We start from the raw sequence: 144,179 nt of genomic DNA, 5'->3' as shown, positions 1-144,179 counted from the left end.
ATGGTTTTTACAAATAGGCTGTAATATTTATGACTGTTGACTTTTCATACTGATATTATATTACTTTCAAAAATGAAAAAGAAGATGTTGAATAATTTATGGTCCGGCAAGTGTTGCCATACCATCTCTTATACAGCTGCATCTCTTGATGATAGTATGATACTGCTGAATAAATGGGAACAGGTACAGAAAATCCCTAGTAACCTACAGACCCAAGGACAAGCTGCTGACTTTGCATTTGTTACAAAATATGGGTTAATACCAGCCACAGGTTATGTAACCAGCACATACATCTGAAGAACAACATATTGTTGCAATGACATGTTACAACTGATGATGTGTATGGTTCACATATGGTAACAAGTGGAGTTATAGTCAGCTAAATTTATATAAACCTCATTAAAAGGAATTCCAAGGTGACACCTATGATATAACTGTGCACAGGCAGAGGAGTTATGGGAAAGAAAGGGCTGGCAGCCTTGAAGGAAGGAATGTGGTGGAGACAGCTGGCAAGTTAGTAATTTATATAGATTCACTTGATAACACTTCAAGAGGTACAGAGTGAACTGATTATCCATGGGATATTAATGCAATCCTGTGAGGATGGATGGACATTTCAGAAGGGACTGTCATCACTTTCATAGTTGGCAAATCCCTCTGATAATTAGTACAGAGGCAGAAAATAAGCAACTCTAGGTCTACATGAAAAGTTAACAGGGAAGAAAGATTTAATTTGTTTGAGAAATTATGCTTTATAGTTATACAGTAAATAGCATCTGCCAGTGGGCCAGAGAGAATACATTGCCTGGAAATGTAAGATAGATCCTTAACTGTAAGATCAGAAGAGAGATTGTTGCCTCATGTAAAGAAAAGTTTGTTTGGTCTTAGCTTTTCTTTCTGTTTATGTCTCAAGTTGTTATATTATTATGCAGATTATCCTAAAGGGAAAAAAAAGAAAAAGAATCACTAAAATAGTGAAATGAACTGTTGGGTTTCTTTAGTTCAAAATATGTTTTGGTGGCTAACATTCACACTACATCTCTCTCTAAATGTGCAGAGCTCTTCTGCATACAGCTGCTGTTGTCACTGATAAGAAAATATGCCTATCCAAAGGCAATGTCAAGAGGTTGGCCATCATTAAAATGAATAAATGTTGACTTCTGCAAGATTACAGAATGCCAGAGAGCATCCCAGGAAAAAAAAGTGGGGAATTATAGGAGACAGAGAGCATGGAGTCTTTTAGCACTGAAATTCTTTTTATCACACACTCTGTTGTGAAGGCCTCAGAGCAACTGGCTCATTTGCAAGGAAAACACATGCTGCCTTTTCTCTGGAGATTATTTTTTTCTGGTAGATTTCAGTTAATTAGTAAACAAGCGCAAGACAAAAATGAGAGGAAGAGCATCAAAAGCAGCACTTAGCATTTCTTAGGCACAGAGAATGTAACTGGGTGCAGCATCAGGTCAACATGTCAAAACAGTCTGTCCCTCTGCCAGTAGGCAGCTGCATTACACAAACATTTCTGAAGTTTAATAAAATGGAAAGCCAGTGAGAAGTTACTGTTCTTACAAAATACAGAAAGGGAAAATAGCCAATTTGAAGTAAATATCTCACCTAAATTTACTAAAAGGTCTCCTGTGTCATTTATGGAAGTGGGCCATTAAATACTGACAGGTACTATATATGGATTTTGCAGAAAGAAGAAAGAAAAAGTACTTCTACGAAGCTGATATTTATTGCTGGTACTCATAAGCAGCATATATGACAAACACTTTTCTGTTACAGCTATTGAGGCATCACAAAATATATGTGGTGTATATGGGTTACCTGAAATAATCACTTCAGTTAATAGCCCAAGCATTCCTTAAGGAAAATCCTGCTGAAGAACACTAGAATTGTTATTCATTACCCAGAATCAAACTGATTAGCAGAAGGCTTTGTGCCCACAGAACTTTTAAAATCAACCTGTAGGAAATTTTTAAATAGAATAAGGAGAGGAAGAAAGGCAATTTCCCGTTTCCTTTTGATGGTGCATCAGGAGACTACACTCCCCAAGAACTGCCTAAATTCAGTGGAGGAAGAGATGAACCTCCAAAAAGTTCTTTGCAATAGGCACATATTGCAGGTGCTCTTAAGACCTTCTGAATTCCCTGTCAGTTCTTCCAAGGTTCAGCCAGCTGCGGAACATGTGCTCCACTTCCAGCCACTGATGGCCTTGGCTGCTGCTGCCCACAAAGAGCAGGCTGCTGTGCTGCCATGGTCTGGGAGGAGAAGACACAGCATCTCTGCCTGGCCCAAACTTCTGGGATGTTGGCACAATCTGAGAAACTGGAACTGGCTGCTGTCAGGCAAACAGCGAATCCTTCACCCATGCAGAGAGACTGGCAGCAACTATCTTCCCAGTGGCCACACATTATGGGCAGATAACAGGGCCACTGAACTGGTTGAACCCTGTTTTCTTGTTGTGGAGATGCACCTTGTCTCTCAGCCTAAAGAGGTGGGATGGAAACATCATACAAGCCAGAGCTGGTTGGTAGGTCACCCATTTCGTCATGCTGCTTTACATGCAAATTTGCATAAAAAACACCAGCTGTTGCTTCATTCTGAGGGAAAATGTGAGAAGGAGGTCTATCATAAAACATGCAACTTTTACCTATTGGTGCAGGCATACTCCTATCTTAACCATTAACAGAGGTACAGCAAATCCAAGGCTTCATCTCCTCTTTAGCTTTTTATTCTTGAGCACTTCAGATCAACATTCCAGCAGACTGAAATGATGGAGGTTTAAACTGGTCAATATGATCAAGGAATATATGAGAATGGAACAACCCTACCACTTCACATGCCACTAGCCAGTAATTAGACCCTTCACTGCTTCTAGTTCAGTAAGGGCAGAGTATCGGTAGTTGTTGCTGTGCTGATTCCCTGTATGTACATCAATGAGCACCCTGGCTTGAGAACACCTGTATGGCCTTCCTGCATATGCTTATCTTTTACTTATATTTACTATTTCCACCAAACTTTGGTTTGGATTTTTTTTTCCCTAGTGTAAAGAATACTGACTAGAAATAATCCAAAAACATGAGCAAGAATTTTATATATATCCACCATTTCCCCAGTGCATATTGTTTTATGCATGTATGCACCATGAATGAGTGCACACTGATTTATGTTTGCAATTTGCACTAACCATAAAAGAAGGCAGTAGTTTATTTTTTTGCTTTAAAGAAAAAAACATGGTCATAAATAGAAATCTTAGAAAAGCCCTGAATACAATCCCATAAAATAAAACGCAAAAAGAAATATCCCCCACCCCCACTCAGTTAAGCTATTTCATAAAATGAACGGCCAAGATAAAAATACAAGCATGTAAGGCATTTTCCAGAACTATATATTTTTTAAATAGTAAGAATTGCTGACCAAGCAAATAGCTTATTCTCTCTTTTCAAAGTGCCACTGAGAAAATTATACAAGCATATGCATTCTCACATGTGTATGTTCATGGGAACAAATGCCAAAGTAATTCATTATCTGTGATGCTGTTAAAATTAATAATGGACTTTAGAAATTCCATGATACTGTGAAGGCTACCAACTGAATGTTTTACTCATGCTCAAACAAATAAACAGATCACTTATGCTCACAATAGTATTTTTTTCCAGTTATGAAAATATATAATAAGCAAAAAATAGCATAAGTAGCAACCAAGGTAAATTTCCTTTAATATTTATAGCCTAATTTCCCAGTAATCAAGTTTCATGTGATCACATGCTTATGTTTATGCAGCTTTAATAACTGTTGAGCTTGTTGGCTAGCATCAGCAAACTTTCCAGGGGAGAGGAAGGGCAGTTGGTCCACAAGTTCATAAAATGCCTGTGAAAACAGGTAATTGGACAGAGAAGAGAGAGAGCAGCTGAGGGAAAGGCTGTAACCTAAGCAAATGCATTAGGTGTCAGGATATTTACATGGGAGACAGTGCAGTCTTGTAACTGCCACAGTTTTAAGAAAAGTTTCGGTCAGCAACTAAATAATGGCAGGTACCAAATGAAAGCAAGTGTGAAACAGAAGTCTGCAAGAAAAAGAGTTTATTCATTCTGGTTTTCATAGAATTATTTGGGGATTTTTATTTTTATTTTAACATTTCAGATGACAGTCCTCTTCACATAAGACCTTTCTTCTCCCTAAAATTATAACTTATTGCAAAGGAATTTTAGACACAAGCAGTGCCCAAATCACTAAGTTTTGTTCAGTGATGATAATGTACATAATCTGAATTTACGCTTCTGTGACTGGAGGCAAATCTGCCTCTCTTTACAGAGGCCTATCAGATTACCTGTGGACCTAAATGTGATCAACTTGAGCCTAAAGATTTGCTGCTGATTGCCTTGATCATCTGTCTTGTACAATGGGATATCAGGACATTTCATCATGTTCATCTTGGTTTGCTATAGCAACAAAGGAAACTAGACTTGTATTAGATTAACAGTAAGATGTGACTGACTATGGTCTACATTTTTTTCTAATGAAAGATTGTTTAATATTGAAAGGGCAAGGGGCACCAGTTCAATCCCTAATGAAAAATAATTTCTTCCTTCAATATAAAGCCAGGCAATATCCCTCTAAATCTTAATGCTTTACTCAACCATTTTATTTCAGATAGGAGAAAGCAGTCTGCCCCTTACTAGATTTCAGACCAGACTGTTCACTATGTGAAGAAATCTAGAGGTCAAAAAGGATACCAGGAATTACAGCATATGACAGCACTCTCGGTGTTAAAAAGGCAAGCACTGCAGTGTATAGCAGTGTAGTAAACACAGCAAAGATGTGGGATGCCACTGTTCAAGATGACAGCTTTTCATCTGTGCTCTATGTTTTGCTGTCAATTTCCCTGATTTATGGAAGAAAGACAAGCATGAGTCTCTTGATAATGTTTATTGATTATTTGTGCCCTTCCAAGATCAGTTCCTTGTACCATTTAGCTGAGAAGGAGAAGAGAATGCAAGAAGATATATAGCACTGCTTAATAACCGTGAAAGAATCTAATGGAAAGCCAGTAGCTAAACCATTAGTAAAACATCTGAAGATTGTTACTATTTGAATATAGTATGTGGTGCAGATTTTTTGTTTCAATAACTGATATGCTGCAATAAAGAAGACAAAGTACTTTGAGTTTGATTTATCTACCAAAGATCTGCTGCATTTACAAAAGCCTAGGGATTATTTTTTAATGTAAATGCTGTCCTAAATAATTTTAAATCCCTCAAATGAAATTCAGCCAATATGCAGTCAATGAAAGCTCTATTGTTCATTTCTCTAGCACTATAATTTTATCTCTAATTACTATCTATAAAACTGTTATTAATATTTATTTTAAATTTCGAAAAGCCAGAATGTTCAACATCCCAAATCAAGCAAAGGTGAGGTCTACCTAGCTAATTCATCCATCTTGCATCAAATTAATTCAAGTCAGAAGTAAAAAGGCAGAAACACTTTTTACTTCCTTGGTTTAAATTTTCATATATCAGCAAATGTTTGTGAAGTAGAAAGTATCTTCTCAGAATGACTGAGCAGAAACTAGTTCACTAACTACTATTCTATGTAGTCCCTTTTGTGAACTGATGAAATCTAAAGGACCACTTAGAATTTCTTTTCCATTTTATGTAGATATTGAAAGTGCTTCTGCAACATCTTAATATACCACATTGGAAGTGCAAAACATAGATTGGAAAGACAGAGAACTAATACAAAAACTTCACTTTTTTGTGTCAGCCACACATCTCTCATCCTTGAGTACCAAAATGTTCTATTATCCCTGTGTCTGCCTCTTCTCGCAAAAGAATCTGTAATCTCACAGCACAAGTTCAAACATCTCAACTAAAATGCGCTCTGATAGCAGCGAAATAAAAGTATAACATGAGTCAAAACCTCTCCACTAAGACCCTCACTCTGAAACACAGAAGGTACCAGAAATCATTTGAATATATTAAAAAAATAATATGAGCTTAAATAGAAGGTGGTGACTCATGTCCTACCTCGGTATACATCAGCTACAGAGCTACATATGTGTAGAAGTCTAGTGAGGAATGGTAATGAATAAATTAGTAAAATTTTAGAATCAGTAATGTGATTAGTGAGTAAGATTCAACTCTAACCTCATAAAGCAATGTATATTATTCTGACTGAAGTTACAGAAGAGATGCCAGTCCTACAATAACAGCTAAGGCTATTTCACAGCTGGCTGACCTTCCTTCAACATCACTGGGCAGCAGTGTCTACATGAGGAGTATTGGCCCTTAAAAACATTCTGTTGGGTGCATAAATGTAAACCAAACACAACTATTCAAAGAAAGGGGATTTTATGCAAGTCCAGCATGAACACTTTTACTCCTATGTGGAAGAGACAAGCGTTGACTCTTTTTTTTCTACAGTTTGTGCAATTATCCAGTTTGAATGCATAAATATATGAATTAATGTATGGAATTTTATTTATAATGTTTTTCCTTTATATTACAAAAGTATAGGCCTATGGGTTGCACTGTGAACAACACCAATATAATAATTATCTGTATTGGGGATTTTTTTTCTGACCAAATAATCATTCAGGGCTTTCAGTAGTACACAGGGAAACTATTGACATGCTGTCATCCAGTGTTTTATATAGCGTTACATAGAATAAAACATTGAAATACATTGGAAAGAGTAATTTTAAATGGCAGAACTTTTGGACTGTCTGGCTAGGTTTTGGCATCTCTCAGATCTTTATCAGACATATATATACATATATAAACCCTATCTTCTCTTCAGTCTTTTGAATGGAATGCACAGGTGGGGATTTTATTGACAAAGCTTTGTAATAATTGTCTCTCTACCCATGAATGTGTATATAAGTATCAGCATTTTTCCACTATGTGACAATTAACACCATGGCTAGTGTTACACTCTTCCATTCGGACCATTTCCTAAAGCTTTATCAAACATTAAGACTTATCTGAGATTTAGTGTTCTTTCCATCCCTACCCAGCTGGGCACATACCTGAACCCTTTCACCATAATAACCAATGATACATCTGTATTGATAATGTATGTATTGCCTACTGGCAGAAAGTGTGGTAAAAATGTTTTGTAAAATCAGAAAAACAGAAGTCAGCTTACTGCTTATCCATCAGATAGTACAGTCTTCCCAGCAGCATATGCCTTGAACGTGACTACTTAGGGAAATTTGCTAAGAAAACAGATGTTCCACTGTAAGTGGAATCTTCTGTGAATTAGTATCTTGGTCCTAAAGTTGTTGTCAGGCAGGAAAGAGGGTTGAAAAAATGCTTCAAATCACCTTATTAATTCACTTCTGTGTTACTAGCGATCACTATTATTATTTATTTTTACAGCTCCCAAACATATGCTACGTGTTTCAAAGCTCATATTTCACAAATATATTGTAATTAACTGGGTAGCATAGGGATTTGCAAACTTTTTTTATACTGTAGACTACAATCTGAGACAAGATTTCTTCCTAGACCACTTCCTCTGCCATTCATGATATTAATGTATTGTACTAATGGTCCCTGTGATCATTACAGAAATTGCTTACAAAGAGAAAATAATAAGGAAAGCATTTAATGGATGTTTTCTGCCTTTTTAAAATGCAGTCTCTCTGGTAAAAGTAAAACAATACAAAAGACATTATCAACTAGCTTACCACAGACCGCCAACAAACTTTTCCCATAGCACAATATAAAAGCCTCTAGCCTATTAACTACGTTGCATCATCTTCTCTACTGTGAGTAAGATTAGAATTCACATTAGTTTTTTACCAAACACCTACCATAACCTTCTGTTGGTAGCAGGGAAAGATTTGCAGAAAAAGTGAAAGTAGCATTGGGCCCATGTACTAACTGTATTTTTCAAGCCAGTATTACTGTTGTATTTACTATGGCTGACCAATCAAATGAGACATGGCAGTTCAAATTATTTGTTTCTTTTGTCTTACATTCTTTACTTTTTCACCAATGTCTGAGACACTTACCTCAACATTTCAAAAACTTACGTGTTTTAGAAGAATATTTGAAATATTTCAGATTAATAATTCACATAGCTAGGTTTTGGCATTAACAGCTGTGAAAGATAACACTCAGGAGAAGAAAAATATCACAAGAAGAAATATTAGGACTACTTGGATAACAGAACTTCATTCTATCTGAGATCTGAATCTTTCATGACATCAGGCAAGTTCATGAGCAAACTGATGTGCTGACATTGTCAAGGTATTTGCCATCAATGCCAAACTGTAAGTGATGCATTAAAATTGACCATGTTCTTAAAATCTTTGCAAGCCTACTGGCCCTCTTCCATTTAAGTCAAAATCTTAACTTTCTGTATTTTTAACTATATAAAGACAAAACTTTTTTCTGACAATCAAAATAGATGTTAAAGTGACAGTTAGGGCATTAGTTTATTATAGCTCCCCTAAACAAAGGCAGACACCTGTATAAATCCCAAGCTCATGGTATTAAAATGAAAAAAAGGATTTATTTACATCATCTTTCACTATTTTTGCACCTTTGCCAAAATATTGTAAGCATCCATGATCCTGCAGTTTCTTCTTCTAGCCTTGGGAAAGCAACATGGTACAGATATTATTCACTCTATTTAAAATTTATGCCCACACACACATGTGCATACATAGGTACCACAAACTACAGGAAAACCTTTTCTTCTACAAACTTCAGCTAAAAAGAAGTGCTTGAATACCTATGTGCAATTTACCTTGAGAATTTATTCTCATCGGGGCAGGGGAAGGGAAAAGAAAAGGGAAAGTGGAAGTGGGAGGGGAAGGAAAAGGGCATGGCAAGGAAAAAATATGCTACTTACATAGTTATTCCTGACAAAGCAAAACTAACATGACTTGGTATTTACTGATAAAACAAATCTGAAAAACTGAACAGTGCCAACGGGTCACTTGTGCTATAACAGTGTTACACTTTTCTGTGCACTTTTGGTATTTTTTTTTTTAATTGATACTGAGCAGTGAGTTACTTTTTTCAAGTAGACTTGACAATCTGTTTCACAAAACTCTTCAAGTATTATGGAACAGAAGGGCCTAGGTGCTATTGCAACATATCTATATGATTACAAATGAAGAGTATTTAGCATCAATTATGTCCTTCATGCCAGTTCTCAAATGGTAAAAAGAGTGGTTCTACAATCCTGTCCTCTTCACAGGTTTTTACTTGGACTTTGTATAACCTTGAGCAAGTCATCTTTTGGTAAATAAATCTGTTAAGGCACAAAGGTCGGAGGACAGTGCGAGAAAATCATGGAGAATACTTCTACTTCTGGCTAGATGTACCCTGAATTATGGGTAATAGAGAGCTAAGAAGAGAAGCTTTTACAGAAATGCTGAAGATGGTTGGAAACCTGAGTGTGTTGCTGCACCTGTTCTGGTAGCAGTTCAATTGACCGAAAGTTTCAAGGATATGCCTTGTGGTTGAATATAGCATAATGAACACAGATGCAAGTGCATGAGAAAGTAAGGACTGAACACATGGAAATAAAGAGAACATGAAACTTGATTCTGAGACATCATAGTCTCTCCAGCATGAAAACTTCATTGTTGTGAGACCCATCCTTTCCTTGTGCATCTGCCAACAGCCTGACAATAGGTTAATTGGAAAACATAAATAAATCATTGGGATATGTGAGGAGCTGTAACTCCAGGATTAGCATTTACATCTTAATTGAAAATCAAGCAGTTTTACATTTTGAGATGAAATTAGGCAATTGTTTTGTTTGTGGGGTATTTTTTGCATTTGAACTACATTGCATACTATTAAATGAGAAGTAGCTTACTTCAGAAATGTGATTTTAAGTCTTTCCTAAAGTTCACTCCATAAAGGCAGGAGATAGAGTGCAAACCTGAGTGAAGCTTAATAAAATTTTGTTATAATTAATTGGTGCTTATTTAATAATCGAAGTAGTGCTTACTTCTTTGAAATGAGCATTTTTTCCTCATGAGAAATCCAGCCTGCTCAAACAGTGCCAATCTTATTTCTCAGCTCATGCGAGTTGAACAAGTTTTGTGAACCTTTTTGCGTTACATAATAAAACATGACAATGTGGTATGAGTGACATAACCTAATGTGACTCATTATATAACTGCTGGAATATTAGCAGCAATAACCATTTTGAGAACTATGATATTCTTAGTCACAGACTTATAAAATCTATGTAAGATCAATTTTTTCAAGGTAAAATTGGAATTCAGGTAAATTGGAATTTCAAGGTAAAATTTTTGGAAAAAAATTGTTTGCCTTTACAATCATGCACATTTTCTTCTAAGCATAACTAGAACTAGACAGCAATTAGTAATTGAACATATCGCCATTAAAATGTTGCAGGAATGCCATAAAGGAAATGGCAATAACTCTGACCTTAGAGGTGAGCAAAGAAGTAGCAGCTAATGGGATCTGCTATACTGGAAGCAAGATATAGCTTTCAACAGATCTGTTCTGATTTTGCCTCAGACGGAAAAAGGTCAGCATACTAGCTGATAGTCATTGACAGATACTTATTTAGGTTCAGGATAATAGCTTTGAAAGTAAAATCACAAAGCTATTTTGGATGATTGCTTAGAACCTTGGCAGATAAATTGAAAATGCTCTTAGCTTGCATTTGTTGGCATTTTTATGAAGTCATTTTGTCGTTTTCCTTTATGGTGACTTGAATGTTGTTAGCCATTATTCACTAAGATCTTATTTTGAAGAGCATAAAATCTAAACCACATTAAAAAGCTAACATACAAAGCTAAGGAATGCTCTGGTTAACTAAAAAGTAACTCTTGCAAATTTTACTGCTCACTTATTTGTTCAGTTTGTTCCAAAACAGTTACTTGTCATATCCCTTTAGAAAGAAAGATTATTGAGAAATTATGAAGAGAAACTTTGACATTATACAAGATGCAGCTTAATAAAACTGTGTGGTTTTTAAGTGGTTAGATCTTGAAAAATAAGAAAATAAGTTATACTTTATTGCAGCCTTCATTGCCAGAGGGTATAGGCACAGACAGCTTACCAGTGGAGGAGCACCACTACTCCAGTTCCCTCCAGTTTCCTCCAGTGTCCTGGTGGCTGAAAAGTAGTACCTTGACAGAGTTGTTTGGCTAAGAAGAAGGATGAAAACTATAATAGAAGCATGAGATAGAGCTCTGAAGGACAGAGAGTGGGGCCTAAAATTTAATCCCTAAAGGAAGGTTTGAGTATCAGTATTTGCTAGTACTATATATAAGCCAAAAGACATTCTGAAGAGTTTGTGAGATCAGTATCTTCCCAACTTCACTGTTTGACTGATAATGAGAAACATATTGTGAAGCTAAGTGAAAAAATAGAGCGTAAATTAAAAACCCATTAGAGGCCTGTAATTTCATTAAGTTTTAGAGAGCTGCTACTTCATTTGTATATTTAATAATACTAATAGATCCATGAGATTGCAAGTGTTTAATAAGCCTTTGAATTTGGGAGAGGGTAAAAGACTCCCAAACATCCCTAAATAACTGTTTCTAGTTGTTAGTTACCACCACCAAAAGAGTTTCTTATTTACAACATAATTTTTTCCAGCTTTAGCTATTAGTCATTGTATCTTATCATGCCTCTGACTGCAAGATTAAAAGCAGTCTACTATCAGAAATCTTCTCCCTGATTAGGTACTCAAAGATCATGATCAGGCCATGCAATCTTCCCTCAGATACCAGAACAGATTAAATTTCTTGATTTGCTCACTATGAGACCAAACTTTCCTGCTGTGTTAGAGGGGTTTACTTGGTCCTCCTCTCTCAATCCTTTCTGCATGATCAGCACAGTTAAAATTAGGAGCACGTTATGCTGGATGTATTGTTTCAATCTTGCTATAGCCATGCATATAGTCAAGTGTAGTTAAATCAGCGAAAGACAGGGAAACAGTGAGGAGACTTGGGGTAGGAGGGACAACACATGATATGGCATTATGGTACAGGATGCAGTTCAGCATCCAACTTTCAATTTGCAAAATGGTCTGCAAAAAACTCTTTTGCAGTGGCAATTATTCTTCCCTACTTGTACTTGTTGTTTTCCTGTTTAAGTGTTACTCTAGCCCATGGTAGCGTCAGCCACCATTTTGCTCTCCCAGGTTATACTGAATTAGTTTCCAAACCAAGACACTAGATCTCTTTTGTGTATCTGCTTTTCAGAATATTATCTCCTGTATTATAAGTGCAATCTCCACTTTTTATTCCTAGCTATACACTGTTGTTCAACCCAAAAAGCTGTGTGTTATTTACTTGCATTTATCTTTAAACACTTTATCAAATTTGGAATAATTTATACATTTGCTTAAAAGCATGTTTCTATTTCGATCCATCTAATTGGTTAAAAAAAAAAAAATCAATAACATTAGGGCATTCCCTTTGGAATCTCACTAGAAACATCTCCTTTGAATAATAATTCCCCATATGCTTTTACTTTTGGAAGTCTCCCAGCAAATTTTAATCATTTAGCTTTTTTTAATTTGTTTTGTAGTCCTAAGGAAGCTATATAAGGGCCTTTCCTCTTAGCTGAAATTATTAATTCTTGACTCAATCATTCATGTTTAGCTCGACTTGGCACATAAAAAGTAGTAGATGCAATATATGTAAACTTCAGCCATGAATTTCTGACCTTACTATATAACATTAAGATTGAGGATAAGTATGATACAAAGTCACCACAATAAATTTCGCTGAAATCAAGGTAATTGATAGTGTCTAAAGATGTTTTGAAAACTGGGAATTGTCATAGAACAAATGAGTTACAAGGGAATGCTTCAGGGATTGGTGATCAGGAAGAAAAGTCATAAAGAAATTAGCAGATGTTGGAAAGATTTATTGGTAGCAAAGAGAACAATCCACATCATTTAGTAAGTAAGTTAATAATATTTTAACATAAACATGTCTAATAGAACATAAGCTACCCTACATAAGATAAGGGTCCCATTAAACCATGGTGTTGAACATGATCAAGTCAACAATGGAAATATGTACTCAAAAATATTTGCATGATCTTTGGTGTATAAGTAAAAGACAATGGAGAAGAAGTAGTTGTACCACATGATATATATGGCAAATACATATTGCCAACATACTGACCAGTGTACTCATTAGAATTGGAAAAATATTCCAGAAGCAGATACAGTTCAAGAACAGAGTTGAAAAATGGTAGAGAACCCAAAGAAGAGTCACAAGAATGATTCACAGCGTGGGAAATAAACCTTGCTAACAGAGCCACCTAGCTCACTTTACATAGTTTAACAAGCAAGTACAAAAGTGGTACAAGCACAAATGAAAAAGCATCCCTAGGAATGATGTTAATTCAACAGAAGATTTCAGAATAGAAGAAAAAGTTTTAATATCCTTTAACAAATGAAAGTTGAAGCTGAACAAATGTGCACCTGTCAGAAGTGCACATTTTTTAACATTAAGGTCTTGATTAAGTCTTGGGAATGTTAACGAGATTATTTCTCTGAAAAGAATCATTCATGAGTGGAATATTTGATAGGAAGTCCAGGACCAATGGAGGAAGCACAGTATTTCAAAAGCCTCTTGAAAACTGTAAAAGTGCAGATTCAGTATGACTTATAAAAATTAAAATATTTAGAGATGTCTTCCTGAGCTTCATCTAGTTTTCAGACAGAAAAAGTCCTCCCTTAGACATACTACGTAGAACCTATGCTAAAAAGAAAACTAATGTTAGAAAATGTACAACAAAGATATAAGGGATTTATGACATTTTTTAAGAATGCCCTAAAGACAAGCATCTAAACAAACCCATCAGACAATTCCCGAGTTCATGTAGCAACCTTTCCTGCATTGTTGATTATACCTGTTCATCTTTGGCTCATGTTTCTTTAGCATTATTACAGCTGAAAATAAAATACTGAAAAGAAAGAAGCTCTAGATAGAGGTAACAGTTTGTCTTCTGCCTTACATATCTAAAAAATACAGGAAAAATTCTGATTCCCAGTCCTTAGAATAATTTACCAAAGATCATAGTAGTTTCTTTTCCCTTACAGCTCTTAAATCAAGACAGAAGATTTTTATAGTAGAAACATTGCAGTTCAATCAGTGCTACTGGCCATAAACCCAGAAATAATTTGTTCTTTTGAAGGTCAGACTGGATGAATGGAGCATTCACATCAGTTTTTAAATCTAACTCCTATCCTAAACACAGCACACACTTCCTTTTCACAATGATACCATCTTCTACAAAGAGCCAAAATGCAACTGCTATAGTGAAAATATCTACTACTGAATGATATTTTTAATAACCCTAATTTGAAGAAATGTGTTAATTTCAAGACACATGGCATTCAATAACTCCTCCCTCCTCAGCCATACATTCCAAGATCATCTGCTTACTGTGGAACTACCCCCATGCACTCACATGATGAAAAGAAGGCCCTAAATCTGTATCCATTACATATCTGCATATGTGCTTGATGCAGTTCATTGAGCAGCCGGACTGTTGAGAATAACTGAAAATAAGACTTTGTGCAAATCTTCACGTGGTCATGGTCAGATTTTGTAGGGCTGGATACTTTTTTATCAGTTATCTCCATGTGAAACCAAATTTTTATTAAAAGTCTTTGAACAGAAACAAACTGCCTAGCATTCAGTTGCAGAAAAGTGCTAGCACCTATAGCTATTCCATAAACCCCTATACAGCTATCTTCTATAGAAACATTTTGGAAATCATCCAGATATTTTATTGAATATTCAGTAAATAAAAGCAGAAGACACAATTTATATATCATCAGATCTCTGGTAATTCGATTATCTCTTCATTTTCACAGACTGTGAGCAAGATGTTACACTTTGATCTAAATCACTGAGCTAAACTGGAACAATACATGTGTGACATCGTTCTAATTAAAGATATCCCAGTATATTTTAGCAGTCACTAGACACATTGACAAGCCCTAAATTTATCCTCCTTAAAAATCTTTTCAAATTTAACTGGTTTGCTTAACCTAAAGGTTTTGTCATGTAAGTTTTTAAGTAGGGAAAATACATCCTATGCAGCCAAATAGTTGGCAAGAACAGATCCAGAGTGTTGGGTTATTCTTCAAGTTCATTGAAATCGCTTTTTAAATTCTGCTGTAATAACCAGGTGTAGTTCATAGGTGTAGAATTAGATATTAGGAATTTTTATGATAATTTTTTTTTTTTAATTCTGTGGGTGAAAATAGGCATTATGCAATGTTCAGATGCAAGCCAACTGTTTTATGTGAAGTTGTGGCTGTGTATCAATTCATAGTAATATGAAGCTGAAACTGCCAACAACATGAAAGTACAAGAATTGCTGTGCCAATGGCAAGTCACATGATGACTTTAGTACACGAAACAGAGAAACTCTTTGCAGGACTCCAACACTGGAGCTGAACGGGAGCAAAATTGGTACAGGTCATTAGGGAAAGAATGCAAAAGAAAAGTTTAAGTTAACCACATTCTTCAAATGCCAACATGTCTTTCCACCAGTGGAGTGAAGCCCTGCTGCTATTTTGTAAACCTAATTGACTAATATTTGTTTAATATAAAAGTCAGTGAATATTACTAATTTTTCATTTTACAAAAACTCAATTAGTAGGCATGGCCTTTGTATTGAAGGAGCTGTATAGCTCACCATCTCCTATTTGTCACATAAATTATTCAGTGGATACCAGCAAAATTTTTAAAGTGATTTATTTATGGAGGTACTTCTTTGGTATTCAGCGAACTCTCCATCTCTTGCTTGTTTGTAATGTCTAAACTGGAAAGTGTTCAATATCTGGGAAAAAAACCTGCTGCCTTGTTTTACACCATGTTTCATCCAGATTTTCTGACAACCACAGTTCCCATGGACTCAAATTTCAACCCAAGCATAAGCAGTATCCGTGACAGTATGGCAGAGGTCACCTTTTTTTTAAGGGCTATAATTCTGAAACAATGAAACTCCTTCAGAATGTTCCCTTCACAAATGTTAATAAGCATTGTGCCAAAAAAGTTACATAAAAAACTTAATTATCATCTGGACATTTATTGTGCAAATTTGAAGATCAAATTTAATCATTAAAGAGCAAAAAACCAGCAATTTTAGCTCTGTATTCAGTGCTATCTCCCTGTGTTCCCTAAGTGTAGGGCTACTACTAAAGCAGAGAATTTACAAACACATGTTAATTAAGTAGCTCCAATAAGAGCTCAGGGAAATAAGCAAATTAATTTGCATATTTCCCTGGTGTACAAGGGGTTAATTAAAATGCTTTAAAATATTTTTATGATGCCATTCAGCTGAGTTCTGATCATTTGCTGATTTTTCAATTAGTTCTATTAACATGGGCTTTGACAGTATGAATGGAAAAGAGAGAAAGATATTGCCACAGAAGGCAAAGTTTACTACAACAGAAATTTTTATCCCAGAGCAGCTTTCATGCTTAGCTGTGTTTTCACACACTTAGGCTACCTGAGTTCTTAGAAGCTCTGGAGCTTTTTGAAAAGTGGAATGTTAAAACAATGGGGGGGAAAAATGATGTTAACTTGTTGGCTGCATTATAAAAAAAATTATTGATTAACTAGTTCAGTGACAGTGCAGTTTTTGAAAAAGCTTTGTGAGCACACTACTATATCTGGAGGGAAAGTGGTCCATTTTCCTGTTACATTTTCTTTATAGATCTTTTGCAAGTTCTGATTTTATAGTAATTATATCTTTCCAGGATTATTTTTCCCCTAGTTCAAGTTGGACATACCAGTACATGACTAAGCAGGCAGAAGTGAAAATATATCTTGCAGGAGACAAAAAATTAAACAAATTACAAATCTATATCCAAACATCAATTATAAAACAGGAGTGTTGTCAGCTGCACATGAATGAAAACAAAGTGCATAATTTGAAAAATACATTTCTGAAAACTGCTTGCATATTCTCCAAATTTTAAATTGCAAAAAATTATGTCAGATAAAAGGCAAGCACTACAGGGAGAGAAAACAAAACAAAACAAACCAAAACCAAGTACCACCCAACTTACTACCATTTTTAAAACAAAAAAGGAAAACAAAGCAAAAACCATATAGTGCCAGGTCTGTCATTTTCCACTGCACTGTCAGACACAACCAAAAAATCCATATGAAACAGGACATTTATTTAACCACAAAATATAATTCATTCCATCTCCCCATTATTCTACCAGTCATATGGAAGCAAAGGGCCAGGTTCCCAAAAGCACTGAATGCCCTTACTACCAGATCTCTGATAATAAAACATATGCAGCAAACCAGTAAGTGCTACTGATAAACAGAATATGTAAAAGCAGAAGAGATTTACAGGCCCTTCTCACCTACCTCTGGTTTGCCAAATTTCACAGAACCATGCCGTTTCATACCAAAACTAACCTAGAGTATACAAAGTCTTTATTCTAGAGTCTCTGTTTCACCAGGCATATTCCAAACTGAAAAGAGAAAATTAATTATGGTAGCTTTTCACATTCAGAAAGTATTGACTCCCATTCTTCCCACCATGTGTTAAGCCCAGATCTAGTCACATAAAATGTGGATCTTCTTTAGTTCCTTCAAAAGAAGGACCATCTTGGGCACATTCTGTTGCTGACCTAGCAGGAATTAAGCCAGAAAACCCCTAACAAAACTGCTCTGGAGAACAGGAACAGAAAGGAATGAGGAAAGCTTGTAAAGGGGGACAGGCGGTAACAGGACAAGGACTACCTGCGTCTTAAACCTCTGCATGAAATGAAAAGTGCAGGAGGGTTTTGGAAGAGTGCAGGATGTTAAAACGGGTATAGAAAACCTGAAAGCAAAAATGGGGAAAATTTACTGAGAGAAGTTTCATGAAAGTATGGTGATAAATTGTCCTAAAAAAGGGGTGATTAAGACTGTTGGGTGATAAGGTGACAGCTGTAGGACTGAAATTTAAATACAGATTTCATCATCTGTATTTACTTCAGGCACATGCTTTGATATTTTAATACAAAGCCATATTGCAATTATTCTGTAGAAAAGAACAATTTATTTCTGTGGGAATACAGTCCAGTTCCTCAGCTGCAGTAGGACGGCATAATCTTCATTCAGTCACCAAGAGCTAGGCTAATTTACAGTGAATAAGAACTGGAATGCAAATTTGGTGGTATTCATAAATCTTGAGCCATGTATTTTAGAAGAGAGAATAGCAAGAGTTAAATGAAAGATTATGCTGTTTCTCAAAAGGCAAACTCTGGGAAGGTGAGAGAATGTCAGCACTTGTTACTATGTGTTAGGTAGAAACTTCACCCACAAATGAATTACTAATGACTGTTCAAACCAATTTTAAAAACTTTCTGAGGCTGACTTTAAAACAGCTAATACTTACAGTTTAGGGGGCCTGTAGGATGGGAAAGCTGTAATAATAAAATGACTTTGAGGAAAAATTCTTAAAAAAGAAAGACAGTCTTAGTCTATGTTACTCTTCAATCAGATTATTTCCTCAGGAATTAGTGGAATTTTTTAATTATGCTCTGAAACTTTAATAAGAAAGAGGAGATAATGGAGAACGTGCCATATATTTTTCCAAACAGTGTTTAGAATCCACCTCAAAATTGTCAGCCAGATAAATAGACAAGTCATCTTAGCTTATTTTCGGACTACATGAACAGTCAGTTCCCAGTAGCATTCCCAGCAGTTCTCAGCTTCCCAGACACCTATCATGTATTGTTGCTACTTGTGACGGTCTGACAAATTATAGTCAATGTCTCAAACATTCGTTAAAGAACTTTGGTGGAGAAAACGGCCTCTGTAAAAATGCTGGATTTTTTTGAACGGGACAATGTGGCCAGAGGAGAGGGCCCCCTGGAGGGTGGGACCGCGCTTCTCCAAAGCCGCAATTCCTTATCTTAAGTGACCAGGAGAAGGAGCACAGCGTATGTGCCTGGAGGAGGAGGCCCCATGGAGGATGGGACTGTGCTTCTATCTTAAGCGGTCATGCCAGCAGGGAAAGAGAGGCAACTCTGCGATGAACCCCCCCCAAAGCTCTCCGACCGATTCCAGAGAACCCCAGGAATGGGACTGCGCATGTCGAGACCATCAACTAACACACTATAAAAGAAGGGAGAACGAGTTCTCAGTGCACGCCCTCCGGAACTGGATCTCTACGCTGGCTGGACCAACGCTGGACCCAGGACTGGTGAAACCCTTTTCTTCTCTCTTTCTTTCTTTCTCTCTTTCTCTCCCTCCCTCTTTTCCTTCTCTCTTTTCCACAGTCCCTACACCTCATCCTTTTAAACATAAACCGTTGACCAAGTCTGAGACTAGGAGTGGATCTAGCTGCCCCTGGGCTCCTCTCTCTCTAAGAAGGAGTCCAGAAAGCAAGGGGGTCTGCTCTGAACCTCGTGACTCAATGGGAGGGATCTCCTTCTGACACGGTTTCATATTCCTTTTTCCATTTCATTTTTCTATACTTCCCTTCTCTTCTCAAACAGCGGCTTAACGACATGTTGCAAGGTTCATATTGATAAATTCACTTGTACTTGGGCAAGGTTATCTAGGTTGAATAAATGTTGATTGTTGTTTGAACTCCCCTGGTGTCGTTTTCACCTTAATTCTGACAAAGGAAATCCACGAACCTGAGTCGCTCCAACTTTGGGACGTGACACTACTAAAATTAGCAAGTGTTATAAAAATAAAACATATAAGTGATAATGAATAAACAAATTAGAAATCCTTTTTAAAGGATTTAAAAGGCCACATGCTTTGGCCAGTACTTGTAGTTCCAGTAACCTGTCAGGCTCAATATTTTCCAGGCGAGGATTGCTTCTCCTGAAGTTTCACTTTTTTTTCTACTAACTATAGTCATTAAAGTCTTTGAAGACTAATTTTTCTACTAACTATAGTCATTAAAGTCTTTGAAGACTAACTAAGTCTTTAAAGAAAAGTAACCCTATTTTGTGACTACATCAAGTAGCAGACAAAGATTCCTAAACCTTTAAGTGTAAAGGTACAAAATCAGAAGCAGCAAAGTGGGAGACAGTAGACTGTGCAGACACAAATCCCAAAGGCTTTGGCTACCAGATTATTTTCATAGTAATTGAAACGGCATTCTAAATTTCTCACAATCATTGACCATCATTCAAGTGGCTCCTTCAATTTGATGAGGTGTTCTGACCTACCACTGAAAGATGTTTATGTTACACGTATGTGCTTATGTAGCAAACAGTGATAGTTCCCAATTTGATGGTTGTTTACCATGAAAATGTTATGTTCCTTCTGTTAACCCCCTTTATCTTTATACTTTTACTATTGTAGATCTTCATTTACAATAAGATCATATTACAGGCTAATATTCAAAAGCACTCTGAGTTTCCTTAATTCCTGTAAGGATTTCCTGTTTGTACAATACCACCAAACTGTAGAAAAACCCCACTAGTGTAATTAGAAATAAACAGAGTTTTTTATGTGCCATGCTGTGTTCTATGTGGGTCAAACCTTACCGTGGTTTTAGGCCCATAAATCAGTAAAAGAATTTCACCTTCCCATCTTCTAAACTAACTTGTTTTGTTTACAGAATATTGTTGCTTTCCAAAGTAATTAAAGCATTAACTGCAAGCCTCATATTGAGGTGCTTGCATGACATTGTTCAATATTGGGTCAAAAATCTTAGGGGTGGACCTAATTTGAGAGCAGAATTGCCCTTAGGAACATGGAAATAGGACATGCACACCAGTAACAATGATGTTACTGCAAGGAAAATCACAACAGAAGTGAACAAATATTTCCGTCTCAAGACAATATAGTTCATACAGCAAAATACTATGTTATCTTTATTTTTTTACCAGTTTTTACAGCTATTAACTCACCAGAAGAGTAAGATGGCTGGCTCATTTTATGAAACCCTTATCTGTATAACAAACTTACAAAACATAATGATGTCTATCTTTCATCTATTTACATTTTTTACTGTAGTATCACTTACTGTGACTATACAAGTGATTTTACTGGTGTTACATGATTGGGGGAAAAAAAAGAGAGAGAAAGAAAAGAAAAAGGAATGCTTTCCTTTGTCCCATTTAAAAAAAAAAAAAAAAAAAGTAATTTAAATAGGACACTGACTTCCTAAAAGTGTGGAATCAGATTCTAACACCAAACACTGAAATTACTCAAAAAGAGGTCAATAAAGTGTTCATAGTTCCACACATAAAATAAAGTTCCTCTTTCTTTAGAATCTGCTAATATTCATATTAATAAATACAAGACTAAGCATCAAGCAAAATTGGGAGGAGCCATTATCAGTTTCACTGCAGCTAGTGAGTGAAATATTTGCAAAATTAAGGAAAAAAATCTAAGATGGATAATGTTTAATAGCTTGAGGTATTGTCCAAAAAGTTCCATTGTTAAAGTAGTTTTAATAATTTATTTACTGACATATCAGCACTTTCAAATCAAATCTGTTTTTCACTTCTTGAGTAAGGGATTGAAAAGCTTAAGCCAAACCCTTCTGAAGGTAACGAAGAGCCTGCTACTAGCTTATTTTACTTCAAACCAGACCTTACATGCCCAAACATGCAGAGGGAAGGGGGCTCAGACACCTCCATTTCTCTCAGTGCAAGTTACAGCATGCTTTCTTTTTTTCTTGATGCATTTTTATTTAACATTTATACAGTGTGTAACTAATGCAGCCTGCCCACTAAGTCTCTTTTCTCTCCAGTTCATCCCTAAGAAGGCTTCTCCAGCTGGGAAAGCTACCATTCTGCCCATCTTCTTCAGTAACTTTACCACAAAAAAGCAATTCGTGAAACACCCAGAATACACTCACTAATTAACTGTAAAAGCCACATAAACGTATTTTCATTCTCATCCCTGCTTATACCTGAGCACCCTTCAACTTCTCCATTCCTCCCTTCTCATTGCTTTCTAATCTGAAGCGGGCACCACTTTCATACAGGAGTGATGACACAGCGGAACGTGATTGCTCTATCCTAAGTCAGATCTGTACACAGTTATACCAGAAAAAATACTGAGTTGGTTACAAGCAATTACTTACAAGTAAGTATCTTATATATTATGTACAACCCCAGGCACAGGTTCCTCCTGCTGTTTAGGCAGTTGCAAATTTAAGGCATTAAAACGAGCAGTTCCTTCACAGGATGATGGTAATAAAATGGTTTCTGGCATACTCTAAACCAAATGGAACTGTCAAAGCCACTTGATGTGTGAGTGTCAGCTGGTTCATTTTCTTATACCTGATTTCCCACTGCCATTAGAACAATGAATTAGTGTATAGACAAAGTGTCAATATCAAAAAGTTCCCAGATATACAAAGGAAGCATGCTTTGTTGACTTTTTTAAGGTATTTGTGCATCACATCTTAAAAATAAAGGTAACATAGGCTTAGAGCCATCTACGGGATCTCCCAATCCTGCCTTGCTGTGTCATGCATCTAAGCACACAACACTCCAGCTTCTTCATTGTGCCCAGCTTTAGGGAGAGGCATTAGACCCAACCAAAACACAGCAGTCTTATGGCAGCCAAAGGCACTCATACCCATAAGGATCCTCTTGTAACTAGTTAACCTCTTTTTACCACTACAGTCGTTAAATGAAGGAGGGAAGAGTATGGCTGCATATAAGGAAAAAAAAATCTTTCATAAGGAATTTAATTAAGTATCAGAAAACATTGTTCAGAGAGACAATGAAATTTCTGTCTTTGGAGGTTTTCAAGACCTGGCTGGCCAAAGGCCTGAGCAACCTGGACTAGATCCAGTGCTGGCCCTGCTTGAAGCAGGTTGGATTAGATAACTTCCAGAGGTCCATCCCAAACTGAATGATTCTATGACACTGTAAGTTGCTTGCTGGCAAAAGAATAAGATTGTCTTAATGCTGTACAGAGCCTAAAGCTACAGACCTGTTCTCTTGTACAAGCCAAAAGGACTTTTTTCCATTAAAACAATAAATGGCAATAAATCAACAGATTCAAAATCAAATCAGATATGTTACATTAACACCTCCAAATCTGTTTGAATTCCTATTCTTTTATACCAAAAGAGGTACATCAAAACAATCTATAACAATGCTTTATCTGTTCAGTAAGGAAATACCTTACGCCTTTTCTTTACACCTTTCCTAGTGGATTCATCCTATTGTAGAAAGTATCCATTTTCTGTTGAAGATTCAAGCACAGCACTGGTTATTACTGATGAAAAGGCAGGAGCTCTGAGGGGTGGGTCCTCTGATGTGGCTGGAGAGCTGCAAGAGGAGGAAATTTTCAACACTTGGTTTTGTCCTGAGTTACCCCACTAAAGTGGTCTTGCAAGTGTTCTCCGTCATGAGCCTATACAATCAGACGAGTCAACCAGAAGTAAAAAGCATTGTCAACATAAGTCAGCAACAGGCTGAAGATAACTTTCAGCTCATGCAGAATAATATGTGAACAAAAGCAAATTCATTCAATAGTTTATAAAAATGCCACACTAAGAACAGAGAAAGAAAAGCTATACAAAAATCCAGAACAAAGCAGAAACCCCTGAAATCTAAAGTTTTTATGTTGGTCATCTACCTTCGGTATTGCTGTTGGTTATGAATAAAAGCAACCACTCTGTTAAAAGCATCAGCACAATCTTGACTTCCATTCATGTTATCATTGTGTGGACTGCTGTTTAAAGGTTATTTAACTACTCATTTCTATGATACACAGTACATAAATTACAGTAGTGACTAAATATATATCTCTAAAATAAATGTGCTTCCTTATGTTATCTCAAACATTTGGTAAATCACAGTTGATATGTGGACTGCTGATTGGAAGACAGAAACAAAAGCAAAAAATACTTCCACATAAAGAGGTTAGGAAATAATGATTTCAAGGATAGGTTATGAAAAGTTTCTTAAAGAAAACCTGCATGTACACATCTCCCAGTAGGTAGTCTTGCCACATAAAGGATCTGTGGTTGATTCTACCATTCCTTCTATTTAAGCAGAAACAGATATCAAAGATAGAGGGTGGAAGAATGGAAGAAATGAAGTTAGTTATGTGACTTGAAGAACTCCAATTAAGTTTTGCAAAATATGTTTTTTAACAAATTAGGCCTCAAAGGCCTTAAGTAATGTTAAATCCATGGCTTGCTTTGATAAACTAATTCAGTGTTGAATTTCTGAAGTACTCAGTCTTGAGTATTTTACAATTGGATTTCTCTACCTTATGTCTAGGACCTTGGACCTAGGTTCTCATGCTACAACATCATTAGTGAAGTTGACTCTAGGTTGTCACATCTTCCCTCACTGGCCCGGAAAGCTTAACCACTGCACTGGTCACATTGCAGCTTTTGACAAAAGATGCTAGATTTGTGAAGATCATTAAACTTTGTGTCTTAAGGCTTATTTCATATCTGAAGACATTTTTTAATTCTCTTTGAGAACACAAAGAGCAAGGACTGGACACAATGTTCACCAATATAGTTTGACTTCTTCCGGGCATCCTTTCACTGTTCCTCGATGAGTGTTGTATTTAACAACATTAAGAGGCACACTATTACACTGCAACAACTTACCCAAGGATATCATCCAGTCTTCCTCATTGTTTGTTACTACAGCACCTTTGTGTCATCTGTAAGTTTAAAAGCCAAAATTGCACCTGTATTTACTAAATATCATTGCATCAAAAATGAATATTTAAGGAAATCCATTAGAAACAGCACGTACCACTAGCCTTACTAGAAACAGCTATTTTTTGAGATCAGTCAGTGAACTAGTTTTTATGTGACATATATCCTTTGTTCCATACAATTCTGATCAAAATAGTAGGCAATTTCAATACAGAAGTCAATAGTAATTTCATTACAAGGTTTTCACAACTGAAAATTTAATTTAACTTCAGTACCACTTTCTTCCCAGCACACACATCTCTTAAATCAAATTAGGATTTTTTCTATAACTAAACATTTTAAGATTCTTGCCTTCTCCTATTATCTACTTACGTTTCTTCATTCTACTTGTTTTCTTTTCTTTATTAATTTTTACCATCTGTTCATTTAGTCTTGATGTTCTTTGAAGCAGTTTCCTTCCTTCAGAAACCCTCCCTAAAATACTTTTGGTTCACTCAAACTCTGACTTCAAAGGAAAGTCTGAGTCATTTATAGAATTGATGGTAATTATCATTCTGTTGAAGTAGAATAATCAATCTGTTGGAGCAGAGAAAATCCCCCTCTAATAAAAAAAAAAAAAAAAGAGTTTTGAAACTTCCTTTTTAAAAAAAAAAATAGTTACTTCTACTATTTTTTTCCTAAATATTTTTTTCAAGGCTTTAGTTAAAAAGGTTATTTTATTTAAAATATGAAAAAGTTGACCTTTATAAACTGAAGAACTGCCTTGGTTCACATTGTATTTTTAATAGACTGTTAACGTTTCCTGTGTCATACAGAAAAGTCAATATACAGTACTTCCTGCTTTCTTTTTAAAAAGATAAAGTTTGTGCCTTCTGTAATGTCACTGAGGTTCAACAAGTTATCAAACCTGCTTTGCATAAGGCATTGCTCAGACATGTATTTCAGGTATTCCAGAATGACAAATCAATTCAGTGCAACATACTACATACAGCAGATATCTCATATTGCTTTCTAGTTGGACATGCTTTGTTTGTTCTATTATGCAAGAAACTCCCATTGGCAACAAAATAAAAGACTATGCAGAGAAAATCTCCAGCACAGATAGGAGAGAAGAATTTTCTCTAAGGCTGATAAGGCTAAATCAACAGCTGCACATGTCACATAGAAATATAGAGAAAATTTCATTCCAGGAACAAAATCTTCTGGGAGGCAGGCAATCTGTACAAGCTCTGTGACATCAGGAGGAGCTTTATAGGATGTGACTGTTCCTTTTATTTCCACTGGCCTACTACTGGAAAGCTGGGGGGGCGCAGAGTGGGGGGGGTGGTGTCTGTCAACCAAAAAGCCATTATAGTTGAAATACTGAACTAAATAGAAAATAGCCTCTTGTCATACCGGAAGTTTCTATTTAACATCCCCCTGAACTTGATCTTTCTGTGTATAAAAGTCTTGAAACTCAGGAAATAAATTCAACAAATTATTCTATATAAAAATTATAAGCACTTTTTAGTCTTTTTTTTCTCCTTAGGTTGCAAGACATTTCATATGAAGCAGCACTGGAAAGAATCATTAAAAAAAGTAGAAAATACTCAAGCAAGCATGAAAATCTCTAAGTTTTGGCTTAGAGATGCACTGAAAAACATCCAAGTAAAATGTCAGTTTGGTTATTTCAGAGACTACTTAGCAGAATTCATGACTTAAACATTTGACTACTGTATGTATATGAGTATATGGCAAGGCTACCAAGCATTCATCTTCAAGTGCTCATGGAGTCTGAGGTCTAGAGTAGTCAGTCTCTCAGGAGATTAATGTAGATGTCTTTGTATTTCTCAGTTGCCACCATGAAGAGATAAACTAAGATTTATTGAATACAGTCTGAAGCATCGAGAATAGAAAGAATTTTAAAGCTTTTTTAAGATTTATATTTATCAGTTTTATTTATTTATTTTGGTTGTCAAAATAAATTAGTTATATCTTAGTAATATAAGATACTGAAACTCGGTGTGTTTTCACACTGAAAGGCCATAGGCACAACAGAAGCTATCTGCAGATAAATGATATATTAAACCTGCAATGTACTCTTCTATTGTTTCTGATTACTGACAGACATACTAGCTAAGTGTTGGACAGCTTCCCATGCAAGTCATTCATTTAGAAAACAACTTACTAAGAATGTACTTTGAAATAATATCTATAGTGCCATACCTTTAGCTCGCTCACATCACGGATTCCCATTGTGCAGGCAGACAGTGCTTAGAATGGAAAAAGTCACTTTGCAGAAAAAGCAAAGGCAGAAATTAACAGTTTTAGATCATGAATAGTAATTTAATGATAACAGGTTATTTCTGATAATCAAATAGATGACATTTCAATAATTGAAACACAACGGAGCAAATTAAAATCTTATTTTTACCAACACTCAGGTTGTTATAGTAAGCTGGCAGATGAGTTAAAAGAATTGTTTCTCAGAAATTTACCAAAGCTCTGCTTAGCCATCGAAACAGAAAACTTCAAAAAATGCATCTAAGTATGCTATGTCTGAGTCATCCAGTAAAAGCCAATTTATTCCTGGGGGGGGGCCTCACTGACATCAGCTAAGATCAGTGAGTGCCACTAGATGCGATTCATCAGCCAACTGCTTCCTGTCTTTGTGCATTTCAGTCACATCAGAAGCTCCAGAGCAATGCCAGGTATTCCAGAAAAAAAAAACAAATTCACAGAGCTACTGTAAAATGAGGACAAAGTTTAGCTCTACCTACTTAAAATAAGTTAGAATGCCTTTTGTGTGTGTTTAATTGGGTGCTGAAATGAAATCTTAATGCTCAAATACTTTGAAAATGAAGCTCTGTTAGAGTCTCAACAGTCTTCAAGAATTAACATCCTACTTCACTCAACAAAAGCTGCTTGCTTAAGCTTTTATTTTTAGTTCTTGAATGTGTGCATGAAAAAATTTATTCACTGACAACCTTCCCCACAAGTGGTACTAATGGAAGGTTCAAAAAGGCATATTCCAGAGTTATAATGTTTCATAAACATCAAGTTCAAAAAGGGCTGTAAAATTTCTTATTTAATCTCCTGTATATCACAAGCCATTACATTTCACCGCACTCCACCCATATTAGACTCAATAAGTTTAGGAAGATTAAACCATTCCTCAGAAGATAACTTATTATCAGAATTTCTATTCTCAGAAACAGGCTAAGTGAGAGGTGCTTAGACGCTTTCCTGTCTGCATTTGGTTCTACAAAAGGACTTAGAAAACCCTGTTTTCCCAGTCAGCATGGTTGAATATAATTTTTTGACAAAAAATTTGCGCATCATTTTGACCTTAAACACCTGAAAAGACCTACTAGTGAGGCGTCTAAGAAGACTGTCTATACCACGTTAGAGTATGAGTCTAAATACTTTGGTTTCCTGTCTGATACACTGGCAAATCCCAAAGTGCTTCAAAGCAAATATTGGAGACAGAGAGAGAGAGAAAGATAAAAAATAAAAGCGAAGATGTATTAAAAGAAATGTTCAGCTTCCTACATCATGGTTTAAACTAGTTTCCACATGACCTTTATGTGGAATACATGATTTTGCAGATGATAACTAGAATTTCTTGAAAACTCTGTTTTACCTAGGATATGGAACAAGGCAGAAGACTACAGGGCCACAAGTCTGACCAAACATAACAATTTCAGTAGGTGCAAGCAAGAAAAATTTATTTGTCTTCCAGTGATAATTCTTCTCCATGCTAAACAAGGATGATAGGGTAATGGCATATACTCCCAAAACACGACTTGTGCCTGTGCTTTCTTCTGTCATCTATTTACCTATCTAGAATGATTTATTTCCCTATCTAGAATCATTTATTTCCTTATATACTCCTTTGCCATTATATATTATACCTTAAATTAAGTCTTTAGTTCTGGATTAATCCTCAGAAGACTTCATAAATAAACAACTGTGTTTTATATGCATTTAGACAATTTTATTTCATCTGAACAAAGCTCATAATTCAATGTGTAATATAAAAATTCAAATAACAGTTTTCATCATAACAGGTTGCTAACCCACAAACATTAAAAAACAAACATGCTTCAGTGAATAATATGATCAAATACATAATTTAACTTCAAATACAACAGACAATGAGCAAAACAAAATTGACAATGCATGACAAACATGCATTATATAGCTTATGCATTTTATCTAGAGTTGTTCTCATCATTCTAAATAAGAGCAAAATAATCTGCTAAGAGCAGATTCAACTGATGCCTGAAAAAGCTCTAAATTAAAATAAAAATAATACCAGTTTTCTGTCCCAACTATCATCCAGTAATCAAAATTTCAGTGTGCATCAGTAAGGAAAACAATAGCACAAACTGTATTTCACATATTGACTATTCTGCATCTGAGGTCAAATCCTGCATTTCTTATTTGGTTGTTTATTAGTTCAGACTTACACTGACCTGCACATATTCCTACCTCTCAGCTCCTACCCTCAAACCAGCGCTCCATTCTTTGGTCTGCAAAGAATAATGTTTAAGGGCAGAATCAGAGAAGTCCAAGCTTTTTCTTCTATGTATTTACCAGAAATAAAGACTCTACTCAACAAATTATCCAGACTTCTTAATGAATCAAAACTATGAGCCCAGAAATCAATACAGAATAATGGTGATCATGCAGAGACAAATCCATCTGTTTTTAAACTTCAAAGCTTTTGTCAGCTTGAGCATCAAGTTTATACAGGTGAAATAAAAGAAGCACTACAAACCTCTGATTCTAAAATACTATTATGAATAATCCCAAGTGAAACAAAATCATTGGAAAAAAGAAAATAAAGTAACTATTGATATATTTAGACTGTACAACTTTAAGGTCTTGTTGATGAGAAACAAATGGTTCATATCTTAAATTTTAACTTTTGGGGGGATATATTTGAATTTTGATATTCACAGGGATAAAGAGAAAGGAGTTTAAATAGTTATAAATTAATACAAAAGTATGGAAAATATATTGGCTGGTTCCCCGAACAGCCTAAAATGATGTTACTCTCTGTTTTAATTAAACTACAGCACTTTAAATTCTGTCACTTATGTGAGGTCATAATACTCCATGTTGCAATGCTATACAAAATATTTTAACATGTCTAATACCTACACGGTCATCTGTCATGTCTTCAGGGATAGGACTTCAAACACGTCATAATTAAAGGTATGTCATAGCATATCGTAATTGAAGGTATCAGGATTACATGATCATGCACAACACTTGCATTTCACAGTGGAATCCATAATGCAAATACAATAGCAAAGATTTTTCTTTTTTAATCAGCAAAAAATAAGGCATACCTAGATGTCTAGCATATCTTCATTCTAACAGTGTTGATGTTCCAGAACAACAACCACAAAATGTCATTGAAATACATTAAAGGAAAAATAAGAAAGAAAAAAAAAAAACAAAGAGGAAAAAAAAACACAGAAATTTTCTCTACTGTATAGAACAAGATTAATTACATAAAGGTGTAGAAGAATGGTCATTTAATTGTAGTTACTGAATTTGTCACTACTTAAGCAAGGGAGCAATGTTAAAGATTGAGTAAGGGAGACATATCTCTACTCATAAGTGTAGAAAAACACTTTTTCTGTATTTGTATGCATTGACAGGGGTGCTTGCCAGAATCCCAGAAAAACAGATCATACGTTTATTTGTTGTGCACTCTTTCCACAGGCTGCCATTTCAATGACATTTAACACTTCACACCACAAGGCAGTTACAAAAAGATACAACAGATGTTTGATGGCATGGAGGGCAACAGGGTCCAGACAAATGTTTTGATCTGGAGAAAGGAATCCTTTTCTCAACAGCAGCAACTATGAAATGGAGGAAATTGTTGGAAATGCTTTAAAGGGTATCTAACTATCAAAAAGCAGGGGCAAAAATATAAACAGCCTTTAAAGAAAATAACTGCAGAATATTGTGGGTAGCTTATATCTCAGAGCTGGAGAAAAATCCAGCAGTTGGCCAGCTCCGCTCTTTAAATGGAGGACAAGGCTAATGTGCTTAGAGATCTGGGGCTGTACTCAGAGATGTATTTTAAACCAATAGATTAGGAAAACAAAACAGAAAATAAAAAAGAAAAAAATTAGAACAGTGAAAAAGAAGATTGTTAAGAACATAACAGTGCTCAGACTTTCAAGTGCTGGCTTGCAAAAGCAGGACTAAAAGCAGATTCTTCCCCTAGAGCTACATACAAGCTATGGTTGTGATCTTTCAACTGTCTCTCATTTTATTGTGTTCATAACTAGCTGACAAAAGTGAAGCTCAAAATCTGTTATGAAACCAAGTGAAAAAGGTTAACCAGATTTGAGGACTGTAGCCTGATTTAAACTATGTTGACAATTTACAGCAGCTAGCCTAATTAACAGATTAAGTAGTTTTGAGTTGCTAAACTATGAGATACAATTCCTTTAAGGACTTCAGGTCATCTTAACTGTTTAAACTATGTCAACAGGAGAGCTGGTAGCATTTTACAAAACGCTTGATATATGGGTTCTTAAAGGATAAACTAGCATCTACAACTCCCACTAATTTCAACAAACATAAAACATCAGACCTTGAAGTCCTTAAAGCCACTCATAAACTCCTGAAACCAGTTTAAATTTTCATTTATCATTAAAAAAAAAAAAAAAAATCATCTGTGCTTTGTACTCTTTATTCTCTCTATTCCAACTATTCCAAATCAGTCCAGAGCCCACAGCTGTGGATAAACTGAACTCATTCTAAGTTCATGTCCTATCCCAAATAGGAACTATAATGGAAGTAGCTCTTTTCTCCTACTCTTTTCTAGCTTTGAAGCTTTCTTTGCTTGCCAAATGGGAGCAACCATTATGTTTAATTCAGATATATGAAAAAAAATGACCAAATATATAGTAGGAAGTTTCTTCAAAAGCATCAGATATCAGATAGCAACTAGGCAGGTAGGGCATCACTTGACAAGGTCTAAGCTTTGGTGATAATTCTAGTATTTACATGTTCCAGATACATGTGTTTCTGCATTCTGAAATTAAATTCCCAGTAAAAAAATCACAAAAATACAGTACACTACTGTGGATTTCTGTAACAGCTAGCCCTAAGAAGCAGTGTGAACTACTCCCATGAAGAGATCAAACAGACTGCTGGGATTATACCTATTAGGGACTAGAAATGATCAGAGAGGGGTAGGGTGGGAATGTCTAAATATACTGGTTTACTATTCTTTGCATTGCTTCTTACTGTCTTGTCACATCAGGCCATAACATGATGTGCTCTAACGGAATCTGACAGTGTATGGCTAACACACTACAAGAGAGGGTGAGATGGAAAACAAAGCAAGCTCCCATGGTCTCCTTGCCCATTTCCCTCTCAGTGTTTCCAGTGTAAATGAGAAACTCGAAGCTTAGCAAGTAAAAACACCCACCCCAAATACCAAGTGACCAAAATTTCAGCCACCATGATTCTCATAACAGACATTTAAAACAAATAAAAATGTACTTGCTCTACATGAAAATTCAAAGTAATCTTAATAGGGATTCTTTGTCATATTAGTAGCTGTTGGACATATAAACTTGATTCAGAAATGTTGTGAGTATGTGTTATGGTACAGTATTAAATTAACAGAGTCATAGTTTTTCTTCTTCATAGAACCTTTCCTCATTTAGTATACAAAATGGATGGTGCTGACTTAGCGAATAGTTATTTGATATGCTGTTCTTTCTTCATCATTAATTGGATAGCCCTAGGCCTTAGATATCACATATTATTCAAATGTAGTTCTGATGACAAAGCTATTAATTTCCTAATGTGACTTTCTATGCCACTTATTATTAGAGCATCAACCAGAATTTCTACCGAATTCAGTTGCAGCTGTGTATTAGTCCTGAGAGCATCGTCAGGCTGGCACCCAGGAAACAAGGAACGCATGAATGAAACTCAGGGTTTGTTGGGTTTGAGTTTTTTGTTTAAAAAAAAAAAAAAAAAGAAAAAAAGAGGTGGGGGGGGGGAGAAGGAGAAAAGGTTGGCTTAAGCAGCACTCCTAGCATCACACAGGAGCTGCCCAGGAAAATTGGTTCTACCCTGGCTTCTGCCACAGCTCACTGTGAGACAGTTTCTTCTTTTCCTTTAATCCTCACCTACCACAACTAGGCAGCTACTGGCAAGAGGAAGTAGATTCATGAATGTAAGTTGTTTAAGATGAATTGGTAGTGGAGAAACATTTCCTTTTTTTTAAAACTGATTCATATTATTTTGCAACTTCTCCCCACAAAAAAAAGAGCCCTAATTTTTCACAGTGATTCTATTAAAAAGCCCCAAAATTATGCACTCTGAGACAATAAATTTTTAACAAGCCTGAATTATTTTATCTTTTATTTCTTCTTGTCCTGTGGGATAGAATAACAAGATGTTAAATGCTATTTATAGTCATAAATACAAATACCAACAAAAGGATAAAAGTAGCACAGCAAGTAATACTAGCTTTTCTTATGAAACTCACATCTGAATAGATATGGAGACATGCAAGTCAAAAGAGTCAAACAGAGTTCTAGTAAGTAAACAGTAAAATTTGTATAAAAATTAACCACTAGGTTTATCCACATTTCTTAGAGATCTTTCTGTATAAGTTCTGAGACCTCTGAAATTAAAAAGTGGACAAAAAAATAATGCAAAACTATGTGAATTGGGTTCTTGGTTGTCCAAATGAAGAATCTGGCATAAATTGCATCTAAAAAATGTTAGAAATTACAGCCTGTGGTGTTGCACCTACCGGTGCTTCCCTTGCTCTAGTCATTTGGTTTTCATTGGTTGTTTCTAAAGGTCATTGGTATCATGCACTTCTAGATAACTGCATTCTGCATGGCTTTGACAGCTGGTATGATACTATGTGGGCAACCCTGAGAAGCTCAAAGGCTATGCAAGTTTTATAAAAAGAAGGATTTTAACAATATAATGATGGTCTTAAAGTTGTTTAAGGAAGGATTTAGCAGTCTCACATCTAAAGAGGCTCCAGTAAAGAGCATTAATGAGAAGAGTTTCCTCTATTTAGCTTATAAATGTCATCTTATTTCTGTCGACAATTATTTTAATTGCTGTTGAAATTAATTACATCTATTTTTATATTATCATGAGGCAGCATGATACAAATTGGTTTATAATGTGAAATCGATATTTAATGAGAACTGTGTTATTACAAGTGTGGCAATATTTTTGCTAGAGTTATTATGGCACGTTTATAATTTCCCCCCCATTGCCAGCCATCCTTCCAATGCAAATAAAGCTCTGCACTGCAATTCCAGTATCCAGGATCTGAACTACCAATTTCAAAATAAAAGCTACCTTTCTAAAGGAAAAGCTAGTCTCTTTCATTGTCTGGAGACAGTAGAAGAAGATAGATTTACCTATAAATTTAGCATCCTGATTCTCAGTATGCTATTTAGTCTATGGGAAAAGCAGTTTTCGGACTGCTTCACTAATTCATTACTTCTGCACTGTCCTGTTTGTCAAGGTTACAAGCAAGCTATACTGTTATCCTGGTTTAGCTGCTGCCTTGCCCCTGTTTCTAGCCATGGTTCCTGGGCTCTGTAACTGCAGCCATGGAGCACAGTGTTGTAGACTGGTTTTCAATACAACAATTTGCTTATTTAACCAAAAGAGTCTGGCAGACCCAACTGGCAATTCTATTAATTTCTTTGCAGACTTGACACTCTTTGAAATAAAGAAAGAATGCTTTGCAAAACATGAAGATATCATCTTGCAAAATTAGAGATGAAAAGGGTTAGTGGGATGAGGCTTCAGAAACTGCCAAAGTACAGGAATAAAACAGCTCTGCAGTCACTTAATTTTAGAAATTCAGTCCACTAGAATTATACTGAGGATATGTATCATTTAAATTCTTTTGCTTGATTTAATTCTATAGATTTCTCTTTCTCTACCAATGCTCTCCAGAAGAAACCAACTTTGTTTCAAGAATGGAGAGTTCTGAAGAATGAAGAGTTGTCACTATTATGCTATATTTTAAGAAGGAACTTTTAATTTTCTTAGTCAATTTCAATATACAGTAATTGAAGCCTGACTTGAAAGACAGCGCTTTTAAGGTCAGTGTGGACCTTGTTTTCTGCATTAACTTTAAATACCATTCTCTGGAAAGAAGATACATCACAAGAGGCATTCAAAAGCTCCAAGATGCTGCCATTTTTGCTGAATAGAAAAAGTAAGCAAGTACCACATTGCAGGCATCCTCTTACATTTTCTTTTTTCAGTTGCTCTTGCTTGCTCAATATTAAAAAGTGTCACATGCAACACATTGCTCAAAGCTAATATTTGAAGATCGCCATGCTCTTCCACTTATTGACCACCCTTAATGGTCAATATGGAATATAGTCCCTACAGATATTACAGGAGACAGAAATAGCTTTTCCACCACATTAATGTATTTCTGAGAGATCTGATATTTCTGATCATTATTAGTTCAATACTACTCTTATAAGGAATATCTTTGTTAAACATAATGCCTGCTTGAGGGCTGCCACAGGAAATCACTAAAACATATCATTAGTCTTATTCTAGAAAAAGCACTGTAACACAGCAGGTAATATTTAAGGTTAAAGCTGCTGGCAGAGATTTCTTCTTCAGGATTTTCTCACAAAGTTTAGAATCAGCTTAAACTGTTAACAGGCATGCTGCCCAGCACTATCCAAGCCCGCTGCCTTGAATAACTAAAAAGCAAAAGAGAAAGACAAAAAGGACATTCCAGACACAGACAACAGTTGCACCCAACATCAGGAGAAACACCAAAATGGAATTAAAATAAAAAACCTATTGAAAAGGTAAAGCAGTTTCTCACATATAAGCGCGCAGTAGCTAGCAATGCTCTATTTGTGCAAAGTAAACCAAATTAAGAAAATTGAAAATGTGTTTGGCAATCCCAGCAGAATCTCCATTTGTCTGCAGCATAAAATGACAATTTTGTACAATTTACCATGTCTAGCAAGCATCTTGGCTCAAGAGCAGCCTAGGAATAAACTAGACAGTTGATATTACAGAACAGGATCGAAGTGCATTGGCAGAACTGTGTGGGACTTGTGTACAAAGCACCTGCTTGCATTTTGACTTGCCTAAAACAATACCATTTACCTTTTGCTAAACTGGCCACTAAATCCCTGCATAACATTTGGAGCCGAGGAAGTAGAAGAAGGAAAGCAAAAGTGCCAGGTATTTGAACTTCCAAATACAGTACAATTAGCAACTGGTAAATATTAACAGGCTACTTTTTGACTACTCTGAGCTGAAAATTCACAACATCCAAGAACATAAAGGTGCCCAAGAAAAAGGAGTTATGCAAACAAATGGGCACTTTACCACACACTGGCAAACTCAAAGACTTATTTGGAATTAACCATTATTCCATTATTATTAACCACTATTCCTTCTGGGCTAGACAGAGTTGGTATGAGTTATCTTATCATGTATGTGGCCTCTGAGATGCCCTGGGAGATGCCCTGCCTCATGCTGTCACTCCAGAATGGAACAGGTCTCCCGGAAATCTAATGTCATCCCTATAGCACTTCAGCTGTCCTGGGGACAGGGTGGCCCTAGACACCTACATATAAGTAACCAAATGCCACCAGGAGAGTTCCCTCTGGTGACTGTGTATCTCTGAGGTTTCTGTCAATTTTTACCCACTTTGCTTGTCAGTCAAATGAAGAAACTGGTGTTGCTGGACTGTGTGAGAATGGGGGGACGGTGGGGGAGCTGGCGTGGGTGGGTGGGTGTGTGTTTGTAACTCCCAAAAAGGAAAAAATCTTCTGACTTTGGAAAAACTTACAAAGAGAGATCTTAGTAGATTCCCAGTCAAAATCCACTTGAGAAAGCAGGAATCTTCATGCAAATTTAGTGAGTTTTGACCTGGCTAATAAAATGGTAGAAACTAATTAAAATGTAAATGCACAAGCCTATTTCTACCTCAGAAATTACTTTTTAGAAACAAAGATGGTTATGACACAGAACAAACACAATCCTTGCAAGAAAAGATTAAGCCTGCTTTTGGTGCCCCAAAGTTTAACATAGATACGGATTACAGACAGATAGACTCAATACAGATATGAGCTTCCAGATCAGCTCAACACTTCATCAGTTACCAAATTAATCTTACTGCTTGCTTATACACCTATATTAACCCTGCATGTGCCCTAACATCCAGCCAAACAGTAGCTCCAGTATCTGACAGAAATGCTAATTTTCCCAAAATTCAAACTTTCCTCCTAATGACAAATTATTTAAAGAATCCTCTCATCTAAGACTTTTGTTTCCTGAGGCTTCCATTACAGGTAAAGCAGCCTGAAAGTTTTCAGCACCATTTGAAACCAACTCAAACTAAACTCTAGCCTAAAAATGGATAAATGATTAAATTTATTAATAAGCATGGATGTGGATAAATAATGGACTAGAAACCTTTTATTTAAATTACTAATACTTCTTTAATTTCTTTAGAAGTTTTATGTTATTATGAACCCAACAAATTCATCAAATAACTGCCTAAGTGTTGCTATCTGGTATTTCAACAGATTTTAAGCTCTTCACGTATGCAAACACACCTACAGCAAACACACTTAACTTTTTTATATTTGATGACTCAGTGTCATTCATGCATAGTATCTCTATTTGTGAAGAAATTATGGAAAATAGTTTAAAGAAAGAAAATGATTACTCAAAAAACAGGAGAAAGAAAACCCTTTAATAGGGAAAGCATGGATTATAATATTTAATAAAATATTGAAACCTCAGTCATGATTCAGTACATGTCTGTATTGTTAATAAATTTTAAACAGGAATAGAATTTATTATAAACATGACATGAGATCTCGCAATCACAATGTTATACAGCATTCTTAAACAAAATGTACTTCTAAAGGATATATATAAGAAAAATTCATCCAGAAAAATAAAACACAGAGCAGAGCAATTGTATGGACTCACAGATGCTCTTTAATCAGTCATTTAATTTATTTTCAGAAAGAAGAGACTACATTCATTGCTGACTCAAATATCCTCTCTATTTCATTCTGACATTCTCCACTCACAATATCATTTTCTAGCAGGTTAAGTGCAATTAAATGCAGATTCCATGTTTTGATTTATATGCCTTTTAGAACACTTCACAGGGTTATTTTTCTTTTCATTCCCCTATATGCAACAGAAATAACAGACTGTTCATTTAATCCTATTCCTTAAGAATTGAGGAACAAAAGGTTTATTAGAGCAAAGCATTTTGTGTAGGAACTGAACAACCACCCAAATTTTCACAAACTTTATATTAAAAGACGAATCAATTAAAATTTTTGTTTTAAAAAGTTAGGTAAAAAAACCCTGACTGTGCATACTGTCTACCAACATTGAATGAAAAAGTTTCAACTTTTTAGTCATGTGGAAACAGCTCCAAATATTATATTTTTATATTCTCAGGTGGGTTGTATTTATTGCTTAACAGTTATTCTTCCAGAGGTGTGTAGGTACATTTGGCCCACAAGGCAACTCATCCATAACCACTCATCATTTTCCATGTGGAAACACACATATGTTGCTATGAGCAGCATAAGCTACACACATGGATGCTATACAGCCAAATAATAATAAAACAAACTGCTTTTCTTCATCTTTATATGATTAAAAAATATGAAACATTCAGGCCTGCATACAGAATGTTAAGTCTTCTGATGTAATAACAAAATGTGATTATTTAATGAAATAATACCATTTAATGCCTTAAACTAGCCTTCTGATGCTAATCTGAGAGTTGGAAAAGGTATCCTATATCTTGCCATAATTCTTCAGACTGTTTCAAAGTCTGCTTGCTCTCTTTCACTTTTGGCATTGGCTACTTAATTATCTTCAATTCAAGAATACTACTGCATTGTACAATACAAGGTGCTTCAATGCAAAGAACATTGATTGGTTTATTAAATCCTTATAGAAAATACAGTTCAAATGAATAACCAGTTTCATTTTGCCGGTCAACAATGAATAGAGCCAGACTATGAATTTATGAACAATTCCAGGTAAAAACAGCATCACTAGAAGTGAAATTGAAGTTGCTTTGAGGAGGTAACTGTTTTTTCCCTTACAAATTCAGTAAACACTGATTGACTGTTTTATTTTAGAAAAATCAATATTGTTATTGGAGAAGAGAGAAAGACAAAATAGTTGTCCATTTGAACAAGTCAATAAAAGTAGAAATGCTTAAAAAATTCCTCAAGAGGAATAATTACATTGAGAGGATTTCATTAGTGTGGAGATTATCTTGAAGTAAATTTCAGCATCAGAAGTCAATAGCTACCCTGAGTGTTTTGTCATTATTTTGCCAGTTTCCGCTAGAGACATACTTCCATGGTAAAGACAAGATAAGGTAAATAACTAAAATCTGCTACAGTATTCTGAACAGCAAAATAATTCTGTTTCTAAATAGCCATGGGGTTTTTTGTTGTTTGCTTATATTATATGTTGCCTTGACAGTCAACATGAGGGCTGAATTTTCATGTCAACAAAAATTTCTAATTCTGTCCTGTATTCAACCATGTAATATGTTGTTTAATATCAACTATTAAATCCTGAGCACATGCTTATAGTTGTTCAAACATTTTTGAAGCCTGAATAGTCTCAGTCCTACAATGAAAAGGAGTTGGGAGAATTAGTTTCCTACTCGATTTTTGGTCTGATAAAAACCTGTGGCATTATTTTTCATATTTAATACTGGGCTTTATTTCAAGTACTTTTTCATATAAGGAAGCATTAGAGTGTTTCATCAGTTTTAGCTTATGTCTTTTTAAATATAATATGAATTGGAACGGACAAAGACAATAAAGGGATTATGGCTGAGGGAAAGCAAGATCCTTTGTTTTCTAATTAGCAACCCAGAAATTGTCATGGTTCACCAGTACTAAATATATGCTATTTTTTGCCCTGTCTTGGTTTTCGGGTCTTAAATTCTTTGGTTACTTGTATCACATTTATACTTACTAAAGGCAGAAAGAACACATATGAAAAATTAACTGTAAGAAACTGTTAAAATTTTATTACATTCACTTATGATTAGAAATACAGTTGATAAGCATGCATATTTATAGCACTACTCCAAGCAGTATCTCTAAGCTACATGTAGAAATCTCTCATCCATTTGGAGACCAGTATATCTTCCTGAAAAGCTGAAAATTTGTTTCTTTACCCAGGGTTGGAACTGTTCTTAAATGCAAAAACAAGACAAGAACTTATAAGAAGTAGGGATGACTCCATCCAAAAGAAACAGATGAGAATTATGAGGTTATTTGTCCATAAAAAATAATTTAGTGTACTAAGGGGCTTCATATACTAATATGAGTTTTTCTACACAAGTTAGCCAGAGTAACAACAACAGCATAGCTCCTTTTGTAAATGTTGTCCAAAGTAATAATTATTTTTGAAACAACTACACTTAGGATTAAATGCATCCCCTCCTGCCCCAAGGTAAGAGTGTCTATATTGGTATTTAACACCATTTCACTAATCTAGTTAAATTCAGTCTTCTAGTTCATCTGTAGAAGTTTTCATGCTTTTCAAGCCCCACAGATTGGGATTCAAACTACTCCATAAAGTCACAAGAATAATATGAGGTTCTGTAGACTGAAGCCAGCCAGTAAGCTGCATGTTTACTCCCCCTGCAATCACTCATTAAGGAATGTTACCAAGAGCTTTTAAGTCTTACAAAATTAATGTTAAATGTTCAGTTATTTCCACACAAGGTTTGTTTCATTCCAAATCCAGAGGTCCAGGTCTCAGTTCTTAATTTTAGAGCCAGATTTATATTGACAGCATTGAAACATTAAATTGTTTGGGCTCAATGCTCAATAATAATTATCCTGCCCTTACTTTTCTATAGGTAGGGACACTCAAATCTATTTGAATGATGCACCTGAACTCAACACTGAAGCTTGTAACTAGGAAACAAACTCCAGCAAACATCTATGGAAGATTTTCATACTCTTCTTTCATTCAGTACCTTTTTTTTAACAGCCTACTAACATCAAGATGGCTTGTTTTCCTTTAAAATCTATTCTTTGCCCACAGTGACCACAACTTATTATTATCGGGCTGAAGGGTAATAAGATGAGCTATTAGACCATCTTTGCGGATACAGTTTTGGAGGAAGGACACTCCAAAATTCTTTTTTAATAATTGCTGCTGCAAAAAAACAGAAACCATTTAATCTATACTGGATCCTGATTTATAACAGATCTCTGTAGAGTACCTCTAAAATGAATCAGCTGATACTGTGTGTCTTCAACTCTAAGAGCTGCCTTCACCTGTGAGAATTCAGAAATCACTCCTTTTAAGTAGATAAGAAATATTGTCATAGAAGCAGATGAGTTTTCTTCTTATCCTTTCTTCTCCCTAGGAAACAGAGCTTTGTGTCCCAAAACTTCATTTAGCAAAGAAGTATTTGGAGAAGTATCACACCAACTCATCTATACTCCTTCTCTGGTCAATAGAAAGGGACTCAGTTGGCAAAGGTTAATTCATAGCATCCCTCACTGACTCTTTGTCTAAATTACCCCTTAGAGTACCTCGCTCTTTTTCTGTTACCTGTAAATGATGTTAGAGAGGGGCGGGGGGAAATGCTATCTAGGCTGACTAAATTTATTGCCTACTGGATGGTAGGACAGTAACATACAACTCTTCCTTTTCCCTACCCATTCCTAATTGTTGTTGTGGCCATGTAGTCAAACATGCCCCAGATCAGCTCATTTTATGTCACCCGAATACAGCTGTATGAAATTTTGTAGCTTACTTTTAGCTAACGCTTTCCAGAATGCAGACAATGTTCTTTTGGAGAGATGAAGGATCCACTACTGCTTGTTTCAGGGCTTAATCACTTTCACTGTTCAAAATGTATTCACTGGTTTGATTCCAGTTCCTGCCTCTGGGTTTTGTTATGTCTTTCTCTGCCTGGAAAATTACAAAGTACTTGAGCAACTGGCTCTTTCTCCCTGTAAAAGTACTTATAAACTGCAATCTAGTTTCTTCTCAGGCTTTTCTCTCAAATGTAAAGTGTGAGTTCTTTATGTATCCCCCTGATAAGCATTACTCCTGCTCCTTGAATCATTCTGGGACTCTTTTTTGCACTTTGCCCAATTCTGTAAGTTGAATTTTAAAATGTGAGCATATGATCTGTACATGGCATTCTGATTTTGATAATGCCTAATTTGTACTCAACAGAAAAGGTCACTTCTCTTTTTTAAGTTACTCCTCTATTTATAGAAGTGGATGATGAGAACACAAATCAGTGCCAAAGAGAGATTTAAAATCAGTTATATTATTTCTGTGATCTCTTGAAATTGCTTAACATGTATTATTTCTTTACTACAGCAACTTAAGAGTTTCTGTCTGCTTATTTTCACACAATGCCTTGTTTGCAATATTTTAATGGAGGGAAGTATACCCCAAGCTGGACCATCGCTACTTTCCCCTGATAGATCCCCATTAATAAGACCTTAACAACAAACTGTAAATTCTTGCTCAGAAAAACTCCGAGAGATAAAAATAACCACAAACAGTACTTACCTCTTTATGCAGAATATACAACTCCTACCTTATGTGCAAGGGGTTCATTTTTACTAAAAACAAAAAAAAAAAATCACATTTTATTCCAAAGAAATAAAGCAGACCTAGATTTAACTTTCATTTAACGTAATTTGGCTAACATTGTTATGATATCCATTGCTGTCAATTATACATTCTGCACCATGTAGTTGAAACAATTTGCATAGAATAAATTACCAGTTATTCTGAAACCTTTTTCTCATAGCATAGTACTCTAAGTGTGCTATAATTGCATCCAATATCTCTCTGACAGGTCTTGGTATTTCATACCCATTGAATGAACAAAACATGCACTCTATCCAGCAGGATGCATTAAGAATAAAATGAAATCTGGCATTTACATGCCACTTCCATTGATATTCATGCAAGAAAATGTTGTAGTTTAGCAACTCAGTCCAACGCTCCTCAAAGTGAATGGGAAGAGTCACAGCAACATCAATGACAGCTGCATCGTAAACAGAGGCCCAGCAGAGGCAAACTATCTATGGCACATGAAAATCAGACACCAAGCCAATGACCCAAACTGGATGGCAAACAGCAAGACTGTTCTTAACAGTGTTAATCTCTCTTGCACTGAATACATAATAGCCTTCTTCTTAAGTTCAAACAAGTAACCAACCAAGTCCACCAATAAATTATTCAGGCATTACTATGCTGCAGGTTATGGGCCAGACACATTACTTTGACTGTGAGCACATACACTCCATTAGCAGTCTTGTAGCAACTTCCTCCTTTCGAATGAGACCAAAGTCCATTTCAATCCTCCTTTTAGTTTGTTTTTTTTTTACTTAATGTTGTCATATCACTCAAGACCAAAATAACAACAGAAGTTTACACTACCAAATGAATGGGATTTTTAAGAATTTTGCTGACATATAAAATGATACCAGTACCAGGAATAATTTCTTTGTGCCCTTGTGACTGTATATTTACATTGAAAGTATGTGTGTTTTGGAAAAGTTTAAATTTTGGAAAAAATATTCCAAACACCAAAAGTTTTTCCAGCATTACAGTCACTTTTATTTCTGTATACATCTTTATTTCACTGTTTCCAACAAGAGTTTACACCTAGAGTTTTCAATATTTGGGCAGATATCTATTCTACTTCTTGGGCACAGCTTTTTCCTTGGCTCCTGTTAACATATTGGGATGCACTTTGGAAGCTACCTCCAAGACAGTAACATGTTAATTCATAAGAATTTTTCCAATTTCAGTGTTCTCCCCAAATTATTACTCAATCTATTAATTTAGTGGGGTTATTCATATACTTAAAGTTACATATGTGCTTATTCAGGTTATGAATCTAGATGCAGTTATTTGGTCTAATTTCAATACAGTTAATAGAAATTTTCTAGTTGATTTAAATTAGAGTTGATTTTATCTTCCTGAAGAGCACTGATTCTTTTCCTTGTTGTTATGTGAAATTTGTTGCCTTTGATCTACTTAAAATTTGCCTGAAGTTCCTGACCCATTAGTGTCAAGAAGCACAGGTTACATCTATGTCATTATAGTGATTGACCCTAGTTGAATAGCTTCCTACTGGTAACAAAGTTTTTAGGCTTGGCAGTAGTATAACATTTTCCACTGTGTTTATCAAGTAAACATTATGGGGATACTCTAGGATTCTTCCATGTGTGACCATCTGGTTTTAAAATTAGGGAAAGAAAGCTTCAGTGTTGCTTAGTATAACCCATTTTCCAAAACAGCTAACCTTTATATTGACATTTAAAGCTAAGGACAGTAAAGCTGGTGGGGTGGGGCTAAATGGTTTACTTAATTATTCTAGTGTTAATTTTAAATAAACAGGAAGAAATATTGTTACTCTATAAACACAAATACCTTTTTTAACTAAGGGTTCATTTCTGCATACTGTATGCAACCTACAAACCAGTCAATTAAAATATCTCTCTATTTACTTACCTACCAATTCTTGATATGTTTAATTACTATACAAGTGATTAAATAGGTCATTAAATCTTTAAACAGATTATTTTATTGGCCAGACCAGTTCATCCTTCATAGTGTATTGAAGATCTGAATAAAAGGTTTCATTTCTTTGCCTACTTTCTCCTGTATATTGGTTAATACTTGATTTAGAGACTAATGTTTTATCATGCATATACACACACACATACGTGTGTGTGTGTGTGTAATTCCTTTGAGATAAATATGCATCAAGCACAAAATCTTTATGAAGCCTTACTGACCATCAGTTTGAAGGCAATTTCTTAGGAACTACAGTTCAGAAACTTTGCATTCAAAAACTTTAGCAACACATTTCCTTAGTGTTAAGTTATTGAGTAATACTAGCAAATAAGTTACTACAAAGCAACCTTTTTCCTAAATAATGGTGATTTTGCAAAATTAGAATGGTCTGCAGCAAAGTCCATTTAGTTTTGACAAAAGATGTAACTCCTTGCCAAGACAGAAAGGACATTTAAGTTACTCTAACCTGTAACATCTTCTTTTGTCCAACTATTACAAATCAGTTCAATATACCTAGATCTACATTTTCCATGAAATCACTGCCCTCTTCTCAGATGGCAGAGAACTTGTGTGACCTGGAAGGAGTTATGTTACAGCACATATATCAATAGGACTGGTATTTCCTCCAGGAAGTATAGGACCCAGGAGTCAAAACAGGTTTCAGATCCTCTGTGATTTCAGTCAAGCAAATCAACACCTTGCAAAAATCCAATTCACATGAAACCAACTTGAAATCAGTTATGTTAATAATTTCAAACTAGATTTTAGATTAGAAACAAAGGTCTGAATAAAAATACTGTTCAATGTTTTGTTCTCAGAAAAAAGTTTTCAACTTTTCATTTTAACTAAAGGTGAGTACAATGTGGAAGTATTTTCATTTCCCTAAGGAATAGAAATTCTTATTTCAGCTCAAACAGATGCCTGAAAATCTTCAGTAACTATTATTAGTTACAGTTTCATGGCTCCGGAGTGTTCTAGATGCTTTGGAAAAGAAATATATATTTTGCATACAAAATGTGTTGTACAGAGCATGAACAAGGAATAAATGGTATTGAAAGTGTTTTGTCCTGCATTCTAGAATCCAATAACATGTTTGCCATTCTGTCTTATACATGTAATCTCCTTCAGTCTAAGCTTTACCTGCACACAAACATGAGGATATATCATTTATTTCTCCATGAGCAAGAAAATAACATACAGAGGAACTGCACTGTGAATGTTGAGCAGGATACATGGTAGAAAACAAGACCCAGACCCACATATATGCAAAGAAGCCACATAAACACACACAAAATATTTCAGGAGGGCCAAAGAGCAGAAATAGCTCCTTGAAAAATGTGCTTTGGCAACTAAAACTTGTCCCTTAAAAGGCTACCATAACCACAGAAGCTCTAAGGCTCCACTTTAATGTTCTGTGCAGTTCTTTTAACATTATTTCACAACCTGTGAAGTAGGTTTTTAGAGCAAAAGTATAGCATTCTGCTCGGTGGCTTTTAACCTTCGTCTTTTCTGTCTAGGCATTTGTGCCCTACAATTCATCATATTATCTAAATCTCACCTACCTCTATATAAAGATTTTGAAAATAAGCCTTTCAACTTTATCCCTTGAAAAATGGCAAATTATTTGAAAAAATTTTTATAAAGCACCTATGGACTTCCTAACCTTCCACAAAAAAAGGAAGGATAGCTTTTATTCCTTAATACCTTTTCCAAATTTTTCATTTCTAACACAAAATACTCATGACAGCAGTTGCCTTGTGAAGACCCTGGGACAAAGACAAGAGAAATTGTCCACTAAATAACATCATTTCACATTAATAAGTTAAGTCTGGTGGGAGCTCTGCATTCCCTCACTTTAAAAAGGCAAAACCATCAGATTCATACAGCTCGTAAGAGTCCTAGGATCTTGAAAAGACAAATAATTAACTCTGTATAATCAGAAATCAGGCAAGACAAGTGGTGAGGAAATGTTAGCGGGGGGGGTTGTTGCTGTCTTTGGCAGGCCCAGGCTTTTCCTTTATCCAGGTCGTAAAACACAACACAGACCTCCTAGACAGCACAGCATAGACCACTAAGTTGGTTGTAAACATGCGAGCTATTATTTCATGTCTATCCTACAGCTTTGGCAGGGACACCTGAGCAAAGTACCTCAGTAAAAAAAAAAAAAAAAAAAAATAAAGTACAAGCTGTTCCTGAGAGACTACCACTTGCAACAGGTGATAGTTGGTGTGGTGCACAGGTTATCAATAACCATTTCCATGACCCAACCCAACGGTTTCCATACAAGACTGCAGTTCAGTCAAGGAAAGTTAATTCAAACCAAAATCAGTTACAAAGGCAAAGATATAAAAAAAACCCCAAGTGTTGGACTTCAACTAGCATGTCCCAAGAGAAAGAAATATAGCAAAGAAATAACTAGTGCAAGTTCAGTTGGCTGAACCATACTTGAATTGCCCTGAACCTGACAGCAGAAAAGGCAGGTAGGAGAGTCTTCTCCCTCTCCCTGAAAAACTTTCTTTAAAGGGCTATGCTGAGTGTGATATAGCCTGAGGGTACATACCAGCACGTACAGAAATAGATGACAGCTCTGTTCATTTCAGTTTTTCAAACTTCTCAAAGCTATCATTCAGTATGTGTTGAAAGCAGAAAAAAAAAAAAAATACTACAGCTATAATTGTAAGACCTGAAGGAAAACATGATGTGCATAACAGCATGCATATATAAAATGCAAGCCTTCAGCATTATGTATGTATTGTTCTGGTTTGATGTGCTCACAGAGTCTGAATTGAAGGGGAAAGCATATGTAGAATTCAGCCCATAAAAAGACAAAAAAGGAGTGTCACATACCTCATATGAAGCATTAGTAAGGCAAAACATCCTTTTCAAACACTATTGGCAGATATGTGTAGATACATGTATGTACGCACACTCATGCTGTCAGTGAAATTAAAACTAACAAATGATAACTTTGCACTGCATGATGTTTTGTAAATTTGATGAACCTACAGCAGGAACTAGCCATTCTTAATCTTTGTATTTAACTTCAAATAAGTAATTGCCTTTTATTTAACTATGAGCAACAGGGACTCAAATTTTAGCTAATACCTTGACTTTTTTTCACGTTGATCCTTGTTCCAAACTATCACTCTAAAAGCTCACTGGCAGTGTCAGTTACAAATATATGCAATACATGCAAGAACCTAAGAGTCTTCTGTAGATACAGTTGATGGTATACTTACTGGATTGGTTCACACTTCACAATATACGTACTCTCAAGAACTCAATAAACAGGTGTACTAAATCTAAATTTAAGGTTTGGAAACAGCTATTTTAGAAATGTTTCTAATGACGGTCTGCTTTATATTTCTTAAAAAATATTGACTGTTTACAGAGCTTCCATACATGATTCATGTTCATATTCTCAGGCAGGTTTAGAAAAAGGACACATCCTTTTTATTGACAACCATTTCTGGAGGATTCAAGAAAAGACCTTTTAGTCAATAAACTGAGAAATAAGGGCATCCATTATCCCTTTGAGAATTTCATTCAGAACAGGAGTCTTTTCCAGTGCTTGTAATTCCCAGGTCCAATTAAAGAAAAAGTGATTGTTGTCTCCCAGATTAGAATAGTAACAACTGTTTCCTTTATTAGGAAGTAAACTACTATCTAACTCTAGGTTTTTGATTTTGAGACCAATATTAGGCAATGCTTAAGAGCTCTTATAGAGGTGATATATTATCCCCTTTGGACCATGCTGATAGTGCCTTTATAGTTACTAATACAAAATAGGGAACATATTTCACCTCTTATGCAGCAGTGAGAACTAAAGTCTCTACGTGAAGCACAAGAGCATAAGAAAACATGTCAAGCTCTTAGACAGCAACTGGGGCTTTAGATTATCATGTTTTTGACATCTCCTTCTCTGCTTACTGTATTGTGACTTTGGATATGGTACTTCTTTCAACTTCATTTTATGTTTGTTAGTCTTCATAGATATCCTGCATTCTTGTGTTTGCATCTGTTTTCTAGCCCACAGAATGTAAGTTGTGAAGGTGAACAGGCCTGCATGTAACACTGTATTGCTTTTTTGATCTATGTTGATTTTTTTTAACAATGTATACTCTCAGCTGTATTGTGTATCATATTTTGTATGCAACTGAAAAATGACTCTCTGAGAGCTCATCATTATCCAACATGGTTATTAAAGGTTTTGTGGGTGCAGCAATTTATGTTTTTTTCTTTATAAATCACATGATGCATAGGAGGTCAAAGTAAATTACCAAAGGCCTGTAATTCAAACATTTGCTGGCTTTCTGCTTCACAAGTTTGATGGACATCTTAATGGTATGACTAAGATTATCGAGGAACATAAAGATCACCCTTTATAAAGAGCTCACAGCTGCAAATATTCTCACAATAAGCTTCAAACTACATTTGTATTTTCTGAAATGACATTTGTATTTTCTGTCAGATATACTTAATACCTGCAGAATGCTTCTGCCACATGTGCCATTAACTTCACCTGAAATGTAACGATCCATCCCTTGTAAAATTAAGTGGAATGGGCTGACGCTTTTCTGGAGTGAACTCCTGATACTGCAATGGCTGTGCTTTATTGAAGCTTTTCTTTAAGATTTCTACAAACAAAACCAGGAGAAACTATTGACATTTTAATATGAAACGAATTGCACAAACAATGACAAATTTTTGATTAAACAATCTGGCAACAAATTTTCATCAAATTGAGAGGCTATTAAATTTTATAGAATTACTTTGCTTTAGCACTCAGGCTGCAATCTACATTTAATAGTTGCTAAGCATTCTTCTGATGTCTAAACTATTTCTAGGTGAAAATTAAATGGATTTTGTAATAAAAATAGAATTAAAGAAAATAAGCTAATAGGAATCTATTAATTTTTATTCACTTTATTTTGTACCATCTGTATGCTACAAGGTTTGCAAATCGTATAGTAAACAAGTACACATACGGACAGGAATACATGCCAAAAAAATCCCCAACAAACTGAGAAGTTAAAGTAAAATGATAGGTAGGAGGTATCTTGCTGCTGTTAGCATGTGGTAGAAATTCCATTACTGGTGCATTTGCTAGTTTTTTAGGGTTTGAGGGAGGTTGTTTTTAAATTAATGACATCCTTTATTTAATCCGCTTAGTAAGACTTTAATTCTGTCCCAAGATTGCAAAGAGAACAGAAAGCAGTACCAAAAAACTGCCACCTCTGGAAAGGACTTTTCCCTTCAAGACTGTTAGCTGCATTAATAATTCTATTTTACCATGCTTTGCAAGCTGTGAATTACAATGATAGGCACTCTATCTATATTCTGCTAGCACTGCTTTCTGTGGTGTCTAAATGATGCTAGCATTATTTGGCACGCATATGATGGGAGGCTTTTCCTTTATCTTATCGTGCTGCATGGCGCAGCCAGGTTTGCATAACACAGCAGACTTTTTACCCCCCCAGATAAGAACTAGAGACACCAAGGCATTAACTATTTCAAGGACCTGTTGGGCTAACATCAATAAGTCATGCCCAAAGGAGGAGACAAAATTACCTTTCTTTCCAGCATCACTTTTTGCTGAAGTTTCTGTCAAGGGATGGAGTACCTCAAGGAGAAGTGTTAGACCATAAGGGAGATCAGAGTGTCTGGTGATAAATGGTGGCAAAAGTAGAAAAACCCTCCTGACACTACTGCTTGACAGTCAAAATGCCTATGCCCTAAGACCTTACTAACATTACCATCTTGTATCAGTACTATCAAATATTCAAATGCAGGTATCCACCTCCCATGAGGTGCATGTCAATTTGACCTCTGATATCTGGGTTGGGAAATGATAAGTCTTACTTGCAGGCAACATTCAAGGTGAACCTACTGGTAGCCACTTTAACTTGGGCAAAGACATGTAGAAAGCCCCTGCCTATCTCAGAGCACAGGAGATCCAAGGTAATATAAAGTTTTCCCTCTTTGATTTTGCTGAGTTCTATGGAGCCTGTTCAGCCATCCCTGAAAGCTTCTTTCAGTCCCACTAGTAGAAATACACTTCTGTCTGTGTATGGACCTTCGATGGGGGGAACATGCTGGTAACAACAGAAATAAAAAGTGAAATAAAAATTCCCTCAGTTTTTCACTGTTCGATATGACTATCCAGTAAAATGTGGAGTGGAAAATCTGGACTGTATACATGGGAGTCCTGTCCCTGAACCTTCCTCTACCAACACTGCTTGTGCCAGAGCATGAGCACAAGCTGCAGGATGATCATTTATAGCCTTGAAAGACACTTGTATTAGAAGTCAAAACACTCTCAGCAATTCCTGTGGAGCTATAAATAAGTTCAAGGGGCATCTGCAGAGTGATAACAATGTGTTTGGGCTCAGGGAAATATTGATAGCTGCAGACTATTTCTAAGTCCCATGAGACAGTTCTCAGGCCCCCAATCCACTCCACAAAGCTATCACAGTAGCATTAACCACTGTTGCTGTGATGGCAGTGAGCCATAAAATCAATGCTTTCGACTACCAGGAACAATCCTCCCCACCTTTTGCTTTTGCAGCTGCTCCTTCCTCTCCCAATTTTGAAGAAGGGAACGGGCATGTTGAAGCAAGTACTAGCAAACCTTGACCCAATCTCCAGCTTGTTAGAGAGAGGCACTAAGGCAGAAGAAATAGGGAGCTATTTTTCAGCTAGTAAAGGACAGGCATATGCATTTTCTCTTTCTCTCTCTTACATGTGTCAGAAAAAAATGGGAAACCAACAAGCTTGATGCCTCTCCTCTGTGATTTAGTAATCCCCCGGGTTGGTCCTGAGGAATTACAGTGATGTACTGCTTTTCCTTCAGGGGAAAGGGAAACTCATAGCATAGCCCCTGCTTAAATGACATTTCACACACACTTTATCTGTTGGTGTAGCAGAAAAAACAAGCTTCTTATTTCCAGAGAAAGTACCTTCATGAATTGAGTCCAAGAAACACATGTTAAACAGTGTAAGTTAAGCCCAAGCAAAATAAATAGGAAAAAAAACATATAGCATGGTTAGAAAGTTTAATTTGTGTTCTAGTATAACCACAAACTACAACCTTCTTTCAGTGCTGCTGGTAGCATCCGTACAGCCAGGCAATAGACAGGCTGCTGAATCTCTGTTAGTGAAACTTTGTCATGCCTGTTTGTGTATATGTTCCTCAAGAATTCATTGTCTTCAGGACAGTCCAGCAAAACACAATCCAGATACTATGAGGGTAAACAAAAACTTTTAAAGAGCAAATATCTGATGATATTGAAACAGATATATTGTTGTGTATATTGGAAAGAAGAAACCCACTGATTTTTCCCACAAGTATCACCTGGTTGCAAAGAAAATAATAAAGATAGGAAAAAAATCATACATTGTTTGCTTTGTTTTTCTTTAGAGGACAAGAGAAAAATAACTGTGTATTTGGTTTCTCAGAAGAAACTAGGAGAAGCACTGGCAGAAGTAAAAGTTATCAAAGAAAGGAATGATGAACCAGCTTGACTCTATCACCTTCATTATTAGGTGTCCCTCACCGTGCCTTGCTAAATGCTTTGTCTTTGCCTCCTAATATGTCATTTGGCAGCATTCTTCCCTCCTGCTGTTAGCAAACACAACTTACACAACTTTCTTTTAACCTTCCTCTGAACTGACTGTCTGATGATAACTTTGTATGGGTTTTTTTCTAGCCGGAAGACTCCTGCATGTTAACATGCCGTTTCATAGAGTGGAGACAAAACTCCTAGGACAGGTTAACAAAATGGATTCTATTTGTTGAAGTTCAATTGTTCATGCTCCAACTTATCTACAACTCTTGGTAATGGACCCTAGAAAATCTTTTTTCAGATAACACTCTGTACATTCTACCAAGAAGTAACATTTGAGACATATCATCCAGCTGCCCTATACCAAATGTTTCTCTCCTTCTATTCATTTTCAATGTCATTCTCCCCATCTGAGCAATTATAAATATCGCTTAGTGGTGAAGTGTCCCATACCCTGTTTGCCATGACCTATTCACAGACCACGTGATGTTAAGCCTTTACTCACCAAGAGAGCTTTTCTACCTAAAGCTCTTGAGCTGATAACCTAGCAGACAGCCTTTCTCTACAGAATCAGTTACAAAGGATTTCAGAAACAGCAACATTTCCATAAGATGGAATAAGAAAATCCAATAGCTGAAGTATGCTTTATACTCTGACATACCATTTTTTAACAGTCAACAGGATCATGACACTGAGAAAAATATGTATGGAAATTTAGCTCGTGGACATTTTAAAGTATTGATTAACTTGTCAGCAAATCTCAGTGCAAATCAGGACACAGCCTTTCCTAAATCACTCTGAAAGAAAAATTTCAAGTGTTACAAGGGATGGTAGGGTCTTGGCCTACCTGTCAACCTGTGTCTTGATTACAGTGATTTTTATCATTCTAAATTTCATGTTAATGCCAAAATAGAACTGTAATTACCCAAATAGAAAGGTAAAAGAGAGAAGAAATGACAAGAACATGAGAGGCCAATAAAATAATTGGGATAAGAAAGGTATGGCTTAATTAGGGATTTAACTGTCATGAGTCAAAAAGCACTGCTTAAACACTTACATATAAAGCCCAATCTACGTCTCACTGAAGTCTACAGAGGAAAAATCCTCTTTAGCTTTAAAGGACTTTGGATTAGCCCCGTAAATGTTAATGTTGCATTACACAAGTCTGGGGACTAATGTTTTCCTTCCTTTCAGGGGAGAGCTGATCCACTAACCATGTCTGGCAGCTTTGAGATAGTGTGGGTTTCTGCATGGGCCTGTTTGCCCCAGGCCAGTTTTATGTTTATATGCCTTCTCCTGAAATGCCACACTGTCTCATAGGAGTTACCAAAAAGATGCACAGCATGCTTCCACCCTCATTTATGAAAAGCTTCTCTCTCTAAATGGCATTAATCATCATTCATAACAGTCTCTTGTCTGGCCAAGCTCATGTAGTGTTTTACAGGAGATGATAAAAATCTAGTCAGTGATGCAGGGACACAGGAGATACAAGAGCATGAGCAATCTAAATATCTCTCTGAGAAGGCTGCTGCAGTATCCTCCGTCCAAATCATTTCCTAAAGACATAGCACAGCGGTGATACAGAAGGAATTTGATCTTTTCATGTCATGCTTAATCAAAAAGCCTAAGAGAATGAAATATAGTAAACAAATCCTCTCTCAGTAAATAAGGGTTGCCATTACATTATCTTCCTTCTCTTATTATCCTTACTTCTCTAGTGTCTGATAGGACTTTCCCAAGAGAGAAAAGCAGGGGAAGGAAACTCAAATTTTATGAAAATATGAACCACATATTTCCAAGCAGCCCAGGGCTTATTATTTCCACTTTATTTAAATTCCTCCTGCTCTTCCGCAAAATGTCAAAATACAAAGAATGGAATACTGTCCCTATTTGAAGGTACACATATATACATCAGATGTTTTCTCACAGTCCTGATTCTACTCAACTATGCCTAACTCTTCCCATAATCTTCACCCTAAATTCCTTCTGTCCTCATGCTCCTGCACAGGATTCACTCCTCAGGTGTAACAGAAAAAGAGCAAGTTCTCAGACTCAGGTCATCCTTCTCTTTGCTAAGAAAAAGTTTACAGCGTAAACGCCTCTTGGAGGAGTTAAGCAAGGTCAGACAGTCACAGTTCAATCTTCAACTGAAGGAAATAGATATTTTTCCCTGATCTTGTATTCTACAGAAGAGCTTGGTAATCTAAGTCGTGTTCTGATCTGTAGCGAAAACAGAAGTAATGAAAAATTGTTTTTTTCTCAAATCCTCAAATTCTTCAACTGATCAGCTCTAGATCTCTGGTTCCTCTTCATCTGTCCTCCAGAAAAACAAGCTTTCTCTCTAATTATTTTTCTCATTAACAAAAGCATGGTGACTTTCCCACCAGTTTCCCGCTAGTTTTGACTTCTCCAGCAAACAAAGAGCTAAAGTCCTGAGTAGGCTAACAACCGCAGGGGAGTCACTTTTGCAAATGTCTGTAGACCTGAGCCAAATCGGATTTTATCTTTACAGTTTAACTCAATTTCTCTTCCACTCTTCAGTGGAATATTCTAATATATATATATATATATTTATATATATATATAAATTCATTGGTATATTCAAATATACCATGGCAGCAAGCAAGCTTTGCTTTTCAGTTTGTACTTTCCCGTAATTATGCCACACGCATTCATTCTTAAAGTTTAACACTTGATGAGAGCTGCTAAAAGCTCTGCATTTCTACTTCCACAAAAATTTCTAACATTGTCAACTGGAATAGAGAGACTAAAATGTCCAGAACCACACATCAACAAGCTTCTAAAAAATGAAAAATTTCAGTACACTTATTTTGCATATATACACTGATCTTTTTAATGTTGCATCTTATTAAGCAAGAACCCACCTACGACCTTATGGTATTTTCCTTTTCTAGAGTGGTAATAATAACCCAAATAACTAGTGGCCATCACAGCAAGTATTCTGACTAGCTGTTACATGTATAGCTGAGGAGATGAAAAATTCCCCCCCCCCAACATTATTGCTTCTTGCCCCTTACTAATACCTTTATTTTTGAAAAGAAGCCAGTAATGGCAAGTTTATGATCCCATTCCACGCTCCTCAGCATAGCTGGCTGGGTATACATCATGGACCAGTCTGCATCCTCCAGTGTGGTGAGCTATTGATCCAGAGCAGGCTCCCTCCCAGGTGATCAGATTTCCTCCCGTGTATGACAAAAATACTTTCAGCCTCCTGAACTCCTTCTAGCATAACTGAGGGAACCCAAGCAGAATTAGAATTACTTCAAAATGAAATGTATCTTATACCTTTTAAAACTATATGAAAACATGACACAAAGGGACTTGTAATCAGATTCTGGGGGAAAGTGGTGAAGTCAAACTCATGATTCACCCATTAGAGTTTCTCACTATAGGTAATAAATGAGGCATTTCTAGAGCAACTGAATAATTTGTACATTTTCACAGTAGATCAGACTCATATAGCAGAAGCTGGTTTTGTAATTGTGACACATTGAGGGAAATTCAGTGACTCAGTGTTCAGTGATTTTCATTTCCACCTCGATGGTATCCTGTTGGAATACAGGCAGGCAAATCTTATAATATAAAGCCATGTAGAAACACTTGTTACCTAAAGGGTTTTATTTTCTTATACTATCTGTGATTCTTTAGCTATATTTCTTGTGCAAACTTGAATCTCATAATGAACAACACAGGAATTTTTATTAATTTTAAAAACTGAGATTAACTTTGTACCCAAAGTCACTTCGATCAGTGATATATCCCTATACCAGCAAAGCAGTGAAAGAAAGAATTCATCACTATCCTTTTCTAAAGCAGAAAAATTCCATGACCTTTGAATTAGAATAATAAATATAAGTATTAATTTATATAGACTATTACCCAAAGAAGGATAATGCAAATACATTGATAATGTAGTAAAAGAGGTTAATTGCTTTGCTCCTTTCTGCACACCAAAACAAAGAAGGATGTGGCTGACCAAACTACTTATACCTTAAAAAGTAGGAAAACAAGTCTCCTTTATATGTTCCAAGAAAAGAAAAAAAGTAGGTTTTGTTTTGTTTTGTTTTGTTTAAAGAAACAAACCACAAACATTTTTTTCCCTGACTGGAAATTGAGGAGCACATTGTTGAGTAAGACGGTCACTCAAAGGATTAGCGTGATTTGCAATGAGCCATGGTGAAGATCCTGTATATTTCAAGAGGAACCAAAACTGTGAGAGTTCGTAATATGGCTGACTGACAGAATGTCTTTATGTCTGTATGGAGGAAAGGTCAAGCATCACGCTTTTAGGAAGAGAACTCTTCCCTGTGTGCACTGTTGCACAGAATGGCATCAGAATGCAGTTAATTCACACTGAAGGGTAGGTATTAATCTACCTTAGGAAACAAAATGAGAAGTTTAAAGATAGTATAGCTGCATTGGGTTTGCATAGCAAGGTTTTGGCAGCAGGCGGGTTACAGGGGTGGCTTCTGTGAGAAGCTGCTAGAAGCTTCCCCCATGTCTGACAGAGTCAATGTCAGCCGGCTCCAAGTCGGACTCACCACTGGCCAAGGCCGAGCCCACCAGCAACTGGTAGCGCCTCAGGGATAACAGATTTAAGAAGGGAAAAAAGGTTGTGGCGGGCACAGAAACTGCAGCCAGAGAGAGGAGTGAGAACACGTGGGAGAAACAGCCCTGCACACGCCAAGGTCAGTGAAGAAGAAGGGTGAGGAGATGCTCCAGGCGCCGGAGCAGAGATTCCCCTGCAGCCCGTGGGGAAGTCCATGGTGAGGCAGGTTGTCCCCCTGCAGCCCATGGAGGTCCACAATGGAGCAGATATCCACCTGCAGCCCATGGAGGACCCCACGCCGGAGCAGGTGGGTGCCCAAAGGAGGCTGTGACCCCCTGGGAAGCCCGTGCTGGAGCAGGTTCCTGGCAGGACCTGTGGATCTGTTGAAAGAGGAGCCCAAGCTGGAGCAGGTTTTCTGGCAGGACTTGTGACCCTGCGGGGGACCCATGCTGGAGCATGCTGGAGCAGTCTGTGCCTGAAGGACTGCATGCCATGGAAGGGACCCATGCTGGAGCAGTTCGTGAAGAACTGCAGCCCGTGGGAAAGACCCACATTGCAGAAGTTCGTGGAAGACTGTCTCCTGTGGGAGGGACCCCACGCTGGAGCAGGGGAAGAGTGTGCGGAGTCCTCCCCCTGAGGAGGATGAAGCAGCAGAGACAACATGTGATGAACTGACCGTAACCCCCATTCCCCGTCCCCCTGTGCTGCTGGAGGTGGGTAGGTAGAGAATTCGGGAGTGAAGCTGTGCCCAGGAAGAAGGAAGGGGTGGGGGGAAGGTGTTTTAAGATGTGGGTTTATTTCTCATTACCCTACTTTGATTTGACTGGTAATAAATTAAATTAATTTTCCCCAAGTCGAGTCTGTTTCACCTGTGACAGTAATTGGTGAATGATCTCTCTGTCTTTATCTCAATCCACAAGCCTTTTGTTATATTTGCTCTCCCCTGTCCAGTTGAGGAGGGCGAGTGATAGAGCAGCTGTGTGGTGCTTAGTTACTGGCTGAGGGTAAACCACAACAATAGCATAAACAGGTTGTTTTTTTTCTTTTATGTGTTTTTAATTTTTTGAAATTTTATGTTCTACTGTAGCTATCATTCTTCACTAGTTACAGATCTGAGGTGTAGAAAATTAGTCATTGCATATACTTTTCTCTTCGTCACTTACTATTGCCTTAGAACCAGCTATTGTGGGGGTGCTTCCCAGGCCCACCCCTGGCAAACTGGCCTGCATAACAGCATGAGTTCAAATCGCAACATATATGTAACAGTGCATGTTAAAGGTACACCCAAAACCACTTGAGAAGGCATTTGCCCAAAACTTGTCACTTGAAGAGGAAGAAAATCATCAACCACATTAAACAGTCATGGACAAATTACAAAGAGACTTTTCCAGCAAAGGAGTCAGCCTAAAGAGAAGTCTAGGAGAAGCACGAGAGGTTGCGGTGGTGGAAGGGACCTTGGCGCGGCCACAGAGCCGGTCAAAGCTCAGGGTGATGCCGCCTGGAGTCGCCGGGTGCCTCCCCACCTCCGCCCGCCCGGGCAGCGCACCCTCCCGGGGGTGCCGCCGGCAGCCTCTCCCACCGCCCGAGTGCTGGGGGACCAGGAAGGATCCGTGCCGGGGTGCTGGCTGGAGCTCACGTGGCGGCTCTGCCCCGGGAGGGAGTGCGGCCAGGGATCTCAGCAGGGCTGAGCCCCCCTCACCTGGGGGCTTCCCCGGAGGGGGCTGCAGGGGATTGCACTTCTTGGGATTAGTTACAGAGGGGTGGTCAGAGAATTGGGGGTGGCAGGTATCAGCAGTTTCTGAAGGGTTCCTGATGTGGTTGATGGGCTGCATTACTGACACTGATCTCGAATGTCTAGCTTTGTCATTGCCAGTTAATTACGTGTCCTTCGTAAATCATTAAACCACTTCGATCCCGATTTGGTTTAACAACAAGAAATGAAAATCTTTACCCTGTGAAAGCTCATCACTCCTTATCATTTAGGAACATGAAATGGATTCCCTAATGTTTTACAATATGTTACATTTTAAGATGTATTGTAGATCTTTGTTCCACAGGTACAAAGCCATTATAGTCAACAAAGTTATGCTCAGTTTACACCACTATACTTAAGAATCCAAAGCCATATGTCTGTGGCTTTTAAACTTCTAATTAATGTTGTTTTCAATATTTTGCAAAAGGACTCATCTTACATAACTCTATAATGAGAGTAACAGAGTTAAATCGACAGGTATGACAGTACAGAGATTTCTCTCACTGTTTTTTTCATTCACTTCCAGCCAAATCTTTCCCCAATATGTTTCCCTTTTTTCTTTTACTGTATCTATCTAATTTTAGAAACAGAAAGTGAAGTATACTTTAAAGCAGATTGTGTTTGCCCTTTTCAGAGAATTTTTCCTCCATTTGCAAGAACTCTCCAGATTATATAGCCTCTTGATCTTTTCCAGTCACTTGAACAGCAGGTGGGAAAAACAGCTGATTTTAGAGACATATTTTAGAAACCGCACACAGATAAATATGTTCTTTTTGACATGCTTGTTTTATACAATTAAAGCAATCCTACATATAAGGTCTTATTAAAAAATAAAAAGTCATTAAAAGTTCCACATGCATATACATACAGAGGGAGGGGTTTAGTTTACAAATGCAACAGGAAAATCATTTTAATGAAGACACAAAAGTTTTATGAATTAAGCCCTACATATTCTCAAGACTTCTATAACAAGACTGCTGCCTCACTTGTCTCATAACAAACTATTTAACAAAATCTCATTTAGGAGACCTCCCCAGGTGGCTGTGTTCTCCCATACAAGAATCTTTTAATGCTTTTCATATTAAAACATTTGAATCATTCTTAGAGTTAAGCCTAGGGGTCTATTATGAAATAATTACTCTGGGAAAGGAAATGGGGTTGGTTCCAAATATTTAAGACCTTTTTTAAAAAATCCCCCTTACAAATAACTTGTTTTCAGTCCTATAGTTTCTTGTTCATGAAGGAATGCAGTTGATATTCTATATATTGTGAGTCTGGATAGCTCCTGAAGCATGGAAAATGCAGGCATCATAAAAGGTGACTGAAAGCAGTTTGAAAAAATAATTGGCTTGAGCTGGTTAGACTGAAAGATCCCTTAGGTAGAGATGTGTCCCTTACCTTAGGGCTCATGTAAATCTGAGATGCTGCATTTATTAAGTGCCTCATAAGAATAAGACTGAAGGGTTTCTTTGTATGTTTGCACTTCCTGTTGGATCACGCAGGTGCAGACAAAAACCAGCAGCATGACATCCAGCTCTGAAAGCCATGTGGCTATGTTATTCCAGATAAATGCACACTAACTCTTTTTAACGAAGCCATGTGCCTTCTATGGAAAAGCCAGCTGCTATATCAAGTGTCACGTTCAGCTGGTACCAATGTGTAACATGATGTTTTGGTGTGTCAGATTCAACATACACCTGCCTCTCCCTGCACATGTAGACTTACGCCTTGACTTTAAGTAAGTAAGTAAGTAAATAAATAAATAAATAAATTTAAAAGTTAGAGCCTGATAGATGGGGGGGGGGGGGTGGTGTTAATATTTTCTAGATAAAAAAAAAAAAAACTTGTTTCTCAGTTCTCAGCCCTGTGGGAACATAATGAAAGCAATCCTTACAGTTTGGGTGTTAAGTCTAACATAAGGCTCACCTGAAGTAAATTGTAAAAAAATAGAGAGGTTCTCTAGCAATGCAAGAAACATCCCATTCTACACCAGTACTGTAGAATTAATGGAATAAGGAGCATACAGCTTCCCCGCATCTAAACTAAGTTCAAAGGTATTTAACAGCCTCATAACTGACAGGCATCAACAACGTACACCAGTGACTTGCAATACAGTCAGAATTTTAGGCTGCAGCTCTGCCTGAGAAATCAGAGACAAAATATAATACCAGACTCTTCAGAAATCTCATGCCAACACTAAGCATAGGGTATCTGAAATATTCTGTTAAATTTGATCTAATGATTGACCAGAAATATGTATATGGCAATTGGCCCTGATGTTCAAAGCATCTTGAGACAAACAGAGTTTGCCCAAGCATCCCATTTTAGCTCTGTGCCAATGTACCTCTATTGTGATAGTCTGAAAGAACTTATAAGGGAAACAAAGAATCACCAGCTGAAAGAACAACTGAAAGAAAAAGAAGACATTTAAGAAATTATGTAGGGATTGTAAAATTCTTACAGAGATAAAACATTAAATTCAATCTTAATTTAAAGTTTTTTTCATGTAATTATGCTATAAAATACACTCTTCACTACTGCTACATCATACTGCGGTTTTAGAAAATGAAGTCCTGGTCTGATAGTGTTTCAGGGTCTGAATACGCAGAAAAACACTTAGGTAAAGATAGCTTAGAGTACTGTTATACCTCAAATGTTAAACTATTTTTACCTTCTTCCCTGCTGTATCACTGATCTCAGAGATACTATTCCATAGTCCCATCCACCTGATACTGTACAGAACCTGGAATTTTACAGAGGTATCTAAAATATAGTTACTGGTTAAGCTGCACTCTTTCTGTTGAAGATACTTTTAATTTGTGATCACCATTAAAACAATTAGATGTAAATAAGTGACCTCTGTTAGTGTTTTGAAACTTTCTTCTGAGATCTCTTCATGGAAGTGATAAATCCCTTTGCTCCCCAGTGAGAATGTGAGAATGCCTACCTTCAGAACTGGTACAAGTCAAACACCTCTGAAGGGCTGGCAGTCATTTCAGACACCTGGTGTGGGATTCTGGCCTTTCAAACAGCTTTTCTCCAGCTGAACTATTTTGCTATTCAGACAACCCAAAATAAGCCATTTTCAAAGTCTGCAGAATTACTGTTTTATTGAAGCACATTATTCTGAGAGATTTTTGAGATCTAAAATACATGACGATCATAATTTATTTTAAATGCTGCCATTACATGAGTCCCAAGCAGTTCAACCAAGTTCAACTTGACCTCGCTTTCACTTTGCAGCCTGGGCCTTCAACATGACAATTTGTACGCTTGACATTATAAAAAAGGCAATATCTAAATTCATAGGAGTATTGTGGAAAATATTTGCAAGAACATTTTTCATAATTAGCATCCTTCAAATGAATTGCAAATATAGCTCAGCCAATCTCAACTAACCAGCAGAGTTTAGCCTTCTTTCTTTGCCTCAGCTTTGGGGTCTTTTCCTTTACTTATTCAGATTTTTTAAAATTGAAGATATACTCAAGTTCCTCTTCCTTATTTTTATGTTAATATGATTTAACTATTAGGCAAAAAGAAAGGAAAGAAACATCTACTGGTTGTGAAGGAGAGATTTCTGGAAGGCCACAACAATCTGAGTAGTACCACATGGGAAGAAAGTAAAATGAAACACAACGCTGTTCACTATACTATAATCAAAGGCATTTTTGGTAATATGGCCCTTTCAGGACCCAAGTTATCTTCTTTTAATATGCATAATTGTTAGTGGCTCAATCAATATACGCACATTATGGAGGCTCCTTAAAATGTAGTATTTTGAAATAATGTAATTCTGTCCTTCCCTACACATTTCAATAAGCATTTTTTCTGAGAGTGTCTCCAGAAAAAGAACCATCTCTGCCATAATCAGCCAGTGAAACAATTTGGAGAATTTGTCCCTTGCCTGTTGTTTCTGTCTCTCTAAAAACCCAAGTGGGCACTCAATCATTTAAATTCTCCTAAGAAAGGAGCACAGTTAAAGGAGAGTTTCAGAAGTACGCAATATTTTGTGAAATACCTCAGTAAGTATGGGGAGCTTATGAATTCTGGGAATACCAATTATACAGGTATGTGCATTTCTAGTCACCTAAATACTGTTAGAAAGTTGGTTCTTCTCTGTATAACAGTGTAAAAATATCCAGTGAAATCAGGTTCTAATAAACCAATCGGTGGACAAAACTTTAAAGCTGAAAAAATTTTAAGCAGTTATGCAGTCATTAGCCTTTCCAAGAACTCGCAATTAATTTTTTTTTCCTTTTTAAATGAGAAGATTGTCTTGAAGATAAAGACAACTATAAAAAGCAATTTTGTGGCAGCTGGGGGGCTGCCCGGTGTCGGTACACTCATGACTGGTGCGTACTACAGGATGGTACACCAGGAGACAAAAGATGTTGTGTATATCCCCACTCCCAATACCTTGCTGAAAGCCTTAAGTATCTGTCAGTTCAGCAGACCTACAATAACCATCTAGTCTACCTTTTTTGTTGTTTTTTGATACCTCAAGCTCCTCCAATGTATTGGTCTGCAATTTCTTCTACAAAAGCTCTTTTCCTTCATTATGAAGGAGTTACTTATCTCACATTACAGTATGACCACAGTTGCATTCCTGCAATATTGAGAGCAATGGGCACAAAGGTATGTACATTTCTCTGTTTGTTAATTTATTTGTTTAGCTATTTCTACCAAAATTGGGTTTCTGCCACTTTGTTAAAGGTAAGGTTTCAATACAAGGGCTCTACCATCTTATTGTCCATCACAGTTAATAATAAAGCAGATAAACAAGTCAAAAATGCCTGCAGTGTAATTCCATAAACATTTATTTACCTTGTGTTGGCCTAAACACATACTTACCTTCTTTTGATACTCTACTGCGTTGTCCCATTGCATGTGTTCTCTTACATCACTTACCCTCATGGCCAGCAACCCAGCAAAACCCCAAAGTTTTCAGTTAGTCAGTTACTCTACATAACTTTGATCTCTCCATTATAAAATGTAATTGGTCACGTAAACTATACACTAACATTTTCAACAATTCAGGCTGAAAATCTCCTTTTAAAGAAACTGGTTTAGACTGAGTGATTTTTCTCTACCTAACACCATAATAAACTTTATTCAACGTAGGGTGAAAGAAAAATCAGATTGTAGGCATTTCCTTTTTTAAGGTATCTTACCATGTTCCCTTTTGTAGGTATCTAAATACTGCTGTAAAGCCCACGCATAGCAGTGTTAATGGGCAAGCCCTCCTGGCCATGCTTACTTAGGGTGTCAAATAAGAAAAAATCACATATACTACCTCTCCACTCCCCAGCCCAGCCCTTGGAAAAAGCTTTCTTTGCCTAAAGACACAGTAAGAATTTCTGTCTTCTGAAAGATCAGAATTCAACTTCTGACCACATAGAAATGGATGCGCAGTCTTAGATTTTTGTTTACACAAACGCACAGAGGTTTTTCTAAGTCCTACAGTAACACATATGGAAGAATTTTCTTCCTGAGTTTGGAAAACCTACTCATATACTGTCCTGGGTTCAGCTGGGGTAGAGTTAATTTTTACAGGAACCTGGGAGGTGGGGGGGCATAGCCGGGGCAGCTGACCTGAACTAGCCAAGGAGCTATTCCATACCATGTGACATCATGCCCAGTATATAAATGGGGAGTGGGCCGGGGGGAGGGCTCTCCTGCTCTCTCTCGGCTTTCGGTGGGGGAAGTGGTGGAGCGTCGGGTCCCGGGTGGTGAGCAGTTGCACTGTGCATCACTCTTTTCTGTATACTCTTTCATTAGTACCGTCGTTGTTGTTGTAACTTTTTTTGCGTTGTCCCAGTAAACTGCCCTTATCCCAACCCTCGAGGTTCCAGTTTTTTTCCTTTTCTCTCCTCCGTCTCCCCCCTATCCCACCGGAGGGGGGCGGGAGGAGTGAGCGAGCGGCTGCGTGGTCCTTTGTTACCGGCTGGGCTGAAACCACGACATATACTTTGTCAACTTGTACAAGAGATAACATAAGAAAACACAAATAAATAAGATATTTTCTTGTTGAAACAAATTCATGACATTCCAACACATGCCATGCCTCTACATATTTCAAGAGAATACTGAGAGGGTCAAAACAACTTGTGCATCTGAACTAAGTACGTCTTTAAACAACTACAGAAGTATACACCTACCATATTAGATAATGCCCAAAGAAAGAGGCAATTCTTATTGTGCAAAACCAAGGTATACCTCTTATTTTAGACAGAAAAGCTAACCGTTTGTCTGTCAGAGAGGCTGATGTTCAGAAGTGATAAGTAACTTATGTACACCATGGACATCCAGGGTCTAGCAGTCACTAAAGAGGCTGAATGGTAATTGAGTATCATGCAAACATCTACTGAATGACAAAATCAGGCAGAATAAATGAAAAAACCACCAAATTTGTGTAAATGGTATGCCTAAAAATTTTCAATGTGTCTGGAAAAAACTTCAAAGACAGTCTTTCCTATAAAGTTTCACTATTTCCCTTTTCATCAGCAAAAGGATTTTTACAAGGCTTTTTTAAAATGAAAAGGCATTAATCTACTAACTCTGGAGTTCAATACAGATCCTAATTGAAATCTGGAGCTGTCTGACCCAAATTAAAGATGAATATGATAGGAGGCCTGGGGAAAAGGAAACTGTTTGCTTAAACAATTTCTTCCACACTGGTGTAGTAATTGTGTCACTTGACTAGTAATTGCTCACAGATTCTAGTAAACTGATAGACTAATATGTGGACTCTTCCAGGCAATGGAGGCAAACAGTACAAACTTTTTTAAAAAATGCAAAGACAAACCCACAACTTTTTGCTACTCATTTCCTCTGCTTCTGCAAAACCAAGTTTTGCAAAAACCTTAACCTTGCACGTAGACTGACTTGACCTTTGGAACAATTGGCAGAGTAGATACTTCAGTTGTAACAGGTATCTACCTCAATATGAGGAAGAAAATGGCACAGTTGCAACACCACTGAGAATTAACAGTATATAATTAGGTAACTTACATAACCAGTATGGAGATTTTACTCCATGCCAGTCAGCCCTAGATCCAGCTGAACTCCTAATGGTCTTCAGAAAATACTAGATTAAACATCTGATTTTCCTTTCTCAAGTACCTCAGAAATCTTTGTTTCTATGAAGAATATAAATTTTGTAACACTGCATAAAACAGAACAATGCTGATTCTGCTGCCCATGAGGGAGTATCAGTCACTCATCCAGGCCTTTCCTTTAAGACACAGTTTATTACACTTTGAAAATAGATGACGTTATCATAAATTCAGCATAGTAGAAATACCTGTTTGCACTCCAAACAAACTATAGAAGCCACTAGACAGCTCCTCCCCAATAATAACTAGGACTTTTCTAAGTATCAGCTGATCACTTCCAAGGTAAATCTGATCGATGAATGAAGGAGGTAGTCTCTGGGCCTTAAAAAAAAAAATAGCCATTATGTGACAAGTAAGAAAAACTTCCTTTAGAAGATATTTTTGTAATCTGGGGGAGAAAACATTCACTATAAATCAGTTAATGACTTTTTCTCTTTCACTTTGTCAGAATAAAAAGTTTTTGAGCTAGCACTTGCATTTATTCACACAACTGAAGAAAAAAAATTATTGAAAGCTTTGTTTGTTCTCTCTTATAGCTTGTTTCACATGCCTCCATGAAAACTGAAGAAGTCCTAGCCTTTCCTCTTCCCTTTGACATTCCACATTTATCTTCTCTTTGGAAAAAAAAATGCTGTTGGTTTAAAAAAAATTACTTCAAAACATGAAAAAAGGCAGGAAGCACTGGAAGAACAGTATTTGTCAGCAGAGATAGTAATTTTTACACAGATGCGTCAGCTCATTAATTCCTAACAATTCATGAACATCCTAATTTCCACCTGTGGGTATTGGCAAGGTAGGTTCTGACTTATTATATAGAGCTTTAGGACAGCAACAAAAATATGTTATGTATCTATATACTTCAGAGGTTGTTTTGCATATATGGCAGTCCATACACTACAATTAACAAATGAAGTATTGAAAAAGAGGAAACCCACACTGCTTGGTGGTATAAAGTTTGATGGTTTCATGTGTTAGAGTGTTTTCTTTATTTGCGTTGATTCCTTAAGCATCAGAACATTGTTACCTTCTCAGACAGTTTCAGAAGGAGTTCATCTGACTTGAGGTACCTGAGAAAATTTTTTAATTTTGTTTTTACTACTTAGAACTTTTGGATTTCTGCTGCTGTTTTGAGATACATTTGTGATTCCTAAGACCCTGTTATAAATAACATATTCAGTTTTAAGTACATATTAAAGGCAGAAAAAATAAAGGTAATCAGTTTAAAAGTTCCTCTTTTAGGAGACAGAAATTGCTGTTGACATCAGCAGCTACTGTTCTTTGAACGAAACAGAAGATTTCTGGAAAACAAGCCCTACTAGTAAGGTGTTTGTTTGCACAATGTGTTTTTATTGCCATCACTGAAATAAAGCAAATGATACTAAAAGCTGTGACTGATAACAGCATCAAAGTCCGTCCCCTTTGCTTTCAGCCTCACCTAGCACTTAAGCACAAGAGCATGAGGAAATAATAGTGAAGGTCTAAATGACCTGAGAGGAATTTAAGATTGCTACAGTTGAGCCAGTTGTCAGAGATACTGTACTTGTCTGATTATTATTTTGCAAACTTGCATGGGACCATAGAGCAACAGAAAATAATAAGTTGAGAAACTCAAGAGTTCTATTACAGACCTCAGGAAATATGAACAAGTACCTCCCTTGGCTGTATTCTAGATTTATGTGATTTTCCATTTAATCCATTTAATGTAAGGAGACCTATCTTGTACATGACCTATAATTTGTGCTGTCAGTTATCCATTGTAGTAGCTCTTTAATCTGTAATGAATACTAATAGACAAATTAAAATAGTTTATGTAGGAAAACATATAAAACATTTAAATACAAAATCATCAATTTTGACCTGGAAGGAGATGTTTTGGAATAGCAAGAGATACTGTCTATTCAAAATCAAAAAGTATTAAAAAAATTCCTAAAATATGACAGCATGGATTTTCCAGCTTGTCACACAAAAGGGTTGGATAAATGTCAATCAGTTCCTAAACCAATCATAGAATCAAAGAATGATAGAATCATTTAGGTTGGAAAAGACCTTTAAGATCATCGAGTCCAACTGTAAACGTAATCCTACCAAGTCCACCGCTAAACCATGTCCCTAAGCTCCACATCTACACCTCTTTTAAATACCTCCAGGGACAGTGACTCAACCACTTCCCCAGGCAGCCTGTTCCACTGCTTGACAACCTTTTCAGTGAAGAATTTGTTCCTAATATCCAGTCTGAACCTCCCCTGGCACAACTTGAGGCCTTTTCCTCTTGTCCTATCACTAGTTACTTGATAGAAGAGACCAACACCCACCTCGCTACAACCTCCTTTCAGGTAGTTGTAGAGAGCGATAAGGTCTCCCCTCAGCCTCTTCTTCTCCAGACTAAACAATCCCAGTTTCCTCAGCAGGTCCTCATAAGACTTGTGCTCCAGGCCCCTCACCAGCTCTGTTGCCCTTCTCTGGACATGTTCCAGAACCTCAGTGTCTTTCCTGTAGTGAGGGGCCCAAAACTGAACACAGCACTAGAGGTGCGGCCTCACCAGTGCCCAGTACAGGGGAACAATTGCCTCCGTGCTCCTGCTGGCCACACTATTTCTGATACAGGCCAGGATGCCACTGGCCTTCTTGGCCACCTGGGCATACTGCTGGCTCATATTCAGGTAACTCTGCATGGGGTTGTTGTGACCCAAGTGCAGGACACAGCACTTGGCCTTGTTGAACCTTCCTACCCTCAGGCAGATCAACACTAACCTGGTGTCATCTGAAAACTTACTGAGGGTGCACTCGATCCCCTTTGAATCCAATCCAAACTGAAAAAATAAAATAGCCATATCGCTTGAAATTATGCATCTTCATTACAATTTTCCTCAGACAGATTAGTGATAAGGTTATGTATAACAACATTCTGAGTTTATTTTTCTTGTGATTCCTTTTATTTTATTGTACATAGTGCAAAAGAAATTAATATTATACAGCATACCACACTAACTGATGCCACAGTAGATGTAAATGTACTTGGGCAGCTGCCAGTACCAGCAAGCATCATTCAGTGAAGCAGGGCAAAAGACCATCAACTGAACACAAGGTGAAGGGTTTATGTTTTCAATATATTTCAAAATCAATTACAGTGAGCTAATTATCAGACACTTTGAGGTTTGCTCTTGAAAAATGCAAATTCCTCATAGGACCTAATAAGTAACAAATAGTACAATACTTACTTTATATACATAATGTAGGAGCATTAGCAAGGCAGACTGCAATAAAATCAGGGATCTTGAATTTTATTAGCTATTTTAATGCAAGTACAATATAGAGAGTATTTAAAGTTCAACTAATGCAGTAACACTTTATTGTTGTTATAGTTGTTGTTGTTATTGTTATTATGTTACCATGGTGACCTCTTTACCCAGTGGGGTTTTGCTGTTGTGGTTACTGTCACTACAATAAATGAATTGTGGTCCAAAGCCAGGAACTGATGTTGATCACAGATTCATCTGTCAATTCTAACCTCTTGATAAGTACCTATGCATGTGAACTACAAGTCTTAAAAGTATATTTTTTAATCATAGATGTATACATATTCATGTTCTGTGTTTTTTTGCCATTAATAATCTAAAGGACAGTATCCATCAGGTAGCTGAGAATTTGAAAACACAATTTTAGCAGTGGTTAGACACCTAGAACCAAGATAATCCTAAAAGCTTTACTCAGCTGCAGACTCTTCCTACCTAACTCCAACATTGTCTTACTTCTCAACTTTGAAATCTCCACAGTGTATGTATCAAATCCATAAGTCTGCTTAAAAGCATATCTCACAGGTTGGACAGTTCTGAATTTTTTTCACACTCAAGAATGGTCCGTATTCATAAATGAGATGCGTTGCTTCAACCTCTGCATTCATTGCTCCCCATGCATGTCAGGGACAAACCCCTTCCCAGCCAGCTATGGCTTCCTTTAGAAACGGGTCAGTGAAAGGGTAGGAATGGAAAGCGTTGATGCTGCTCAATGTCTAATAGTGAGGAGCACAGCATTTAAAGGTGATAGAAAATTGATTGTGGAACAGTGACAGGATACAAACACATAAATTTCATCATGCACTGAAAGCCAGCTCCCCTCTTCACAAAAAGTCCCTCTTTTGCACCTTGAATTCAGTTGTACACCTCCAGCAAGTGATGTGGACAGCATCCATGGCTGTGGCACTCTCTCTAAAGAGGCTTTAAATCCTTTATCTGGGGAATAACTTATTTCCTGAGCTCTGTAATACAAGACTATCATATAAGAGAAAAAAGCATGTTCCCTCTTTTCAGGATCTGTGTGTTTTTGAAAGAAAGGTTGCACATGGAAGGTATTTCATGTTCTGAATATGGAGTAGACAAAGGTCCGTATCACTGCCTTCCTCTTCACTTTTCCTGTTGGCTGTCTCCAGGAAGAAATATGCCAACACCACTGGTTTTGCTTAGCATGTTGTTTTGAAATCTGTTAAAGAGTGCCTAACGTAGTTGGCATTACTTTACAGAGAGCTTTAGCACTCCACATCAGACCTTCACAATGGGAACAAGATACTTAGAAGTTCAGGACTTTGACATCTGGTGTTTCTGCAACTTAGTGTGCAGCTTGCTCAAGATTATAAGGGAAATATGAAGCTGAATATGAAATCTAATTCTGATTCTTAATCCAGTCCTTTAAGCATAAGCCAGTTCTTCCCATGTAAATATATAGACTGAAAAATACAAAGATGGAACTTCTGTCCAGAGGCTCACACAGGGAAGTAGACAGTTAAAATTTTTTAAATGTTAGAGATGATATTGGATTAACATCTGCCAGTTTTTGCTTTAAGCACAGGTAGAATCAATGATTTTTACAATGTAGCTATCATTCACATATTTAAAAATAACAGCATGCAGAAGAAAAATCTTAAAGCACTGCAATCATTCTTTTAATGAAAACTAAACAAAAATATCTCTGGCTTCATAAACTGATACTAGGGACCAGGAGTTAGTATGTAGAGCTCCCAGATGCCAGCTAGAATTGTAGAGGCACAAGAGAAAAACAGAATTACAATAAAGACTACTGACTGGTGAGCTAGAACAGTGCTTCTCGCACTGCGGTCCAGGGAGCACCATCAGCAGTCTGTAAAGCCAGTTCTGTCATACCAGGGAGGCATCTGTCAATCTCCAAGCAGAGATACGTTCCGCAGCTGTAGCCAGCCCACAGTTCTTTCATTCAACCCAAAGGATTTTTTTAATTAGCTAAACAACATCACATAGTTGCAAGCACTTCACTGAAACCTGCATGGCTGCCTCCTTATCCTTGGGCTCGCTTCTCTGCTTGTTCTGCCAGATGCAGGGTTCAGCAGTTCAAATGAGAGTCAGAGATGGGGTTCAGGAGGACAAAAGGCTCTTCCACTGCCCAGCATTTACCATTGGACAAGCTGGAAGAGCACACCCTGCAGCTCCAGCCACATACAACAGCCCGGCTGGAGCACAAGAAGCACGAAGCAGTGATCCTTGCCCTCCATAGCCAAGGATCCTTGCCTTCCATACCAAACATGGTATCAGGTCAGGAAGGTCCATCAGTTTTGTAGAGGGAGTGGGCAAGGAAGCAGGCAATACACAAAGACAGACCTTCTCCTCCAAGCCTGGGATGCTGCAGGGAGGCTCCATGTCACCCAGGATTGCAGCCTCTATCAGTGAGTGAAAGGACTGGCATCAAGTTTCCAGGGAAGCAGGAAAGCCACCTGAGGAAAAGTTTACCTGCCCTAAGTCCTTCCACAAATCTTCTGACTCACTGGTATTTCCCAGACCAACTCCCACACAGACACACCAGTGTGTTTTGAAGCTCCCTGCCTCGACACTGCCCGTTTCTGGCACAGAAGAATGGAAATGGCTCTTCCTCTGAATATGGCAGTAAATTAAATACATCACCCCTCACTTTTTTGATGCAAGCTGCGATCAAGAGTTTGTAAAGCATCTGACTGCTGCAGTTCAGCATTGCAGTCACACAGAAATGAAGAGCAAGCTGCTGAGTGAGCTAACAACCTGAAAACAGTTGGAGGCATAAGCAGATTTACTGTTACTCTGAGGGTACAAAACAAGCTCCCAAGTCTCAATACACCAGGAATTTTCCAGTGTTTGGATCTACAGCCCATTTATTATGAGTTGTGTTCAGCTCCATCATTAAAACTAAGTTTTCTCCATAAAACGATGTGGGAAGAGGAAGACAGTTACTTAACAGCTAGAAGATGGTGTCATAAGCTTCTTTTCTTAAACAGGAGTTAATTTCATCTTTGAAATATTATAAAAAATGAAAGTGAATCTGACAGCCCACTTCACCATAAATTTAAGTCTGAACTTTGAAAACACTATTTAAAGATTTGCTTTTAGGCTCATTTAGTTGAGTGTTGGTTTTTTTGGTAAAACAAATGGTAAACATATGTATGTGTGTGTCTGTGTACAAAATGTATAGGTATGTATATATGTACATAAATGCCTACATACAGCAAGAGAGACTCGCTGAAAGTGCATGGCACAGGGAGGTCTGCACGTGTGCCCTCGTGCATGTGTGAGAGGCCCATGTTTGAGACCAAGTACTGGGAACAAAGGATGGGCTGCAAAAGGTGCTGTGTCTGACTATTCCTTCAGAGCATGTCACCAGTCTTCAGAGATCTGACTACCCACTCCGGTTCCCCACCTCCTGTCTGGGATAAATGAATCAAACCTACCGCATGAGAGCAGCTCCAGTATTTCTAGTTAAACCTAGCCCAATCTTTATGTAATAGGGTTGAATTTTACAAAAGCTTTTATGAAGCCTGTTACTACAGAGTTATAGCTTTTAATTAATGGCAGGAATCTCTATCTTAATCATATTTCTAGCTAGATTTTGAGGGGTTTTGACTTGTGTTGATTATTTCATCTACTTTTTCTCCTTGACATACAGTAAAACTTTCTCATTAATTCTCTTCTTGCCACTATCTCTGATCTTTGGATTTCACAGGTTGTCTTGTTGGTTCACAGGAAACTGTCACGGTCCAACCTTCACAGGTTTCTTGGTCACTCTTGAGGACCTGTCTTGCAGACAAGATCTCTGGAAGAGTGGTCTTTGAAAATATATCCAAAGAAGCTCAGCTTATTAGAGAACATTATTTAAAATGAAAACAGTCTTGGAGACATTTCCCTGTGCTGCAGTACTCTTCACTAGATAAGTGGCCACAGCAAAGGGCCATCTATTCTTTGCTGCTGTTTGAAATTGATTGAGGAAGAAAGTAGGCAGATTAAGGTCATATCCAGCTTTCAGGGAGAAGAGATGCGAAAGCTGCACTTTCAAGAAAAAACACCTAAATGTTTTTCATTTTTTTGTGTGCATATCTGCTTCTTTGTTCAGTTAAATCTGTTTCTAAATTCATAGGTTTATGTTTTCATTTATCTGGATCAAAGATTAATTTTAATAACTTTCAGAATCTTGTTCTTAGATCACTTAGGACTCCACAGATATATACAAAGATAGAAAGCTCATTTCTTAAGCTGATGGTCTCTTCTTAGCATTAGGATTGCTGAGTCTCTCATCTGTATGGGCACAACATTCCCCCTATTAATTAACATGGTTAAGGATGACTTGTCAAGGTGGTTACAAGCTCCCTATCTCATTAGTTAGGAGCCCCATTCTCTAAAGTGTAACAATTATGTCCTATTTACTATACATTTTACAATTGCTGGCCATGGCTTTCAATCACACATTTTTTAAAAAAGCATTATTTTCAGCTTATATCTTGTAAACAAATGATCAAAAATTCTGAAGCTGCTTAATCTGTCAAAGTCAAAAAAGCAAGAAAGGTTTGTCAGTCCCTGATCTGAAATGGAATAACTTAGCATGTCAGCAGCAAATCATGTGGGATTAGTTGATTTCCGTTAAGAATTATGCTCCTGCCAAGATCAAAAAAAGGTTTATGTTTTCCTTTTCTATAAGGCAACCACCCTTCTTATTAGCTTCTGATATTTTATTCCCTGCAATCTTCCTTTGAGAACACTATGTAAACAATCCTTTTTTTTTTCTGTTCCCACTAAGACAAATCCAAACTCATTCTCTTTTGTTGACATACTGTGTTTGTATAGGAAAATACGGAAATGGAGCAAATGACATCCAACATCTGACTGCTACATTTGGCCCCACTGACTTTCTTATGGCTGCAAATGGCAGTGAAGTTGAATGCATTTTTGTCATCTGAGAAAATAAATAACATATTTGTGAAGAAAATTCTGAGTTAAGCAGAGTTTAGCACTCTCGCTCCCTTTCTGACAGAGTCTATACTTAAGATATCTGGCCTGTGGAAGGATCTCATTTCTGCCCTATACATTTTAGTAAATGGCACAAAATCCCTTGCTAAAATGAGTATTAGAATGGCAAGAGAACATATGAATAGGCACAAAACCAGTTAATCAATCTAGAATGCCAAGCATCACCTTACATGGATGTGTATTTTGTCCCTTAAATACGACTAATTAGTTTCATGTATGATTTTTGCTTCTTACAATTCTGCCAGCTCAGAAACAAAGCTCTACCTGGGTTAGCCTTCCTGCAGAGGAAAAGAATGCTAAATTAGCACTTAACATTGAAATGCGTTGCTGTTTCTAACACAATGCTGAACGTGAGTTTGCAAATAATATAAGCAGACATAAATCATGTACAGCACGATGCAAACTGGTTTCCTCAAAGTCATTTTTTAAATTTCAAATTTCAGCCCTAAGTTGTTCTAGACTTGAAGCAAGATTTTTTTTTTTTTCCCAGTTTTTTGGTTACTATTACTTAGTCTAATGACAACTTCTGTTCAAACACATATACCTATAAACACCCATAAGGTGAAGACTGGCAAACTGGTAACAACGGACAAGGAGAAGGCTGAGGTACTCAACAATCTTTTAGCCTCAGTCTTCACTGGAAACTTCTTTTCCCACACCTCTCAAGTAGATGTACTGCAACGCAGGGACTGGGGGAGCAAAGTCCCTCCTGCTGTAAGAGAAGATCAGGTTTGTGACCACCTGAGGAACCTGAACATACATAAGTCTATGGGACCTGACGAGATGCATCCCAGAGGCCTGAGGGAATTGGCTGATGTCATTGCCAAGCCACTCTCCATGATATCTGAAAAGTCATGGCAGTCAGGTTAAGTTCCCAGTGACTGGAAAAAGGGAAATATTTAACCTGTTTTTAAAAAGGGTAGGAAGGAGGACTCTGGGAATTACTGACCTGTCAATCTCATCTCTGTGCCTGGGGATATCATAGAACAGATCCTCCTAGAAGGTATGCTAAGTCACATGGAGGACAGGGAGGCAATCTGAGACAGCCAGGATGGCTTCATCAAGGGCAAGTCTTGCCTGACCAGCATAGTGGCCTTCTATGATGGAGTGACTACATCAGTGGGCAAGGGAAGAGCTATGGTTGTCATCTATCTGGACTTCTGTAAGGCCTTTGACACAGTCCCCCACAACATCCTTCTCTCTAAATTGGAGACATATGGATTTGATGGATGGACTGTTTGGTGGATAAGGAACTGGTTGGATGGTCACATCCAGAGGGTAGTGGTCAACAGCTCAATGTCCAGATGGAGATCAGTGACGAGTGGTGTCCCTCAGGGGTCCATACTGGGACCAGTACTGTTTAATATCTTCATCAATGACATAGACAGTGGGATCGAGTGCACCCTCAGTTGGTTTGCAGCTGACACCAAGCTGAGTGGTGTGCTTGACACACCTGAGGGATGGGATGGCCATCCAGAAGGACCTGGACAAGCTCAAGAAGTGGGCCCATGTGAAACTCAGGAGGTTCAACAAGACCAAGTGCAAGGTCCTACACCTGGGTTGGGGCAACCCCTGGGATCAATACAGGCTGTGGGATGAAGAAATTCAGAGCAGCCCTGCGGAGAAGGACTTGGGAGTACTGCTGGCACACATATAAAAATGTGAGTTCCTACACATAAAGTTATGGTAAATGTTAAGTTAGCTGACATAACACGTTAAGGTTCTTTTGTCACAAGAGCAAGCAAGCTCTTGGCAGATATTCCTCTTATAAATTTCATCTTTACCATATCATACTCTCCAAATAAAAGTTACAGGAATTTATCTTTCCCCTACAGAAAAAAGCATTTCCCTTAATCTCCTGGCAGATAAATGTGACTGAACAACTTTTCTCAGAAATGTGCTTGAAAGCTGAGAGAATGCCTGGAAACATTTTGCTCCAAAAGATGAAAGTTTAACAAGGTCATAGTTGTCTGAAAATCACAGCATTAGAATAAAAGCAATTACGTAATCCTTACTCTATGACAATGACCAGCATTTTGCTCTAAAACTGCACACCTGTATAACATTAGTCAGAGAAAGCAGCTGAAACTAAATTATCGAAAAATACTTTCACAGGATGATAGCTCTTTTGACCAGAAAGATGTATCAGCTAAATCTCCAAGGTCTCATTTCTATGGTTTGCTGTTCTCATCCCTGATTAGGGCTCTGGAATGAACTTTCTGATCCCAACACAGCTCTCACCACTCTGGCTAACAAGTAATTCCTCCCATGCCCTCCCTTGCAGCAGTCTGCTTGCATTCTCCACTGCTTCTCACAAACTAAATGTCAAGCCTCCAAAAGACCTTCATCCATCAATGTCCTCGCTCTCCAGGTTTTACAAGCACTCTGAGGTTAAAGAAAATATTCTCTGCAGGTACTGGGAGTAGTTCACCAACACAGCAAGAACAAAAATGTATACAGCAATGAGCTCCTCTGCTGGAAAAGAGTCTGCAAGAGTGCTGTTTCATTTCATTCTTTTAAACAGGAAAAGACACTTTCCTCATTTATTATATGTGTGGAATTTTATGATTTTTTTTTTCAGTAAAATCTTTCTTAGAGGTTACTTCACATGCAAAGACACAGCAGTAGAAAATATTTGAAATGCATACAGAAAAGGTTCTGAGTTGTAGCATAGTAACTTCAAGTTAGTGGTGCTTTTCTTTGCCTGCAATATCTTTCTGAATTGGGAATTGCTTGCTACAGGCATCCCTTTAACATTCTAGGGGCTATTTTCAGAGCCAATTTGCAGTTCCATGGAAGTCAATGAGTCATTCAGCATTGTTCAGGTCAATGCTGAGTACGGCTCAGTCTTTCCACAAAATATTGGTTACTCAAGTGACTATATATATGTACACACACACACACACACACACACACACACACACTAGCGTGCTAATGTTTGTCCAATTTAAATGACCACATTTTCAGACTATATTCTCAGTGGTGAAAATGATCTCCTTAGTGATACTTTGTCACTGAATGATAGAACAGCAGATTTATAATTTCTTTGGATGTTTTTCTTTTTATTGTTTTATTGTACTAAGAGGAATTGGATCCTGAAACAGCTTGTATGTTTGCAGGTCCTGGTTCTTCAGGGGAAATTTTAACAACCCTGAACCTGGATTCGTGAACAAGATAGAGCCAGCTGGGGGTCATGAATGCTGACAGAAGCCTTGGCTGCATTGGCCAAGACGTGTGAGGGGGGCGTGTAGGAAAATTATGACCTTGGATTTATGGAGGGCAGCTTGTTCAGGATAGGTGAGATGCTGTGAGAGGCTGCCCTGAAGTGTAACTTGTGAAGGGACCAAGGACAAGTGGTTTATTTTAAAGACAAATACTTCAAAACTGCAATGATGTTCCTTTTTAATGACCTGTATTTCTTATGTTTCTTATAGTTCATGTTTATTTTAGGGAAGTAGTGTTTTCATGCGTCTACCTTCAAATGAAAATTTTATTACACAAGATATACATTACCATTCCAAAATAATTTTAAAGTACTCTTTACTATGATTACATGATGTCAATTAGAAGAAAATACTAGTACAAACTTTTCTTGTTGTACCAAGATTCTAAGTTATTCTTCACTAGAACTTAAACATATCATACATTTGGGTTTTTTCCCAGCTTTGCTATGTGTCAGTTCCTGAAATTTCAGAAATGGGATTCTTGCGTATTCAAAACAACTCCCACCTGCAATTCAGGACTGTTCATGTGGTCCCCCCCTCAGTACTGATGTGAGAGACTGAACTGTCATCTCCAGCTCTTTGCCTCAAAGATTGCTAGCTGTGAGAGACTGCACTGTCATCTCAAGCTGTTCATCTCAAGAATTGTGAACTGCTTATCTCCAGTCCTTTGTCTCTGAGATGGCCTGTGTAAGCAGGACATTCCTCCACGCATAAGGACGATTACTAGGCCACCAAGGCATCCAGGAGAGGAAATGGGCTGAAGCTGACAAGCATGCAAGAATGTGGAGGCTACCATTCTCATGGAAACTGTAGTCTTTGAGATAAGATACTGGTTTCTGGTGTTGATCACACATGAAACCTGCAGCGTGTGAACAGTGCATGAACAATATGTATGTGCATACATCATCGAAATATGCCCTATAAAAAACCGTGGAGACAAGCCGTGGTGTGCCCCCACCACTGAAGAATTGAAGACTGAGGACCAACGGGATGCCGCTGGATCCATGGTGGTGACTATCCTTGCAACTCTATCACGACTGCTTGCTTGATTTCTGCCTTTTCTTCCATTCTCTCCTATCACTACTATTTTCTACTTTTGATATTTTTGATAATAAAAACTCTTTTGGGTATATGGCATTTTACCTCGTTTGTGTCTTAATCTCACTCTTGGGATCATATGGAAACCTTCCCTGACATTGGATCAGGACAACTGATGAGTAAATAGACCTACCCCTTTTGTCTCTGCAAAGATGTTAATAGTCTAAGAATCATTTGGACTGAAACGGAGAACTTTTTTCCCTGAGGAGTACATCAACACCAATTATAAACAAACACTGCAACCTGCCAAAACCTGTATGGGGGACATAATGCTAGACAAAGACCAAAGAGGGTAACTGAAATGAAATTATAGCTATAGAATACTGAACAGGAGACATGAACTCTATTTATATGGTGTAAACAACATTCACACTACTCTTTTCCTAGTGAATCTGTGTATTAAAGATATTTAGTGGAGTTTATAATCCCACTTTTGCATAAAATTAAGGGCAAGAAATCTAAAAATACGGATAAATTTATTATAAAAAAAAGAGAAAGACTTCTGCAAAGCATTTTGTTTGGAAAAATCTGGCCATATCAGTTCTAATTCTTCTTCCAATGTTTGTGCTACCTATCTGCTCCTTGTACTTTTTCCCTTTCAGAGACTTCCTACTATTGATGGTTCGGTGCATTACCCTTTATTCTTTAAAAATCAAAATAGTTAAAGCACAGAAAGCTAAAGCTGCATGAAACATGACTGTTTCCAACCCCTGAAGTTATTATATGATGAGAGGTTCATCTGAAAAGGAAGACCAGCAAACATTAGAACTTGCTCCAGGATAAAGTAACATTTGCTACCAATTAGTAGCCTTTTGTTTGAAATGTTTGCATAGTTTTGGCTGCAAGACAAATTGTGGGATCCTATAAGATGATGCAAAAGGACTACTTTTCCCTTCTAGGGCAATTCAGATTCCTGCTAAAAAAAGTCCAGTGCTATCTTCAGCTAAACAGCTAAGTCTCAAGTTACTTTCCTGTCCAAAAAGATGTGGAGGGACAGCAGGTCCACTGGCCCATCTATTGATAGAGTGCTTCCCCATAACTAAATGGGGAGGGTCACACCGTTTCCAGTGCTGGACAGTCTTACTTTCTGTTACTGTCTGGCCACTTACCATACTGTAACTTTATGAAGTCAGATAGATACAAAAGGATACAGAAGAAATGAAGAACAAGTTACAATCCTTCTCACACGGTAAATACAGATATTGTTATAATTGCTTGCTTCCCTACAAAGAATGAAACTGGAAAAGCACCAGGTCATATTTCCAGACCCAAAAGTCCATCATGTTGGCATGGATGTACGCAGCAGGATCTCAGGTGATGTTATGGCTCAGTCAGAGGACAAAAGTCTTTATACAGAATCAAGTGTCTGCAAAAAGTAACAGGGACTTCAGTGAATAGGGAGCTGGAATAAGATACATGCAGAAGTTTCACACAAAAATGGTAAGCTTATTCATTCCTTTATGTTTTTTGCCTTGCTTATAACACAAAGTAACTTAAATGCAAATGAGAGAAAACCAAGGGAAACTACATATAAAGATAGAAAAAGCAGTGTAAGAAATATATCACACAGATTTTTTTTTTTTAAAGCAAACCTTTGAGCATCTCATACAAAACAATTTGTATAGACTCTCAGATCCCAATGTAGAACCAACAACCCCTATCCTTTCCTTACTTGCTCTTTCTTTCCCGCTATTACAGCCTTTTTTCTTTCTTTCTTATTTAGTGTTAAATATAGAAACAGAGCATACTGCTTGTTAAACTTTGGCCACCACTAGGCATCTCCTTTATATTTCCTGCCACAATACTCTGAAGTTTGTCAGGTTGAGCCAGTATTAGCTGCTCACTGATACACTTCAGTGCTTTATTGACATGAAACATTACAGCAATTTCTTCAAACTGTTAAGATGGATTGTGCTAGCCCTTGGTATTATGCCATTACATTTAGCCATGTCATTATTCTATTCATAATATTATGATAAGTTACCACACATGGAATTCCAAACAAGAATATAGTGGTTTTATTTTATTTTTCCTTAAGTTTCTGTCCATCTTGTAAATTCATGCACCAAAATATCTGCTTTACAGAAGAGTCCAGGGTTGATTTTATCCAGACCCCATTTCACCTGAAATGCTGCTATGGCAAAAGCAGTTTTCATTCTCATCCTCCCCTGAAGAAACCCCAGCAACAAGATTTGCTCCCACCTGAAGTCAGTGCCTCGACTAAAGCTCTTGATTCATAGAAATTAAACTAGCAGTAAGGAGCATGTATTTAAGCTGATCTAGCAAACACAGAGGTTACCTGGGGTTATGACATGTTCCCAGAGAGCGTCCTGAGGAGGGAGCCAAAGGGAGTTGGGTTTTTCCTAACATGAGTGCTTTGGAAGACTGGGAGTAGCAGGAGATGGCTGCATCCCCAGGAGGGTGCCCATGGGGACGTGGAGGTGGGAACTGCATCTTAGCAGATGGCTAAGGGCAGCCAGCGCCAAACCATAGAACAGTTTGGGTTCCCCATCTGCATCCAGTCTATCTCTTTCTGACCAGCCCTGTGGACAAGGCAGCTCGTGACTGTATGCCAGCCTGACTACAAAAAGCAGGTAACACTGCTTATCCCCTCCTTGCTGGGTGTAACAGCAGCAGCTTCTTCATGGCAAAAGCAGAGGGCTGGGAGGGCTGGCCCCAGCTGGACTGCACCTTGGCCAGCTGTACAATCAGGCCAGGATCACGGAGCAGGAGGTGAAGGCTTACCATATGCAAGAGATCAGAACAAGGTCCTAAGAAAGCAGTGACTCAGAGACAGTGTCCTGTGATCCCACTAAAATCATCTCCAGCCTTGCAGGCACAACTAACTCTACCACAGCTCGTCAGTGGTGTAATTTACCAAAAGGGAGGTCAGAGGAGAGAAAGCTAATTGTTTTCAGCACTACCATACTTCATGAAGAGCTAGTCATATTTACCACTTAGAAGCCACTAAAATGCACATTAAAAAGAATGTATACCCTAAACATTTTTATGTTTGCAAACAGCAAATAAATACGATATTGAAATCTTTCTCAAGCAGCATACAATGCACATTGCCTAAAGCAAAAAGGAATTAACCTCAGCATTTAAATATAGTGACTAGCAGCTGCCAAAACCAGATATGTATCTATTTTTTTCTTTGCAGAGTGTACATCTACTAGTATTTTTGCATCCTAACAATCTAATTTTATACAATGACAGTCAAGAATAGAATTTCAGAATGGTAAATACACCACTGCATGTCTAATTTGCATGCAAAGTTTTCACAGCACCATGTGCAAATACAGTAAATGAGCATACAAATTTGAGTATAAATACACACTTATGGAAGTCTGACAAGCAGAGCATTGTAATTATATAAATATTTTTGTATCAGCCACTATTATTGCAAGTACAACACGGCATGAAATAAATTAGAAATTGGCTTCTTTTTTTTTTTAATGATCAAATTGCTTTTTTGATACTCTCATCTTTCATGATGAAAACATCCTATTTGCTCAAAACAGGTTACCTAGTTCAAGATTTTCTATGCAATGTGTTCAGTCTTCCACATATGCTGTGTGCATATGTAATTCAAAAGTTTATTTTTCAGAAATGTTGGTTATGAATTTTAAATTATTAAAACCAGTCAGGAAATAATTTGCATAGTCCACAATAATTTTTACAGATTTCAAAAACCTCCAAAATTTTTCAGGAAAAATACTGCTTTACCTGAATCAAAACATTTTACCAATAATGAGGTTCATATACATGTTATTACAAACTGATGACAAATCATTTAAAAGTACATGTTGTCTACCTTTTTCTTTTCAGAATTGTTTTGTCTTATTAATGAATTCAGAACTTTCTATAATGAGACCTTAGTTAAAATAGACGCAACTGCACTAGTAAAAATGTTTATGTGCATTGTAAACTGCTTGAATTACAGGTTAAAAACAAAAAGTAATTCCGAGATACCTTTACAAAACACATCTAGTTTTCACTTTCCATCTTTCACATTCCACTCCTTCCCCAAAATCTTTACTTGTTGCAATATGAACAGAATTCATCCAGTTTCTTACCAAACAGTTCCATTTTAATGACTAGGTTAGTATAGATACAGATACTAAGAGTAGGAGACAACCAAATATAAAGAGCTTTCACTCCCACTTTCATGCAGCAGTATGTAATGTTCCTTTAGCTTCTAATCTTTAACCATTATTTTAAATAGTTTAACTCCCATCATTCTTTTTTCAAATCTTAATGAAGCAGTCAATTTGGCTTACAAAATAGCCAAAACACCTGAACAGAAAGCACCTGAAAGACGCTGATTTTAAATCTTTCATCATATAAAAGGAATTGAGGGGGGAGGATATTTGGGGTTTTTTTCAACTGAGGTCAAAGAAAAGAATAAAAATACATATTAAACCAAATATCTTTCAAAAAAAGCATTCTCCTTTCACCTGTTTTTTAGGTACTTGGCCCCTGGTGAAAATTGACTGTCCTGGATTTTTTATTTTTACCTTCCATCACCAATTCAATCCATGCTTCAGATGCAAGTCAGGACAGTATCTTTCAGCGTACACACAAAGCAGGAGACACAGATTCAATTCCCTTCTCTGCTGCTTAATAAAGGTCATACTTCCTAATAAAAGTGTCAGACTGTAGCGTATTGTACACAGGATGGAGAAGGATCTTGGCAGTCTAAGGAATTGGACCAAAAGAGAGAGCATATGCAAGAAATTGCCCTACACCATTCCAACTGCACAGGGTAATTAGAGCATTCATTTGAAGACGCTGTATTGTATTCCATGCTTTTAAAACATTAGATTCTTCCTCATGACTAAGCTGGATGCATTGAATGCTAGAGCTTGTCACCATTATTAGCCATGCTTAAAATAGTGTAAGACAAGGTTGAATTTTGTTAGGAGCAAATTACTCTGGGTCATGGTTTCAAGCCTCTGTACTGGGTCTGGCTGAAATGAAATTAAGAAATTAACTTTATTCATAGCAGCCCATATAATGCTGTGCTTTGCATTTGTGGCTTGAACAGTGTTTATAACACACAGTTGTAGCACAACAGTGCCTGTTCCTGAAAAGGGCTCGCATAGAGTTAAGTCTTTCTCTCCTTGCTTCCCTACAAAAGTCAGCAGGCTGGGGGAGGGCAAGAGGCTGGGATGGGACACAGCTGACCCAAACTGACTAAGGAGATATCCCATACCATATGATGTTGTGCTCACCAATAAAATCTGAGGGAAAGGAGGAGGAAAGGACAACATTCAGAGTTACAACATCTGTCTTCCCAAGTAATAGTTACACGTGCTGATGCCGTGCTTTTCAGGAAGTGGCTGGACATCCACCCACTGATAGGAATTGGTGGATGAATTTATCTTTTTGCTTTTGTTGCACATGCAGCTTTTGATTTTCTTATAAAACTGTCATTCTCTTGATCCATGAGACTTTCACCTTTGTTTTATTTTTCTCCCCATCCTCTGGGAGAGGGGAGTGAGGAAGAGGTCGGGTGGGTACCTGGATGCTGGCTGGGACCAACCCACCAGAGCACTAGTACCAGGCTGGGCTCACATGAGGGTACTTAGGTTGGATTCTGTTTTTCTCTGTACAGACAAGAGTATAGCAATTCCAGGCATGTCAAGAAGCAGAAATGTGGGGCCCTCTAGTTTAAGGTCAAATATGGATTTAATAACCCTGGAATTCAGCAGCTGGATGAAGATTTCTAAGTTCTTTGTTTTGGGCTTAAGATATAATCTAAACATCAAAATGCACACTCAGAGCTCATGTTTCTTTTTGGAGCTAATTCTAACTAGGTGATTCTTGCACATTTGTCCTACAAGGTACAAGCCTCAGGGCATTTTAACAGTAAAGACAAGGTCAGCCTTGTGTTGGTTGAGGACTAAGCAAGGCCTATGGAGTATGATGAAATATCCAGGCTTTGTGCTTTCCTCAGCTCTCCTTCAAGAGAAATGGAAGGATTCTGTTCTGGTTTATATTTGAACAAAGTCTAATTGCCCATGGTTTGAAACATAGTGTTACGGATGCACGACTAACCAAATCCAATAGGTGTTAAGACTCAGATTTATTCTTCAGCAAAAGTTAGTTAGAGGTCCGGTAACGTTTTATAAAACCACAGGCTCAGTGACGTAAAGAGAATTAATACTACACGGCCGACTTAAGAGTCCCCAAGATTTAAAATGATGGCTCAAAATGCGCATATCACTCCCCTAAAAGCTGAGGGCTCTCTCCCTTGAGGAGTTACCTCGGGCAGTGCCCCGACCCGAGGGGGAGTCCCCGACTGCAGACCCGCTGCTCCGAGGAGGACTGCCAACGTGTCCTCCGGTGGGACCCCGTTTATACCCCTGTCGAATCTGACCTGTGGTCATTTAATTCTATTGGCTAGGAGGGTCACCTCGGTGTACCTGGTGCATCTCGACTGGCCAGTTCAAATTTCAGCCTGTGGCCTCCAGGGTTTCCTTCCCCTTCCCCCTGCCTGGAAGAGTTTCATTTCCTGCTGGTGGGATAGGTGGGAGCGGGGGATGTACTGCCACACATAGATGGGGGTGGAAAATTGGTACATTCAAAGTTATGCAGGCTGATAAAAAAGAAAAAAGAGATGGTACAAAGATAAAAGAGAAACAGAATCCTTGTAAATAGAAAGGTAGCTTGCTTTGTTTTCTTGGTTGTTTTTTTTTCCCCAATTTATCTTTCATTCTTCTCTCACCTAAGTCCTCTATTTTGCTCTTAACTTTGAGCTGATTTTCCCAATACCTCATTTATGTTCACTTTTATAGCTTCCCTTTTTTTTTTTAAAGTGTCAAATTCCTAACACTTGGCTCTGTTTTTAAGTTGCATCCCACTGTTAGAATCTGTATGAGTTACTTCTCTCTATGCTTTCTTATGGTCTTTATTTTGTTGATTTTTTTTTTTTTAGATCTATTCATTTTCCTTTTATGGGATGTAGTTATATCTTGCAAAGCATTTTTATCACCCCTTGTGGTCAAGCTTAACTACAGTGGAAGAGCTCTGTTCTCCAGATTAAACTCTTTCACATATGATTTTTATTTGTTTGTTTCCTTGGTGAAGAAATCTATTACCATTCCAGGTTGAGTACTGCAAGAAAGCAATCTGTTTTCCTGGATTGGAGCCCAACACATCTTATATCAGTTATTGGTATAAAAGGGCTATATCACATTACCATTTATAGGTATGCAATTTATAGCTCTCAGAAGTAATAAGTAATGAAGAGTCCATGCACTTCTACCCTAGTACTTGTCAAAAGGTTAAAAATCTTTCGTGATGCACGTATGCTATTGCCAACTTTGAACTATCTCCATGTAACATACGACCTTTTCATAACTGCATATAGGAGATATGTACTGATTATTACAAATAAGTATATGAGGATCAGTAATTCCTTTAATTATTTTATTAAAAATTAAAGGCTTCTTTTTAATGTTCTCTCTGTTTCTGTCATAAGCAATTAGTCTTGTTCATGCCTTTTTACAGCTAACTATTTAGCATCGTAATAGTTTTCAATCTGCTGCTTTTCCAGTTTGTACTCAAAAGTGACGAAAAACCAAACTCCTCCATAAATGGTAAAACCTTAAGATATATGTTGAAAAAGCTCTGTTTGTCTTAATGTATACAAATATGTTTATATTTTTCCTTTCATGTTTGCTAAACCATATTCTATAATGAAAGACTCCAGTGTCTGGAAAGATTCAAGTACAATGTTGTATAAGTCATTGAAAGGTCAAGCTGAACTTTATCTTCCTCTTCAGGAAACCACAGTCTGAGAATTTTATGTCAAAATGCTTCTAGGATTTACTAGTTTACATGGTTATTATTGCATGTCATTGTGCTGTGAAAGCATGTGGTGTGTATCATGTGAAGCGACAGCTGCTGTGTAAACTGGAAGGATTCTTTTTCAGTAACTAGGGTTTTTTCCCCTCCAGCACTCCTTAAAACTGCCACTTATGAAGGTTAATGTAATTTCAGATATTTAAGAAATGTAAATTTGGAAGGCTTTTTGAAACAATGAATTTTGAAAATTTTTTTTCCCCCCTCAATGTAAAGAACTAAAATTTCCAAATACCAGAAAGGAAAACAAAGAGTGGGTTTTTTTCTCTTGATTGTAAGTTTTCCCTCTAGATATTTTGCATGCATTTTTCCCCCCCTCCCACAAAATATACTTTTACAAAATTTATGGAGAAAGTTAAAGTTTCACATAATTTTAGTTCAATTTTTTTTTAATTTACCTATATACTTCCAAGCTTTCATTCCTTTATATTCTTTCTGTTACTTATGGCAATATTGTTTCCTATTTGTAGGTGGGAAGTTGTATGCCTTTAGGCTTTTCTTTTCGCAGAGATTTATAACTGATATTTGAAGTAATTCTCTCATTTTTTGCTTAATGTCTACTTGCTGCCAGAAAAAAAAAAGACAGGAGATGTGCTATATCCCAGGTCTGATCTTGGGATTGAGCCCAAATGGAAGGTGGCTCTGAAGAGGTGTCTGATGGCAGAAAAACCGCTCAGCTGTATCAAACAACTGATGTGTTGTGTTTGTGGGAAAATTATTCCTAGATAAGGGTTAACTATCTTTACAAGTATATCCTAGTCATCTAGGTGGAAAAATGAACTTGCATAGATCCTTTGGATCCTCCTGTTAATACCCAAATGCTTGCTGGTCTACTGCTCACCCAACGCTCACTCTTGTATCTCAGGAACAGAATGATGTGCATACATGTTAATAAATGGATTAGTATCCATACTCTACTTAGAAATATTCAGTGAAAACTAAACTAAGTTAATCAGTGTGAAAAGTACTTAAATTAAAATTAAATTTTACTAATACTGAGCGCTAAGATAGTGTTTACACTAAAAATAATGTGTAACATATTCATGTTATTTTTTAATATATGCATGTAATATCTATACCAAAACTCTGGCTCGTTCTCCATGTCATATTCTTCTATGACAGTATCACTAGTCAACTGTCCATATGTTGATGTAAAAATACATCTAAGAACATATAATGTCATATCAGCACATGCCAGCTTTAGACCAGCTCTAAGAACATACCACACTCATGTTGGATTTAGGAATAAGCCCTGCTACTTGGTTTCATAGCTAGTTATCAAGACACTGTATTATTTAGGTCCTAATTTCAAATCCTGCTCTTCTTCAACAATAACTTTCCCTGTACTAACCTAAGAATCATAGGTGATTGACACCATGGTATCAGGAACATTTGCCATGTTACATAGAAGGCAGCAACATAGGCTTCATGCATTTCTCATTTATTAAAAATAATTCTTTTGTCACAGTTCATTGACATTTAAAGTTATTACCATTGCCATTATGCAGCATTGACCTCACTTATCTCTTTTTTGCTTCCTCCAAGTCACAATCACGTTCTGTTGCATTTGTCTGACCAGATAGTGAAACCCACTATTTCTTATTTCTCTTCACTGCACAATCCAGAGTGTATCGGTTAATGGGCCTTCTGGTACAGAAAATTCTTCTTATCTGCCTTGCGCTATCTAATTCTTTTGCTTTTCACAATCCCGATACTAAATTTTTTTCCCTGCCTTTCCATCAGGTCATACTTCCCACTACACTGTCCTCCTTGCCTAGTTTCTCAGCATGCTTACATAAACTGAAATACTCAAGTGAGTATGATTTTCAAGGTCAGGACATGTAAATATGCAGAGAGTTAAAGCTATCCCAAATAATACATCAGCTTTAGATTTCCAGGGAATCAAAATTTTGCACATCTGTCATTTGGACTAGAAGCACAATTATCACCATCTTGGATAACACACCGAGAATTTCACTGAAAAGTTGTAGAGCAAAAATGACAATCTGTTACAGTTGATAATCTTCATTACTCAAGACGTCTCATACTATCCATCAACAGGCCAAAGATAAGATGGAGCATGCAATCAAAAAGATAGGAAATACGGAGTTTCAGCATGTTACAGAAGAAATTGCAGCAAGTTCTCCATGGCACAATCTGAACCTTTTAGTCTTGTAATGGCTTAAACAGTTTTTGGTACTTAGACATCATAAAAATTTCAGCAACATTCTGGCAACATATTCTTTGTGGTATGCTTGTCCAAGTAACATTTAAAAAACATTTTCAGCACTGTGATGCCAAATCTATATAATATATGGTTCCCCTCTATTCCATATGTCCTTTGAGAATGCAAACTTTTTAGCTGTTTCCAGAAAGTGCCTGAACAATGAAGAACGTTTGGAATGTAATTATGTTTGTGACTTGGTCTCAGTGGAAAATCAGTTATAATGGCTTTTAAAAAAACACATTTTTAAAACTGGGGAGGGATATGGAAGTGGGAGCAAATGAGCTAGCAAGCTCTTATTCGAAATGAAAACAGCAAGTTAGTTTATTTCTGTATTTAAGTTTTTTGCAACTGTTCTGATATGCACAGCCAAGAAGAGAGCTTAACTATCTTTGGATTATGCTTGCAGTATGAAAATGTATATATGGTAGGGCTGAAGAAAAAAGAAGGTACAAGGTACCTTCTCACAATGTATCTCTTGCTAAACAGAAAAATACCCTACCAACCTCTGACCAAAGGACTATAGGAAATGTTCATAATTCTGAGAGGTAAAGAAGTTGAAAAGCAGATAAGAAGGCGGCAGGACTATGGGTCTTCAGTTTCCTTACTAACTCCTAAAAGTCTCTGCACTGACTAAGATAGATTACTAGTAACAGAAGATAAAGCAGGCTACCCTGGAGGGCACTGATACTGAAGAAACAAGTACTGCGTTGGGAGCTCAAGACCAGGTGAGCTGATTGTTCCTTCCAGGATAAAATTATTCTAAATTAGAAAGGGATAAATTCTCAAATGAGGACAGTTATCTCAGTTCAAAGAGTGTGTACCAGTATTTGCTTATCAATTATTTTCTGAATTTGAAGGTGATATATTCTGTTCATGTATCCAAGATCTGATGCAGCCTGCAGCTTTAGATTTTGCTTGGCCAAGGCTCTTCTGCATCGCGTTTTAGGGCATGTCTCCAGTGTAATGTCTCCAGTTCATGCAGATGTACCTCACCTAGCTCTGGATATCACAGCACAGTGTTCAGTACAGAATGCAAAAGTCTGTCCAAAAACATGGGTAAAAATCCTGGCTATGACGCTGCCTGGAGCTACAGGGAAACACTGCATTTAGCAGTACCCAAACTAGTTCAAAGCTGTCTGGGAGGACCTGCTGTCACTGCAACATGAATGTACCTTAGCTTCATCATCAAGCAAATAGGCCAATGGTATTGACAAAAAAGTAGTCTATCCTAGGAGTGTTGCAAGGCTAGCTTGTGCTTTGAACATGCATGCAAATGCTAAACATTATTACGATTCTCCCACGGGCATAATGAGGTCTGAAGAATGATTATCTTTGACAGAGTGAAATCTTTCATTGCCTTCATTGTAAGTCAGCACGTAAGTTACAAAGACAGACTTTGGGGACTGATGTTCAAAGATACAGGAGAATTCCTTTGAAATTACCCCTCTTTCATTCGAAAAGCACTTTCTACTTATTTTGTTTTGTAACATAGCCTTCTCTTTCAAGAAATTTTCTTTGTTCATCCAGCTCCTACTCAATAGTTAAAAAACAGCTCTGAATGCATTTCCAGCTGAAGGTTTGCTCCAATACTGTAACTTGCACCAACTGTCACCATAGTGATTCCTCTAGGACTGTGACACATTAACAAAAGAAAGCAAAAAAAACCTGCTGCCAAGCATAACTAGCTCCTGGATCTTGAACATCTGATGACGTTTCCATGAGAGAATGCAACTTCCTGCTGGGAATTCAAACATACAGCTGTACGTTTCACACATACACACAGGCACTGAGATCCAGAGACAGTGCCACTAATCATCCTGAACATCACAGCAAGGCTGATGCTTTCCAGAATATTTTTGCATAAGACATGCCAAAAAAAAAAAAAAAAAAGGTGTAAGAATATTTTAGAATTTAGAATTTAGTTTCTCTATTGAGCTAGTCTGTGTGGCTCTCTGGTGCTCACAGGAAACAGATAGGTTGAATTTTAAAGTTCACTCTCTTTAACCCCTTCCCTCATTTTTCCTGAATATCCTGAGGGTCTCTAAATGACTGTGACAACATTGCCTGTAGTAATGTAGGTGTCTGGGGAATAAATCTTCTTATTTGTACAAGAATCTAACCAAACAAATGGGACTGTTTATGCTGCACTTTTCTTTAAGCTGTAACAGCTGCATAACATAAGTCCTAAGACAGCATCCATAATTAATGAGACTGTAGTTGTCTTTTAATAGTGACCTTTTGACACCAAAACTTTTTAATTGGAAACAAGAAAAGAGAAGACCAGAATCACCTAGTTAGTGGAGCTGTGCAAGGGACAAATCGGCCAAATCTTAATTTTCTGCTGAACAGGCATAATTTACATCCAGCTTGGATTTGGGTTTTAATGTGTATTTATGACTCTGCTATGCCATACTAGAAACATTTTTGTTAAATTGTGGAAGATGCAGACTTTTCATTAAATGTATGATGATTATAGGCACTGCATTCTCTCCCAATATACCAATATCTTTTAAATGTACCTTGTCTTAGAATGTGGTTATATGCAAAACAAAATAATGGCATGAACCATTACTGACAACAACGGAACTGAGAAGACACTTTGCAAGTTCTTCTTGAATGTGAGAAAGTTATGGAGCTGCAGATTTATGTCACTATATGGAGTGAACAGGCCAGGATTGAAACAAGCCTTTTAGAATGAATTAATGTTCTGTGAACACAGGAGTATTGTTTTACTGTCTGCAAAAGCCTTTAATATATCCTCCATCAATAGTTTTCAAAGGCTGTATGCAGGGTAAAAGATCACAGATAGCTCTGCACAGAAAGGCTCACAGGTACAAAAAATTTATGCTAATTCCTTTGAAGAGATGCACAGTGACAATTACATTCAGGGTAATCTTTTAGCAAAAGGAGGCAGGAGACAACTTATCCTAGAGATGCTTTGAGATTGAAAATAACATACTTTTCTTATACATAGTGCCTTTGTGGACAAATCCATACTCCTTGAAAATTTAAATGTCTGTTATTTTAAAATGAGATTGCAGACACACAGGTTGCCCATGACTAAAAAACAAAAGAAGACCTGATTCCTTGCGCAGAATGAGATGACTTTCTAAATATGCAATTGCTAATGGAAAAATAAGGTTTTTAGAAGTTATCACATGAGTAAATGCCATATTTTATCATCTGATTTTAAAAAATCTTAGGAGAACCTGCGCCTGCAGCTTAAAATCACATAGACAACTGTGAACTAAGCAATTATTTAGGATTCTGGCAATGCAACTAATCCACAAACAAAAATTACAGTTGACTCAAAATAACTCCACCACTACCTCCTACACATGAGTACCTCCCTACCCTACCTCTCAGATATTTTCCATTCCTAACCTTTGTTTCCAGTGGCCTATCAGATACTCCTTGCCCCGTTTCATATTAGCTATTTTTAAAAGGCAGTTACTTTTTAAATTAGAAGTGCAACAATTTTACAGGAAAACAATTTTCCTTTCTTGCAAGAGACTTTATTCTTACCGTGACATGGACATACACAGTTCAAGATATTCTTGAATTTCAATGATATAGCAGTTAACTGATTTGGGTAATACACTGTGAAATAATGATTAGCTATGACAGGATGTGGTATGAATTTGCCAAGGAAAGAAATATCTACCTTTGCCTTTTCAATGTGTATCAATTTCACTGTTAAGTACAAAAATAAGCGTTATTACTATAATAATATGGTGACGTTACTAGAATGAAGGGAAACGTCACACAAACATTGTGAGTCCAGAACCACTCAATGCTTATTTACCAGTCAAGGGAAGTCTTTAATCTGATGTTTAAGGTCAGATGATGGATACAAGTGACTTAACACACTTTTTTCTGACTTGCAAAGCATTAATAATGACACTTGACTTGTAATTCTTTATTCTAAAGCACCCAGCAAAGTGATACTAAAAAATGAATAAATCAAAGTAAAATATTGCCAAACTCAGCATCTGGAAGAGGTGGAGTAAAGTGCTTGGACCAAAATTCATTCATCTGGATAGATAGCGGGCAGAGGTAACACCTCTAGGCATTATCAGGCATTTCTCCACTAGGAATGACGCACCAGGTATTGTTGCCTCTTAAACTTCTTACAGTTCTTCACAGATTGCCAAAATGTAAATGTCCTGACCATTTTATGTTATCCTATATGCCCCACATTATCACCCATACATGTACTGCTCACAGAGTCTTACAGAATTCCACACCATAAAGAGGAGACAAAAACATGTATCAGGCAAACCCTCTGCATGTACATAAACAAGTAGGAGGTCACAACTTCAAAGCTTTCATACCAGTTCGAAAAGGGATTAAAAAAGTTCAGTCTCTGCCAAAATTTTCAGAAGTAACAGAGAGTATTAGGACTACTTATATAGTTCTAAAGCTACTGTAAAACAAACTGCTGAATACTTTCTATTCAAAGTTGCAAATAAGACCTTACACTCAAACTGAGACCAAAACCAAGGTGTGATTCAATGTGAATTTGAGTAGCTTACAAGAAACCTTTGAGCACTGAAGTAGGAGGAACTGCAACTCAGTCTTAGCTCTAGAAGTGCTTTGTGTTTATATTTGCCTCCTTTCCTCTTGTATCCAGCTTTAATTCCCTCCTTTATTATATTTAAGTGGTTTTCAGGCTACTCAGGTAATTATCTCTCCAGTAATCTTGCTGATAGCCTCTTTCTCTATTTCTCCTACATAGCCTACCCCAGATTAAAAATCTTCTTTTATACAGATGAAAATCCTAGTTTCTAGATCTCTTCATGCTTTCTGTCTAGAATCAAGGTTAACCCAGCATGGAACACAGAGTTATAAACTGAGTTTGTTCCTCACTGCTTTTAATGTCAGTACCCAAAGCTATGGTTTTTGAAGAAAGGCTTCAACAAGAAGGATTTAAAATCAATAAATAAACGACTCAGGCAATGGGATAAGTTCATTAGACAACAATCATATAGTTTTAGGGCAGACAGCCTGGCATAGCTTTAAGGGAAAAAATAACAAGATCTAGGCTAGTTAAAGCGTAAGTCTGTCACGATTTATTTTGTGAGGGCATATACAAAGTGCAAAATTCGGCACCTAACCTCCTGTATATTTTTTTGTTTAGTCACCTCTGATCAGTATCCATAAATAATGTACACACAATAATAAACACCTCTTAAAATCTTCATTTTTCAGTATTTCTTAACGATTGTCACATTCTGCAGTGCAATCAGATCTGTCATGATCACAAACTACAGTATGCCTTCTTAGTATGCCCTGCAACAATTTATGAGTAATTTCTATTCTCCATCTACTCCAAACCCACTCCTTCACGAATTCTTCTCCCTCTGACTTCATGAATCTATTACATTGCTCTTTGCTCTGTTTGCCTTTGTGTTAAAGCTATACGCTTTTAAGGCCACAAGCTTTGTAAAGTGCTATATAGATTCATAACATAATAATTTATTATATATTTTTACATACAGTTATCAGTACTCTAACTGAACAAGATTATTAATTTTGATCTGTTTCACAAGACAGGTCTGACCAGGCAAGGAGACAATATTTCCCATAATTAGTACACACAATTTGAATATTAAATATTGCAGTACAGATGAAGTTGCAGTAACTGCACACAGGAAACTGGCAGGAGAAAAAGTCCACAACATGGCACCATATCTCTACTTACCAAACCAGAAAGATTAATCTGAAAAGCTAAACAATAAGAAAAGCGTACTAGTAAGAAAGATGTGAAACTATTATCAACATTTCCTAAAATGCTAAATAAATTTTCAAATACATATTACCCTTTTATAGGCTGAGATTACTTCTTTTAGTCTGACAACATCAACAACAAAACCAGACTGAATAAATTGTTATCTTTCAAACACAATGTTATCTTTTAAACATATTATGTAAAATATGAACATAATTATATCTGAAGCAGGTGCAAGGCTATAGCATATACCACTGCAGTCTGTTCATTAGTATTCACATTAACTCTTTCAAGAAACATTGCAAACGTAGTCTCAGAGTTTAACATTTTGCACCATGTCGCTTGTATAACTGCAAAATCCACTCCATTTAAACAACTCTATCACTTGCATAACTGGCATGGCTCAAAGGTGTGTTTTAAGAAGAGAGGGGGAAATATCAACAGCTAATAGTCCAGACCCTTTAAAAGAGGACAGCAAGGGAAGAACTGGCTGCTTAGTAGATTGGGATTGCCTTACTCCATTATTTTGGAGTCCCTGTAATCACAAACACAAAAGAGAAGAGGAAATGGTCAGCAGTTAGATTGTGAGCCTTGGGTTTGACTTCAGTGGCTAAGACAGGTCCTCCATAAACTGAAAACTGAGCTCAAGTGTTAAGCTAAGGAATGCTAGAACTTCTCACCCAATTCACTTTCTGCGCATCTTTTGGGGCGTTGTGGGTTTTTTTGGCTTCTTCCTAACTGGTGCAGTGTCCAGCTCTGGATACTAAATACTGTGTCACTCTGATTGCCCGCACACACTTGGGTGCTGTGTAGTGTTTGTGGGGCCCTGTTCTTGGAGTCTTTGCTTCAAGCATAATCAAGTAAAAACCCACTGTATTTTTTAAATATGCAAATATATATCAGTCTCTAATTCTTTTCCAGCCTTTACTTCACAAAATCCATATTTTACCCCATTTTAGTGTGTCTTTATCTAGGCAGAAACAAGAATAAGTGGCTTTAAAAGAAGGAATTCTCATACTATAGTATCTCCTAACTCCTACTGACAGCTCAGGGTCAGGATTCAGCACTAGGTTATAGAGAAATGCTTATTAATAAGCCTTCGCAAGACTGCTTTAGGTACATTAGGACAATGACAAATGCCCAGGTTCTAAAGCAAATTGTTCAAGGCCTTTACAGCAGGTCAAAACTACAATTTCAAAAGCTGAATAAAATTTCCAAATAGGTAAAAGCCCCTATTGTCTTTAGCATTTCGACTTCTATACAGCCCCCAGAGGGTTTTCAATTCGCTGGATTATTCTGTTAAAGGGACTAGAAGGAGTTAGTTTCACACTTTCACACAAAAAACATTTACACATGACACTGCCTTTAACACATAGAAGTGTAGATGGAATATGCGGAAAAAAAATCTTCATAAACTTTATGTGAGGAAATTAACGTATTTAAATAGGCTTAGAAAGGCAATTCTATATAAAATAGATAAAATCTATAAAAGAAATAAGAAGATATAAAATATATAAAATTCTATATATCAATTCCCATACAATGAGAACTTTAACTAAACTTAGATGAGATCTTTTAAAAATCTTTGCACATGAAATCTAAAGTTATTTCCTAATTCTTATGTTTCTGCTGGCAAAGGCAAGCCCAAAGAGATGTGAGCATTAAAATGAAATCAGATGCCTTGTGTCATTGCGAAAGTACAGTAGCACCATTTTGAAATGCAGTACTCTTAACAAGGGAAATGCCTTGTTTAAAGCAGTCACTTCGGAGAGGATCAGCATTCCTAGAAACAAAAAGACCATCTCAAGAGACATAAAGAAATCAATCTTTAAAATACTACATATTAAATTATGTTTATTTACCTGTGTGCTTAGCAAGTCATATCATAAATCTCTGTTCAAATACTATCACATGCGCTTAAAGGTTTCTGCTTACACAATGGTAATGTATGAGCACACAGTAATTAATAACTACACCTAGTGATGTCCAGATTTGACCATCTACACTGCTCTTTTTATGTTTCTCTAGTACAAATACATTTGGTATTTATTTCAATTGAAAGGAACAGAATGGGCTTATTACAGGCAAAGTGTGAGATTACTTACTGTTATAAAAAAGGTGCATCCAAAAAAAGCCACACAAAGCTTTATTTTTTTTTAATTAAAATATATATCGATATTCAATTGCAAATTCTGTATGTTTTGATGACAGATGAAAACATTGTCTTAAAATGTCTTAAAACTGAATGAAACATGTTCAGGCCCAAACAAAATGTTACATTTCATCTAAGAGACTAAGAAAGTATTTCTTGTTTTAAAATAAAAGTGAGGTAAATCTCTCAAGGGTGACTTATTTTTAATAGTAAAAGTGCAAATTTTTAATTTGAAAATTTTCTAAATAAAATTTTCTAACAGGTCAGGATTTGGGGAAAGAGGGTGAGCATTCAGGTGAGAGAGTCTGACAAATCTGATATGCAATTGTAAAATATTCTAGCTAACCAGCATCTGCATTTTTTCAGCCTTTCCCCAAGAAAATTTAACTTTGCACTGTAGTACAGCAAAAGTAAGATATCAGCCTTTAATTTCTGCCAGCAATAACCTAGTCTTAAACACTTCTTTCCTTCTATTAAGCCTTCTTACCCATTGCATAGCTGAGTTTTTGACTTCCACATCTTCATTTGTGACCTTCTAGTCTTTCCCACAGAGACCACATCTGACTTGGAGACCTGCACAGTGACAAATACATGGGACATATCAAGTCGTTGCTGCTGTCTACTGATAGCAAGAGCGTCTCCTCCTCCTATAATACCCAGCTAGGTTCATGAGGTGGGAAAAGGATGTTGTTGAGATCCTTGCTTGCCCAAAGAAATTCACAAACAAAGAACAAAGAAACTACTCAAAAATTCTTGTAGTGATGCATCAGATATCTACCAGTCTTGGCAGGAGATGGAATCATGGTTTTCTTTCCGCCACTGCAACGCACAGCAGTAACATCCCAGCTCCATGCACATTCCTAAAAGAATTGCCATGTCAGAATGCTCTTTAGACTTTTTGCTTTCATTGTTTTTTGTTCTGGGTTGTACTCAAATATCTCAATCAAGCCCATGAATCAGAAAAGGTTATCCTGCACATTCCACCAGATTTCTAAATTGCTCTATTCCTTTATATTCTGTTTTCTTTGAAGCAACAGAAAGAAATCCATCAGGACTAAACAGCCTATGTGATTAATTTCTTGCAATTACAAGAAATGAACATTGTTCCTTCTTATTTTCTCTCTCACATGAAAGCACTGGAAATAGACTTTTGTTCACTGAACGTCTCTTTTTTCTCCAATGGACTGGGGAACAGAGCTTTTACCTCTTAACAGCACAGAAAATTTTGTAACAGTATTTTCCATGTGGTTTTCCTGTCTTGGCAGATGGTAACATTTGCTTTATTATATGTCTTTCCAAATCTATTGCACTGGCCCATTATTCTTCTAGTGATCAGTCTACCCATCTTAATATCATGACACCTTCGGAGTTCCACGGTCAAAAAGTATACATACTCGGCAAACTTACATTCTGAGCCCACATACACCCTACAAAATGCTAGAAAGACAGAATGTAACATACTTAGATTTGCTCATGGGTTAGAAAATTGTCCCTATTTCAAATCCTTCACAATCTTTCAAATGTATAAGAAAATGCTGAAGGAAAAAGAGGAAACCTAAAACTAGTCAAGAACCCTTTTTCAGCATACTGCAAATATAATTTGTCGCTACAGACATTCAGGATTTGTCCTTATACCCAACACCATCAATACAAAAGTAGAGGCAGGTATGTTCAGAAGCGCCATGCGATGGTACACTCTACATTTGAAGGAAATATTTTGATAGTTATCCAAACAGGCAAAGGACTCTTACATTTTTCTAATGAGCTGTCTTGCACAACACTGGTTTTCTTATAAATAAAGACATTAGTACTCAGTGCTGCAGGGGGACTTCTGCTGTGGTGATTGCCAACTCAGTCTGTACAGAGGCAAGCAAATCAATTCCTTTGCAAACTTCTTCAAAAATAGTTTAAATGTAAGGATTCTGTAGAATTGCATTCTCTTCCATATGACTGTTTTCAGTAGCTCAAATTAGCCTAGAATGAAGCAGTTTGCCATCTTAACTAGTGATCTTCGCAGCCAGCTTCATCTGGCAATTAAGTCTGTAAGAAGTGGTTCACACAATATAGTTCAAGAGAGAGCTGCTGGCACTTAGTTTACATTTAGTTAGACCTGTCCTAATTAGCTTTTTCAAGCTTTACTTTTCAAAACATTGTCAATCATTTGTCATCTGCCTATTCACATCTATACTTAAAAAGAACAAAGTTGGTATACTCATCTATTGTAATTCTTTTACGCATTTATATGCATGGAAAACCAATTGTCTTGACTTGTAGAAGTTGTGTGGAAGGAAAAATCTATTAAATCCAGTGGAGAAAAATCATTTGCTTAATTTAATTTTCTGTGAAATCCAAACTGATTCTCGTCTTGCACACAACATAACACATGCACTACAATAGAAAGTTTATTGTCAAAAACTGTAAAGAAAAATTAATTGTTAAAATTCTAGAACACCATTCTGTAGTCTGCTACTCAAGATATCTGAAACATTTCATTTTCTCATAAGCCTATCCTTATGATGGACAATCCATACAGTTTGGTGAATTTGGCTTGACAGACTACTGATAGCTTTCACTATATACTGCAGATCTCAATAACCAAAGCCAGATAACACTTCTCCTTTGACAGCATCCATATAAATGACTTCTCAAGTCAGTAATTGTGCTGATATTTTGCAGTTTTAGTTTCTGTTACAGATATTTTGCCTTAGAATCACAACATATTTGGTGCATTCTGGGAGAGAGAAGAGAAGGAAAATACTGGCATGCATAGGTTGTCATTTACAAAAACAACTTGGACTTGGAAATTTTCAGCTTATTAAAATAAATCCATCATCTAAACTAGCCAAACAGGTGAAAAACACATAATTTAACTTTCCACAGTGGACCTGATCTTAATGTAGATTATTTGGGACACATGGACCTTTCTGGGAATCTGCTACAAATTTCACGTGAGTCCTGAGAACTGCCTTAGAAGTGCCTCACTGCCACATTATTTCACTGGAGATGAAGTCAAGCAACACAGCCCATCTGAGCAGCAAATGATTGGTTTTAGTTCTTCAGAGTGGCTAAGATTCATAAGCTAATCCATTTTGTCTTTGTCATTGACTTCAAAAGCTGTAAAAACCCTCTCGTGTATCAACTGGGTTAGTAAATAACAAGGGAATGAGAAAAAGCACTTCTTCAGACTTCCATTCTAAACCCATTTCCATTCTACAGGAACAAAAACAGGAAAGTCACAAATTAACTCTCCAGGGATATGGGATGATAGACCAGCCCCAGAATACATCCTTTTTGTAAATAAGTATCTATATTTGACCCAAAATATAAAGACTTAAAAAGAAATGCTTTACTTGAGGTCCTTAGCTTCAAGAAAAATGCTAATCTTCCCTATGCTTATATCTTGTCTTCAGATGAAACTTCCTTATACAAAATACAAATGGTTTTGTATGATTTTTTTCATGACCTGCTTTAAGTGAAGCAAAACCCAATAAAGCAACCTTTGCTGGCCAGCTAATGTTATAATGTCTTCATCTTCATTTTCCTTCAGCAAGGTAGCTGAGAAAACATGCTTTATGTCTTATTTAAGTAAGAGGTTTAAACAAAAATTAAAGCACATTAGAAGAAAAAATGTAATTGGGAGGTGTCATTGCAATCACATTTCATTGTTTTGAAATTACAACTATGATATAGAAGTTGATTCTGTTTAGAGATTAAATGAGAGCATTTCTTTAAGATGGTGATGATACTTATAAAAAAGAATGAGCGTTGATGACATCAAATTCATTATTTAAAATGGAAGACAAAGAAGCTACAGCGATCTGTACTGTCATCCTGGACATGATGTTCCTGTGAATATGTGATTTCTGTGTTGCTTAATGAATAATATCAGGTGAGTATTTGCTGAAAATTCTAATTAGGTTTCCAATGGCCAAGGAACAATACAGGAAAGTAGTATTCACAGGAGAATTACAACCTTCTCCTGGAAGGCCTCTGCAACAAGCTGAAGAGCAAGATGTATACAACAGCTGAACAGCAAATATGAGCTACATTGAAAAAATCAGTGCTGTAAATGAGCAAGAATTAAGTGAGTATTCAGTAAAACCCATGATGAATTTAGTAGGGTTAGATGTATCAGGAAACCTTCAAAAACATACAGCAAAAATAATTGTGCAGTGTATTGACACTACTTTTGTTCAGGTGATTATACCTGATAAATCCAATACCAACCTGCTGTTGACTTCCTCTTAGTCGTTAGACAAGGCATTTTGGTAAAACTGATATCTGATCAGGTATACTGATCATAGAATCATAAAATCTTTGCTTTAGTATGGCCTCTGCACGAGAATCTTCTTATTTCTCTTCTAAAAGAGCTCAGAGACCATCTGAGGAATATATGCTTCAAAAAAAAATCTGAAACAGTGGTTTGGGGAGTTTAATAAGGTTTTTCTACTATTTATAAGCTGAAACCCCATTTATAAAAGAGCTGGAGGAGCAACAAAAGAGCCGAAGGGCAAACAGACTGCTACTTTGTTTCCTAGATATGCGCAGTGTAATGTTTATTTAATACCATTTGGGTGCTTTAGCACCTCAAACCTACATCTCCAAGCCACATTTATTAGATTTTATAGACCTTCTGGATAAAGACATTCTTTGCCCTTTTTATTCTCTGCCAACCCCAAAAAATTTTTATTCTTTTCATAAAACCAAATATAAAAATAAGCTTCTTCCTGTGATTCTGCACCTCAGTAAATATTGTAACACTCCAGATTTATGTGCAGAACATTGAGCACGTCACAGGCATCAAGTCTTCTTTGTGTCATATGTACTACACCTTGTGACTATGAGGCCTAAGGGCCTCTCTGTTCAAAACAGAGTTTGCTATGTCTCATACCAGAGGAAAGACTCTGAAACATCATATAGCATTTCCCCTACACACCATCCCATGCACACTGCAAGAAAGTTCTAAATCAGGGTCTTTTATGCAGTCCCCAAAAATCATTGCCATTAACCACAATAAATTAACACTTCTGGCCTGAAAAGAACAACATATTACCTAATTGAATTAACAAGGAGTACTTTGACATTTCCTTGCTTATTGGCAGGATTTATATAAAAATAGAATTTGCATTTTTTTTTTCTCTGTTAACATGTCATGAAGAAGGAAGAAGGAAATTAAGGGACAATCTCCAAAGAAGCTCTCAGTGACACACAATCAGAGCAAACATCACTGGAGTACCAGACAGGGTGTGAATGCACATGCCAATGCACAAAAATTCAAAATTCAGTGTTACAAGCTGAAATAATTAGCAGATGGTATACCTAATTAACACAGCAGAACAAGAGAGAAGTGTCAAAAGGGAGCTTTTCAGCACTGTCAGGAAATTCCTACAAGTAATTATTCTCCATTGTTCCACAGAAGAGACTGATATCCAAATCTGAAAGTTTTCATTTAAAATTCAGCCAAAAGTTTGTATCTGTGTATAGTAAAAAAATACAGAAAATACAAAAAACTACTTTGCAAAGTACCCAGGACATTAACAGATCAGTAGTCTAAATGACAAACAAGAAAGAAGACATTTCATAACTGAGGGACACTGGTAAAGAATTATTCATAAGCTTTTCCCTGTCTCCAGTTTAAACACTTCCACATGCAGAACCTTGGATAGGTATTTTTAAGAAGATACATTCTACATGCCATACACAATGTAAATGTCAAGTCAGTACCTTGAATTTCACCCAGAAACTTGCAAATAACTTTTGAAGTTCACGAAACTCTGGTATTGTACACTTCAGAATGGGTTTCTGTCTAAAATTAGAATGGAGCAGTCACTGACTAAGAGGGTGTCAGTTATAACCCCATTGCAGAAAATGAATCTTTGATTAATATGAGTATGAACTTGGACATGGAATGAATTACAGCAGGGAAAAGGAAGATAGTGCTCATGGGTTGAGCAATCCAGTCTGAGAAACAGACGTATTCAGATCAGTGTTTTTAAGAGTTGTTGCAATTTGTAAACAGATGGAGTGCTTTGAAGGGCTGTTTTGGGGTATCCAGGTAGCATGGATACATACATAGTCAAAGAGGATATTATTTTTTCCCCTAAGATTTTTGATGAAGGCCTATGACATAAATGGAAAGACTGCTATGTAATGAAATTTATTTCACATCCTCATGAGAAAATACTGAGCTTTTCTTTCTGATGCAGAGCCTGCCAAAGATATGTGTGCCTTTATCATTATAAAACAATTTGTCCTATATCTGCTTCATATGGGACTGAGCCATGGAATCACTCAAGCTAAGCTGGGAAGACCACTACACTTTGTTTATTGAGTACTATTACACACTGGCTGCACATAAGCTACTATATTAAGGTTTCTATTAGTTACAGGTTGCAAGATTTAATACAAGAATGAGCTCCTGTAGGAGCAAGATTGGTCTAAATGCTTTAAGGGCAGACCAATAAAAGATCCACTTTCTTCTTCCATCATACTGACCTGTCTGAAATAGCCAAGTCCTCTGCCCTAGAAGAGCACCTGGCTTTACCACAAAGAAGGGTGTATGTCAATAAGATGTTCCTGGTGGGAGGTTCTCAGGAATGGGAGTAGTTTCTTCTCACTTGAAGCTTCAGCTACCACCAAGTCAGTTCCATTTATCTCACTTGCTTCCCTCCAGACTTAGGGCAAGCCAGTGGGCTGAGGGCAGGTACCTTTTAAGACACTACAAGCTTCTTGCACTTTATTTTGTATTTTACAAGCTATAAGAATAAAAAATTCTCATACCAGAATAAAATTAGCAAGTACATGTGTGGTGGGAGCAGGCTAATGAATCTGATGAGATGCAGCTGAAAATAAGTGCCCTTGGCTATCCCTCCTTACGAATGCTTACAGCCATGCCAGAGTCTTGTAGCACTCCAGATTGGAGGATTTTTCCTGTTACCTTTACAACATACCACACCGTAGTCATGTACATACATACTCTGTTGTATAACTAATCCAATTTGCTATGGTAAAAAGAGATTTTTTAAAAGGATTTTAATGTTCAGTGAGATTTGCAAACTGTTTTCACTGAGAGCTGGTAAAGACACAGAGAAATCAATTAGAGAATATCACAAGATAAGAAGTGTTGGCAATTCTGTAAAAAAAAATACACAACATGAAAAAAAAAAGAAAAAATCAAAACATGGGGAATATGTCCCACTGTGCTGCAACAGCAAGAAGATTTGTTCACAGCATGGGCAGCAGTATCATAAAGTTCAATGGCAACAGATTTTCTCCTTCAATCATGGCTTCTTAAGTCCACTGAGAACAAACTGGAAGTGTACATTCACCACCCAATAAATGTTACTCATGTTATCATTGATAATTGGCTGTAGCCTCAATAACAGCAGCAAACTTCAACACAGAGTATAAAAACATACAACTTGTTTTTCGCCTCATAGCAGATGGGTGTATGATGCTGAAGGATGAATACCTCCTTTAGCCATTTTTTTGCCAAGCTTTTTCATTCTAATTAAAACAGCCTTTCTTGGTAAGTCTTCTGTAACTCATCATGAGGTTATGAACAATATTAGTATTATACTGACATTTTTTTTAAAGCAGTGAACTTTAGCCTGGCCAAAAGTTCTGTGTTTCTGTAAGACAATGCTTCAGTGATGCATGCAGCACAATGGTGCTCTTTAAAAGACCGTATGATTATCAAACAGACCATGCCTATCATTTGCTTCCTCTTCCCTAATAAGAAAAAGGGGGCAACACTCCTCGACACTCCAGTATTTTGAGAAGAAACACAACAGATTTGTTTGTCAACGTTTCTAAGGTCAGTGTGAGAAAGGGAAAAAATCTGTTAAGACATCACTGGCATTTTATCAAAATCAGTGCAATTTTGAAATGTAGTATTGGTAAGATTAGGTGCTAGAGGTACTTTAAACTGTCTAAAAACTCAGGATGTAATTGCAGTCTGTATTCTTACAAATTTGGCAAGCACAAAAATAACATGTTGTGCTATTAAGGGCTATTAAAAAAGGATTCTTGCTGCCTTTGTTAAATAAGTCAAGCAGAGAAAGTAGGGAATCAGGAAAAGGATAGCAATATATTTGCACATCCAGAGAAGAGCAATGAAGCTGGTGAAGGGTCTAGACAACAAGTCTTACGGGGAGTGGCTGAGGCAACTGGGGTTGTTTAGCCTGGAGAAAAGGAGGCTGAGGGGAGACCTTATTGCCCTCTACAACTACGTGAAAGGAGGTTGTAGCAAAATGGGTGTTGGTGTCTTATCCCAAGTAACAAGCTACAGGACAAGAGGGAACAGCCTCAAGTTGTGTCAGGGGAGGTTTAGACTGGATATTAGGAAAAAATTTTTCACTGAAAGGGTTGTCAAGCATTGGAACCGGCTGCCCAGGGAAGTGGTTGAGTCACCATCCCTGCAGGTATTTAAAAGATGTGTAGAAGTGACACTCAGGGACATGGTTTAGTGGTGGACTTGGCAGTGTTAGGTTAACAGTTGGACTCCATCATCTTAAAGGTCCTTTCCAACCTAAATAATTCTGTGATTCTATGATACCCCTTACATTTGAGGGTCACAGGAAGCTTCAAACTTCCTGGCAAGCAAAGCATAATCAACCACAGAGAACTTATACAGTGGAGTTTGCAAAATGTTCACATTTTTGAAGAAATATACTCTCTGAAAAACATGAATGTGATCATTATAAACCTTCAGATACGTTTCTCAAAAAGCAAATTTAGTCATGAAGTGAAACTTCATGTGGTTTTTTTTGTTTTGCAGAGGGTAGAAAAGAACCCTGACATTTGAGTGAGGAATGCGCCTTCTGTCCACCGAAGGAAAAAACTACTTCAACTGATCATCCCTCTCCAGTCCACAGGGATTAATTCAGAGCCCTTTTCTAGGTATTGGAATTACATTAGGTAGTAATGGATTCAAATTATGAGTATGAGTTTATATAAAAATGAAGGGTTGAATTTACAAGAGTTTGAGAACCTTTGACTGTGCAAAGCTGGCTTTTCCCGTTACAAAAATCCAGCAGTTGCCCGTTGTGAAGTTCAGATACTGATCAAAATATTCTCAAAGTTCAAAGGGATTCTGATCTTCATTTTTTTCTCAGAATCTCTCACAAGTTGAGGACAAACTTTGAAAAAGTACGACTCTTCTCCTTAATTAGATTTGAGATAAAAATCCAAGCAATGTATTTCTTACATATATTTCTTTTCCTACTCTCAGTCTCTCCTACTCATGATGCAACACATCTGCAAAAAAATAACAGTTTTTTAAGGAAAATATCCCAAGTCTTTAGAGGAAGTAATCTGTTCAAGAGCTATAAGATGAAATCTTTTAAACTAGATGAGACATCTTTCTCTTTTATGAATGCAAGACCTTTTTGTGTGTGACTTGGCTCTATCAATCACCAAATCCTGCATAAACAACGACCACTAAAGTAATGGCAAAGTGTGCATAGTGGAACATTTTTACTTTCCTTTCCTATCACCAGTGTAAACCAGAGGTAAGTCAGCTGAAATCAGGCTAAGTTAAGTCACTGAGCATGCATATAAGATGAGAACCAGGCCACCAGTATTTGAAGACAGTTAGAGAAATCAATGTTCCTGCAGGGTCGAATGACCAAGAATCTCATTAATTTCCAAGAAAGGGGAGTCAGTTACCATGGTAACACAGCCAGCACTGGCTTTTATACTTCAAGAAATTAATTTTTTTTCAACACTCTTATAAATACCTCTGCAAATGAAAGAGGATTGGCAAAAGTGGGGTCAAATCTGAAAGCATCAGAGACCAAGCTTTTGAGCAGACAAAAATGAAGATTTTGCAATATAATGTGACTTGGTTACAAAAAAGGTAGCAAATCCTAAAATATTGTAGAAGAAATAATACATGAGCCAGTAAACAGAAATTGGATACAAGACATTAAATCTGATTAAAAGTGTCAATGGGGGGTGAGGGAAGAAGCTCATTCAGGGCAACATCAACTCCATTTTTAACTCAACAGAGCATTGGAGAATATGCTTGGAAGAAAACCATCACTGAGACTTCACCTCATATTTCTCACCTGACAGAAGTCTCTTTATGCATGGCACAACATGTGTTTAAGATCTCTAAATTTGTCTCTCTGGGAGCAGGGCCTAGGGCAGAGCAAAAAAAGCCACACTGTCAAGGGGTCAAGATTTGGCTCAATATTTTGCCCATAACTGCGATGAATTCCTCAGTGGATTAAAACTTAATCTATAAATTCCTGTCTTGCATTTTATGTTACACTTTAGGATAAAGACAATTACTCCAACTGAAAACTGAGGTAGGACATTCTAAAATCCAGAAGAATAGGGTACTCTCTGAACACTGTATAAGTGATGGTGTGTCCTCATTTAGTTGTTCCTTTCTCTTGTTTTGTTTTTGGAATAAGACTAGATTATTTCCACAGTCACCCTGGTGCAACTGAAAAAAAATAATTAGGGACTAGAACAAGTGCCAGGCAGAAGGTCAGGCATCTGGTTTTATGGACAGAAGACAGGCTTTGCCACCTTCTCCATCATCAGTACCAGTTAGTGAATGATCCTGTGTCACATGACAAGGTCATTTCAACACTCAGCTACTGTCTTTGCCTCTGCACTCCAAAGTTAAACCTTTAAGTGACACATCAATGCACTCAAAAGCATTACTTCCCTACCCTGTTTTATAACTGAAGTCAAAGTCAAATAACAAAACAAATAAGATTTCTGTTAACACTTAGACTTTATGTCATCTACTCAGAATAGGATGAGGAACAAAAAGACTCTGCAGGAAATAAACTCAGTATTAATAGCTAAGTTAATGTACTTGTGATGGTAAATGCATCTAAATGTCCACAACATTTTAAAGTTTGAAATATGATTGTGCTAATAAGATACTGTGCTACTAGCAACAAAAGTACTGAAAAGCAGCCTTAATTTTTTCACATTTCCTGTAGCAGTTATTTGCACAAACAATTCAGAACCTTGTAAACAAGAAAAGGTGTGAACTGAACATGCAAGCAAAGAAATGTGAGGAAGGAATAGACTAGCCTGGATTTTTTTTTCAAAAGCAATTAAATTGTAGAAATGTATGTACCAAGATGTTTTCATGATGTGTATAAATGTCAGTTTGTATCCTCTGTGAATTAAAAAGAAATGTAACTTAAACGTAGAACAAGTCAATAAACACATAAAAGTAAGAGAGCCATTAAAAATGTATTTGAGAAACAAGCTCAGCAAATAAATCTGTCATCAATAACTCAATAAGCTTGACCATGAAAAGAAGTTACTCCATTTCATTGATTAATAAATTCCGGTAAAAGAATACAGATACTAGGTATAAGCAAATTCCTTCAGAAAGGCCAGCTGGCTCTCATAGGTCTTAGCAAAAAAAATAGACACATAGATTCTCTACAGTTTGCTGTTCAATAGCCTGCTCCAAATCCCACAGAGATCAAGTCCATTCTGTGATTGTGTTCACTTTGAATTTGTTCCTTCAGTTCTCTTCCTGCCTTCTTACCTGGCCCCGCTAGGAACACACTGAAAAATAAGAAAAGCAAAACTCCATTTAAATGAGCTTTTAAGTTCATCACATGATGATAATAATGGAAAGTTGACCAAGCATACCTGTCACACTATCCATTTTCCTTTAATAGTTTAAGTTTTGGCTCAGAAATTAGCTTTTTGTTTGATGTTGAAATGTCTCATTTGCCTTCCTGTTCAACCAATAATCTTTGGGAGGAGCTATACACTAGATTCTGAATTTAAATAGAATTTTAAAATGGTCAACATTTGAGTTTCAATTGATCTCAAGGTGATTTTAACTAATGGGAAAGGCATAACTCAAATTTCACAAGATGCATGGTTAAACTAGGTAATCAGCTGTTACAAGACATAAAAATTCTGCTACTCCAGGGATCAAACATTTCCTGATTTCCAAAAAATTTTGGTCCCTTATTAATTTTACATGCCATTGCGTGAAGGTGTGAGCCAAATAATACAATTATTGTAACACATAAAATAAACCACTATTTGCCAATATGCATTCTATAGGTACCGACAACTATACTGTCATTATTTTTCTACCAACACTTTAATGCTGCAAAAGCACAGAAAAGCACTGAGCACAGACTCAGAAGTCTGGAAATCCCTACAGAAATGCTTAATGTTCAAGTTTGGTAGTTCCATTGCTTCTTGCATGTTCATTACAGTAGTTTCTAAATACTTGATTGCTTGCTCTTTTAAAAAAAATAATATAATTTTGGCTCAGCCTGAGAAATTCTAATACAGTATGTACACAAAATAATAAGAGATACTACAGTTCTTCAGGAGTACCGTATTAAGTCCATAAACATTACTTTTATGCGTAATGTCCCCTGGAAGAGGCAAAAGCTTCTTGCTCAGTCACTTACGAGATTATTGAAAAAGCCTAAGATGAAATTCATATGCTTTATATTGATGGTGTATTTCATTGGGGGGGGGAACAAAAGGAAATCCTCTTGAAAATGTTAGCATTTTTATTTGAAACTAATAGTAATTTTACGCCTGGTTTTTGGTAACCATAGGGCAGGTCGTTAGCTGATGTAAATTACCTTCACTATGTGTATTAAACTTTCTTGTAAATATAGAAGTCCGGGCTTAGCAATAATATCACTAATTTATCTAAGAAGTTCACCAAGAAAGAAAATGTATACTGTACACACAGAAACCTAAGTGAACTTTCATCATCTACATGCTAAGGAATCCCCTCAAGTGAATAGAGAGTCTGGTAGACTTGTCACAGCTGCTGAGCAGGAAAACAGTAAACACAGTTGCACTCAGGAGGTAGGTTGGACAAGCCAAGACTTTGGTTTAAAAAACAGGCAAAACATTGGAAAATTCTGGTAGCCAACCACACATAAGGTACCATGTCCCACTTTGCACGTAGGCCCAAACTGGCAGTGTTTTGCCACAGTCAGGAAGTCAGAAAAATAGACAAACACCTACTAGAGAAACTAACTTTTCTACAGTTTCTGAGCTTTGTGAGAAAGAAGAGTGGCAGCAAAATGGATCTGGATGTCAACAAAGAATGAAAATTAAAAGATCAGAAAGTATATTATTACAGGAAGGAAAAAAGTAAAAAACAAGAAAATATGGTGTTCCTTTGTTTTGCTTTATTCTCACCCCAATCTGTCACCAGCCTTGCCCCATTTCTCCTCTGTCTTCATTATCTCTCCTCTATCTCCCCTTTACAGAGCATCTCCAATCTTCCTTCTGATTCAGATATAGCTACAAAGGCATGTGTATATATGCATGTACACGTGTATAGCATATACACGTACATGTGTATAGCATATGCATGTACATACGTATAACATCTGTTGGTTTTTCTGTTCCCCCTGCAGTGAATTTTTAATTCACTAAACAATCCACAAAAACAGTTTTCCTTTCATTTGATGTACAATTTTATTTCAATTTCAGTTACAGTACTGTGTCATACAAATTCATGTAAGTTCTTCAAAAAGAGTGTACAGGGTATTGAGGCTTCAATACCTTTCTGATATTCTGTGTATTTAGATGTATAACTTTCTTCATCCACATGTTTGTGTAGTCAGTAATTTATTACAATTAATTACGCATTTTAAAAAATTGACCGCACTGCTAGAATACTTAAAACAACATGGAGTTGTATTGATATTTTGAACCTAACCCTGCTTATCTCAGATATACAAATCATTTTATGGAAGTCAGTAGGACTATTTGTGTAATTGGCCCAGTGAATCTGAGAGCACTTAAAATCTCTGTGAAATGTAATTGAGCTGCTGCTGGCATGGAAGGACAGAACTGCTGCTTCAGCAGAAATGGCAGGGAGTTTGTTTTGGAGGCTGCAGTCACCTCTCCCCTTTTCTGCATGTTTTTTTGACCATGTTCCACTAGAAAATGGAGCACAATCATAATGTTAATGTTAAAAACAGACCCTGCATGTGCAAGACAAGTGATTAGAAATGGCACCCTCACAAATGCATGAATGGTCACTGGACTGATTCTATGCTTAGGCAGCCTGGACTTTGACAAATGTGCTTATGCCGGCCAAAAAAATTGACTGTTTTGCATTTGTAGCTCTGTTCATTCTCACACACCATCTGAACATCAAAATAGTCATTTAGATTCCTTAACCATCTCCTCAGGAATCCTAGTTTCCATTTCCACTAAGTTGTTTGTGCTGTATTAGATGCTAGGGTGGGTCTCCAACAGTTATCATTATGTACTTTAGATATTTTTAAGGGCATCTTTCCTTCTCACCTTTAGTGAATTTATTGTTCATAGGCTGATCTATACATAAACATTGCTTAGGGACTGTTATTCTGCTCAAAATATGGAATGGAGCACAAATGGTGCCTTGTTTGCTCTTCCTTGCATCTCTTTGCAGTATGTTATACATTAAAAGTTATACAGTTACAAAATTTAAAAGTTGAAGACACTGAGAATCAAAACTATCCCCTAATCAAGCAGATCTATAAAGGCTCTGGTGCTTATTTCTTTTCCCAAGCAAAGGGGTCCATTAGTAACATGCAGTGTTACAGTAGTACAAGAAGAACAGATTAAGTCTCAGCTGTAAAGCACCTCACTGGAAAACGGACAAGCTGAAGGTAGGAGATTAAGTCAAAGAGAGGCAAGAGATACCCCTATCTGCACTCCCACTTGGGACACAAAACAGGCTATTCTACCAAAGGTTAGGACAAATCAGAAGATAGCCTGCTGCCTTAATGACATTTTTCCATAACAGTGCTAGTCCCCCCCACAGTTTCACCTCCTTATTTAAAAAGAGAATTCATCTGTCTTTCATCATACTATCTTTTACCAACAGACATTTTTATTTCAAGGATTTATCAGACAATATGCCATCTTCTTTTACCTTTTTCACCCCTAAACATTACTTTAGGATGGTTGCAGTAACTGCTGTTATCCATCTCCTTTCTGAGTCTCCTCCGAGTTGCCCTCGGCTCTACAACTCCAATGAAATCCTCTCGGCAAATTCACACTTCATTTTAAGGATAGGATCACTTAATCACTGTTAAGTAGTATATTTTCCACAGGCCAAAGAGAGCGATCAGTCCGACACTCTCACTAGGATTTTTACAATCTCTGAAGTCTGGAAAATCCAGTTCCACTGTAAAAGCCAAATTTAGGACTTTTAGGAAGCCGCAGCCCAGTTGTTTTCAGCAAGTATTTTACCAAGCTAGAGCTATAGTGATCAGTTCCTTATTTTTAAGTAGCTTATTAAAAAAGGAAGGATTGCAATTTTTCAGTGAATGATGTGTCTCTCTTGTAACAAGTACCTATTTTCAGCTCTTTTATATAAATTAGCACAAAGAGAAAAGAGGAAGAAGTCTCCTCCCATTATGCAATCTCCCCAAAGACAGGTTGCTAAAATGCAGCTAATCAGCTCTACCAGAAAATGTATTCAGAGCTCTTCCTACACCCAGGGCCCATGTTATCCCAGGTCAGAGTTCAAAGTTTCCCACAAGCAAGAAATTCAAAGTTAGAGTCAGCTGCAGCCAGGATCTGGGGGGTTCTCACTCAGCATTTTTGAAGGTTTTTGAACACCTCTGGCTGGTGAGCATAAGAGAACAATGAAAAGCTGCCACACTGGCCACAGCAGAACTCTTGACTGTATAATAAGGAAGTTGTTGGGTAGAAGAAGGGGATGTGTGTCACAATTTTTGTTCCATCTGCAACATTTCCACAGACCTTTAAAGGAAAGTTATTGTAACTGTGAAAAGTATCTAGAAATCTCTTCACACAAGCGTAAACTGCAACAAATTTTAAAAGATGAGGAGAGGAAGGTGAACAGTCAATGGACCATGCAAGAGCTGCTCTATAACATGCAGCTCAACAAGAACATTGCCATATTGAGCTGATGAATCTGACAGCAGCATTTGTCTTAGCAAACATTCCTCTTCATACCCTGGATCATCCAGCCATGAAAAAGCATACACAGACTATAATTTAAAGAATATTGGCCTAATCTATGTAGTTCACCAGCTGAGAAAAATTCAACCTGCCTGTCCTTTCTGAAGCATAAAAAAGGAATTAAAACAAGGACAGAGCATCTGTGCCCTGCAATCTCCGGTGACAAGATTACTGAGGTAGGGGATTGGCACCCTGTGCTCTGAACACTCTTGCTCTGCTCTGTTAGAAGTGTGACAGCAGCTTGGGAACATGCTCTCTGAAACCCATCACAACTGACTGTGTGGTCTTTGACAGCAATAACTTCAAGGAATCCCATAACTGGAGGACTGGCAGACAGATCTATGTTAGGAATACATAGAAAAGGCAAACTAGCAATAATTCAGTGTCACCTGCATATCTATGCTGTACCTTTCTAAGAATATATTAAGGTTCCTTTACTGCTTTCTGGGAAAGAATCCACTGTTAAGAGATGTTTTTGAGGAAAAAAGAATCACAGGAATACTTAGCATAGTGAATGCTTTCCATCAGATCTCTAGCAGCTCATAAATACTATCAGCAATACTTTGCCACTCAATGAGGAAGGCAAATAGAGGTTTATCACAGTGCCAAGAACACTGATGGTGCCAATAGCAAAGCTTGAAACTATGTCCAGATCTCTCATCCTCCCATCCTCTGCTAGAGCATAAGGTTATTCATTTGCTAGAGTCTATCATTGCCAAAGATACTGTCTTCGGCAGGTTTTCTGTCAGAATAATCTTTTGAAATTATTTTACTTTTGCCAAAGTTAGAAATTTAAAAATAATAATTAAAAAAAAATATATGGGAATGCAACATATACACAAAAATTATCTTCTGGACTGTATACCAAAATCCCCAAGCAATGGCCTGTTTTTCCTCAGTTACTCATTATACTAAAGCTTTGATGAATTAAAGGATATTCCCACTTAGATCCCTACAGTGCAGAGCTGAATGAAATAACCACACTTGTTTCTCAAGCAGACGCTAGGAGCAGGGCCTCACCATGGTTCATAATTCATTGTATGTCTGAATATTTTGAGTAGCCAATGTTTTATTGCAGCATAAACCAGTAAGAGTTCTTGTGACAACATCTTTGGCATATAACCATATCAGAGCAAGTAGATAAGAAAACCCAAGGAAAGGTAAACAAGGAAAGATTTTGTTGTTGTTGTTGTTGTTGTTGTTGTTGTTGTTGTTGTTGTTTGAGGGGTTTTTTTCCTTCTTCTTGTCTCGCGTTTGAAATGGAACCAGGGACTTGCAAAGTCAGCTGGAATTTACACACACTGCAGACCCCATACGGTTCTGGCAGCACTTAACAGTTGGCCTTAGCACTTTTATCGGTATCAGTGCATTGCATATCTGTAGCTGTGAACAGTATCTCCAAGGAACATTCATTAATAATGTACAAAAATGTCTTGGCAAAATGAAAGATCCATCAAGAAGCATGTATGATGATAATTATAAACAGGGTGAACTGAACTACAGCTTTAACTGAAATTTTTATGTGACTGGCTTTGACATCTTACAGTTTTGCGACAAAAAAGTTAGCCAGCAGGGGTAAGCTTCGGCATGTTTGATTAAAAAAATTAAACAAGCAGTGTCATTTCATTTACAGTCTCCAACATTGAAGGCTTTATGTGATGTTCATTATAACCTTTTCGATCTCCAGCAGTTTATACATAAATAATGCAGGATTTTGCCAAATGCTGGATGTAAGAAAATAAGATAGTATAACAACTGTACATTCATAACAACAATAGCCACAATAATCCCTCCATTGTTAGCCAGCCACAAAGCACTGTTCTCAAACAGGTGAGGACTAAGAGCAGAAAAGTTTTTTGAACCTCTCCCATTAGCAGGTGCCAAGACCAGCACCTGCCCCCGTCCAACTCCTGCTGACTTGTTAGGCAGATGCAACTCATTCTGTCTTTGAAATATACCACAGGGAAGGGGCTTTCTGGGCAAAAAGATGCACAGTCTGAGACACAGACCAGTCTGTAACTCAGAAGGGATGCAGGTTAGATGGCTGTTGTTAAAGCCAAACTCCAAGAGGAAAAAGGGAGACATACATATATTAATCAGACACACTTTATTTAAGACAGGATGATAGATCACCCTGATTTCCAACTCAGCTCTGATTTGATTATATTATTTCTGATTGATTTGGAAAGGTGTGGCTGCTGCTTAAGGTTGATGGAGGGCAGAAATATTAATAGAATGACTTGTATCTAGGCAGGATTCACAACCCTGTAAATACCACCTGCTCTGCAAGAAACCCTTCACTTACATCATACACTCACTTCTGTTGGATCACTGTGCCAAACACTTCAATGCACCCCAAAACTTCCACAAAAATATCCTCCAGAAAGAAAAGCAATCAAACAAAAACCATTCTGAACTCTTTATCACACACAGAGAATAAGCCTATCTGGGAAACCCACAAAAGATAGCATGAAAGTCAATACACAGTATTTAGAGATTTTCTTGAATGATCTCTGCAGCAACCAGCAGCACTGCTGTGTACAACCAAGTCAAATGCAAAGCTAGCTCTGCACTTGCTTGTGTACTTCAAACACGCAGTCACTGTTACATCACAGCATATGATGACTTCCTATTCAAACAAGCATATACTCCCTGTTGTGCCAGTGATCACAGAGGTTGCTCTTGCTACAAAGCTGCAAGGAGGCTGGGACTGCTCATCAAACACTTCTCTCTTCCTAAGGACCCTGCCCACTTGCTTTGGGTTCTGCAGGTACCAAGCAGGTAGGCAGAGACACCTCTGTTGCAGAGCACCAGATTTTGTTACTTACATGCGAGAAAAGTTTTTTCCAAGCACCAACAAGAGCCATGCATCCAGAAATTTAGAGATCACTGGGACATAATTTCCCAACTTATCTTCTACAAACCAGCAAGCACCTCAGAACTGTAATGCCATTGTCCAGCTGGCAAAGCACAGATGAGCAGCCCAAGGAGAAAAATTCTGGAAGAAAAGGATCTCTTTATTAAACTTTATTTTATAGTTATCACTCAGCAAATCTGAGCTAGCATCACACAAAGAAACTACTGTAATACGGTCAGCTTGTGCTGCTATTTGCTTCTGTTAGAACTGTAGCTAATTTGCTGGAGGTGAAAGCAGATTGTTCGTTCTTCTCTACTGCCATTTCTGCATCTTAGAGCAGGCTGTCAGGGAAATTAGAGCTTTGTCTTTGTATGCCAAGGAGATGAAATGCAATTTCAGATAAATTAGATGAATAATAAAGAGTGAAGTGCTGGTGCAAAAGGCCATCAAACCTTATTAATGCTTTGCCTGAACTTCTTGCTCTGAGGGTGGCTCCTGCTGAGAAACACTAACTCTGAAACACAATCTGCCACTTGTTAATACCCGCTAGGCAGAACATAGGGTTGCCATATTAACCATCAGGACTTTAAAAAACAAAACAAAACAACAAAAAAAAAAAGTCCATGGTAAGCATTTGAGCAAAGTTGATCGAGGAATCTGAAGACAGAACGAATGGAGTGTACTTTCAGGTGTTCGGGCAGCTCAGGTAATCCTGCTCAATTTCAGCACCTCATTTTCAGCCAATTTAAATGTCTCTAAATCATAGCTATTCACTAGCTCATTTTCCTTTCTCTGCAAATTCATATTAGTTATGATTTTCTGAAAATCCAGTCCACAGGTCATAAGAGTAAATAATTCCACTTGCCACAGCTGTAAGGAAACAGGACACAGGTGGTTTCCCAACATAGAGGCAATATACTCCAGGGGAATTCAGCAGTCACATTATTCCTGGATCAATTTTGCTATTAGCCCAAGACCTTGTCACTGCATACTGTATTGTAGTAATAAACCTTTAAATGATATTCCACTCACTCTTTCTTATCTAAAATACGTTAACATGTACAGGGATTTAGGCACAACAGTGCTATAGAGAAATCACCAACCAGGACTGATTATTTATACCATCTACACAACATACAGCAGCAGCAGATTTGTCAGCCTACAGTATAGCCTGTGCTGGCTATTCACAATAGTCAGTACATTGAGCAGGAACCACATAAAGTAGGCATCATAAAAAAAAAAAAAAAAAAAAACAAACCTCTATTTGGGAATGGAAGTACTGTATTTTAGTTTGCAGGGAAGTTTTTCATGCAGTTCATCATTAGCAAACCTCTTAATAGCATCTGCTGGTAGGTAACCATACCTTTTTTTCCTTCCAACACAAAGGTCAGTCCTTTCCCTCATAGGCTTGGCAGAGGAGGATAAGCTCTTCTCCTTGCTCCTTTTCAGCTAATGCTGATTACAGCATTTGGAGGGAGTGTGTTCAGTTTGTAGGTAGTAAAGATTTTTTAAACTATGCTGGATGAAACTTCAAAGCTCTATGCTTTTAATGCATTGCAGAACCCTGCTTCAAGCAGAATAACCTGAACTGATAATGTGACAGAACGAATGCCATTTTGAAAGGTTAATTGGTACAAAAAATGTTCAGGGGTCAATGACCATCTGGGACCTTTCATCCAAAATGTTCAAGCTTTTGGTATTAAAGTACTCTTTTATTTAGAGCAAGTTATATAATTAGTGTTCTTTTTTTTAAGAAAAAAATCTGAAATACAGAAAGTTTCATTGATCATAAAATAATGAAGATAAAGATGAAAATATTAAATTTTTTTAAAAAATATGTGTCAACATACAAAACAAGAAATATCTTTATTTTTATTTCTCCAGTTTAGGTCTTATAAGTTAAAGTTTTCATATATTCCAAAGTTTGAATTTAAAATACACTGCACATAGAACCCTAAATAAATCTACCATAATAATTTTCTCCTTCATAGACATAGTTATAATCCTGCAATCTTGGGAAAGAAACTCATGAAGATGCATTAAAACCCATCTTTCCTAGCCTACGGATAGTCTTTACTGCACCACAGGTTGTTATACTGTATGAGTCACTGTCACATACACAAAAGAGCAGACACTCACCAAAGACTGAAATAGGCCAAAGGACATTTACAAAATGTTAGCACATCTGTTCACTGAAAGCTATCATGCATACCCATAAAAATCATGAGCAGATGAAATGCTACCAAGTCCTCATATCCATTTCTAGTAACAAAAAAAATGCATTAACTTGCTTGTAGGTACTCTTGAGTGAATCACTCACTTCAACCCCTTAAAATATTTAGAAGCAGCTTTGAGATGTCAGGAGTGATGCATTTTCTCCTTAAAACTTCTGACAGTTTTTGTTGTGGCTATCTAAAGCAAGCTGAAAAAGAGGGGTTACATATTTGGGATTATTTTGGTCTCCCCATTTTTGTCTGTAGTTTTGTTGTATTTTAAATTCAAGTACAGCTTGTTGAGTAGGTTACATTGAACTTTCCTGTAGTAGGACACATTTATATCCTCTGACCAAAAGAGCTCTAATCCAGTTCAACAAATTATTTTAGTTTGGTTTTCCAAAGCAAGTCTGCATTTCTTTATCTTTTCTAGTCCAGATTTGGGAAAAGAAATGAAAAATAGTATTATTCTACCTTTGTATCTGTGCCATGTAGTCTTTTCCTTTGGAGATCACCAGAACTTTTTGTCAGAGAACACACAGACCATCTATAACAGTCATGAATGAATGAGGAAGTCATTCTTGCTTCACAGTACTAAAGTCTTTAAAACACAGATAACTCACTTTCCTTTCCCTGTCATGTGTGTGGAAAAATAATTGCTTATATGGCTTTGCCATATCTTGTCTAAAAACTATATCTCATTCATTTTTCACAAAATAGCTATCCTGATATTAATCACTGAAGAGAAGATATTCCATCACTGAAAATCATGGACCCCCCTTTGATAAATGATTATACTAATACCATTCCCTTGGAAAAAATATGTATATGTATATCCAGAGATAGATGTATAATGTGTAATGACAAAGCCATTTGGAATTTGAAGAAAACTTTATTCAAAGCGTATAGACATCTACTTTCAGGGCCCTGCCTATCAGAAAAAGTTTTTCCCTTTTTGCTCAAAATGGTGTCATGAAGAATTTGGGCTAGCTTTGTTGGCTTTAGGTAGAGATATCAAATAAAGACTCAGAAGAGAAAACCCGTAAGGAATTGGAATATTAGAAGAAAAATAGTGGTACTAAAGGCTATAGAACCTTCTATAAATCATACTTCCACATATTCACTGCATCATTAAAAAAGATCATATTCACATAATCTATTCTTACCTTAACCATAAAGAAAGGTGTGCAGGTGCTTAAGCATAGCATTGAATGAACAGATTTCCAGCAATGTTGATCAGGACAGGAACATATGTCCATCACCCATTATGTTCCTAGCCTGCTTCTGAATTTCTTCCTATATCTTCTGGTATAAAATAAAGACAAACACTTCATGCCACAGCATGGTATCTATTAAACATCAACAGGAAAATCTATCCTTCTAAACTGAGGCCTGGGAAGGCCTAGCCTCTCTATCGTCCATGTAATTATATCCTGCAGTTCATGAAGCAGAGTCAAAGGAAAAAACTGGTACCCTATAAACAGAGATGCATATAGTCAAAATTAAAAATAGACAAAGGTTTAAGGTAAGTATCACTCTTAACCCAAAGCCTTCTCCTAAATCAAATCCTTGGCCTTTTATTGATGCTGCATACAGCCTTTCCTTTCCTCTTGCACCTTGCTTATGCTAACAGAAGACCATTTCCCTTCTTTTAATTCTTCCTCTCTCCTCGTGCCAGGATTATAGTCACTAAAAGCAAACCACTAGAAAACAGACAGGAACACATCAAGAGAGAATGTATTTAGCAGAATTAGTCTGACCAGAACACTGCACTGAGCGAAGTTACCTTAATAAAGTACAACAGAACCCTGGTTTACATAAGCTCTCAAAAACAGAGATACCAAGTGTAAGCATTAGGCAGCTATGCAATGAGCAATAAGAGGTTTTGGGGTTGGGTTTTTTTTGTTTGTTCTTTTTTTGACACAATCCTGAGGCTTAGGGACACAATAGTTTATTTTCGAATTCACCCTTCCTCAGTATGCATTTGTCCTACAAAGCATGCAGGGCTTGAAGTAGAAATCAAAATCAGCAACAGCAGTCCTCAATCATCAAAACATGCTGGAGGATTGAAAGGGTAAGACCCTGGTGTGTTTTCACTTGGCAATCATTGTGCTGTGTTAAACAACAGCGCAGTAGGAAGTGGCTGCACACAGCTGTTACTTATCTTGATTGTTACAAGCATGCACTTTACATTCAAGTATTGTTACATGAATAGTAATATTGGTGTACTAAAACATTATTCTCACAGAGGAAGGAATACCACATGGATTCAGATATCATAGAATATCTTATTTCAAATTTGAAGTCCATTGACCATGAAAGTCAACATGAATTCAGTGAGACATCCATGACAGTCAACCACTTCCATGTTCACCCTATCTAGGTCATTTGCAGAAAGAAGGATCCAGATGTTATGGACATTTCTCTAGTTTTGTAGAATCACCTTCTACACAATCCCCAGATGTGAATTTAGAAAATGGTTGCCACCACCTACAGTTTCATAGATCTTCCTTCAGTAAGGGGAAGCCATCTTACCAGCTTCCGTTTACCAGAAAACTCAAAATTAACAAATCTACTAGAAAGTTTTCATTTTTCCACAGTCCAGTATTATAATGCAGTATCACTAAATATGGAATTTTGCTTTGCGTCCATTAAGATACATGAATAAATTATAACTTGTCCACTAAATTCTGTTTCAATTTGTTGAGAAATGCTTCAGGAACACATTACTATATATATATACCTTTAAAGACCACTTACAACAACAGAGGACTTCTTTTTTGACAGTTTCTTCACTAGATTTTTTTTTTGTCTGCCTTTAATGTATCTGTTTTAAAATAGTTTCCATTCAAACATGTCACATCCCGTCTGATTTTGTTCAAGAGATAAATTTGAGGGTAATCTTTTGATAATGCAGATAATAAAATATCTACCAAAGCAAAATGCAAAGATTTTTGAGGAACTGAATTGCTTTTGACCTTATCAAGAGGAATCTGAGAAGCTTCATAAAAAGATCTATTCCTTTACAAAGTCAATCTTTCTTAAAAAGTTTGCTATTAGCAACATTTGCCATAAAAAGTCTTGCACAAAAGACCTGACACTGGGAAATAAAAATTTTACTTTGCTTTAAACAAAAACCTTAGAGCCCTTCCTTACATACAATATGTCTGTATGTAGCAAGGTAAATGAACTTTACATTTCCTTTGATTAAACAAGGTATTTGTTATCAGTAGTTTTTCTTTTTTTAACTTTCATTTTATTGATTTTTAAATAAAAGCACTATGCAATTCTTGATGCATGACAGCATAAACTCCCACAAGAGAACATTTCAAAAGGAATTTAACAATACACACCAGTTCTGTCAAATAAAGTCATACAGAAAGCAATGCCTACGAGAAAGGTCCTCTTCAGCTGGGTAATAAAGACATCTGTCAAAACTTGTACTGTACTCAGGACTTGATGTGTGTTCACACACAGAACAATAAACAAAAGCTCATAGGCACAAGGGATGAAAAAACAAAATATTGTTTAAACAACTTTCTTAGGAATAAATTATTCAAAGGGGACAGCAGTGCTAACAAGCCCAAGAAGAAAGATGCCAGTATACTTGGTGGAAACCTGGTTCAGAGACACACTTGTGTTGTTCTCTCTGTAATACAGAGGAAGGAAGGGACAAATCTGAAAAATCCTAACTCACCCTGTCTCGTTTCTTAACACCATTAATCTCCTTTGCCCTACCAGCTATTTTTTTCCTATTTGCTAGGTATAGTTGCAGCTAGTGGTTACACTGTGTGTATGCAAGCTATAGATATCTAACTCTGAAAGGGCTGCTTTCAGTGAGTCTCTCCTTAGTCACCTACATTTAGAACACAGTTTATCTACTCCTGACAGTCATCTAGATATCCTATGTAACTCTTGCTGTTTTCTGAAGATAAGTACATTCATATGAGATCTCCCCCCTGTTTTTTTTCGGACTGCTCCTGTGGCTTACCACTCTTGACATTGGCCTTGCTTCTGCAAAACCTGTTCCTTTTTCCTGTCACAAATATTGTCTATGTGTTACAGGAAGAGATATGGAAAACTTCACACTGGTTACACATAATGTTCTTCAGTGCTCATGAGTGTTTATTGCTTTAGCTCTGACTTCTACTAAACACAATATGCATGGTATTTCTTTCAGATACAACAGAAGTTATGTTCCGGGTACTCAAAGATTTGCCTGTACCTACTTGTTCTTCTTAAGATTTTCGTTTCTGAGGATGAACTGTTTCCCCTTGCCACCATCTCTTTCTTGTTTTCAATGTTTTCTGATGTATGTTCATAATTTAACTCATTTTATGTACATCTGTGAAAATAACAATGATTTGACAGGCAGCTGAAATGCTTCATAGCTCACTCTGGGTCATGTGAGGTATGATTAATACTACATTTCACCCTGCATGCATGTAAATTGCTGAAGGAAGAAAAATCACACTTTATAGAGTATTATAGAGCTTGGTGAAGCTTGGTTTGCCTATATTATTTTCAGGAAGTTGTTCAAAGCTGTTCATATTCTTTGCTGTTACTCACATTCAATTCATACTTTTCAGTATTGTTATTTTCCTCTGTCTTCCTTATCCTGTGCTGCAAGCTGGTGGCTTTTCTAGAAGGAAAACATGGTCATATTAATAGGGATTATGTACAGTCACTTTTTTTGGACTGACTTTCACTCTCCTTACTCTTATAACTGTGCCACTAAACTCTAGATTTTGGGCATATATCTTCCTTGCCCCTGAGGATCACAAATGTAACCAAAAGACAAATACAAGTGTATTAACTTGGATGTGATCTCAAAGTCTGAATTTTCACCACAAAATTAAAGCCATTAAAAAATTACAGCCCTAGATTGGCCATTAAACTTCTAGAAGTCTAATTATTGGAAGTTCAACAATAACTGGAAGGTAATTATTTTCTCCCTTGAACTTAGCACGTACTTTTCAATCAAGTGTAATAGCTACAACACTTTCCTAATGAGAGCAGTGCAGTGCACATTTCTTTAAACTGAACATAAATTCATGGTAAATGGTCAGTCTTAACAAAAAGAAATATTAAATCATTCTATAGGACTTTATACCTTCAAAATAGATAACAATGATGAACTTAATACATATCAAAAAGTCCAGCTTATGACCTTGGCTAGATTTTTAAGATTGATTCTTCATTTTTGGAAATGTAATTCCCTCATCCAGGCATCCAGAAGAATAATCTGAGTTTAGAGATGCTGAGCAATGCAGGATGAATTCAGTTGTCTCTGTGTCAGTGTCTGTGCTCTGCCTCAGCTTTGCCTTTCTATTTTTTCTCCTTCCTGCTCTGTAAAACACATCAAGCCTTAATTCACAAGTTTCATACATTCAAATTGGTTTTTTGATCAGATGGAAAGCCTTAAGAAAACATAACATACTATTTGTACTGACCATAGGGCAGAATTCTACAAATAATCAGTGGCCCTTTCTGTTCCATCTTTTCTATGGTTGATCAGATAGTCATGTGGATGCCAAGATATGGAAGATCCAGATTCAGAAAAGACATCTGGCATTTTGGCAGACTTCAGGAGCATCATTCACAACAATCCTGCACTTGCCTCTGGCTATGTCACCTGCTTAGGTGGTTGTCCTTTCTCAGAGTTTGTAACGTGTCCCCCAATTGCTTTCCAGATCACTTTGTACTCTTGAAGTTCCTGTGTTTATGCCACATGCATTCTGTAATATGCTTCTTTGATATATGTAAGTATACAAAGATCTTTGACGCATACTGAGTTGATGATCTCTTCCCCATGTGGTGGAAAGTTCACTTATTAAAGTATGTTCCCCTTTGTATGCAGCTGCCCTTCCCCACTGTCTTTTCACTGTTTGATGGAAACAAAGAACCACAACGTGCAAACTGCATGGAATTTTCTCATCAATACACCACAGAACCTTCAGATATTCCCATTTCAGAAGCATAAATATCTCAGGATGAGGAATTTTTCTTAGCAACCTAGTTACAAAAATATTCAGGTTTATCTGAATATTTAGATAGGCAGGTTGACTTACACACCTGTATAACTTCAAGTTACCATATTATAGCTCCTCTTCTCTGTAACTTCATATCTTAACCTAGCCAAGAAAGGCGGAATCTCATAATAAATTTTAAAAGCTAGCTAGTCACTATAGCCATTCCAATTTCATTCTACAGAAAAATGGTATTTCCAATACCAGGACTATTTCTAATCAAACAGCCTTGCCCAAGTGAATTTGTTGCATGAAAGACATTCATAAAAAACTCAAAATGCACTATAATGTCATTGACAATTGTTGTACAAAATCTATCATATACACCCTACCTACTAGAACTGTGTGCATTCTCATCAATCAGTTATACATTCTTCTACAAGACATAGAAGCCAACTTGAATACTTCTGTGCCAGCCTGGAATTGGTAAGTGGTCAAAATGTTTGCCAGTTGTTGACATGGGTTAATTTCTGAGTGACTTTTGACACCTCCGCAAGAAATTTAAGACTCAGTGACAGGCTACAGCTGATCATACTCTAAAAATAAACCATCTCATTCTGTCCCTTGTGATGTGTTTCAAGGCCTGAGACAAAACAGACTTCTGAAAAAAATGGAGCTTATTTGCATTCTTTCATCTGTTGTTGAAGCTTTGGTAAAAATTTCTGAGTATGAAGCCTATTCAATGAATTCCTTAAGAAAATGTAAGAAGAATTCAGTGAGCTGGTCATTTATATTTTCCCTCTCGTTTGTCCTATTTTCTTTGTAAAAGTGTAAAAACCCTCCAATTAAAAGATGCTTTTCTTGAGGGGAAGAAAACTCAACAGACTGTTTCATGCTATTTTCCCTGTAGTTGAAAGCAATATATTTTCCATGCAGTGAACACAGTAAGAAATGGAAATGGTGTGGGATGTTTTTAAGTTATGAACTGACCCAGATAACACCCACTAGAATGATAGCCCTTTTTGATATTCATTTGATACTGAGCAAAAGATTATTGCAGTCAATATCTAAACACTAAGTGTTATTTTGACATCATTTTCTACGTTGGGTATAGAAAGACAAGGTGATAAAGTGATAGGTTCCATAAAAAAGGCAGACAAACAAAACACCCTGCATGTAGGGTATTTGCTTCTTCATGAATACTCTCACTTCTGGTATTGCCTATGACAAAGTCATTTTGACAGAGATATGAGACTTTCTTTCACCTAATTTCCTTTGGCAGACCAAGGCAGTTTTTCAGCATGTTGATTGATCTCTGGGTTATCTGGATATTCTCATTTTAAGCTGCTATTGGAAAGACTTGAATAATTTACACTTCCTGCCATGAACTTGGCAGCTTTTTTCAATAGTTGCTGATTTATTGCACCTAACATTGTGACAGTTCTCTAGTCTGTATAAAGGCAACATGTAGTTACAGAGAGTAGTACATGTAGTGGTGGATTACAAATTTCACTCTGTCATGAAGAGTTTTTAAAGGCTTCTCTAAGCTGGCAACAAAGTAAAAGTCTATCAGAAATTAGCTTAAAACTCAGACCAAGATTTGGGTTGTCCCTAGCACAATCAACAAAGAATTTAAAAAATGAAAAGCAACAAAGGAGAAGGAACCTAACAGTAAAACTAACCTAAAACAAAAGTTACAAATATCCCTAAGCAATTAGCTGCAATATTTTTCTTCAAGGATTATATGAATTAATATCTGAATTCATGCATTACATCCTGATAAACCTCAAATATTTCAACTTAGATTATCCAAGACCTTTCTCGGCATGAGCAGAATCTTGGGCACTCCAGCTGCGTGCCTTAGGTTTGCAGCCAGCAGTCTAAAAAGCATCTAGCAGTAGGCTGGAATGAAGGAAGAAGGGATGAGCAAATTAGCAGAGCTGGATGCAGCCGTCTTTCACTCAGCTGATAGAATGATGTCAAAGAAATGCTTGAGTTTAGGGCTTTGTTACTTTCTCTGAGCTGCCTGCCTCACTCCATAGCTATCCTTGCAGTATCTTCCTTTCCCTGCTTGGTGTAATTGTACTAAACTTTTATGAGCCTACTGTATGTGTCAAAATTGTGGCATAGACAATTTATTGCTATTGGTTCTACTGAACAGTACCATTCGGAAGTAACATCTTTCCTTCTCTGTGGAATAGGTTTCCATAGCTCAAGTTTACTGATTTTCAAAGAACCAGCACTTGCTTGACTATGAACACCAAGGGAAGTTTTGTTGGTTTTTTTCTTTTCTTGAAAGATTGGAGGAATAAAATAGAAAATTATCCAGTGTCAGTAGCATAGACAGTACTACCATTATTCTGTTTGTTTTAAATGCATATGTCCCAAGGCTATGCACAATACATGAGCACAATATAAGAAAGCATTTGGAAGAAAAAAAATGTAAATACAGTCAATTGATTTGATTATTGTATATGACTAACTCATCTTTGATTTTGTCTATATCATTGTTCTTTAAGTCTAATGTTTGGGGGTTTTCCACTAAAGCATATTTCAATACAACAAGCAAAGTATAATATCATGTTCTTTATATGCATACACACACACCCCAGTAATTCACTAATGTTGCAGAGTTAAACACTCATAAGTCGCAAGCTAGCAAATTCAGATTACCCATGGCAGTATGTTATAATACTCTAATTATCCTTACACAGCAACATCAGAAAAAGCAGTGTCAACATAAATGACACCCTGTCAACATAGCTGCTCACACAGATCAGCATCAGCTGCCACACAGCACCTCTCAGTCTCTTAAACTTGTGCGATTTCACCACACTCAACATCCTCCTCCTTCAACTTTACTAGGCAACCAATTCTCAACCTTTCTCCTTTTTTCTTTTTCATAGCACCCTGTACCTCTGAGGAAAAAAAAAAAAGGGAAAAAGAAAAAAAAGCACCGTAAAAGCCTCTCAGCTTAACAGATCCCCTTTTTAACTCATGACTAACAGATTGCCTAATTTTCTCCAGGTGAGTGTTATCTTTCATAGTTCAAGCTAACCAGACTATAAAGCTCTCAGAAGCATTATGTGCTTTTGAAGGTTGAGAATTTGTCCCCATGGCGTGTTACATGAAAGAATAAAGTACTAACTTTCTGGAGAATCTCAGTCTGAAAGTTCAGACAAGAATTCAGAAAGCAGAAGCCAACTAACAAAGTTGTGTGGAAGTCAAGTATTGCAGTGATTGAGACCTCATGAGCAAGATGATTTGATTCCCTGTCTCAGACAGGTTCTGAGGTTACTCAGAACTCAGACAGCAGAGGTTACTCTTGTCAATATGGGTCTATATTCTCAACAAAATCCAGGGGTTTCAACAGCCTGTGAAAGGGTGGAAAAAGTTTAGAATTTTGCCAGTTGAAACGTTTGCATTTAGTCTGGAAATGTTTACAGGCAGAGAGTTTCCTACTTTAGCATCATGCCCAGACTGCTGAATTTACACAAATACTTTCTTCTCTCTTTGCTGTGAGAATCCTCTGTAGTATTTAGGCATCATTCTCATGTTCCTTGATGCTTGAAAAAGATCCTCACCCTCACGTGAAATACAGCTCTACACTTGGTGTACAACAGTTGCTACACAATCATACTAAGATTTATAATTGAAAGTGCTCTGGCTCTGCTGGTGAATATGTCAACAGTGGGGACCAGACTTTCTTTTTAATGAGAGCCTTTTTAATGAATAATTGTTAAATATTCAGACTATTTTGAAATTGTTTCTATTGCATCTTTTAAAATATCTCTTTCCTGATATTTCTAGAGATGCATTTTATATCCAAAGTTTTAAACCTACTTAAATGCACTTTTTTTCTCTCATTCTGTTCTTCAGCAGCTGTCTAGTCTTTTCTTCTTTTCCCCTGATCTCTGTTCATCCTCAGTTCCCTTTAAAGATTACTTTTTTTTTGTCCCCTGTGTTCTGCCTCTCATTTATATTTCTTCCTGGCCTTAATTGCAGGGCTTATTTCCCTAATCAGGTTCTTTTCTGTGCAGCTTTGAGACTTTTTTTATGTCATTCTTCACTGTTGGCTTCTCTGCGTCAGCTTTGCCTGTGACTGGTAACTTCACACTAGTTCCAGCTCAGAAGTAGAAGAGACACAACACAAAGGGCTGGATCCTCAGGATCCCAATCTCTTTGTACTGCCATTCAGACACAAAAGAAATTGTAAAGCTGGCTGAAAACAACTTGTCCCTTGTGCAGGGAAATCTACAAGTACTGTATGACAGAAGACTCTCAAAGTCTGCCAGAGATACTGAGGAGACCACAAGTTGTCACACACAGATCTATCTTTTAGTAGAGGCACATGGAAAACAGATTAAAATCTGGGATAACAACATAACTATGGAAAGACATAATACCATCCACCCTTACTGTACAACTGACCTAAATATAGGTGATTTTTCTTGCTAAAGAACTTTTTATTTGGGGTTCACTGTTACAATTTCTAAAACCTGGCTGCACTGTAATCAGTACTGTACTAACACAATAAAAAAGCAACACTAAAATGTATGGCAGCCAGGAGTCTTGGGACAGCAACAGCCTGGTTATTTTCATGTACTTTGGAGTTACTGTGATTTAAGGAGGAATTAGAAGGTGGTAACTTCTAAAAGCCTACCATAAGTTTCTCCTAAACATGAGGGATAGCATGTGCTCTGACAGTGTCTCCAACAGTACCTCGGAGACTCAGCTCTGCAGGTTTGTTGACTCAAGAACTGTGCTGCCAAAGGCACTTAGGAAAATCTCACTTTTTATTAAGAGCAATATTGCAATTGGATCACAAAAGCTCCACTCAGGATTCAAGCCTTTGGGCTTTAGAAACAGCCAAAGGAGTTTGCAGTCCAAAGAAAAACGTACACAAAAAGAAGAGTGAGTGGAATACAATATAAAGACAAAGTGATGATGGAATCACAGTTTATTATTTTTACTTTTATTTCACACATCCACTTATCCACCCACATATACACTTTACACCAAAAGATAAGCGGTCTATCTATTTCAGCACGCTTCTGATGTGTCCGGGAGTAAAGTAGTAATTGTGGCCATAATCTCTTGTGTCTCATAGAGAACCAGCATATCACCCTCCTGCAGTACAATACAGGCTGGGGAGCAACCCCTCCTGCCCACATCCAGTAAGTCACATTTGGGAGTGGTTGGAAGTGTTTGTCTGGGAGGAGGGTACTTGCCCGCATACCTTAATGCAATCTTCTCCCTAATTTGCCATATCTCTTTGTAATTCCTTTTGGAATTCTTATTTTCCAGTTACTCTGCATTTCATACCAAATGTGGGGGGTTTGGATTACATGATGATAGGTTAATTAACTTGGGTACTTCCATACCAGGCAGCTTTTATCCCTCATCTTCTATACACAGTCACAGTGCAGAGAAGAGAAACAGGCATTAACAAGGGCCAAATAAAATCATTTATCTGAAATAGGAGAAGCATCTCAAAGGTACAAAGTTTTTCTGGTACCTATATCTTTGCCTCATTATTCCCAACTTTTTAGCTCTCCTTAGACAGAAATTATTACAATTTTAATATTAGCACACTAAGGCAGTTCCTACAAATTTGAATAACCACAGAGTTATAGAATAATGGAGACTGGGAGAGACATCTGGGCTGTCAACACCCCACTCTAATGGGGACTAACTTTACAGTTAGATCAGGCTATTCAGGACTTTCTCCAGTTAATTTTGAGCATCTTTCAGAGCAAGCTCCCCAACATCTCTGTGAAACTTATTCCACTGCTTAACCACTTTTATTGTGGATTTTTTGCTTTTGTCCTGTCGCAGGCCACCACTGAGAGTCTGGCTTTGTCTTCTGTATCCCCTGCCATCAGGTATTTACACACACTGATAAGATCCCCCCCTGAGTCTTCTCTTCTTCAGGCTAAACAGCCCCAGCTCTTTCAGCTTCTCCTTGTATGACAGATGATCCAGTCCCTAAATAATCTTCTTGGACCATCATTGGACTCGCCCAGTAAGTCCATGTATCCCTTGCACTGCAGAGCCCAGAACTGGACACAGCACCCAGATTTGGCCTCACCAGTGCTGAGGAGAGAGAAAGAGTCGCCACTTTTCAACACCCTGGTGACATTTTTCCTAAGTCAGCCTAGGATGTTGTCAATCTTTTTTTGCTACAAGGACACTCATGGGCTGGCTCATGGTCAACTTGTTGTTCAGCAGGACCCCCATATCCTTTTCTGCCAAGCTGCTTTCCAGCTTGTTGGCCCCCAGCATGTATGGGTACATGGTCTTATTCATCCCAGGATTTTGCATCTCCCTTGATGAAGTTCATGAGGTTCCTGTCTACTTAATTCTGCAGCCTGTAAAATTCCCTCTGAACAGCAGCACAACCACCTGGCACATGAAATACTCCTCCCAGTTTTGTATGATCTGTAAACTTGCTCAGAGTGGCCTCTGTCCCAGAATCCAGGTCATTAATGAAGATGTTAAACAGTATCGGACCTGATATTTACCCCTGCAGTACACCACTAGTGACTGGTTGTCATTTGGAATTCATACCGCTGATCACAACTCTTTCAGCCCAGCAATTCAGCTAATTTTTAATCCAACTCACTGTCCACTTACATGGCCTGTACTTATCAGTCTGTCTATGAGGATATTATGGGAGACAGTGTTAAAAGCCTTGCTGAAGTCAGGATAGCCAACATCCATTGCTCTACCCTCACCCATCAAGCCATTTGTCTTAGCATAGAAAGTTATCAGTTTGGTTAAGCATGATTTCCCCTTCATAAATCCATGCTGACTACTCCTGATCAACTTATTGTTGTCCATGTATTTTGAAATGGTTTCCAGCAGAACTTCCACCATTACCTTCCCAGAGATTGAGGTGAGGCTGACTGGCCTGTAGTTCCCTGGATCCTCCTTCTCGCCCTTCTTAAAGATAGGACATTCACTCTCTTCCTCAGCACTTATGGGCACATCCTATCAGGTCCCACGGACTTGTGTATATTCAGTTTATTTAAATGTTCCCTGACCTGATCCTCCTGTACTGAGGGTAAGTCTTCCATGGTCCATACTCCCCTGGGATGCCTGAAGACTGCTCTTCCCAGAAGACAGAGGTCAAGAAGGCATTAATTATTTCAGCTTTTTCTGTCCTTTGTCATGAGATCCCCTGCCCTATTCAGCAGCAGACCAACATTTTCCTTAGTCTTGCTTTTGCTGCTGATATACTTGTAGAAACCTTTATTGTTTCCCTTCATGTCCATTGGCAGATTCAATTCCAGGTGGGCTTTGCTTTCCTAACCATGTCCAAACATGTTCAGACCGTATGTCTATATTCTTCCCAGGTCATTTATTTCCCTTTCCACTTCTTGTACACTTACTTTTTACATCTGAGCTTTGTCAGGAGCTCCTTGCTTATGTATGCAGGCCTTTTGCTATTTTTGCTTCATTTCCTGCTCATTGGCCTCAACCATTCTTGAGCTTGGAAGAGGTGATCCTTGAAAATCAACCCGTTCTCCTAGAGCCCTCTTCTCTCTGGAAACATATCTCACAGGATTCTTTGAAGCAGATTCCTGAACACGTCAAAGTCTGCTCTCCTGAAGTCCAGGGTTATGATCATGCATTCTGCTTTGTTCACTGCTCTCGTGATCCTGAACACCATCACCTCATGGTCACCGCAACCAAGACTACCCCTGAATTTGACATCCCCAAACAGGTTCTTCCTTCATTATAAAAATCAGGTCCAGCAGAGCATCAGCCCTCATCAGGTTCTCAATCACATGTCAGGAAGCTCTTTTTAATGCACTCCAGAAACCTCATGGGTATGTCCTGCTGTGTTGCCCCTCTAGCAGATATTGTGATTGTCAAAGTCCCTCATGAGGTGCAGGGCCTATGAACGTGAAGCTTACTCTAGCTATCCGAAGTTGGCCTTATCTACTTGTTCTCCCTGATCAGGCAGTCTGTAGCAGACACTCAAAAATTATCCCTGTTGGTCAGCTTGCTAATCCTGACCCATAAATTCTCAGTTCACTCATCACCCATCCCAAGGCAGAGCTGTATGCATTCCCACTGCTCTCACATAAAGAGCAACTCCCCCTCTCTTCCTACCCCAGTTTATCTTTCCTAAAGAGCCTGTATCCATCTATTGCAGCAATCCAGTCATGAGCTATACCACCATATGCCTGTGAACCCAATGACACTGTAGCCCTGCAACTTCACACAGACCTCTAATTTCTCCTGTTTGTTCCTCATGTTGTGTACACCAGTGTACAGGCATTTAGTCATGCTCATCTCCCAGAAAAGGTATGAGAGCTTTCCCCAGCATTCTGTCCGGTATGCACTGATCTGTGCATTGTGGGGTTACCCCACTTCAGCCCTGTTATGTTGATTACAAATGCTTTATACCGCTCTACACACTCTGCATGCTTAACGTATCTACCACTTCCTCACTTGACTTTTGGTCATCCTCTTTCTCCCCATCATTCCTAGTTTAAAGCTCTTTTTATCAGGTTGACCAGTCTGTTAGCAAATATGCATTTGTCCCACTTAGTCAAGTGGATCCCATGTCCTCCAAGCAGTCCATGATCCTCAAAGATTGTCCCATGGTCACAGGCACCAAAACCCTGTTGTTGACACCAGCTGTGCAATTGTTGACCTGCAGGATCCATCTGCTCCTCCTTAAGCCTTTTCCTGTCACTGGCAAGACTACCTGGGCTCCTCATGGCCTTGATCACTGTCCCCAGAGCCATGTAATCACACAATACTTTCCATATCTTTCCTGGCAGTATTGTTGGTGCCCACATGGAAGGATGGCAGGGGGTAAGAGTCTGAGGGCCTGTGAGGGACTGAAAGAGTTAATGTCTCAAACATTGTGGTGAGGCAAGTTCTGCTTAACCAGGAACTCTGCATAACAAAGCAAGGAATCCCAGGTGAAAAGAAGCCTATCAGCACCCATCAGCAACAGGAGGGGGAGGGTGTGCTGGAGTGTGCACAGCTCCCTGTTCCGATATGCTGTTCTGATGTGCTGAGCAGGACAGCTCACCATGCAGGGAAGGGGAAGTTACTCCCCAAAGGACCCCCAAGCCCAAAGGCTCACAAACTGCTCATGAGACCTAATTAGCCTAATAAGTTTGAGTGCCCGCCTGAAGGAGGGGCAAGGATGATAAAAGGACACAAACTGAAGCCCCATGGGCACAAGCCCACCGGAACAGGACCCCTTGGCTGACCGAACCAACGCTGGACCCAGGACCGGTGAAATCTTTCTCTTCTCTCACTCCCCCCTGCCCCCTCTCTTTTCCATAATGCCTACACCTTATCCCTTTAGACATAAACTGTTGACCAAGACTGGGACTAGGAGTGGATCCAGCTGCCCCTGGGCTCCTCTCTGAGAAGGAGTCTAGAAAGCAAGGAGGTCCACTCTGAACCTCATGACTCAACAGGAGGGCTCTCTTATTGGCTTCCTTGAACTGATTCCCAAATAAGCAAGGCCTGTAGTATATGTTTGATGGTGTATGGTTAGCACATGTTACACAGCTTACTGACATGGTTTCATGGCAATTCTTGTTGTGAGCAAATAAAAGTTGAATTTTGTGAGTTAAAGGATCCCTGGTGTCCATTCACCTTAATCCTGACCTGGGAATCAGCAAACCTGAACCATTGTCCTGAGAAATTGGGACATAACAAGGCCAAACAAGCCTTTCAACAACATCCCAGATATAAGTCCTAGCAAGCAGTAAATGTCCCCAGAAAACTGGTAAGGTTGTCAGATGGGGGCATCTGTGCCCCGAGAAAGGATTCTTCTGCTGCTAACACTCACTGCTTCCTTTCACTGCTCCTCCGTGGCTGAAGCTCAGACAGCAGGGATACTTCATTTGATAGAGCTCCCACACCCTCATCTGTTAGGAGGCAACAGAATCTTTTCCATAGTTGCAAATCTTTAGGTGGAGCAGGAACAATTCTGGTGCCAGAAGTCACTGGCTTTCAGCCTTCAGCTTTCAGATGCTGTCTGCCCCTCCCTTGGTATGGTTAGAGGTTCAGGCTCTTAAAGCTGCAGGGTCTCAGAGAAGATCTGGTCAGCCTCTTTCTCGTCAACTCTGGATCTGCACAATCTGCTGAAGTGCTCCCACAGCTCTTTTTCTGGCAACACAGATCCTCAATAACTGCACACTCCATGCAGGCTAGAAGACCATCCCCTGGTCCTATTCTGCAGGTGATAATCAGCCAATCTCCAGCCTGCACAGGGTTATTCCGGACCATCTGGTCTTTCAAAGGCTCGGCATCAGCTATGTAAAATCTTCCTGTCATTTGGTTCAAAAGTCTCTTCAACTCTTTAAGCAGATCTGGAAGTCACTGAAGGCATATTCTGATAGATCACTTCTTTTCATAAATAGTTTCTTACAGAATTTGTTTAGCCACTGGAAAAGAACTCTACCTGTGGCAGAACTACCTGTAAAATATTTGAAGTCCAGATTCCATCTACAGGCCTGACTGACAACACATTTACTTCAATGAGTGCTATACTTGTGAACCCACTGCCTCCCACTATTTTTCTCTGAGAAGGTAAAAATAGAGATTTAGTGTCTTCACATTATGTTTCTGTCTTCCAAGAAAAGTCAAATACAATACACAGTAGGTACACTATGTGACATTATTGTAAAAGAGCATCAGTTTTCAACTGTTTCAGCATAGGTGTTCAGAATTGAGAGAGTGATTTTGAAAACTTCATAATAATGCAGTGAGAGCTAGGAGAATTGCTTATATGCATGCTTACTGTAGTTTTATGGTGGTTTGAATGCTTTTGAGTAACATACCCAATTTATAGTTACCGGTGTCAATTAAGAGTTGTAGTTACAATTCAGTGAGTGAATACCCCAAAGTCATTGTAGCCTGAATATAATCTTATATTGGTCCCTGTGACATTGAACCAGAGACACACATATTAGAAATTTTCTAAAGGACAGAAAAAGAATGTAAGCACATTATGAAAATGGTCAAAAAAAATCATTTGAACTAATGATTAAAATAAAAATCAAGAAATGTCAACAAAATGTTTTACTAAAATCTGAACATCCTCCATTTATTGTTTCATCTTTAATTTCTGCAGTACAAACAAAGAAGTCAAGTTTATCTTTCTGACTTAATCTGATCTTTAAAGATCCGTATTTTTTACTGTTAACTAATGTGTTGCCCTTTTTGTGCATAGAGGATCATGCATTTCACTAGCAAGAAAAGATAGGTTTGCTATTTGTTAACTCCCAGAAGTACCCTTTTACCTATTCTTATTTTTGAAGCATATTAAACTTCTTCAATCTTTAAAAAAAAAAAACAAAAACAAAACACAGAGAGAGAGAGAGATCATTTTAGTTATTATCTAATTGTCTATTTCATATATCATCTATGGAATATTTTTTCTGTCCATGTTTGCTCTCACTTTTCCCACATTTCTTTTTATGATGGGAATGATAATATTATTTTCTAGTCATCTGTATTGGGTTTTTTTTACTTTATTTCTCCACTTAGAACTGATTTTTGGAGTAAAGAAACTTTTTTAGTATATACTTAGGGTCTTCCCCTCATCCCAGTTCTTTCCCCTCATCCTTTCTGCTAATTAATTTCTACTAATTAAGAGTATGTGTAGAAACCGTTTTTTCCAAATACAGCATGCCTAACACTGGAACAGGGGAGCTTCTAGATATATACTACATTTCAAAACTGTATGTATTTTAATTAGCTAAGTATCAACAATACTTAAATATGAAAAATCTTTTCCTAATAATATTTATAATTTCATTTGATCTAGGCTCTTGCTTCCACAGATGCCTTGCTACTAAATATGTATACCAGCATAAAAATTTCCAACAATTTAAGTGATTTTTAAACTTACACCGAGATAAAATGGAGAAAATTCCATCCAACTTAAATTGATCAGTTTATGCCCTGAAGCATAAGAATTAATCATTCTTATTTTACTGTAGTGAGCAGAATTGCAGATGCTATTCTTATTAACACAAGTGATTCTTGCTTTTTTTTTTAATCTCGACAATCTAATTTGCTCTATCTAGTTTGTTCTCTTCAAGTAAATCCTCTGATTGATAATGCTTCAAAAGTAGAATGGGTTTTCTTATAAACTTAGTATTGCTTTTCTTCCAGTACTTTATCCTGTTCTTGTGAAGATAGACAAATCATTCCTCAAACCTCCCAGAAACATTCAAGAGTGGAACAGATTGAGTCATGTATTAGAACTGATAACTAAGAAAAAAAATCAGTGTAATTAAAGGAAGAAATTAGAGAGGTTTTGAATGGGCTTTTTTTTCATGCATTTAATCATGAGAGATCATCAGAAATTCTCCTCTTTCAGCTAAGTACTGTAAGTACCTGACCCAGGACCTCACTATCTGTAAAAGTCTGATTGGAAATATTCTGAACTATGGGGAGAAATCATTTGAATAACTAAAGAAAATGTTATTACATTCTGTAATCCAATAACGCACATCAAAGTTATTAACACTACACTCTTAACACTGATTGAAGTTCACCTAAATATCAATCCATTTTCAATTCAGATTAAAATGAATTTGGAAAATAATTTTTGCAGAAATAGAAAGGAACATGACCTTGTGCTGACTAAGCTGGAAACTAGAAAGTATATCAGTTCCTCTTCATTATTTTCAGCAAGGGAAATAGTTGTCTTTGAGAAACCCTAATTTAAAGAGGGCCTTTTACATGATGAAAACAAGAGTTGCTCTCATTTTTTAGCATACCTTTCCCTACAACAGAAATAAAACAACCTTAAATTTTCTATATAAAGGACAAAAAAAGTTATTTTGAACATTTTAGATTAGAAAACCATCTTCCATTGCTTTCATGCTCACAGTGCAGAAGGTTAAATTAATCTACTGACTTCTATAGATGCATTGTAATCCAGCACCTGGCCCTCAGATAACTCCATGCCAAAAATATATCCTAAAAGAGCACCATTCAGGCTCTTATCTCGGTCATCTTCTTTCTCTTAGTCCTTCATCATCCATGAAATATTCATTTTCTCTAATACAGAAGGTGCGTTTTCTGTGTTGACAAAATGCAGCTCCTTAAGAGTACCTGTTTTACTACAGTTGTTCATTTCAAGCCCAGTAATGTGACAGCAGGACTACTTAACCCCATAGAAATAGCAGCTAGAGAAAGAATATTAAGTTAAGATTTCAGTAAAAACTGTTGTTTTGCAGAGAACATTCTTGGAACCTGATTCGATATTAAAGTTTGATGTAAGCTGAGGTCCCAAAAAGATCTAGGGCTGATAGAAATAATCCAGTCTAAATTTTGTCATTGGACTATAATAGCAATATATGACTTCTCAAAAACTCATGATGAAAGGAGACAGTTACCCACTTGACATCCTTAACATCAATGAGACCAATCTGAAACATGCTAATTGGAAGCATTTCGAGCAAAAAAAGGTCTGCTCTGGCATTGGTGATAACAAGCATGTAGGGTGAAGAGCCCTCACCATGGCATGCTTCATGGAAATTCACTCCACTGACTGAAAATCTACTCCAATGGATATAGCACATACCCAGATTCCAAAATAGGACTGTTAGCAACATGCAACAGTCACATAGTGCTTTGAGCAAACAAAACAATATAGTGACAAGGAAAAGATAGCCATCTGATTTCAAAGACAAAAATTGCAAACCATAACATGATGACTAATGAAGGGAAGGAACAGAGAAAGAATCTGAAGTTTACCAGAGTTGAGGAAGAGCCATGGAAATATACTTGGTGTCTGAAGCAGCTTTTTCACAAGTTACCTACAAAATTTGCACAGAGGGACATGGATCTCACTCAATCTCTGGAAAAAAAAATTAAGATAAAAAAGTAAAACTTGGGAAGTTTCTAAAAAATCTTACATACGTGAAGAAACCTACACTATTAGGCCACAATCCTTGTGCTGGCAATATAAAAAAAAGAAAGAAAAAACCAACTTGTGAAAGATCAGTGAAATAGAAGTCAATACAGAAAATGGAGAACAAAAAAAAGAGAAATTCTGATTTGAATTGAAAAGCACATTTTAAGTCTCTATCAGAGGGAAAAGAAACTGAAAGCAAACTGCAACCACAGAAAAAAAGAGTAGTGCATGAGGCAGTGTGATTCAGCATTTCTAGCAGCCAATATTACTAATGACACCTAAAGCTAGACAAAGAGTTTTGTAAGGCTAAACAGAAAACCAAATGGGGTGGATGTGTATGCAGGATGTGAAAAGCTGCTGCACATTTTTTCTACTATTTTACAGTGCCATAGTTTGAGTGATCACACCAGCAAAATGCTTGAATGTTATTCTAGATGAGCAATATCTAAACATTCTAGATAATCAGTCTAGATGAGTTAAATGCTGCAATACTAAGCAACACTTTCATAAAACCCCAAATAATTTGTAAAAATAGCTTGCCACACCTGGCTTAAACTCGGTCATGACAAAAAAAATGCCCTTGAAATCCAAGGACAACCAATGTTACTTTAGAAAATCATTGGGAAGTTATGTTAATTAACCTTTCTAAGTCTACAAAGCCAAAAGTAATAGCAAAGACCAGAGAGGCCTCACAACATTGAAGCTTCAGGAATATTTAGGAGAGAAGGCGATACAACACCAGAGCAGAATAAGAATGCTCAAAAGGTAATGCTAGTGGAAAAAAGAGAAAAATGATGGCTTTTGAAAACAAATTAGTCAAAAAATTATGGACACTTGGTGAAAACACCTCCACTACCTATGAAAAGGAAAATCACCTGTTCCATTACTATCAGAAGAAAATATTGCATGTCTGTGGGACAGCTATTCAGACCTATATCCTAAATCTCACACAAGTCTGTCAAAAAGAAAATTGTACAGAAATGTGGATACTCATTAGAAAACTAATTACAAACCTTAGCATGGAGAAAGGCATATTTGATCTCTACACCATAAAGCATGTGGTAATGGCAGCAAGTGCCAGAGAGGAAAGGAACAGATTCATTTTCATCCCTTAGAGCATTACTGACACAGGCAAACAGCAAGAATGAACAAGGAAATAAAGCAATTCTACAGTTTCTGTTGTTCAACCATATTAATTGCCATGTCCAAGCTGGAGTTAGTGTGAACAGTACAATGAAATCACAGCTGATTAACAGCCTGTATTTTAACTTCTGTATGACAGTCTGTTTAACGCAGGATTTTCATTACACAGAATGTTCTCCTTACACAGGGTAAGAGTACATATGCATTTTAGTTTAATAAATATTGAACAAGTCACTTGTAAAATAAAATGACAATTTAAGTTCAGTTCAAATTCTCTAGAAAACTTCTTATAGATCTTCAACTTCATGGTAGCCTCTTATTTATATTAAAATAGATTGGACAAGCTTGAATCAAACCCAGTTCAGAATACAATCCCAAAATCTGTTTGTTGTGGCAGAACAAAAAAGCCTAATGTGAACATACTATATTTAATCTAAGTCTTTCCAATTTAAAAGTTAACCATTAAAGCATGTTGTATATGAAAACACAAATTATAATAAATATATCTCTGTATAAATATATGTATAAATGTATAACACACACATGAAATCAGAAATTTCAAGCCTACATAAAAAGCAATAATCTCAAGCCATAGATACATCCATAAAAGAAAACAAATACTAATGAAACTTTGCTTCTAACATTTGCTGTTCCTCAGAAATCCTCCTGTGGCATTTTTATTTTAAATATGAGTTCCCTGCTACAGGCATATATACAAGACCCAATTTGTTCTTACAATCTTTATTAAATCAAGGAGTCAAGAGACATTAATGTCCTGAAGAGGTAAATGGTAAATTCCCATCTGAAGAGTCAGGAAAAATGCATTTTCTGTATTAGGTTGACACAACTGAATATATCCCAGCTTTTGAAAGGTACCACACTAAAGTTCTTTATCAATCCAGATCACAACAGAAATATGGTCTCAGCCTGGGCTGGGATTAAGCCCTTATGTAGATGAAAAGATCATTCAAATTGTACCCATCCCTAATTCTTGGCCTGCACTTGGAGAGAAGTATGACAATGGAGCCAGTTAGTACCATTTGTGGTGGGGATATGAAACGGCTGTAGTTCTGAAGCTCACTTCACCTCATTTGTTCTCCAAGCTTTCAGAAAAGAAGGACTTTATTCTTTCATCGCTGGCTTTCATTCTAGGTCCAGCTGGATTGGAGTCAAGACTGTCTGTGAGGAAGTTGAGTACTTCAAAATATGCAAAATCAAGTCAAGAAACTTCAGGCAAATCTTCCTTTATTCTTCATGTACAAGTAACCAGAAATATTCCGATGAGCTATAGATGTCTTGCTTCCAGACAAAGATAGACAAATAAGAGAAAAGGCAGCAAATAATATTCATCCAGTCATTGCCAGTCTGTTATAGCTGGATCAAATTTTTTTGTCCTAAGGAAGAGTCTTTTCACTTCCTTCAAACAAATACCCTGCTTACAGTGCAATTATTTTCTTTTACTTTAAATTTGGGCAGGCGCAGCAATAAGATAACTCATTTCATGTTTTGTGGCTGGAAGAAATGGGGTAAATTCTGAAGTATATCCTAGGTATAGTACTTAAGCAGGAGATGGGAGAAGGATGTTAGAAAAGCACAGCTATTGGGAATACAAAGCATTCTTCAAATAAATGTCCTTGAAAGAAAGATGCATACCACTTGATGTACACAGCGAGCTCAGTCTACAGAGTGGGACCTCCCCACAAATACAACTTTAGAAACCATGCCCTAGATGAGCCATACAAAAAGCTAACAATTAAAACAATTCTGTACATTTTTAGTAGTCTCTTCAATAGCTGTTTGTATGTGGTAACTTATGAAAATGGGGTTTAAGAAGGTATTTAAAATCATGCAATTGTTGTGGTTAAGTTGTAAAAAGAATCAGCAATGTGAATATAAAAAAAATATATAAATGTATTTCTAGAATATTCCTGCAGTGAAATCCATGAAGACTAACCACTTCTCGGATAACTCCTCTCAGCAGCTTTCTTTTGCCAGCTGTCACCAGCAAATATCTATAAACAGGATGTTTTTATTGTGAAGTAAGAATTTCTACACAAAATTAATATTACTATCTTTTCAGACATCTAATGTGGGTCACAAGCACGTTCAACAGAGTCTGAGTCCTTGTTACTTTTTTCTTTTGTGGAGAAAGCTGCTTTCAAGCTACAAGAGATTTATGCGATGACAGTGGCTGTGAGATTAAGATTGCTTGCTGCTTAAAAGTTACTGGCACCCTACCGTGTCACTAAGGGTCTGTTTCCAAAATATTGATCATTTAGTCCTGAATTCCTCTAATGGCATGCAAGTCTCCTATCATTTAAAAGTCTATTTAGCAGTGCTGCAGAATACTTTCTTCTACAAGATGAAATCAGTTTATTCAATGACTTTCTCATCTAGTGAATTCTGAATGCCATTTTAAGAATTAAACCACTTTGTCTTAAACATTTTGATATTCATAATTCTTCTCAGGACCATCTCTGTCCTGTCCTATGCACCATCCACTTTCAGGCACCCCTTCATCTTTTTCTTTTCATCAAGTATTTCTGTGTCTTTGGCAGCTCCAAGTCATTTCTCAAGCAAAGTGTATGTCTAACAGTCATTTTGGCAGAAAAATGTGGATATAGCCATTATGTTGAACCATGCTCTTGTCACTATGGTTGTATTCAGACTCTCTCCTGGCCCTCAGAATCCATCAAATCTCTCTCAAGTGCTCCAAGAATCACAGTCTGGCACTCAGCTGCAAGCCCACAGAAAATATTGGCATAATGTCATCATCATCTCTGTAACGCTCTGCTTAAATAATTTTTTTATTTAACGGGGAGCGTCCTATATCTATGACACTACGTCAGCTTAATTCACCAGCTCTAAGTTACAATAGGGATGGTTGCAAATCCATTGGTATATTTGCAAACTGAAAGGCGCTAAGACTGTTCACAAATTGTTAGCTACTATTTAATCTAAGATCTCTTACCTAGCAACAAATATTTTAAGTATTACTTCTACAAATTTAAATAGTACAATTTTAAGTCTTCCTAATTTTAGGAAGTGCCTGGCATGCTTTTTGCTGCTAATTTAATCCAATAAAATTCATCAAGCCTCATGGCTACTTAAGGATTTCTTTAATTCCATGTGGGAATGGAGAGACAGTGTTCCCTACAGAAATACTGAACTAAGTCTGAATTAGTTTTATTTTTAATGTTTTTAATTTTAAAGTATTTTAGAATTTAGTCATTATTTTTATTATAAAAAGGTCATAGCAAATTGGTGTTAGCATTTTGATTACTTTAACATGAATAAATGTTAACAGTTAGTCAGCTGAAAAACATTCCAGTAAACTCACAGTGGACTTCATTGAACTGGCTTGTTTTACGTCTTTTATCCTGTTTGAAATTTTGTCAAATATGTATGTTCCAGGGGAATGTTTTAATCTCAATGCAATAGATTTTTCAGTAGAGCAACGTTCTGCCAGTTCTACAAGTAACAAAGACTGTTCTCATACCTCCGATCCCCATTCCAGAAATTACTCTTAACAGCTTTTAGCTAGGACTTCTGGAAACAGCTCACAGTCCCTAAAGTCACTTGCACAGAAGTGTTTTATCTGGGATTAAGGAAAGAAATTAGCATGACTGCTACAAAACACAGGTGCTTGACTTTTGTGACTAATGAGGTAATCACAGCGTTCTGGTCACCCACTGTTATCTCTTAATTTTTAGCTCCTACAATTTTTTAGTATTTTACAAGATCTGTGGAGATTACCTACAGATTCTAAAAGCTGTTCTTTTGATTAAATTAGTTGCAATCAAGTTCAGTGCCTTCTGTCATATAAACTTTGTTCTAAATGGTTTTTTGGTTGTTGATATTCCTTGTGCTTCTTAAGAGAATTACAAAAAAATTGGCTCCATTATTATCTTTAGCCTGGGCATCAGGGTTCTCAGAATTAACATTAATCAGAATTTATGAACCCTGCCATTCAGATGTAAGGTCCTTCTGGATTTAGATCTAAAATACAATTAAATGAAAATCCCTTCATTATTTCGTAGCTAGAGAGTCACAAGAAAGATGAGTATGTATCCTCTATTGCCCAGAAATTTATCGACAGAATTTGATAAATAAGGTGAGTTGTTCTGCTTGCACTTAGACCCCTTTAAACCAGCCAGCAAGTGGTAATTTTTTTGGTTGATGGGTGCATTTTTATGAGTTACGATGTACTATTATTCTGACACTTTAGATAAGGTGTTTTAGAAAGTGGAAGAAATAAGTGCTGTAGAATTTTCATTAGAATTACAGTACACAATTCTGTAATGTCTTTCTTTCTAGCATGTACTGCCACTGTATAGAAATGGAAGTATGTTAATTTCCCTCAAAGACAAGGTCAGTGATTAGTGCTCCTTTAACCTTCTACTCTGTCCCATTCCCAACACAACGGATTAAAACAGTCTGTGGAACAGAGAAGTTGTTCTTGGCAGCTGTTGGGGGGGGGGGATTCCATTCACTCTAAACTTTCAGTTCAGCTCTTAAAGAAAGTTTAATGCAAAACTGAAAGAGCTCTAAAAGATTTATCAGCAAAAGATTTATGAACTACACCTTAGACTGAATTGGACTTCAAGAATTACTAAATCCTTCACCAGTTCACTAATTCCTACACTGTTTCCATCCACAGAATTCCATATCAGCAAAATCAAATATTTCCATCTCCAAAGTTAGCACCTGCCGAGCAGAATTTCTCTCACATAGCTAGTCTCAAATCCATTTTAAGGCATTTAAAGTAAAACTAGGGTTAGATCATCACTCAAATCAGAAGGATATGTTCCTTTTTCCACAAAAGTTCTTGTAGCTCCCTAGTTCTCTTTTTCACCTTTCAAGGTGATCCTGACACCTCAAGACACTTACATCCTGAAAGGTTAATTCCACCAACCCTAGCTGTCTGAAGAAAACATCTTCCATCAGACTATAGTCCATTTTTCCTTCTCACACAAGTCTGGAAAAGGTTAACATTAATTAGTTAAACAATCACATTAACAATTGGGGTGGGGGCAGGGATTGCCTTGTCAGGTGTAAAAATGTTCTAACAATAACTATCTCCCTGTTTCCCACACTGCAGTAACAGTTTTCACTGACAAGCTTGCCAAAATTTTTTGATAGAAAAACTCTTATTTTCTCACTTAAACAAGCATTTACCAGTCTTATCTTCAGCCTAATATAATGGTCCATTTTCTTTCACCTCCTGTACCTACAGCCCCTTGGTCTGAAAGGTTTTTGAAGCTGTCAGTGGTCTCACACAAATGTAAAGGACCAATTTGCTCTTCCCCAAGAAACAAAAATTAAATATACGTTTGTGATGGGTGGTTTCAAGGATTAATCCAGAAAAGTAGTACATTGTCTCACACTGCACAAAGCAAGAGGGGAGCTTTTGTGAGATGAAAATAAAGAGAGAAAAAAATTTACATGAAATTCTGGAAGTCAAGCTGAATGTCAAATTTGGAGTACAGAATAGAAGTAGTCCGAAATCCTGATGTAGAAAGAGACTTCTATGGAAAATTCTGCTATTTTGGTCTTTCCCACACTACACTGAAACATGCTGAACTTGTTTTTCAACACTGAAAAGCTTAAAGTGCAATTTTAGAAATTATCAAACTGAAAGGGAACAGAAGCAACTGTTTGGAAGCTCATTCCAAACCTGTCATTTATGTTACCCGCACTTGGTCCAATTCAAGCATCAGCCAAAATAATCCGAATGTCTTGGTGCAGCCTAAGAACTAACTGAAATTTTTCATACAGGTGGGTTTTACAAAGATCAGATTACACGTGTTCAGCCATGACCTTTTCAAAATACTTTTGCAAAAAGAGGAGGTTGGACAGAGGCTGATAATTAATAGGCTCCTTTTTTTTTTTTTATGAGGAATGGCTATTTAGTATAGGAATAATTGCTGCTTCAGAACTCTGACAGGGAATTTGCCTGCTGCAAGTGTCAGTTATAATTGTAATAATATATAGCATTAGAAGCCCATACTTCTCTAAGGATAAAAAAGAAATGCAAGGACAGAGGTAGAAATGCATGACACAGGAAAGAGTGGGAACAGTCACCTCATGGTACTTAATTTGCACGACATCAGAAAAGTATAGAGCTGAATCCAGTGGACAAGAAGTAAATAATACACATTGATCAGCTTTCAAGTGAACACTTTTAAGCGTGTATCCTGTTGTATTTATAAGCATACTTCTTATCCTTACTGGAAAGACTGTCTTTTGCATATTCCTTGTACACTAGAAATACT

The sequence above is a fragment of the Aquila chrysaetos genome, chromosome Z, assembly GCF_900496995.4.
Source record: "Aquila chrysaetos chrysaetos chromosome Z, bAquChr1.4, whole genome shotgun sequence".
In the NCBI taxonomy this organism is placed as follows: Eukaryota; Metazoa; Chordata; class Aves; order Accipitriformes; family Accipitridae; genus Aquila; species Aquila chrysaetos.
Note: the sequence above shows the minus strand (reverse complement) of the source record.